General features: G+C 41.5%; 4 protein-coding genes and 1 long non-coding RNA gene across 5 annotated transcripts; 3 read left to right on the forward strand and 2 right to left on the reverse strand.

Annotated features, from left to right (window-relative positions):
- Window positions 1-2,667: 2,667 nt before the first annotated feature.
- LOC134492481 (homeobox protein NANOG-like) lies at window positions 2,668-7,535 on the reverse strand. Its single transcript, XM_063296652.1, has 4 exons — window positions 7,328-7,535; window positions 5,477-5,748; window positions 4,157-4,246; window positions 2,668-3,682 (listed from the first exon to the last, which is right to left on the reverse strand). Exons 1-4 carry the CDS (start codon window positions 7,521-7,523, stop codon window positions 3,245-3,247), a joined length of 996 nt encoding a protein of 331 aa, XP_063152722.1. The 5' UTR covers window positions 7,524-7,535; the 3' UTR covers window positions 2,668-3,244.
- Window positions 7,536-29,654: 22,119 nt separating this feature from the next.
- Window positions 29,655-34,813, forward strand: LOC134491044 (uncharacterized). The gene is made up of 2 exons (XR_010067273.1): window positions 29,655-29,765; window positions 34,621-34,813. It is a non-coding gene; the product is annotated as an uncharacterized LOC134491044 (long non-coding RNA).
- Window positions 34,814-36,604: 1,791 nt separating this feature from the next.
- On the forward strand, window positions 36,605-84,270 carry LOC134491043 (alpha-2-macroglobulin-like protein 1). Its single transcript, XM_063294526.1, has 35 exons — window positions 36,605-36,780; window positions 37,244-37,388; window positions 37,719-37,771; window positions 38,109-38,129; window positions 40,945-41,116; window positions 43,358-43,442; window positions 44,740-44,863; window positions 48,000-48,114; window positions 52,603-52,712; window positions 54,800-54,964; window positions 56,190-56,417; window positions 57,048-57,111; window positions 58,578-58,723; window positions 60,300-60,446; window positions 61,063-61,230; window positions 63,210-63,309; window positions 63,641-63,770; window positions 69,926-70,151; window positions 70,525-70,651; window positions 71,117-71,238; window positions 71,513-71,564; window positions 71,993-72,076; window positions 72,555-72,731; window positions 73,044-73,125; window positions 73,464-73,620; window positions 73,765-73,839; window positions 74,216-74,378; window positions 74,885-75,024; window positions 75,760-75,975; window positions 77,005-77,126; window positions 79,843-79,933; window positions 80,808-80,876; window positions 81,521-81,623; window positions 82,875-82,916; window positions 83,540-84,270. Exons 2-35 carry the CDS (start codon window positions 37,253-37,255, stop codon window positions 83,563-83,565), a joined length of 4,038 nt encoding a protein of 1,345 aa, XP_063150596.1. The 5' UTR covers window positions 36,605-36,780; window positions 37,244-37,252; the 3' UTR covers window positions 83,566-84,270.
- A 20,386-nt stretch (window positions 84,271-104,656) lies between these two features.
- LOC134492482 (C->U-editing enzyme APOBEC-1-like) lies at window positions 104,657-107,017 on the reverse strand. Its single transcript, XM_063296653.1, has 3 exons — window positions 106,978-107,017; window positions 105,655-106,053; window positions 104,657-104,926 (listed from the first exon to the last, which is right to left on the reverse strand). The coding sequence occupies exons 1-3, from the start codon at window positions 107,003-107,005 to the stop codon at window positions 104,796-104,798; spliced, it is 558 nt and encodes a 185-aa protein (XP_063152723.1). The 5' UTR covers window positions 107,006-107,017; the 3' UTR covers window positions 104,657-104,795.
- A 23,298-nt stretch (window positions 107,018-130,315) lies between these two features.
- On the forward strand, window positions 130,316-132,673 carry LOC134492484 (C->U-editing enzyme APOBEC-1-like). The gene is made up of 3 exons (XM_063296654.1): window positions 130,316-130,355; window positions 131,280-131,678; window positions 132,407-132,673. Exons 1-3 carry the CDS (start codon window positions 130,328-130,330, stop codon window positions 132,535-132,537), a joined length of 558 nt encoding a protein of 185 aa, XP_063152724.1. The 5' UTR covers window positions 130,316-130,327; the 3' UTR covers window positions 132,538-132,673.
- The last annotated feature ends 11,506 nt before the right edge of the window (window positions 132,674-144,179 follow it).

Genomic DNA, 144,179 nt, shown 5'->3' on the forward strand with positions numbered 1-144,179 from the left:
AAAAGATACTTCTCCCTCTGCTCCCCAACTTTTAAGATGTTGATCTCAATATTGAGTCTTGCTTCTGAATAGACATTCACAAGATTCCATTGTGAGAATATACATGAATGTCCCATGATCGCCTTGTGCATTGCTCATATACTGGCAGAGCACCTGTAAAGACCAGGTTAAGGTTCTGGGCTAGAAACCAGGAGTCTGTCAGCAGGGCCACACCTAGGGTCTGTGTCACCCGGGGCAAGATTTAAAGGTGGCAGTAAAAAAACAAGAATGGGGTTGTGAATTGTGGGCTGTTGTAGTTAGCTGGAATTACACAAATAAGTTCTAGCAGACAAAAGTCTTACTTTATGTCTGTCCTTATTCCTTTATCTTGATGCTGAGGATAGGAGGAACATGCTAAATTTCTGCATAGCAACTTTAAAATGCAGAGCAATCACCAGGTTTTAATGCGTTAGCAACTAGAGAAAAGCAATACTCATGTACTGAAAAACAAAATGGGGCCATCATTTCATCAAAACCAAGATTCTAGTTCTGCAAATTATTTTCTTTTGAAAAAACATTTGATTGGCAAGGCATGGACTCCCTGGGCTTTATATGGCTACAGGTTTTTTTTTTGTTTTTTTTTTAAGTCTGTCCTACCATAAAATTGTTCTTGTGTTGAACAGCACCCCCCCCCCATTTGCTTTTGAAATGTTAGTCAAATGATGTAGTGGTGTAGGCTTTCAGGGCTGGTATCTGTTGGGCTTAGTGGACTGGTTTGGTGACCAGTCTAGTGGACTGGCTTAGAGGACTGGCTTAGTGACCAGTCTAGACAACAGATTTCCTGAGATTCTACACCAAGTCCATCAAGCGTATTTGAGCCTCTATAGGGGACTCTACTATTGGTGTTGGTGGAAAGGGATTTGACAATGGGGAAATGGTAGAGGTTTCTCTAGCACTTCAATTCTACTTTTTCTATGCAGAAACTCCTCAGAGATGCTGTGGATTTCATTAAAAATTGTTAAATTACCCTCCCTGATAATGGAATGCTGCCTAGATTAGGAGATACCTGCCCATCTGGAACTGAAAACAAAACCGCTTTCTCCATTCTTGCATGCATGATTCTGATCTTGCAGTCACAGTTCAGCCTGATGCCCTGGAGGATAGCTATTGAGGCCCAAAGAACAGGCAAGTTATTACCGCTGGACAAGGAGTCCTAGATAGAGCAGTTATCAGCTGCATGCCAGAACAAAATGCCCCAAACTGTAGGACACAGAATACTGGATTTCAGCTGAATGTTAGATTGCCTATGTAGTGGCATCTTCCCCTTCACTGGCAATCTTCAAAGAGAGGCTGGATAGCCACCTCTCCAGAATACTTTAGCAGATGTCACACTGAGCAAGGGATTGGACTAGATGATCTCTGCTGCCATTGCCAATACTGATCCTTAAACACAACAGCAGTTTGACAGTGGAAATGGGCAATGATGGGGCTTCCTTCCTGTATACAAGCTGGGCACCCATCTGTTGGGGATGCTTTTATTTCGACTCCTGCATTGAGTGGGTGTCAGACTCAGTGGCTCCTTCCAACCCTAAGTCAATGAAACATGTACAGTAAACTAAACAAGCTCAAGAACAGAACCCATTACAATTAGGTTTCATGCTTTTTACTATAAAACTATAGCATAAATCCCTTACAGCATATAAATTGAAAAACTAGTGACAACAGAGTAAAATACCGCGCATTAACAAAAAGTCTTGTGCATTCTACATGAAACAAACTTCCAGCAACGTATCATTAAAACCAACACTTAAGAATTCAGTAACCCTAGGCCAGTTTCTGAACCTCAGCAAGTTTAAACTATGTGGACTTTAACTTCCAGAATTCTCCAGCCAGCAGGGCTGGCTGGGAATTCTGGGAATTGAAGTCCATACAGCCTAAACTTGCTGAGGTTCAGAAACACCACTCGAGGGTGTACCACTTCCTCCAGTTCCCTCCCTCCCCGTCTATTTGGAAAGCAGGCATATTCTGACTTTTTATTCTGAAAAGCTGCTGGCAGTGCATTTCTCTCCTAACTCCGAGCTTTTTTGGTTGGTGATAACTTACATAACTGAAGACCTACTAAGCAGAACTAGTCAGAAATAAAACCGAGAGCAAAGCTTCATAGGGAAGAATCTTCTGCCAGCTACAATAGCTGTCCTCTCCACATGAATCACTCGCAGTACAGACTAACATATTGTTGCTCATTAAATTGTAAGAACATGGAATACAGACACTTTTCTCAATTGGCTGGAAATAGTGTCTGTCTCATTCTGATGACAATGGTGCCAGACTCTTGATAATTCTATAAGCAACTGATCCTTGTTTAAAGGAGACACCGTTGCTCTAGGTCTAATGGTTTGTGGTACGCAGGCTGTTAACAGTTGAGTGGGAAGTGATAAACTCTCACTGTTCAGCCAAGATGACTTTTGTCTTTAAGGTGACTAGCTATCATCAGGGGTAGAGAACCCACTGAAAGGCATTTTTTTCCCCTTTCTCAGAATTGCTACATTGCCTTTTCTGACAACAGAAATTAAATTCTAATTATCCTTTCGTTCTGTGAGTCTTGCATGTAAAAGTAAGAAAATTCAGTACGGTATTCATCCCTGGATTGTAACTGTATCTGCTGTTAAAAGTCTCAGATTGGCCAGATGCAAAATGGTCTCCATCTGTTGAAAATCTCTTACAAGCAATTAGATGAACAGATGTACTCAGCTAGCCATGTCCTTCTTTGCTTACAACAACTTTGTCAGGAAAGGAACAAGGACTTTTATGAAAGATCAAATCAGCATAAGACACCAGACAAAGGGATGAGTTCACAAGTCAGAGCTTCTTCCCAACCGCACTTGTGTCTGAACTCCAGCTAAATGATTAATAAAGTGGCATTAAGGGATGGGGAGGGGGGGAACCAGAGGCAAGCCATGCAGACAGGGCTAATGAATTCTGATGTTCCCTAAATTCTCATTTCCTGAATGAGAACTGCCTTCCATACTCGCATCGCAGTGCCTCTTCCTGGAGCCAGCCAGGACAGACCTGATGAAAGTTCAGAATCTCAGTCTCACACGCACACGAGCAGCATACGTAGTACTGCCTGTGCGAGAACAGGGTGCCAGGAAGAGCCTAGCTTTTGACAAGTGCCACGGTCCCTTTGCTTATGTATGCTGGAGGGAGTGGGAAGATGAAGGAGACTGTGTTAAAAGAAAGAAGAAAGACTACAAAAGCAAGAAGCTTAGGAGTCGCAGTTGCTGTGTGGTCCTTGAGTTTGTAGAGGGGCCTGATGGTGCTGGAGGACAGAGGGGCCTGGGAACGCTGTGGCAGCAGAAGATGCATTTGGGAAGGTATACTCTTCTTCCATCTTCACGGTAGCATACTCCATGCTTGCAGAGAAGCCAGGATAAAAATTCATCTTTTGGTGGCTGATATAGCTGATGGCTTGTGGGCTGTAGCAGGCCCCACCAGCTTTTCCAAAGAAGCTCCCATCCTCACCAACTGGATAAAAATTCTGGGGACTACTGTAGACCTGGTGGTCACTATTATAATTCTGGTTATTGCTATAGTTTTGATTGCTGGTGTAGTTCTCGTGCTCAGCAGTCAGTGAATGGATGTTCCTGGCCTCACCAATACTGTAACCTTCGTGGTAGCTTGGGTTTATGTCCAAATAATTATTCTGTGAGAAACAAGCAAAACAGAGTTGTATTTTGCATTAATGGCATTTATGTTCAAGAAGCCCCATATCCATTATGCCCAAATGTCTTCATTTTTAAATCTGTAGGCTGAGCCTTAAGACCATTATTATGTTAGGCATACATAAACAAACTTTGCACAGGTTAAGCCTTCATTAAATTATCTACTAGCCCCAGTTCTTAAGCAACTGGGGTTAAAAACAGAAGAAGCTGCCTTATTAGATCAATAGTCTCTCTAGGTCAGAAGTGTTCCCTCTGATCCAAGTCACTTCCTAAGTTTTCAGGCAGGGGTGTTTTCCAGTCCCACTTGGAAATGCAAGGCTTTGAACATGGGATCTTCTACATGTAAAACACACACTTCATCTGTCAGCTGTGTGCCATCTATCATCAGGCCCACAACAAAGACTGAACCCACGAGCATCTTTTTAATGGGTCAGAAGAACAGGCTGCCTAGTTACCTGAGCTTGACACATCCCTTTTCTCATCCACAAGGTTTCTTTCTGGGTTCGCTTAAACTTCATCCGTTGATTCTGAAACCATGTTTTTACCTGGAATGGGGTGAAAGGGTAAGATATCATTTGACATTGTCCCTCTCTGGGCACAAAGGCTCATGGGCAAACTCAGCTCTCGGAATACTGTGTAAATTTTTGGTTACTACAGCAGAAATATTTAAAAATATGCAGTGTGTGGAAGATATAGGTCAAGAAATTGCCTCCCCTTCTCACAATGTTAGCACTCATTGAGAATAAGTAAAAGGAAAATGCTTCTTTTGACAAAATTAAATTGTGGAATTTAGTATGATTCAATGTGGTGATGGCCTCTGGTTCAGATGTTTTTAACAGGAGACGGGATAAAATTCACAGCTAGAGTCTTGATGGCTCTTAACTACCTTAGGAATTGCAGGCAGACAACCTTAAATACCAGATGCTGAGGAACAACATGAAAGAGTTACTGCTCCCCTATCAGAATCTGTAAGCTTCCTTAATGCACCTGGCTGGCCAACAAAGAGAATGGCCAGGATGGTTAATTCATGCACCCTAACACTTCCAGTTTCTGGCAGCATCTACTAAGAGGGAAAAAAGCTGCTGGACATCCAGGTTGCACTTGGATGAGTTTGCCATTCTCTCTTGAGGTCTGAGAATGGAAGCTCTGCCTGGATGAACCACAAATTTAGGAAAAACTGTTCAGAGGACTCAAAACTATTTGAGAGTCTGTCAATCTTATTTTAAGCATCATCACCCAGGATTCTTTTCGGAAAATGCAGTTTAGATAAAGAATAAGAAAACACTTATGGTCAAAGATTATGCAACACTGAAGTTACCTTAAAGACTGTTGCAAACTGAAGACACTATTCTAGACACACACTAAAAATGCTTAAGAGCCACCTAGTCAGAATAACTCAAAATCTAACTCTGGAGGTTTATGCTTGGGGTTCAGGCTTCTCTAAACTAGATGTCCTCCAGACCTGTTAAAACTACCACTCCCTCATACCATTATTATTATTATTATTACTTTGTGCCTTCCACTCCTAGCGACTGCCTGGACTAGTCCCTGCAGTTTTCTTGGCAGGATTTCAGAAGCGGTTTGCCTTTCCTAGGGCTGAGAGAGAGTGACTGGCCCAAGGTCCCACAGCTGGCTTTGTGCCCAAGGGAGGACTGGAACGCATGTTCGCTGGGTGTCTAGCCTGGAGCCTTGACCACTACTCCAGACCGCCTCTCAACTATCATTATGAGGTCCAATTTTGGGGGCTGAATTCTGGCTGTGCAGGAAATCCTTACTTGTTTGTAAGTGAGTTTCAAGGCTGCAGCCAGTTCTCGGATCTGTTGTGGACTGAGATACTTTTGGCTCTGGAATCTGTGGTGCAGGATTTCCAACTGCTCTTGAGAGAAAGCTGTCCGTGTTTTGACTTTCCTGCCTCCTGGATTTTCCTCCTTGCATCTCTGGGGCGTAGAAGTCAGCTGTGGAGAAGAAGACTGTCTGTTGGGACTGGTGGCAGAGTCAGGGGTGTAAAGAATTAATATTCCAGAACTGGAAGACCTTGGAGAAAGATCTAAAAATCAAGCAAAAACAGCATAAGAGGGCAGAAGAGGATGACTTTTAAACATAAGGTTTATGTATAAAGAGGTATTTCTCACTATGCGTGATTATCATTGATGAAATAATGTGCAGACTTCCAGGCTACACTAAATACTTCATATAGACATTTCTTAGATTTCTATGAGATTTAAAAAATTGTGCATCCATGACCAAAGAAATTAACTCAGCATGGTATATCTTTTAATAGATTTTTAAGACCAAAAAGGTTGCATTTATTATAATCAGTAAAATAACCCCTATTTTTATCAATTGTGTTAGTCAAACCTGAATTATATATTAAATATAATATTACTGGCCATATTTAATATCAGATTGTTTCACCAAAAATTCTAAATTTGCACATACCTTTCCCAGTGAAATCAAAGAGCTTTATTTGTGATTTTATACCCATTTATTTTGCATGAAAGCTGCTCAAACTATGTTACTTCTGAGAAGACAGCATACTGTACTCAAATGTTCCACTAAAGACACGCAGTTCTGACTGGTATCCTTAGGTTTATGATATTGTAACATATTTCATAATATTTCATAATAAGAGCAACATCCATTGTTTTAAAATACAAACACACGATAGTGTGCTTTTCAGCATCAAAATGCCTCTTTTTAAAAAATATCGTTTACGAGAATAGGAACCAACCCAATATGCTCTGTCTCCGATTTGGAAAAGAATAATTTGTGGTCCAAACATAAGACGGGGAGAGGCAGGGGTGCTAAACCCCCAACCCAGAACAGGCGCGCCTCCCAGCACCAGCCTCCTATTTTCGGGTTTACCCTCGCTCGTGGGAAATCTTCCAATCTCGAGCAATCGCCTCATTTGGGAGGACGCCTTTTCATCCCCCGATCTCTCGCGCCCGTTTCGAAAGGTAGGCTGTAAATCAAGCCCGATTCTGTGCACGTGCCGACTCTTCCCGATTTCCCCTCCATTAAGTACTCTTAGCCGCGAAGGACCCAGTTTCAGCCCCTTCCCCTTAATCTAACCATATCCGAATTACTTCAGAACGCATGCTCAAAGTTCCACCGAAAGGTTTACGAACTGGGCTCGCACACAATTTTCCTTCTTTCTGGTCCTTTACGAACCAGCTATCGTGGTTTGTCAGCACTGGCTTGTTTGGATTAGCACGATGGGGATCCAGGCTGAATCTATCACCTTAAAACACGGGTTACATGAAAGAAAGCCAGCGTATTTTATTCTGAGCTACAATTCCACGTGGCTGAACCAACTCAAAATCAATTGCAGAGGCTCTGACCCCGAAGCACTCGAGAAACCGAACGCGTCCATTTAGACTCTAGAGCTAGGCCTTGATACATCTATCCACCACGGGCAGGATTCAGGTAAACAGTGAAGCACCCCATACAGAACGGTTCGATTTACACACGTGTAGTGGAGAAGAATCGCACTGTGGCCTAGCGAGGTACGCGCACGCCTCGCTCCCATCCCCAAGCAAGGGGACCGCTCGCCCCAGGACGCCAGGATATCCGAAGTGGGTCGCGCCTGCATGCGCGTTCTCGCACCCTTCCCCTTGGAGGCTTACTTGGGTTTTTGTGGGACGCCTTTTCCTCTACGTCGCCTAAAGCTTCTGGGGGAGGGCCCCCCTCGGAGCTGTGCACCGGCTCCTGCTCTTTTTCCTCCGGGGAAGGCCAGTAATACTGCTCGTAGCCCATTCCGGTGGCCGCCACTCCGGAGAGGTAGGCTCGATAAGCAGTATTTATGGCCAGTGGGGCGTTCATGGGTGGAGCGCGGGAGCCCGCGGGAAGAAGTACAGAAGCCCTGCAGCCTCCTTGGGGTACCTTTTATGGCCCGCCTTGCGGCAGACAGACCTTCCCGAGTCATTGTCATGTTAAAGGTGGTCTAATTGACTGGGAGTGGCCTGGGCAGGACCGGGGTGTGGAGGACAGGGGACGGAGAGGAAGAGTCGCGGCCTACCATCCAACACAGGTTGGCCGCTAAGCTACAAACAAGCCACTTTATGAACGTGTGAACCTGGCCAGAATGGAGTTAGGGAGAGGTAAAAGAGTGTTGTTTTTGCTTCTTGGATGGAAAAAAACGGAATGCAAATATTTCTGGAGAGAAAGGCTCCTTTAAATCCTCTGGAAATGGCTGCTAACTTCATGGACAAGTCCAGGTCATTTTCTTGGCAAGAGAATGGAAGGAGTTCGCTTCCTGCTGCGACGTTTTCAGTCTAGCCTGCAGACTTCTCCAAGTACTAACCAGGCGCTAAGCCGTGCTTGGATTTCGATTCCAAACCAGAGCAGCCGAGGGCTGTCACCTGCTGAGGCTCTGATAGACTAGGATTGCTTGAACTACAGTGACTGCATTTGTACAACTTGTGAAGCCGAAATGAACAAACTAAATGCACTTGTTGGCTTAACGTGAGGACCTTAAGAACATTTTAACCTGAATGGATTTGGTTGATTTTGGTTCAGTCAGCATAGTTTGTTAATTGTGATTCATGGTCATCCGTAAGTTAGCTTTTCTAAAAACAACAACAAAGGAAGTTTAGAAGCAAAGTGATGAAAGAAATTAATGAAGGATTTAAGAAATCCATCCTAATTCTTCGCATGTTTACTCAAAAGAAAATTCTGGTTAACTCAGGAATGCTGAAGCAAGAGATAGAGAACCTGTGAGAATAAATCCTTATGCTTTAAAGAGTTGGTTTAAATCTCAAGTAGACTGATCCCACAGACATCACACTCACCCTTTCAGCCACAAGTTCCCTGTTCCTAAAATTCAAATTACTAATTCAGAGGGTGTGAATAAGCAGATTTTGGGTTGTTTTTTTTTATTATATCGGAGTTGATGTAGTTAATCTTTCTGTACTTTAAAACCAACTTCCAAGGCCTTGCTCATTACCCTGCTAGCAGGACTGTTCAGGTTGGGGAATACAGTAAGCAGGAACTTCAGGCATAAATCCAAACTGAGACAATTCTCAACCAGGATCTCAAAGAATTCATAAATTTAACCTTGAAAGGAAGCTTTGGATCAGTTCGTTCTTATTTTTTTCCTATACCTTTTATGATTGTTTTGATAGTATTTGAAATTTTTCCAGTTAATTTGAATGATGATTTTTAATTCTAGTGAGGTGCTGTTGGATTTCAGTGGTTTCTTCATTTATGGAGCTGGTGATACTGTATCTTATGTAGTGTTAACTATTTTGTCTAAATGGGTTGTATCCTAAAATATATCAAAATCCCTTAATATAAAATAATCCAAACTTAAAAAAGAAACTACCTATTCTTCATGGAAGTGTGTGTACAGACGATTTTAGATCCAAAGGGTTGCTGTGCAAAAAATGGAGAACGTGTTGGTTTGCAGCTCTCATAGCTACCAGGAAAGAACTCATTTTGCAAAGGTGTGCTAAACTAATTGTGGCCCATTTATCATTATTAATCAATTATTATCTATTTGGGAGTAAGGCACACTGAAATAAGAATAGTAAGATGATACTGTGAACATGTAAGTATGGCTAATATTTTGGTGGGAAATAGAATGAAATAAAACACTGAACTCTTCAGGGGATTGCTACGTAATCCTCCTATCCTAGGCTTGTTCTGAAATGCTGCTTGTTGCATATTTTAGCCCGGATATCCTTACATTTTAAGAGCTATTGCAATGAAGGTTCAGGGATTTTTTATATATTTTCATGTGACCTACAGCTAATTTCTTAGAAGTAAATCAGAACAATCTATAGTTTTGGTCCATTCACAGGGTACTAAGAGTCAGTCTGAGTGTATGGGAGTTGGCAAAAGGAGACTAGGATTCCAAATTTCTGCCTGCAGTTATGAAGTTCCTATAAACTTTTGGTCAAACTACTCTGTAGTAGCCTGTGTTCCAGGAGTGTTTTAAGGATAACATGGAACAAACAGTATTCCAAGTCTTTGTAGGATTGCTGTTATTTCTGATTAATATTACAGTTTTTGATTAGTTTACCCTGTACAGGTTCTTTTTACATCTGGGACCCTAATTTAATTATGTTTACAGGGAAGTCTCACTCGGTATCTTACTGGGTCTTATTTTCAGATAAGAATGGTTAGATTATAGTTTATATTATATTAGTCTCCATGCTTGATGTTAACATTGTTTGAAATTTAATAATGTATTCTGCAGATTTTTAAAGAGGTAATGCATTTTAAAAGTATTTTAATTTTCTTTGGAAGATTTGTTATCTTTATAATTAACTGAAGTATAATGAGAAATGGGCAACTACCCTAAAGCTTGCTCTTGTTTTAATATAAAATACTATGCTAAACCTGAAACAAAGCAACCAATTACATTATGGGTTGGTGTGGTTTGTGAGCCAGCCTTCCCCAACTTTGTAACTCCTAGAATATCCAATCAGGACATTCTTCCACTCTGAGGGAACATAGCTAGCCCATATGGTGGGCACCAGACTTAGAAAAATTGTGGTAGAGTAAATACTCATGTGTGAAGAATCTTTAAAACGCAGTATTATGTTCCACGTCAGACAGAACTTAAAATGAAATATAATCTAAATGCTGTTGAAAACAGCGAGGTGCGTTCACATATATTTATTTGAATTTGATCTTGACCACATAAGCACATTTAAGGCAATATCTTTTTGATCCAATAAAAAAATAAGCAAAGAATGCAATCCTGCATTTCTAAACTGCATGGGAGGAACTGTAGTCAACAAAAGCTTAGTCCATAATAACCAGGTTGCTCTTTAAGGTCTCATAAGATCCTGTGGTGTTGTCTGCAAAAATTTACTGTGATGACCAGCTTGGTTTCCTAAATTGGTTTGGAAACAATTTCATTGGGTAGAAGCACTGATTTAATTTTATGTAGTATTTAGATTTAGTTCTGCAGGTACTCTCCTTGCCTGTCATTAAAACAATGTCATCTTGTGGAGCCTTGGAGATGTGGCTTTTACGTGGCTGCCCTGTCCTGTGGTATAGCTTCCCTCCTGAAGTTTGCATAGTCTCAATTTTATTGTCATTTTGGAAAAATGTGGCTTTTTCTGCAGGCCCTGTAGCAGGGCAGCCTGCTGTAATACTGAGATTTATTCCTTAGTTCTTGATGTTTCTTTCCCCAGTATAGCTGGCTAGCAAAATAGATGATGATGATGATTTACTGTTTTCTATTTGTTTTAATGTATTTAATATGCATAGATAATTAAGGTGACTTATAAATTGATGAAAGAAATAAAAAGTGCATGCCGCCCTCTTATCCCTCATTTCATGCAACTCTTTGACTGTGTTTTCTAAGGCTACAGTATGCCTGTCTGAATCGGGAGGAGGTGCTACAGTCTCTGGCTTTGCAGTGATGACTTGGCTTTTTGTGTGTCAAAAAGCTGCTTTACAGATTAACATTTGTATCAAAAGCAATGTTCTTTTCTGTGTTTGACATCAAAAGAGGAATACTGTAACCAGAAAGAGTCACTCTAAACATTGACATTTCCTTCCACTTCTGGAAGTGTCAAAGGGAAGTCACAGAATGAAATAGCTAAACAGGAATGAAAAATGAAGTTTGATTTAAGGCAGTGTTGTTTGGCACACTACAAGCGTTAATTTACAGAGCTGTTCTAAGATGATTAACTTACTACAAATTAGCGTGGTTGTCAGTGGTCACTGTGCTGCTTTTACATACGTTTAAGCTTTTATTGAATGATCACATTGCCTTTTTAATACATGTTGGTAATCTGCATTTCACTGCCATTTCGCTATACTTTTTAAACTATTTTTTCCCTACTGTAAACATTTGCTTGTGCGGTCTTCCTAGAGGAGAAATGTTTATATAACCGGGGGGGGGGGGGAGTGTGTGCTAGTCTTAAATGCCAAAGCCTGTGCTATTACAAACAGTCAGTGATGGGTTACCAGTTCTGGGCTGCAGATGTCTGGCTGACCATTCGATAGGCTAATCAAGCAGATGGGTGGTCCCAGAAAGAACATTTCTAGTGCCCCAATCTAGTGTTTTTGCTCTTCTTTGGTAAAGTATAATGCCCAGAATTGGAAGCAGAACTTGAGCTGAGGTCTGACAGGAGCCGAATAAAATAAAATGATTGCTTACTGGATTTTGAAAAGGGTGCTTCTGCTGCTGTAGCATTAAATTGTATTTGTTGGTTTTACAGCCATATCACCTGGTTGGCTCATATTCAGTTTGCAGCCAACTACTATTCTGGGATCTTTTTTTTTGAACTGCTGCTATCAACAAACCAATTAGGCTGTCATTAATGTGAATCTGATAGGTGTTCTCAGCCTTGTATCTGTCTGTTGAGTCTTGTTTCCTCAGACTACACTTTGGGAAATGCTCTTGTAGGGTGTGGCTAGTTTTATGTCATCATCAGAGTTGGTAAGCACCCCTTCGACCGCTTCACAATTATCATGCCATTAAGCCCACACTTAACTAGCTTGCTAACTAGAATGCGATGGGACACTCTATCAAACGTTTTCCTAAAATCAAACAATGCAGCCTTTCCACAATCTGCCCTTGGAGATTTAAACCCATCTGGAGGAAAGAGATGTTCCTTGACCATGTTTTTATCACTCTCAGGGTTCAGGGTTACCTCTTCATTCTGCTCTCTACAATTTCCTGGTGGAATGTATACTACTTTGCTGGAGGAGACTGAACTAAAATAGGAGTTGAGTTGAGCTGAGCTGAGCAGCCTTTTCTTTTTACCTTGTGGTGCTTGAACTGCTGGATTGCCTGTAGATTCTGGACTATGCTCCGGCCAAAAAGCTAGTGCTGCAAAGATTGAGTGATGTGAATATGAATCTGAAGTCAGCTCACTAGATCCTTCTATTAGATGCAAGTTCCTGGGAACCAGCCAGTTTCTTGTACACTCTCACTTCCTCCTAAGTTGAAGAAAGGGTTTTGTAGAGCTAGGCTCCAATGACCACATGGGAGGTAAATCAACATCCCTGTATTTCAGTGTATGTACCCTTGCGACTCTGGGGAAATTGAAATAGTCCAACATGTCTTCCTTTACTGTAACATCTACAAGTATCTTTTAAACACCATTATGACTCCCCTTTTACTGTGAGTGCTGGGAAGACTGGATGATTTCTATACCCCTTACCTCCTTTCAGACGGAAATTGTGACGCCTTCCACATGATAGCTAAATTTATTACTACAGCAGTTAAGACTAGGCAACAATTAACTTCAGACTCAAGCTGACAGCAAAACTTCCTTGGAGTATTTCATTTTTCTTTCCCTTATCGTTCTCTCTCGCCTCCTTTTATATAACCTTAAATTATGATTATAATAAACAACTAAGGTATTAAGTAAACATAGGCAATCAATTATGCTCAAAGTATTCCAGGTAGAGTTTTATTATTTTAGTGTAGACATCTGCATTTTATCACCACATTTTTAATTGTCTAAATGCTTTAATAAATTAGTATTTTAATACTCTACTAGGCTGTCATACAACAATAACGTTGGGGGTGGGCAATGCAGTTTTGCGCTCGTTCACCTCCTTCCTCCAGGGCCGGTCCCGGTTGGTGGTGATAGGGAGCAAGAGATCCGACCCTCAACCAACCCTTTGTGGGGTGCCACAGGGTTCGGTTCTCTCTCTGCTCCTCTTCAACATCTACATGAAACCTCTGGGCAAGATCATCCGTCACCACGGGATGAGGTATCATCAATATGCTGATGATACGCAATTGTACATCTCCATCCCGGGTGAAGTAAGTGATGCTGTGACTGCCCTCTCTCGGTGCCTGGGGGCTGCAGGGGCCTGGATGGGGAACAACAGGCTTCAACTGAACCATGGTAAGACGGAGTAGCTGTGGATTAATGGCTCCTCTGTATCCAGGAATTTACCATCTTTAGTTCTGGATGGGGTTGCACTGCCCCAGACAATCCCGGTGCGGAATATGGGGGTCCTCCTGGACTCACAGCTCCTGCTCGAAGAGCAGGTGGCAGTCGTGGCCAGAAGGGCCTTTGCGCAACTTCGTGTTGTGCACCAGTTACGCCCCTTCCTGGATCAGGAGTCCCTCTGGTCAGCCTCTCATGCCCTGGTCATCTCCCATATAGACTATTGCAATGTACTGTGGCTACCCTTGAAGAGTATCCGGAAGCTACAACTGGTCCAGAATGCAGCCGCGCAGGCAATTCTAGGTGCCCCAAGATTGGCTCATGTAACACCTTTGCTGTGTGAGCTACATTGGGTGCCAGTTTGCTTCTGGGTCCAATTCAAGGTGTTGGTTATCACCTTTAAAGCCCTACATGGCATGGGGCCAGGCTACCTGAGGGACCGTCTCATCCCCACAACATTGACCTGCCCCACCCGGTCATGCAGAGAGAGCATGTTACGGACCTGTCTGTAAGAATTCCATCCGGCGGGGTTCAGGAAGCAGGCTTTCTCTGCAGTGGCTCCTGCCCCTCTGGAACATTCTGACCTCGGAGGTGAGACAGGCCCCCTTGCTCCTGGACTTCCGTAAAAAGCTGAACACCTAGCTCTGCCATCTTGCTTGGGGCGGGAAGGGGAGTACTCATCCTTGGGGATGGCTGGTTCCCTAAAATGGCCCTCATATATACACGAACTGAATTAGAATTTTCATTGCCATCTGGATTTTATTTTATATTTATATTTATATCTTGTATTTATATTTTATGTATTATTTATGGTTTTTATTGTATTTTAAATCTTTTACTTTTACTGTAAACCGCCCAGAGTCCCTCCTCTTGGGGGAGATGGGCAGTGGCAAAATTTGATTGATGAATAAATAAATAAATAAAGCGTTGTGCTTACTTAACAGTTAAGCATTTCTTGCAATTTTTGCTGACTTACATACTTTAAATATGTCTAGTACCCCAGTTCCTACCTGCTGCTTTTACTTTTCCTCTCCTCTCTTGTGTAAATTGCTCAGCCACCTTTATCCCGTTCCCCTTTCCCCACTGTAATATTGTTACTGAATTGTACCTATATCTGGTTATTGTCTGTAATAAGGCATTTGATATGATTTGATCTTGCAGTGCTTTGTCATCTTCATCAAGCAGCTTTTACTGTCAACCTGCTGTACCTAAGAAGCCCTTTTTTAAAAAAAAATCAGTTTATTTTTAAAGCATCCACTAACTATAGTTCATTCTGAGCTTTCTTTTGCTCACATCAGTCCTTCCTTTGTGACCTGGTCCTCTTTCCATTTCCTGTATGTATCCTTGTTTGTTCTGAGATCTTCCCTAAGCTTTCTGTGGCTATTTTTCTCTGCCTTCCATTTTTTGTCTTATTAGAATTGTTCGCAATCATGCTTTTAGCTGCTGCTTCTTTAGGAACTCCCACCTGTTTTGAGCTTATAGTCTTGCTGTTACAGTACAGTGTGATGAAATGATATTTCTTCAGATTCAATTAATTGTAAATGATCAACCTAGCTGTTGTTGGTGGTGATGGTAGGAATCATTGGTGGTGGTAGGAATTAGAAGGCCCTCTAACTGCTTACTCAGAGCAGGATCATGTAGGTGATGATCATATGCATTTAAGGCTCCAGCATAATGTGTTTGTGTGTGTGTGTATATATGTGTGTATGTATATATGTAGGTTTATATGCTAGCTGAACTATATAAACCTTAAACAAATTGAGAAACCCACTTTACTTCTGTGCTTTAGAGTTACCAGGCTGAGTCAACCTTCCCACTGTTTTTGTTTTTCGATCCTGCAGCAATGTTGTCTCTTCTGCAACTCAAGTTTCATCTCTTTTCTGGGCTTTCAGCATTTGGAGGTGTCCCATGAGATCTTCATTCATATAAACAGTGGGTTCCCTCTCTGCAATGGGGAAGCAGGTCAGGGAGAGGACAAACTTCCCTTCCTATTAAAACCATAGACTCCGGATGACCTGTAAACGATGGGACCATTGAGACTTTTGTTAGTACCATGCAGACAGCCTCCCTTCAAGCTTCAGCAAAAGGAGAAGGTGCTCATGGACAGAAGAGCAAAATGAACAAAGGATGGGGCACTTGGTGGCTCCTTAGCTCAACTTGTCAGATTGTTCTTTGGAAGGGGGAAGAGATTTGGGGAGGGAAGTAGGAAGATTCTTGGCTAAGTTTACCCTGCTGCCTTTAGAGGGAGATGGATATGTCTGTGTTTCCTGTTCTGTGTCCTAAAATTTTGATCTTTATTTCATACTGCCCTAATTATTAAAACTAGCAAGCTGCATAAACCATAACAACCTCCCAACAAAAATGCCACCAATCACCAAGATACTTATTTCAGAACAAGTATTGTTGGCCAGAAATAATCTCTATTCTTAGATATGGCAAGACCAGCTCATCCTATTAACATGCATGTTACATTGCATCATACTCAAAATACAGGGTTCTTCAGAGTGGCATCACCAATATGATGGGCCCTCCCCTATGAAACACTTGGCTAGGAGTAGGAATAAGGTGAGATTTGTGGGTTCACCTTCCTGCTTTTGGGTGTAGGAGTTTTGTTTTTGTTTTGGTGGTGCTGGTGGTTTTACATTCTAATCCAACCAGGAATTTAATTTTTATGAAAAGCAAGGTATAAAATAGAAATAATAAATATCAGAAACTGGGACCTCAGATTATCTGGTTTTAAATAATCCTACAAGACACTGAAAAAATTACAAAATCAGATACATGTTTAGCAGAAAGCAAGTCTAAATACTATGGGATTTACTTCTGTATCTGTGGTTTAATTATGATTTAATGAATAACCCCAATCAGGTTTATACCGCATGACAAGTTATTAGTCATGATTTTCCAGTAATGACCGGGTTATGTAATGACACACTAAACCAAAACCAAACAAAATTATGGCCAATATTTTGTCCACAGAGTTGTATCTACCTGTTTGAAAGCTGGGACTGTCATTTGCAACAGTTACCCTTTTCTTTCTCAGTACTTCTTGGCATCTTCAATTTAAATGAAAATATAATAGATTATTTTGATTTTGTCTCCCATCAGTGAAATTTTATATTTTATAGTGGATTTGAAAAAGCTCCAGTTTGCAGTCCTTTGCACATTTGATGACACATCTCTTTGAAGTCAGTGATACTTATTTAAGACAGAATTCTGTAAATAATTGCTTCAGAATAAGGCATGTAGAGGTTGTACTTCTGAGCAACTTCCAAATCAGCTTTGAATTTTAGTTGGTGATTTGACCTTCTCCTCAAGAACCTGCCTGTTTTTATCCCCCTTTCTGTCTCCAGAAATGTCCACACACATGCATAGAGATTTTTAGCTTTGCTCAGTCACTTATATGCCTCCACCTCATGGAGCTATTTACCCCAGCTTGGGCTAGGGTGAAACATTCACAAGCAGTTAACAAATACTTGAGCCTCAGGCTCCTTTGCTCAAATAGCTGTTCTCCATTTGAATAGAAACCTGGAAGCCATGGAGGTCAAGTACTGTGGAATGGAAGTGGCGGGCCAAGGTCTGGGGCTGAAGGAAGAAAGCCATTTGCCTGCTTTTGTTAGGTGGCTTTCCTGAGGGAGATAACAAGATAAAAGGTAAACCAGAGAAGATGGCATCTAGGCTTGCTGGCTAGGGTTTTGTTTTGTTTTGCTCTTTGTGCTGGGCCTCCATTTGCAGTTGCAAGATAGGTGGTAAAAATTCAGCTGCCAGGACAGTCTTCACCTGTTTAGTTTCTATATGTTTGTCTTATGTTTGCTTCTGTTTTTCTTCCTATTGCCTTCACAGTATTGAAATTAGCTTTTTTTCATTCTGGTGCCCTTTGGACATTTCAGACTGCTACACCCATCACTGCAGCCATCACAAGCATGCATGTCATGGTAAGTTATTTATTTTTATGCAGTTTGCTATAAAATAAATTATCAAATTGTCCTACTTTGGACACATTAGGCAAAGACCTAGCTCTCTAGAGAAGGCTCTAATGCCAGGAAAGGTGGAAGGAAAGAGAAGAAGGGGACGACCAGCAGCAAGGTGGATGGACTCAGTTGCAGTGGCGATGGGCGCATCATTCGGAATCCTAAAAGAACAGGTTAGGGACAGATTGTCATGGAGAAAAATCTATGTAGTTACTAAGAGTCGACACCGACTTGATGGCACATAATGAAAAGAAAAGTTTATAAAGCCTGTCCCACTCAGCATAGACTCTGGGTAGCATACCATTAAAACCAATACTATATCTAAAAAACTGATAAAATAGTATGACATGGAGCTAAACATAACAGGGAGAGCAGCATGACATGACCAAGGCAGACCACATACCAAATGGGCACAATGCCAGTATATACCAAAGCTTGGGGAAAGCTGTCCCATCAGATGACATTGCTTAACAAAGGGGACTGAAATATACCTGCTCTGTCAGATCTTACGGGGTGGACAGAAATAATGGAAGAAGGGTGGTCTCAGATAGCCAGGCCCTATGCCGTGAAGGGCTGTATAGGCGATAAGCAGCGCCTTACATTGCATTTGGAAGCTTAAAGCTAGCAACCACTGCAGTTAGCATAGTAGAGGTGTTACATGGGTGTACCAAGGTGTGCCCATAACTGCTTGCATGCTACATTCTGGACCAGAATATGGAATCGGTTTGTTACTGCCTTCTTCCAGGATGTAGCAAACCATAGCAATTAAAAAATACTTCCAAAGTGTTTCACATGTATTCAGATGTAATGTGTGAATACAGTCCACTACTCAGTGCTGCTGTGTAATGATGATTTCCTTTGGCTGTAAACCATGTGAAAAGGGGTGATTTCCAACCTACTTTGACACTTGGCGTGCCATTCTAACATAAGGCATTGGCTACCAGGAATGTGTATCAGTTGCAATATGAACCTGTAGCTGGTGATCTTTGGAAATTAGAAAAAGTACTTTGAAAGCTACAATGAAGTTTTGCAGCTGACTTTTGCAGATAGCATACTTGCCACGTTTTCCCTGCAACCTATCACACCGGAATGCTGGTTGTATTGGCCAAAGCCCTGTTCATGTATGTCAGTTAATAGGCCCAGTAGGTCAGTATTGTTTTTTGCCTGATGGTTTGGCGTTGATCCTTGCTTATCTGAATATGGGCTGGTGTTGTTTTCAGGAGGCAAACCCCACACTTCTAGTGCTGATGATGTTACCTAGTCAGGTAATGAAATGTCTGCAAGCAAACCACCAAGCTCAGAGAGCACCAAGGACTCCACAGTTCAACCCTGAGCTACATACTGTATATTTTCTTCTATTATCTCTGTGTGTCTATTGATAGCTGATTTGTCTGAATGCCAAGCAGAATTCAGTTAGTAAACAATACTCTAATCAAGGAATCACCAAGGAGGAAACTACACCCCCACCAAAACTGGCAGGGCAAGCTACTGCATATAAACAGGCAGCAAACCCCACTGATGATGTTACCTAGTCGGGGAATGAAACGTCTGCAAGCAAACAACCAAGCTCAGAGAGCACCCAGAACTCTACAGTTCAACCCTGAGCTACAGATATTCTCTTCTATTGAGACAGATGATAGGCAAGGAGGGTGTCATAACAGGCAGTCATCAGATATGAGCATCCCAGAGCTTGATTTGTTCATTGTGCATCCCATTGACTCATCCTGTGATGCACAATTTCAGCCCTTGGTAAGGAACAGCATTGCAAGTGTTAAGTCTGGTATTTTTCTTCAGCGTGAGTGCCACCAGGAGAGAACTGCAGCCTTCAGGATTATTGTCCTGTGGGATGATATGAGTAGTCTATCCCTCCCTGGATTGTGGGGACCAGTGGCCCATCCTCCTCCCACTGTGGTCATTTTTGCTGATATGCCACTGTTTCTTCCTCCTTAGGTGCTCCTGCTTGCTGCCCTCTCAGTTGTCACCAGATGATGTTTGCACAGATGGCGCACGTAATGTCCAGCTAGGTGCCAGATGATGTGAGTCAATATCTCTGAATGTTGTCATCTTGTGGGAGGGTCTTGCCTCCCACCTGACTGCTCCCACTCGTGTGCCACTCGTCCTTTCCTCCTAGGCGCTGCTGCTGGCTGCCTGCTGCTGCTCCTTTCTGTGCAAGATCAACTGGGATGCACTTCTTTGCACATTGCATATCTGTATGGGTACAGGAGCCACAGCTGATAGACTCTCCACACTTACGTTGGTCATAATAATTGTACCTTATGTGTGGTTGATTCTTCTTAGGTGCTGCTGCTGCTGCTGTTCAAAGAAGGCACTCATCCCTGGTTGCTGCTCGCCCCTGTTTCCAGCAAGGTTTGGACACCCAATTCCCTACTATGTTGATATAAGTTGGTGTCAGCCCTGCTGGCATTGTTTGCAGCGGAAGGAGCTGAAGCTTTGTCTGCAACTACAATGAAAATCCTACCCCTATTTTGCTGTCTTTTCCACCAGGTGCTGCTCAGCACATAAGGCATGAGGCCTAGCCACAGGCTCACAGTGTTGCCTTGATGACTGACAGAATCCAAGTGCAGCCGTTGAACCTGTGCTGATCCTTGCCCCTTCACAAGTCGAAATGGCTGATAGGTACAGCATGTATACATGTGTGAACATTATTACCTATTAGCCTTTCGATGATGTTCCCTGCCCACTCATTTTATCTTCACTGTTTTCATGTGTGTACTACTGGTCTGCATCTAGTTTTGTATGAGCCTCTGGGTTGATTTTTAGATGGCAAGGTTTTGCTTGGCTCTGGATGCCAAGAAAATAAATTGATATGCCATATCTCTTAGGAAATATAAACAGAACTTCAGATAGTGAGCTTCAGTGTGCTGCTGGAATTGTAAATGGCCCTGTGGTTCATGCCAAGGCAACTCCACTTTCAGGACAGATGGATTGTTGCAAGCAGCGTGAGCAGAAAAAAGGTTGCTTCTGTCCCAGGCCAGCACCAGGAAGAGTGAATTCTCTGGGCCTCAGTTGGGAATATTTGGCACTGTTTTTCTTCCATAGGTTTTGTTTGAGCTGCATGTCCAGGAGATGAACTCCAAAGTAGAGGGTTAGTGCTGTTGGTGGTGGTGGGTGGCAGTAATGAAGACCATCGTTCCATATTGGTTAAATGGTCAGACATATAGCTGTGGTGACTTGCACTACCATCACATGAGCAGGTGGGAGAGCATTCAGAACAGCAGGTGTGAGAGTAAGTACTGTGAATGCTGTTCAGCTACCTTCCCTTTGCTACCTCTCTTGCTGCAACTATAATCAGGATCCCCACTCACTTCACTCACATCACAATGCTTCTTTCCTTCTGGGTGCTGCTCGGTCCATGACTGGAGGGTCAGCCATAGACTGACAGAGTTGCCTTGGTGATAAACAGTATCCTAATGCACCCTTTGAACCTGGGTCATTTCTTGACCACTTACTTACCTGACCTACAGTGTCTGTTTTGCTGAAGGGCCACATTGTACAGCTGAATAACCCTCTCCCACTCAGTGATGTTCCTGATCCTAGGTGCAGGTTAGTGGGGCTGATGATGTGACTGTTGTGTGACCTGAAGTCAGTGAGTATGGAAAAGCACAACTCAGACAGGAAGAGCTACTCCCCAGGAGAGCAGAAAAACTAAAGAAGACCAGGAGGTTGTAAGCAAGGCAGTATCCAATTGGCAAGTGGCAACAATGGGAACCCAGATGAACAGTGGTTTCAGACATGTGTCACTGTTCTGCTGTGAGCTACTGTAATGCCTGCCACCGCTGTTCGTCACACATTGCTGGCAGTAGAGGACAACAAGCCAACAGGAGGGGTCAGAGAGGGGAGTCGGAGTGGCTCATGGATGTAATGTGTATAAATATGTCAACATTGTTCTCTGTGAGTGCTTTGCCATCCTGCTCCACACTCTTCATCTTTATTGCTTTCTGTCTTGCATGCATTTAGTGCAACTTGTCTGTACCTGGTTTTGTATGAGTGTTGCAGGCAATGTGTGCAGGAGTGAGGTTATTTCTGTCCCAGGCCAGTACTAGGAAGAGTGAGTTGTCCTGACTTCCTCATCTGGAAGTATTTGGCATTGTTTCCTTTTCTTGTTTAAGGATCTTGTTTAAGGATGAGCTCAGATGACAGGTTGCAAGGGAACAAGGTAGTCCTAAGAATGATGGTGGCATGCCAATTTGCCATTATAAAATGGTTAAGCATTAGTAGAGAAGGTTGTCCTCCAGTTTCTCTTTTTCTTAATCTAGTTCCCTAATCTATGTGGCTATTTAGGCTATTTGCACTTCCTGTCCAGAGGTCATTCCTTTTAGATCGTGAATTTCTTTAGTCAAATTTACCAAGATGTGATTCTGAGTCTGTGCTGTGGCACAAAGCTGACTGGGCATCCAGCATGTTGTCTGCGTTGCTGTGCTCTGAACCTGAGTTTCTAATTCTTTTAGGCATTTAACCAACCGTTCATTAGGCTTGCTATCCCACTGTTCTATGTCTTTCCCCTCCTTTTAAGCCTCCATTTGACTAGATATTTCTTGACTCATTGATTGCATAGTGCTCAAAACATTTCAAAGTGTGTATTTTTACCTTGAAGACCTTGCCTGGAGTTTCCAATCTATGCATTAGCCCTTGCCCAGAATCTATCAATGACGCCTTTTGGTCAGGGTTTTCAGTATTTGGCCTTGGTGGTCATGCAGGACATAATTGGGTATGGTTAGAATAGCGGTACTCTGCACCCTAGTTTTTAACTGGTGCGGTTGCGTTGAACACAATTTGCCTCAACTAGTTCCAACTATGTCAGTTTATATTGCAAGTGCTGTATGGGTTTGTTATCCCAGAAAGCCATATTCTCTTCTCAGTTTTTCAATTCTTTTGACTCAGCCATCGTTCTAGGCAAATCTCTCACATATCTAACCCTGGAGTTGACTACTTTCAATCCTGTCACAATCCTAGCTGCAGTGGTTCTATCTAGAAACTACATTGGATTTTAACCTGGCAGCTGCCACACTGTGATTGGCTGGAGCCAATCAGCTTTAATTGCTGATTAGTTGCTATAGGCTGACAAATGTGCGTAAGTGTTTGCATGACATTAAGATTGCCATTGGCAGCAATGCATTCAGACATTCCAGGAAAATCACTTGAAATCCATGGGTGGTCCCTTAAATAAACTTTCTCAGTTCATATCAATTTAAATAACTAGAAATTTTGTCCCTTATTTATTTAATAAAACAACAGAAGGAAACAAATAGGTAAAGAAAAAAAACAACACAACAACAAACATACAGTATATAGTATATAAGGGCTCTTTATACATGTGTATGTGTATATGAAATTTTGCACAACAGTTTCAGTAAAGGATGAATATATTTCATTGCAATCATTCATACAAAATCTATATTTGTAAGCAACTTATCCATAAATTGCAAGGAACATCAGGCCTTCAATCCACTGAGTAATTGGGTCCTTAAATTTAATTTTCTAATGTTGCAGGACAAGTCTCTTAGCAATAAGAATGTCTTGGTGGATCCATTTTTGTTGTCCAACCATCAGTTTCCATATAATAGGTAAGTAGTTCAAAAGAATGTAGACAAACACAAATGTTAAACCTTGTATCAAAGTCAATTACTACTTCCCAAACCGTAATAACTTTTTGGGGGTACTTTCAAGTCAGTCTTGACTCCTAGTGATAGGTCCATGCAATTTTCTTGGAAATGTACTAGGAAATGCTTTGTCTTTATATTCTTTTGGAATTTTTTCAACTACCTGGTCTAGGGCTGAGAGAGAAAGACTGGCCTGAAGTCAGCTGGCTTCCATGCCTAAGACAGGAGTAGAATGTGGGTCTCCCAGTTCCTAGATCTGCGCCTTAAATATTGTACCAAACTGGCTCTTGATAAGAGGACATGGCAAAAATCGTTTTAATAAACTTTAGGACATGGCAATTTTTTTTTTAATAAAGCAGTATTCTCATTGCCATACCAACAACCTGATGATTTACTCATTCCTTTTCTGTACCAATTGCAATGGGGTGTTATAGTAAAGGTAAAGGTTTCCCTTGACATTAAGTCCAGTCGTGTCCGACTCTAGGGGGCGGTGCTCATCTCCGTTTCAAAGCCGAAGAGCCGGCGTTTGTCTGTAGACACTTCCATGGTCATGTGGCCGGCATGACTGCATGGAACGCCGTTACCTGCCCGCTGAAGCGGTACCTATTGATCTACTCACATTTGCATGTTTTCGAACTGCTAGGTTGGCAGGAGCTGGGACTAGCAACGGGAGCTCACCCCGCCACGCGGATTTGAACCGCTGACCTTCCGGTCGGCAAGCTCAGCAGCTCAGTGGTTTAACCCGCAGTGCCACCGCGTCCCTTTTAATAAGGTGTTATAAATCTGAAATACAATTTTTCATTCAATAAGATGTAATCTAAGATCTGTTTGCATTTTTGATACTGACTAATATTAGGACACTTTCCCATTATATAGAGAAAATGAAGATCTTGAATCCCTTATTCTTTAAAATATCAAAATGATTTATCAATAACAGGTATATATAAAGACTAATTGTGGATTTGTTGCCTGGTTGGATTTAGTGATTATTTGAATGAATTGTCTTTGCAGCTGAAAATGCCACCAGTCCAAACTGAGGTGTCAATAAACGTTGTATTTGTGAATATTCCCAGTGGGTGGCAATGAATACATGAAATGTATCTTTTGGGATAGAAAATGATACTCATCATTATCATCCTTTTTTGTTTTTTGTTGCCTGAGTCAGTCTTGAGTTTTGGCAACTAGAAGGACAGGTCTATGCATTTGGGGCAACATTTCAGAAGTGGTTTGCCAGTATCACCTTCTTGGATACTTTTTTTAACTTCCCAGTCTAGGGCAGAGATTGAATGACTGGCCCAAAGTCGCCAATTGGCTTCTGTGTCCAAGGGAGGCCTCCCCATTTCTAGCCCATCACCTTTAACTACTTGCTAATCTGAAACTCAATTATCCAGTAGTTGATTGAAAATAAAAATCCCAGCATCCATCCACCTCTATCCATCCAGATAAGCCATTTTTAAAATTAGTTTTAATGTCTAGATCAATTTTGTATGAGAGAAAGGGATTAGAATGCAGTTTTCAGAAATAATACACCATAACCTTCAAAGCAATATGATAGGAACAGTTGATATGTTTTGAACCCCAAACAGTTTAATTATCTAAAGATGCTGCATATGATTATTCTGAAAGGGTCCAGGAAGGAGAATTTATACTAAGTTGAAGGTCAAAAGGTAATGATATACAGTAATTTAAGATTTGGAAAACCAAAGCTGCCATCTTTAATTGACAATTGGGAGATGACCAATGCCTGAAGCTAGAGGAGGGGGAGTTCTCCTGCATCTCTTAGCAGCTTTTTAATAATATCTACTATAGTATCCTTCTGGACAGTCTGGCTGTTTTGTGGTGATTCTGGTCCTTCCTGCTGGAATGTGTCTAAAGAGTGATGCTGGGGGGGAACTACTCTTTGACCCCAGTGGGATCTATTTGGTCACCTATATTACTCAGTATCTACACAGGGAGGTCATTTTCAGGGGGTGCTATCAACATGCTGATGACACCCTGCTCCTTACTGTCTAATTCCATGGAAATTATCTGTGCCCTTAAGTGGTACTTAATCTCGATAATGGGCTGGATGAGAGAGAGAAAGCTGAAATTAAATCCAGAAAGGAAGGAAGTGCTGTTGGTAAGGACAAAGTTGGACTGGAATTGATGTGAAGTTTATTCTGGATGGGGTTATACTCCCCCAGAAGGTTTGTGATAGATATGCAAGAAGTATGTATGTATCAACTGTGACTCTTCCTGAGCTGGCTGGATTTAGGAACAGTTATCCATGCCTTGATTAAAACCCTTCTTAACTATTGTACTGTGTGTGGAGCTACCCTTGAAAAGAGTCTGGAAATTGCAGTTGGTGCAAAATGTAGTGGCTAGACTTGTGACCAGTGCAAGGTATAGGGATCATATGATGCCTATACTGAAAGATCTGCACTGCACTGTTCGCCTTCTGGACACAATTCAAGGAGATGGTGCTGGTCTTTAAAGCTCTAAATGGCTTAGGACCTGACTATCTGTGGAACCACGTTTTCCATTGTGAGCTTGCCCAGTTATTTATGTCAGTAGAAGTCCCTCTGAAAGTCTTCCAGAGACCTTGGTCCAAAGAACATATGTACTCTGCGATATATGAATTTCACCTTCCAGGGTCAATGATCTCCATATTTACTTTTCTCCTTCTCTGTTAAGCAATATGCATCCACAAATCAACTCAAAGCATGATAACGTGGTACATGGGAAGGCACCTTTTCCTGTGTGGCTTCCAAGCTGTGCAATGCATTCATAGGGAGATGTGTTTGGCCCCCACTTTCAACAATCTTTAGGAAGATGGCAAAAACACATCCCTTCTACCAAGTTTGTACTTATTAATTTATTTCTATGTTTGACCTTAATGTTGATTTGAACTGAATTAATGTTTTTGTTTTTGTTTCTATTATTTTCATATTGTTTGTTGAGGAACCAGAAAGAAAGGGAGAAATTAGTTGATGACAACGATGATGACGAGATTTTTTTTCTACAGTTTTGGTATATTGCACAGTTTATTTCATTTCATAACAACTGTTTTTTTTCTATCCCCTGCTTCCTGGTGTTTGTAACCTATTCTATCTCCAAAGGAAAATGTGCCCCCATCCTAACTTTAGTCCAAAAACATTTGTAGCAACAAAACTGAAGACTTCCTCCATCCCCACTGTTGGTCCTCTTGATACTGATAGGTTTTCTGGTCATTGACCCACAGTGTCTTCCCCCTGTGTTTAATTGACCGTTCCAGCATATATAAAGTTCACTTTAGATCTGTGGTAAAACATATGTACACAGTGATCTACGTGTAGCAACTGAATGTAAACTTTAGAAAAAGTAAGCCTTCCTCTGTTAGTACATATTGTGAGGAAGGTCAGCTGCAGTGACTATGCTGAATTCTCCTACCCCTTGCCATTTTCTTTTCTTCCCACATTTGGCACCAAGCCAAACTATCTTGATAACAGTTGTCAGTGTCTCCAGATACTTGGACTAGTCTTTTCCAAGTGGTCATGCTGTCTGGGGCTAGTAGGTGATGGTTCAAATCATCCGTAAGCACTGGGTATTCACAGACCTTTTTTCAGCAAAGGATCGCCTTGTCGTGGTGCTGGAGCTTGAGCACCTCAATGATGCCATGAGCTAAACCGCGAAGGGCCACCCAAGACAGGAAGGTCATGACAGAGAGGTCAGACTAAATGTGATCCCTGGGGAAGGTAATGGCAACCCACCCCAGTATTCTTGCCGTGAAAACTAAATGGATCAGTACAACCAGAGATATGTCGGTATACCATCGGAAGATGAGACCCCCAGGTCAGAAGATGGTCAAAATGCTACTGGGGAGGAACAGAGGATGAGCTCAACTAGCCCCAGACATGATGACGCAGCTAGCTTAAAGCCGAAAGGACAGCTAGCGGCTGACGGTGCTGGTGGTGAACGGCGAATCCGATGTTCTAAGGATCAACACGCCATTGGAACCTGGAATGTAAGATCTATGAGCCAGGGCAAATTGGATGTGGTTATTGGTGAGCTGTCAAGATTAAAGATAGACATTTTGGGCGTCAGTGAACTGAAATGGACTGGAATGGGCCACTTCACATCAAATGACCACCAGATCTACTACTGTGGACAAGAGGACCACAGAAGAAATGGAGTAGCCTTCATAATTAATAGTCAAGTGGCTAAAGCAGTGCTTGGATACAATCCAAAAAACGATAGAATGATCTCAGTTCGAATTCAGGGCAAGCCATCTAACATCACAGTGATCCAAATATACGCCCCAACCACAGATGCTGAAGAAGCTGAAGTAGAGCAGTTCTATGAGGATCTGCAGCACCTACTGGACAACACGCCTAAAAGAGATGTTATTTTCATCACGGGAGACTGGAATGCTAAGGTGGGCAGTCAAATGACACCTGGAATTACAGGTAAGCATGGCCTGGGAGAACAAAACGAAGCAGGACATAGGCTGATAGAATTTTGCCAAGACAATTCGCTCTGCATAACAAACACTCTCTTCCAACAACCTAAGAGATGGCTTTATACATGGACTTCACCAGATGGACAACACCGAAATCAGATTGACTACATCCTTTGCAGCCAAAGGTGGCGGACATCTATACAGTCGGTAAAAACAAGACCTGGAGCTGAGTGTAGTTCAGATCATGAACTTCTTCTTGCACAATTTAGGATCAGACTCAAGAGATTAGGGAAGACCCACAGATCAGCTAGATATGAGCTCACTAATATTCCTAAGGAATATGCAGTGGAGGTGAAGAATAGATTTAAGGGACTGGACTTAGTAGATAGGGTCCCGGAAGAACTATGGACAGAGGTCCGCAACATTGTTGAGGAGGCGGCAACAAAATACATCCCAAAGAAAGAGAAAACCAAGAAGGCAAAATGGCTGTCTGCTGAGACACTAGAAGTAGCCCAAGAAAGAAGGAAAGCAAAAGGCAACAGTGATAGGGGGAGATATGCCCAATTACATGCAAAATTCCAGAGGTTAGCCAGAAGAGATAAGGAATTATTTTTAAACAAGCAATGAGCGGAAGTGGAAGAAAATAGAATATGAAGGACAAGAGACCTCTTCCAGAAAATTAGAAACATTGGAGGTAAATTCCAGGCCAAAATGGGTATGATCAAAAACAAAGATGGCAAGGACCTAACAGAAGAAGAAGAGATCAAGAAAAAGTGGCAAGAATATACAGAAGACCTGTATTGGAAGGATAACAATATCGGGGATAGCTTTGACGGTGTGGTCAGTGAGCTAGAGCCAGACATCCTGAAGAGTGAGGTTGAATGGGCCTAAGTTTGTTGTTGTTGTTTATTCGTTTAGTCGCTTCTGACTCTTCGTGACTTCATGGACCAGCCCACGCCAGAGTTTCCTGTCGGTCGGGGCCTTAAGAAGCATTGCTAATAACAAGGCAGCAGGAGACGATGGCATCCCAGCTGAACTGTTCAAAATCTTGCAAGATGATGCTGTCAAGGTAATGCATGCTATATGCCAGCAAATTTGGAAAACACAAGAATGGCCATCAGATTGGAAAAAATCAACCTATATCCCCATACCAAAAAAGGGGAACACTAAAGAATGTTCAAACTATCGAACAGTGGCACTCATTTCACATGCCAGTAAGGTAATGCTCAAGATCCTGCAAGGTAGACTTCAGCAGTTCATGGAGCGAGAATTGCCAGATGCACAAGCTGCCAGACTGCTCACTTGAGGGAACAATATTAAAGGCAAAACTGAAATACTTTGGCCACATTATGAGAAGACAGGACACCCTGGAGAAGATGCTGATGCTAGGGAGAGTGGAAGGCTCTTCGCGAAGCTCTGGCGTGGGCTGGTCCATGAAGTCACGAAGAGTCGGAAGCGACTAAAGAAATAAACAACAAACAGGGAATCTATTCTGAAGTTCTGAATGGTACAGATTTTGCACTTGAAGCTGCGAAGAACAGCTGCTGCAGCCTTGAAGCTGCGTGTTAATGGACAGCAGCCGAACAGTGCTGTTTAGATACTGTGTGTGCAGTTTTACTAATAAGTCAACATTAGTTAAGAAAACTCATCTGCAAAGCTGGCAATATGCAGTCCTCCAGATACGGCTGGACTGCAGTTCTCACAATTCCTTGGGCAGAACTAATGGAGTTGAGATTCAGCAATTTCTGTTATTCATTCCTGTTTCCTGTGATGCCCTGTTCCTGATTCTAATGGAGGGTCATGCTTCACTACATTCCTAAGCTTTAGAGACAAAGTTCTTGGTAACAGCTAGTCTATCTGTCTCTCTCAAAACCATGACAGTAATATCCCATGTCAGGAAATGATGGGAGTTGATTTGTGGATCCATATTACTTAATTATATCCAGAGAAGGAGAAAAGTAAATATGGGGATCATTGACCCTGGAAGGTAAAGTTCATGTATCGCAGAGTACATATGTTCTTTGGAACAGGGTCTCTGGAAGAGTATTTAAGTATCTGCACCAGGACTCCAGTGTTGGAGTGTGGATTTAACTTCTGCCGCCTGTGATAGGACAAGTCATGGGGACAGCCATCCTACTTTGGATCCTGGCTTTGCTGTCACAATCAGCTTTGGTCATTTCAGATCCGTAAGATTTCAGTTTTTTGTTTCTCTTTGCTCAGTCAGTTTCACGGGGGAATATGAGTGCAGATGCAGCCATAAGAGCAAGAACAGAGCTTTTGGTATATGTGAGCGACTTTAGTTCAGAATTCCCAAAGTGAAGTGGTGGTGGGTTTTAGAGGCAGGGTAAGCAATGTGGTGTCTAGGGCCATATCTGACTCTCTTCGACTCTGTTTCATTCTTTCACTCTTCACTCTGTTTCTGACTTTAAAAAAACTTAATGAATGAATAAATAGATAAATGTGAAGCAGGGAACTAGTCTCACTATCATCTTCATTTCCATGAATGCCTTACCCCACAGGTTGTTTGTAAGTTAAAAATAGTGGGTGAGGGCTTTTGTTTGGTCATATACCAGCATGCCTAGAAAAAAATGCAAGGGTATTATGGGTCAGTAGAGAGAGATCAAGGGAGCACGATGTATGTAGTGGGCAAGGCAAACGTCTTTAATTTGTCTTGCTCCCCTTGGCAGGCTGGTTTTTGGAACGAGCAGGCCTTTCCATGCAACCAACCACTTTATGAGTGCTGGAAATTCCATACATTCACTAGGCCTTTCCTATTCCGGAAATAGTACTCTGCTCAACAGGATGCAGCTTAATCCTATACATGGTTGCTTGGGAGAAATCCCATTAAACCAAACAGAACAAGCATGTTCAGGATTGCAGCCTTGTTTTCCTTGGGAAGAGAGCACTGGAGAGTTTTCACAAGTTGTTTAAACATTGCTCATTTTATACATGTATAGACAGAGCCTCAGTGAAGGGAGTAAGAACTTCTGGAGACAGAATTCCAAAAGTCACTCAGGCATCTTCCACATTTGGAGACATTTTCCAATCTCCCACCAATGAAAGAAAGAAAAAACCCAGATGGCAACAATATTGAGCACATCAGGGATATGGAACCTGTAGCTCTCCATGTGTTAGTGAGTTACAACTACATCAGGCTGTCTGGGCTGCTGGGAATTGAACCACTAAGATCCGGTTGACTGCAGGTTGCCTACTTCTCATATATATCTTAGGGCAATTCTATCCAGCGGCCTAAGCTGCTTGTCTCATTGCTTTTGTTGTTGTTTATTCATTCAGTCACTTCCGACTCTTCATGGACCAGCCCACGCCAGAGCTTCCTGTCGGTTGTCAACACCCCCAGCTCCCTCAGGGACGAGTCCGTCACCTCTAAATATCATCCATCCACCTTGCCCTTGGTCGGCCCCTCTTCCTTTTGCCTTCCACTCTCCCTAGCATCAGCATCTTCTCCAGGGTGTCCTGTCTTCTCATTATGTGGCCAAAGTATCTCAGTTTGGCCTTTAATATCATTCCCTCAAGTGAGCAGTCTGGCTTTATTTCCTGGAGGATGGACTGGTTTGATCTTCTTGCAGTCCAAGGCACTCTCAGAATTTTCCTCCAACACCACAGTTCCAAAGCATCGATCTTCCTTCTCTCAGCCTTCCTTATGGTCCAGCTCTCGCAGCCATATGTTACTACGGGGAACACCATTGCTTTAACTATGCAGACCTTTGTTGTCAGTGTGATGTCTCTGCTCTTAACTATTTTATTGAGATTTGTCATTGCTCTTCTTCCAAGGATTAAGCGTCTTCTGATTTCCTGACTGCCGTCAGCATCTGCAGTAATCTTCGCACCTAGAAATACAAAGTCTTTCACTGCTTCTACATTTTCTCCCTCTATTTGCCAGTTATCAATCAAGCTGGTTGCCATAATCTTGGTTTTTTTGAGGTTTAGCTGCAAGCCAGCTTTTGCACTTTCTTCTTTCACCTTCATCATAAGGCTCCTCAGTTCCTCTTCGCTTTCAGCCATCAAAGTGGTATCATCTGCATATCTGAGATTGTTAATGTTTCTTCCAGCGATTTTAACTCCAGCCTTGGATTCCTCAAGCCCAGCATGTCACATGATGTGTTCTGCGTACAAGTTGAATAGGTAGGGTGAGAGTATACAGCCCTGCCGTACTCCTTTCCCAATCTTAAACCAGTCTGTTGTTCCATGGTCTGTTCTTACTGTTGCTACTTGGTCGTTATACAGATTCTTCAGGAGGCATACAAGATGACTTGGTATCCCCATACCGCTAAGAACTTGCCACAATTTGTTATGGTCCACACAGTCAAAGGCTTTAGAATAGTCAATAAAACAGAAATAGATGTTTTTCTGAAACTCCCTGGCTTTTTCCATGATCCAGCGGATATTGGCAATTTGGTCTCTAGTTCCTCTGCCTTTTCTAAACCCAGCTTGTACATCTGGCAATTCTCGCTCCATGAACTGCTGAAGTCTACCTTGCAGGATCTTGAGCATTACCTTACTGGCATGTGAAATGAGTGCCACTGTTCGATAGTTTGAACATTCTTTAGTGTTCCCCTTTTTTGGTATGGGGATATAAGTTGATTTTTTCCAATCTGATGGCCATTCTTGTGTTTTCCAAATTTGCTGGCATATGGCATGCATTACCTTGACAGCATCATCTTGCAAGATTTTGAACAGTTCAGCTGGGATGCCGTTGTCTCCTGCTGCGTTGTTATTAGCAATGCTTCTCAAGGCCCATTCAACCTCGCTCTTCAGGATGTCTGGCTCTAGCTCACTTACCACACCGTCAAAGCTATCCCCGATATTGTTATCCTTCCTATACAGGTCTTCTGTATATGCTTGCCACCTTTTCTTGATCTCTTCTTCTTCTGTTAGGTCCTTGCCATCTTTGTTTTTGATCATACCCATTTTGGCCTGGAATTTACCTCCAATGTTTCTAATTTTCTGGAAGAGGTCTCTTGTCCTTCCTATTCTATTGTCTTCTTCCACTTCTGCACATTGCTTGTTTAAAAATAATTCCTTATCTCTTCTGGCTAACCTCTGGAATTTTGCATGTAATTGGGCATATCTCCCCCTATCACTGTTGCCTTTTGCTTTCCTTCTTTCTTGGGCTACTTCTAGTGTCTCAGCAGACAGCCATTTTGCCTTCTTGGTTTTCTCTTTCTTTGGGATGTATTTTGTTGCCGCCTCCTGAACAATGTTGCGGACTTCTGTCCATAGTTCTTCCGGGACCCTATCTACTAAGTCCAGTCCCTTAAATCTATTCTTCACCTCCACTGCATATTCCTTAGGAATATTAGTGAGCTCATATCTAGCTGATCTGTGGGTCTTCCCTAATCTCTTGAGTCTGATCCTAAATTGTGCAAGAAGAAGTTCGTGATCTGAACTACACTCAGCTCCAGGTCTTGTTTTTACCGACTGTATAGATGTCCGCCACCTTTGGCTGCAAAGGATGTAGTCAATCTGATCTCGGTGTTGTCCATCTGGTGAAGTCCATGTATAAAGCCGTCTCTTAGGTTGTTGGAAGAGAGTGTTTGTTATGCAGAGTGAGTTGTCTTGGCAAAATTCTATCAGCCTATGTCCTGCTTCGTTTTGTTCTCCCAGGCCATGCTTACCTGTAATTCCAGGTGTCATTTGACTGCCCACCTTAGCATTCCAGTCTCATTGCTGCTCCTACCAATTTAACAAATTCCTGCCTGGATTGCAGTTGGTTAACAACATGGCCTGGTTGGTGCTCAGTCTGGACTGAGGGTGGCCCTGCGCTTTCTCCTTGGCCCATGGCTTCCTGAGTGCAGGACCAGATGATGTCATCCTAGCTTATTACAGATCTAACCCCCCCATACCTGATTCGAAGCCTCACTTTAAACCGGATGTTTCCTCTCCTGAGCTGTCTTATATCCTTCCAAGCAGATGGCCTGTAGTGCTTGCTTCTGCTCTAGTGATAGCCCATCTTGGACTGGTTACAGTGCCTGGTGTACCCCCTCCCTCAAGTAGCTGGTTGCTGCCTTGGTCAGCTGTTTTGTCTTAGGCTGCTGTGTTGTCTGCTAGTCAACAGCTGCCATTTTATCATCTCACTGTTGATCCGACGATGGCTGTTAGATCAGTGAACTTTCCTTGCCCCGTGGCTTCCCATCTCCTCTGGAAGCTCCATCCAGCCCTCACATTTCTCAGTGGGCACCTTTTGGTTTTTGCCCAGGCTGTGTGAAGCATCCTCCCATTGCTTTCTCTCTTGTCTGTGGTATGCAATGGTACTTTTTTTAATTTTTAAATTGCAGTATAAATATATAAAGCTACAATATTTCAGCAAATGCTACTTTGCAGCAATGAAGGACTGATGGTTCAGGTTTGAAGCAAACTTTCTAAGTTTGAAGGTGGAACAAAAGATGAAGGAGAGGAGACTCCTCCTCCTCCTCCTCCTCCTGTAGCCAGTCAAAGCTTGGGATTTTGCTAGACTCAAGGGAAGCACAATAGACCAACTGCTCAGAAGTGTTTGAGGTGACTCAGGAAGGAAAATAATATTTCTGAAGTGGAGGCTGGAAACACAGGCAGGGGGTGGACTTGCACTACCCTGGAGGACATCATGGTTTCTGCACTCAGGAGTCCAAGAGAAAGTGCGGGTCTGGACTTACTCATGTTTCCCACTCTTTAAAAATACCAGTGTTATTTCACAAAGAGCAGTGCTGATAAATTAAGTTGACCAAAATAGGAGAAGGAACACTAGGGCTTTTTGTAGGCATCTGTGCAGTTGCACTTGCTTTCTGGCAAGCTGGACCAGCCAACAAATGTGTAACTGTGCTTGGCAGTCAGATTTGCACTAATGGGGGAATTGAGTTTTTTCAGTGACAAATATTTTAATGAGTTAGGTAAAAGTCTAATCAGTCAAAGACTAAGAATTGCTGAGAAAATAAGGAGAAAGGGGTATAACTTGATTTAAATTTGGCTGGAAGTATTAGCTTCTTGAACTCAAATAATCTGGAATGCCCCCGGGCCATGAGATAATCCCTTTCCCTTATCTTCCAGTCATTACATGGTGGTTTTCCCAGGCATACTTCATCATCCCAATATGGAAAAGTTTTGCATATTGCTACGCTCCCTCCAAGAGACTAACCACCTCTTGGTGACCTTGGAAACGAAGACTCAGAACCACACCTTGGCGGAGAAGGACGTGGAAGCACCAGGAACCTTCGAGTGTATCCGCTTCCAGGCAAGTTGCTCCATAGGAAGCGCTCAGCCTTCTTAACCAGAAAAAGAGCCAGTCTGGTCTAGTGGTTAAAGCAATGGGCTAGAATTCAGGGGACTGAGAGTTCTGGTCCTGCCTTAGGCCTGAAAGCCAGCTGGGTGACCTTGGGCCAGTCTCTCTCTCTCAGCCCAACCCACCTCACAGGGTTGTTGTGGGGAAAATAGGAGGAGGAAAGAGTATTAGGTATGTTCGCCGCCTTGAGTTATTTATAAAAACAATAAAGGCGGGATAGAAAATTTTAAAAAAGAACACTCCTGAGGGACATGGGCAGTGCTCTCACGGGTAGCCCTGAAGAAAGGGATTTGTTGTAACTATCACCCCCCTGCTTCCACCAGATTAGCAAAACTCTCCATGAGAATTAGTTCCATGTAGAAATTTTATTTCTGCCGGTCACTTCTGATGGCATGGAACAAGCAGGGGTTTCTGCAGGGTATGGTAAAAAAAAAGAAATTGGCATCCACGGTGGCGTGGTTGAAGCTCCACCTATTATTTGTGTGTGTCACAGGCAGAACTTCAATTACACGGTTGAGGCTGCCACCTTGATTTTCTTGACTGTACACACCTCTGGAATGAGGGTAGGATAGGCAAAAATTGGCCTCTAGAGCAGGATTTCTCAACTGTGGCAACTTTAGGATGTGTGGACTTCAGCTCCCAGAATCCCAGGCCTGTGGGCCTCTCAAAGTTAACAGGGTTGAGAAACAGTGCTCTAGAAGAAGAGACCAATCTAGTAGCCTCCGGATGTATTTGGGAAGCTTTCAAGGATGGCAAGAACACCCCTCTGCTTGTATTTCTCCACAGCTGCTGTTGAGAGGTGGTGCCTGATGCTGCGGGTGTTTGTCTTCCTCCTCAGCAGCTGTTGAGAATCTTCTTCATTGATAAGAGAATAATCACACTTGCTTTAGCTGTGTTAGCTCTGTAAATATCTGGGAGATGCACATTACAACAGAGGACAAAGACAGCAAATGAAATTATAGGAATATAATTTTAAAGTAGAAGGAAAAAAGATCCATAAAATAGCAGAAAAAAGTGGTTTTAAAAAATAAAAACAAAAACATAGGGAAGGCAAGAACATGTCGTCTGTCTTTCCTAGAGGCAACTCCTCCTGTGGTATATATTTCTTCTTTCACCTTCAGAAAACCAACTATTCCAATATTGCTTTCCTTAATAGATATTCTGTGGTCAGAAAAATGATGGGAAAAGTACATGGGGGTGGGGATTATCCTCTCTCAAAGTCAGTGAATGAGGCTTAACCGTTGCACAATAAAGGAAATTCTTTTACTCCATCTCCAAGGGAGCAAAGAACTAAATGTTTTATTCCCCGTGATATTAATAAATATCAGAGTCACCTGACCTACATCCTCAGACCACAAATTAATTCTTTTATGAATGTTATTTTATTATAATTTATATTGGTCTTACAAATACGTTTTTAAGCTTTAAACTCACAACAGTATTAGCTTGTGTGCACAGTCATACTGATGAATCATATAAATTGTGACCCGTTCACAGTCTGAAAGGAAAATAACCAACATTGATCGATGTTTAGTTTAAATTTGATTCATGTTCAGTTGTAAAGGACTTTCTCGGCCTGGCTGTTTTTGGATTCATACAGCAGGAGAAACCATAATGTGGTTTACTTTTGACGCAGTATGTTGTGTAAAACCAAGCACTTACGAAACCACAGCTTATGTCTTAACACATAGTGCAAACCCAGCCAGCTATGGTTCAGTCAACAAAACAGCGTTAGCTAAACCAAAACTTCAGGTGGTGTGTCAGCTTGGAGTTTAATTGAACAACCCTTGGGGAAATAGCCTCCATGCAAGGAGCAGTCTTCTTGTATTGGTGGAGTGTGGGTACACTTAAAAGCCTTTGTGTTAAACTGATTTTTTTCTTTCTTTCAGGCCCCAAGCTTTGTTCCCACAAGCAGGACTTTTTATGGTGTAAGTTTTGTCCCACCTAACAATCCTTTTTCTAATAATCCAGCAATTCCCATCATTAGAAGGTCCTATATTAATCCGAATAATCTCCAAACAGCATCTGTCTAGCTGTGGAAGGACTAGCATGACTGAAGAAAATGAAAAGAGTCCAAGGGGAGGGGGAGAAATGGAACAAAGGTATTCAGGGGAAACACAGTTTTGAGCGTGACCAGGTGTGTATGCAGAGACACCCTCCTCAGTGTCAAATGATGATGCCTTCACCTCACGTGAGTGCATGGAAGCTGGTGTCTTGACAGTGTAATGCTGCTTTTCTCATTCTGAGAGCAGTGCTGCATCCGAGGGGCACCTCTGGGTGCCTGCATCTCTAATTTGAGACCCAGCTGGGGGAGGGGGATAGTGCAGCGAGTGGCTTTCTGTTCTCAGCCATCCCATTGATAGAACTGCTCTTCTCCTTTGCATGCTGAAGGAAGAAGCAATGGCCAATGTGCACGTTCTGATCCAAAAGGGCAGCACTGTGACCTTTGAGGCTTGGAAGAAGGTGCTGCTCACAGAAGATTCTCCCAGGCATCTCATACAACCAAGCAAGGCTTTATACAAGCCAGGAGAGAGAGGTAAGCACAAATCCTTTCTAGACTCTAGAAGAGAACTGTGACTGCTGCCTCACCGCCTGGCATGGGGTCCTGCAAAGCAGGGTCTTTGGAGAGCATTGCAAGAGGGGCAGTTAAAGTGAAGCAGAGCTCCTTGCAGGAGTCCAGATTCTCTGTGGATTAGCCCACAGTCATTAACCCCGAGCAAGATGTCCTCAATAAATGATGAAATAGGAAAAAGCAGAAAAATTAAAGAATGCCACCAACATGGAGCGAAAAATAAAAAGGGGGAAACAGGGTGCTGTTAAAATAACTAATATTTCCATGTTTCATATTCATGTTTTTTTGTTTCAGTCAAGTTTCGCATTGTGAGGCTTGATGACGAATTTAAGGCCATTGATAAAACAGTGAGTAGTGCCTTCTGTTGTATGTGACTGCTGCTCATGGACACCTGTGCTAAAAACATAAGTATCAGAAAGGTTGCCCTTCTGGGCCCATTGGTGCTTTTTGAAAACATGTAATTGATGACAGTGCTGGTTCCTGTGGGTGCTTTTATCTCTGTGCATTTCTATGAGCTTATGCAGAGGCCCTGGAAGTCATTAAGATTTTTGTTTAAGCTGTCAAACCCCCCAATCACACTACCTTTACTGTAGCAGTTCTTCGATTGCCTTTACAGAATATTGGGGAAATGAAAGATTTTTCTATTTCTTTGAAACTCATTTTTCTCTCTCTCCTTCCGTACAGATCCCCCTGATATGGCTGAAGGTAAGATTAGATCTCTTTTATTAAAATTCTTACAGTAACCTCAGAAGACCACTTAATGCATCTATGATACAGATTTACTATGGGGCAGAAGCTGAAAGTTTTCAGATTATAAATTATAACTGAGTAGGTCCCAAGAGCAATGTTTTAGAAAGGTGCTGGGAATTTTTGGTTAAAAGCTAACAATACAAAACTGCAGTTTTAATGCTCCCTAACTGGTATTATCAATCAATCAAATCTTTACTGCAGCCTTTGACCAACATGAGAAAGTATAAGCAGAGAAATAGAAACGGTAACACTACACACACTCATTTAAAATCTAAATGAAGAGCTATGAATTAAAATGTATTATTGTTATTGTTATTATTTAATTACTCTGGGCAGCTCACAAGTAAAAACATTAAAAACAAGGAAAAATAGAATAATAGACAAAAGAATAAAAGATGGCAAGAATGACAAAAACCAGACAGAATAAAAAAGAAACAAAGCCACGTAATCCAAGGGGACTTCTATGGTTCTATGAGATTAATTACATAATTGGTTTTATGAGATGCATGCATACGTACACAATACATAAATACTGTGACTATATAAAGAATAAAGTTGTATGAATAAAATAAGGTTTCTGTTAAATGTTTTATGTAGTCTAATACACTAAAAATGAGGATATTAAAAAGTAATAGAAATACTTAGATATAGCCTTTGTTTTAGTAAATCTGTTCTTAAATCGTTTAGAGTGAAAACAGAAGAAGAGAAAAATGTAATATTGTTGTACTGATTATCTTTCCTTAACTTTTCTCTGTCTTAACTAAATGGGCCCATGTTTTAAATGCCAGTAAAGCAATTTTAGCAGCCATTATGTTCTTTGGGATCTTCATCCAATAGGAGCTATTGAACTTGAATTGGGCAATAGCTTAAGTAAAGCTTCGAATAAAGAGCTTACAAGAACTCTATAGAAATTGCAGTATAACAAGGTATGGGTCAAAAATTCAATGGCCACTGAGCCATATGGGCACAGTTTTTCTGTGTAGGGGACATTCCTGTATCTTCCTTTGAGAACTGCTGATGGAAGAACATTGAATTGGAGCAATGAAAAAGTCCTTCAATGTTTTCCTGTCATTAGCTGGTCTAAATATTTTACTGGCTTGAAGAAATTTGATTTCCTAACACCATCCTCAGTGGTAATTTACTGTACTCTCCTTGTGCTTCTAGATTGAGGATCCTTTTTTTGAGTGCCAATAAGGCCAGCTCCTTTGTGGGACTCAAGTAAACCTTGGTGTCCATCTTGAGAAATCAGAGTGGGTTCAGCCTGCTTCTCTAAGGAAATTATTTTAGGTGTTGTACTGAATGTCTAATGTAACAGTCCAGAAGGAAGCTAGATTAATAAAAATTGTGATTAGGGTAGGGTAAAATATATAGCGTGGACTTCTCAATGAACACAGCGCATAAAATAATATCACTCATCTCTTATGTTTGAAACTGACATGTAAGTTTTAATAATGTACAGAAAATAATGATGAGAAAAACATTTTTGATGGGAAATACTCAGGTTTCAGCAGATGGGATGGAAAGTAAGAATCAGATCTGTTTTCTGCCTTTTTACCAGAGGTAGGATTGCTTGCCAGTGACTTTTACATAGGTTGAAGGTATAAAAAAGGATGCCTGTTAATAAAATTGGTGACCAGATCACCGCAAGCAGGGCTTTGCTTCTTGGAGAGTCTACATTTCTGCATATGAATTTCCAATTTATTTATTTGTTTGCTTCCAGTATTTATGGCAAGGACATGTTCATAAATAATATTTTAAATAATTATTATTATACAGAAATAAACAATGGTACAAGGAAAAAAAAACCAGAAACCAACAGAAAAAAAGAGAGAGAAAAGCAACACACACACATACACACACAAACACATATATATTAAAAAACTAAGTTGTCAAACATAGACCTTTAACCATGGATTTGTTAATACAAAATATTCCAACTGCTTATTCCAAGGTTCTAACAATACTCTTTAATTATCTTTTTAAAAATAGTAATTATTCTATACAATTGTAGATTGGAATAGTTTAAAACACAGTTTAGTGCATCAGCACTAAAGTAACTGAAGAGTTTTAAAAACTACTAATGCATCTGGACTAAATTGTAAAGCCAAGAAGACATTTTAATTGATTATATTGTTTTAGTTTAATATATCAATTATATTAATTGATTATATATAGTTTTAGAGAATCCAAATTCCTCTTGCAGTAACTCAGAAACCTGATCTAAAGTGAATGAAAAGAATTAGTATCTGTGCTGATTTTCCAGGTGGGAAGGATGTTACGTAAGGTGCCCATGTAGTCATGCTCTGAATCTTCTGTTGGAAGCCCTCAGGCAGCTCACCACATAATGGCTCTGGCGATAGTTGCTTCTGTTGCTGCCCTGCAGTAGCGGCTAATAGTTGCTGCAATAAGGTTTCGATTCCTGTCTAGGATGGCAAACAGCCACGAACATACCTGCTAGATACGTCTAGTCAGTTCTTGTTTGTCAAGAATTGATTACCTGATGCAGTAATTTCATATTATGCTGTCTCAGAATGAAAGAGACCCATGGATCTGTGGAAGGGAAGGATGTTTAATGGCAGGAATCAAACATCCCTGAACTGACCCAACGAAAGAGGCCCTTAGGAGTTTCCTGTTACTAAAATTCTCCTTACGTATTTGTAGTTAATGCAAGCTTGCTATTTGACACAGCTCATTCTGTGATTCTGAGCACAGTTGCTGATGACGACAGCCACAAAAGGACAACAAGTTGTTTCGATTTTCTTCTGTGCAGGATCCTGATGACAACCGGATTGCCCAGTGGGTGGATGTGAAGCCTCTTCGTGGCATTGTGGATCTGTCTTTCCCTCTGGCCTCTGAAGCAGCCTTGGGCACATACTCCATTGAAGTGGAAGACAAAGAACTGAGTTCCAAAGCTGATGGAGAATTCACAGTGGCGGAATATGGTGATGTTTCAAAGCGAGACCATATTAGCTGTTGTGGTTGGAGGCCTTTAAAATAGTATATATTGAATTCCTATCACTCATACACACACTCTCTTTTCCACCTCTTTGGATGATTGTGTGAGCATTTCAATAATTAACTTAGCAAATGCAAAGCCTACTTTTGCTTCTTAGGAAGTCTTGCTCTTTTGATTGTTTAAAAAAATCCACCCCCCTCTTCCCCCACCCCCCTCTTCCCTATCAGAAAGACAAGGTGGTACTTAATTTATAATTCTAGAAATGTACACCTGAGACTATGTTGCACTGAGCTCAGCAAGGCTTGCTTCTGACTTGACATGCAGATAATTGTATTCTTTTCCTAATAAATAAGATTGGGTCACCTAGTAAGTATATTTGTATATGTATGTACAGTTTGGCATAATGGAAAGGTGCTGGACTGGGAGTTGGGAGACCTGAATTCTAGCCTTCTTGTAGGCATGAAAGCCAGCTGGGTGACTTTGGGCCAGTCACTCTCTGCTAGCTGTAGACTGGGAAGTTGAAAAACTTCCCAGAAGAAGGTAATGAAAAATACTTCTGAAAAGTATTTTCTTCAACTTCTTTTGAAGAAAACTTTATGGACTTTTCCATGTAATCACCAGTAGTCAAAATTGACTCAAACAACATTTCTCTCTCTCTCACTTAAAAAAAATATATTAGAAAGCATATTATGGTGGGTATGCAATGTGCAGTTTGTTTATTTTTTTTCAAATCGGTGTCCCCACATTGCATATTTTCTCTCAAAATGATCATGATGGTAGTCTTCGTCTAGTCTGTGTTGTTGCAGAAGTCCTGAGTCCTGGTGACTACAAGGACAGGTCCCTGCAGTTTTTTTGGCAACGTTTTGGAAGTGGTTTTGCCATTACCTTCTTCCTAGGCCTGAGAGAGCATGACTAGCTTTTGTGCCTCAGTGAAGATGATAACTCACAGTCTCCTGTTTCCTATTCTAGTGCAAAACGTAAAATTGAAAAATGGAGGTGCCGCAGCTGAGAAACAGCTCTTATTCTTCACATTCATATCATTGTTAACCCAGATTTTCCTTTGGTACCCTTTCAATTTGTTTAAGAGGGAAACGAGATTAAAACCAAAGTGGAGAAAAGTAGGCAAATTCCTTTGACAAATGTTTTTAGGATTATTCATACTGAATTATATAGGGTGATTTAACTTCTAATGTTATAGAAAAATAGTTCTGTGTGTGTGCGTGTGCGTGTGTGTGTGTGTATACAGACATAGTCTCTCTCTCCCTAAATAGACATTTTTGCCTTATTCTTTAACAGAGCCGTATCTAATTTATCACCCTCCATTTACATTCCAGTAGGAATTCTGGGAGTTTTAAGTCCCAATAAATTTGGCATGCACTAGCATTGGAATGACTGGTTGACAGTAATTTTTTTTACAGTGTCACAATTTCTGAACTAGTGAATTATAGCATCACTAAGCCATCATTGTGGCCCACTAAAGCAGGGCCTAGGCTAATATTTGATTTTTATTTGAATAAACACATTATTTGCATTTTAGGCAATTAATGTCTTGTGTAATTTGCCTCTTCGTTGTTAGTCTTACAAAGCAAGGCATACTAATTTGTGAGGTACATTTCTCTTAAATATGTAACGTGAACCTGCTCCCAAGGGAGAAACAGCTCTGGAGAGCAGATGGAGCCATTAGAAAGAAAGAAAAAGAAGTTCCTAGGGCGAACCTTCCCTGACCCACAAATGCATGAAGATCTTGGAGATAATGTATTTAATATATGTTAGCCTAAGAAGACGCCTTTAGTTCTCTCTTCTGGTTCCATAGTCATCAAGCAGCTGCCTATAGGAAACCCTCTATTGTTGGAGAGGAAATAGGCTTTTGAATGTGTCTAATCCCTGTTTAAAGGTACCCAAGCTGACATTCATATAGCAGTGAATTCTATAGGTGTAGAAATATTTCTGTTCACCTATCTTGAATATTCCCCCATCTGACTTGGGAGAATTAGGTTCTAGGACTTTTAGCGGCAGAGACAACTTAATGTCTATTTTCATCGTGTTCTCACCTTTTCCTAAGCTTAAAAAGCCCAAACTTTCATGATAGCATTTGCTCTAACCCCAAACCAATTTGTTTGTGGTTTACTAAATTATTTAGCAATATTGTGGTTCTGCATGATGGATTCATCCTTATGTAAACTAATTTTTCTATTTCCTTTCTTCTCTGGCCTTTGGATGATAACAGAGTTGCCTAGGTTTGAACTTTTCTTCAAATTCCCACCATTGGTCACCATTTTAGATGAAGTATTTCAGCTCAGTGTCTGTGGCAAGTAAGTAAAACCTGAGAATAAACTAAGCTTCCTGTTCCCCTGGTTTTCATTTTTAAAAATATTTTTTTTAATTTTTTAAAATGGGAAAACAATGGCATGCTGTAAAGCAAGACACCCGCCTATAACATTACCTTTATGGGCAAGAATGTCTCTGGGTTACATGAAGATCTTTGAAATGTAACCTGAGATAGGATGGGGAATAACTATATCAACTTTCTTTCTAGCAATTGGGGTTGTGCTGTTTGACTGCTAAATGGCAACCGTCGTTTTGTTTCTCCACATTCCACATCCATGGCTCAAAATATTTGCCTTTCTTTGTAGTAAATGTATTCCCATAGATTTGTCATGTTTAGCCTTTTTAAACCAAGAGCCCTGTGACAGAGGTCTCCATTTTATTGCATTGCTGCTGTTCTCATTCCCCGTCTCTCTCTGCCCTTTACTGTGTACATTTATAAAGTCCATGAAAAAAGGCAATGTATATTCTCACTGTTTCCATCTTCCACCTACAATCTTCCTACATCCTTAGAAAGTAGAAATTGACAGAATGTATTTTTATTGCAATTTGCATCAATTCAATGATAATGTTATATGTCTGTTCCTTGCCCCTTAACTGAAGGAGTGCCATGTACGAGTCTAAAGTGGAAAAATACTCTTATTCTTATAAATTACTAAAGTACCAAACCTTCTTCGTTCTTGTTTTTTCAAGACTCCAGACTTTTCCTCCATGTCAAACGCTTGTGGCACTGCATTTACAGAGGTGGCCCATCAATTGTAGATAGGCATTTTCTCCCGTGGCTTTCAAACTTTTAAAATCCAAAACATAATTTGTGCTTGGATCTGTCCATCAAGGGCTTATTCACAATGGGGCAGGGCGGTTGATGAAGCAACTGGGAATGGAGAACAAGTTCTTGGGGGGAAAAAGAGAAAAGCTTATCTGCTGTTACAGATTTCTCTGCAGCAGGACAGAACTGGGTCATTGTTGCATCTTTCAAAAAGATTTCCCGGCTGAACCTGCAGCCATGTATTTTCCTGGTGGTCTTCCATTAGATTACTAACTTGGCTTGACTATACTTAGACCTGCCAGGGTCAGCTCAGTTGATTTGAGGGAATCTTTATATTTTAACTCCTGGTATTTTATTTATTTATTTTTCAAATTTTATCACTGCCCATCTCCCCAGAAAAGGGGGACCCTGGGCGATATATTCAGGATTCACCCTGGCGCAGCACAAAAACTATTGCTTTGCCCTCTAGCATACTTCTTCCATGCTTCCATATTTCTTCCATTTGTTTCTCACAGGTACACCTATGGAAAACCTGTTCAAGGAAATGTGTCTATCACCCTGACAAGGAAAGCATCAGAAGCCTTTGAAATAGTTACAAACATAGATTTGCCTAAGATTGTAAAGGGATACAGTGAGTGGGTAAGGTTGTCTTTGTACAAAGGGAGGTTTGGATGAATTCCCTACTCCTTTTCTTTGGTTTACAGACTGCGGGCCTCATGTTACCCTTATCAGCTCCCCCTTTATTCTCAAAGGTGAAGACAGTGGAAGGAAAGGAAGAGAGATATTCCGAAGGGGGCCAGTTAGGTCAACAGGGAGGATTTCTCAGTATGTTTTATACCCTTCGGAATTAGCAGACATTGAGTAAGAAAGAAGAGGAAAGCCTGCCATATTAAGACAAGGTGTTTATGAGAAAACCTATTGTGTTTCAGAAAGAGTCTTCTTCAGGGGCCATTTTTATTTTAAATGGTGTGTGTACTGTTAGACTGATATCCTCCCTCTCCCCCAGAAGCTCATACGCATCCTGAGACATGCACGTGAAAATGCAAGCGTGTACATGACAGTGACGTTATAGAAAAAGGTAGCTAATAGAATAACTTGAAAACCTTTGAATCCATGCCCATTTACTCTACTCCTTTTTGAGATAAGAAATGTTATGCAAAATACTGAAAGAGAGTGAGAAGTGATGAACAAAAGAAATGAAAGCCAGAGATAGGAGAAAATAAAATGAAATCTAACTAAAACAAATCCTTTTTACCAACTTTCAAAGCAACTTTTTATTTCCTTCAAAATTGTTCTGTATTTTATCTGTCTCTTTTAATCTTATTCTTTGATTACATTCTTTGCACCTACAGAATCTGTTTTATATAAATTACACAATATATTTTTCCTAGCTTTGTTTTATTTTGCAGCAAATCATTCTCTTACATGTTTTTCCTCACCCACAGCCTCTTCAACATTCCTTTTTCATATTTCTTATTAGCATAATTCCACACATTTCTGTCTGGCCCACATTCAAACCTCTCACCTTGTATTCTTCTCTAATTCTCTCAATCTTTCATTATGAATAATCAAATCGATACAAACTACAGATGGTCTTTGTTTAGTGATCATAATTGGGACTGGTAACTTGGTCATTAAGCAAAGCGGTTGGTAAGTGAAACTGTGACTGTGCTTATGATCTTACTTCAGCTTTCCTTTACTTTTTAGGCCTGCAAAGGTTGTAAATGTGAGGATTAGTTATAAAGTTACTTTTTCATCACTCATAACTGCGAATGGTCACTAAATGAGGCAGTCGCTAAGCAAGGACTACCTGTAAATGCCACTTGAGTCTTCAAATGGCCCAAATGTTTTCTCTTGTTTCATTTCTTCCATCCAGTCATGCCTCCTAAAATGGAAGTTTTCCCCTGGCTCATATTCATTCAGAATATTGCTCAATTTATCCAAAAACTAATCGCTGATTTTTCTGTTTTCACCACTTTAATCATTCATTCTTCAATGGAGCATAACATGCCACAGTTACCAACCTATGGATTCTTATTTCCACATGCACCCATAAAACCTAGATGACACCAGTTCATACTTTCTGACATAGATTTTAGCCCTTTCATCCATAATTAAATTTGCACCTTCAATTCCTTGCATGTATTTATCAACTCCACTCTGTAAAATCAAGAATCACCTTCATTCAGCTCTATTACATTCTTCTCCTTTCATAGGTTTACAGGCATACAACATGAATAATTTCTTTCATGTAATTTATTAAATCATTCTGTTTACTGTTTCTCTAACATTCCAAGTCACAATTTTTTATATCTCATGGACATCATCAAATGGACCCATAAATATTGATGTTCACCATCCATCGTGGCTTTAGTCAACAAAGGTGTTCACATAATGCTTTTTAGTAAGATGGAAAGGGTGTAGGCTAACCTACCAGCCTTAGTTGTACCTATACAACATCCCGTGCTAATGGTCAGTTTTACTATATTTTGGCCAGTATGCCACCAACACACCCAGAGCCCAGTTTTACACTAAGGATGCTCACACTGTTCTACACAAGTTAGGCTCTCTGCTCTAGAGGCCACTTTGCAAGCGCACATGCTGTTACCCAATAGCTAGAAGATACACACCCAGGATCCCCTAGGATTTTGAGAGATGTAAAGAGATAAAGCCCCTGAAGAAGGATCTGTTCATTAATAAATATGTTTGTCATTACACTAGCAGGCTTCCCTCCTCCTTTTGCTTTTTAGTGCTATCCACCTTTTTTAATTCTAGTAGCACCTAGTGCCATACTCTCCCTGAAATTATCTAAACCCCCTGTAAAGGTTGAAGGCTGGCTAGATTATGTTTTGTGGTAGTGAATTCCAGAGTTTAAGTATGCTCTGTAAACATAACAAAAAGTACTTTTTTTTTGGTTTGGCCTGGGATACCTTACTATTCGGCTTCATTGTGAATAGTTTTGTATGCCTTGATAATGTCCTTTTCCCTTCTGTACTTCCTTTTTTTTTTGTAAAGCTAAAGAGCTCAAAGATTGGAAATCTGCGTTGTCTGAGAGTTGCTCAAGTCAGCTGATCACACTGACTGCATTTTTCTTTTCTAGCTCTACGGTAAGGAGCGCTGAACAGAATGTAATGCAGGATTCCAAGTTCGGTCACATGAAAGATTTAGAGAGAAGCACCATACTATCCACTTCTATTTTTCATTGCTTTCCTAATGGTTCCTAACACAGAAGTACCCTTTTGCACAGCTATAAGAGCTTCAACCAAGATACTACAAATTCTGCCAAAAATGGCAACTCTGCATCTACTCTCCTCTGTCTTGTCTAGTTAGAAAATATATGAACTGACATGTCATTAATACATTTTTTCACACTTCATTTTGTATGATCAGATTAGGTCAAGTCATGCCTTTCCCAGACCGACTTTATAGTTACAGAAGGGAGAACTCTCTATTCCTCATCAGGGGCAAAATAATAGGTTGCCTTAATTCTGAGCCTGCTTCTGAGCCTCTGGTATGCTTATATGACTGGTCTAAGTTTGAAAAGGAATGTGTGTGGCAAAGATATATCAGATGCTGAAACTTACGTTGTCCCCACTATGCTATGGTGCAGTTTAGTTATACCAATTGTACAACAACAGCATTGTATTCCAAAGAATGTCTAGGCAGTTCTGAGTAACTGGTGCAACCCCAAAAAATCATAATCCACCTGTTCAAGGCATTAAGGTTAGGGTTGTGCTAACCTATGTTTCTATGTTGTTTTTTTTATAACTCTTAGACGGACAAGTCTGGTTGCGCCACTTTTACTATAAACACGACTGATATTAATCTGCTTGTAAAAGGCTATGACAACCTGCTGGCATTGTCTGCACTACTGACGGAGGAAGGAACAGGTACAAGGAAATGCAGTGTTTGATGTTCTTCTAAGAGTTTGGGTTCACTTTTGTGTTGTATCTGAGTTTTTGACCCATTGCACCTATATTTGTCCATGGAAATCCCTTGTGGGTTATAGCAAAAGGTGAAATACCACTGTTTGTTTATTTTATTTTATTTATTTTATTTAAAAGATTTGTGTGACTGCCCATCCTAAAACAACTCTGGCTGGCTCGGGAATGTGGTGGTGTTAATATGCAAAATTGTCCCAATCTGATAATCTCTCTAGCCCTCCAAGCTTAGCCATCTAACCCAATGGGCCTTGAGCAGGGCCTTGGCCCACAAAGGGCCCTGTCTTGATTGTGGGGTATCATGAAAGGCTCTTGCTAGACATACCACTATGGTCTTTCCCCAGGAGAGGCAATGGCAGAATTATTACATAGAGGACCCTCTCTGTGTGTTCTCCTACGGAAAGGGTATGGAGCATCTCTTACTAGATTCTCTGCTTTTTCCTTCTTCCACTGAGAAAAGTGCTAAATAGCAAGGATGCTTTTACAGCATCCTGTAAAAGATGATGGGAGAACAATAGTCTGTGTGGAGTACATTTCTAGCTACAGTAAATAGGGATTACTGTCCTGTTCTGTCATCAGTTGATTGGGGCCACGGGGGAATGGATGATTCTGCAAGTTTACTTGGACTTAGACCAACTCTGTCTTTGAGATAAGAGTGGAGGTTGCAAATTCAAACATTTCCTTCCCCCCAAAACATTCCACCTGAACCAAAAACTTTGTTTTCATTTTCAGACACACAGTTTTATTGCTTTCTGTTCAGTGTGACTATGGGGTTTGTACCAAATTGTTCCTATATCAATCAGCTGCTCTACCCTGATCATACATTTGTGTGTGCTTTAGTTTTCGGTTTCTTTTCATTATTTTTTGTTTTCAAATGCAAGTAATATATGGAACCAGTGGCCAGTCTCAAACCTCTCCCATCATCCCTCTGAGTATCCACCCCGACCCTGCCTTCCTGCCTTGGTGCAGTTACTTCATAGTTATTACTGCTATCACCTTCTTCCAAGATTATGAGTTTACTTTGAGTTCTCCCCTTGAACACTGGTGTGTGGGAGAGATCAGACCTACGTGCCTTCCTGGAAATACAAAAGAAAAAAGATTATAACAATTATAAAATTGTCACCACCTCCTAGGCCTGAATTGTGAGACATGTGCTAGGGAAATCAGCCCCCTCTCTCCCCTTTTGGCTATAGATCAATATCACTGGCAACAAATATATTTGCTTCATTTAAAAGGTTAAAAAAATCTAAAAATTTATTTTGTTGCATTAAATAATCATATGTAAAACATTAAGTGATAAATGAGATAAGAATATAGTCTGTTCAAAACATGAAAGCAATTTTAAGAGGACCTCCAAAGGAAAAAAAGGTAGAGGAAAAAATAGAAGATTCTGGGTACAACACAGAAGGAAACTGATCTGCTACTAAAATAGAAACAACTCTGTTGGGAAGAGTTACCAATTGCATAAAGTACACTAGGATTCTCAAGAGACCATCAAGTAGACTTAAGCACACAATAAAATAAATCATAAAATCTTAAGTAGATTTTTAGCTAAACTTCTTTAGCTGTTCCTTAGGGACAGATTTCTTGAAGCAAAAGTTTTCTCTTTGCCATCTGAATTTCCTAGGTTCCTGTAGTGTAGCAACCTTTAATCAAAGGCTCAGGAGAAATATTACTTCAGCTCTTCCTCCTCCTCTGTTGTCCTCGAATATAATTTTTATTAAGAATTTTAATTACAGTAGTAAAAACTAATACAAACAAAACTTAGAGAAAGAGAATGGATAGAATAAAAAGTGCAAGAAAAGAGAAAAAAAAGAAAAAGAGAAGAGAAGAGAATATAATAAAGAAAAAAGAAATATATAAAGAAGTGACTTCCAACTTTCATCACAAGTATAATCAAATTTAATAACTCTTCACCCCCTATAAGATTACAAACAGATATCTCTTCATCCTAGATCCTGTCCCTTATCTATAAGCAAATCCATAAAACATCAACTTTTCAATCTTGGTATTAGCAGAAAGTCTGAAAGGGTTGCCAGAACATTGCAACAAAATATCTTATTTTAACCTTGATCAAATAAACCAGCTTTATATTCCTTCCTTTTATTTCTAACAGTCTTAATCTTTAATTCAATCAAATATTGTCATAGGATTTTATTTTTCTTCAATTCTTCTTTATCCTATCACACAGATTTCTTCAAGGCTTTAAAAAGCCTCTTTTGTAGATCCAATAATAAAACATTTTCCAGGTCATTCTCTTGGTTTATCATTTGTATTTCCCTTTTAATTTTTGAAACTTCAGCCAGTTTCTTCTGCTTGGATTTTCAAAGAAAAAACACTTTTTCTCTCCAGAAGAGGAGGGTCTGGGAGGATCTCCTTTGGCTTTGTGCTCATACAACTGTGACTTATGCAGATACATTTTGGAGAACTCTACCTGAGAATATATGTGTCTGCCAATATATGTCTCTGAGAAGCCAGCAAGCAGACTGGCTGTTCACAACAGAACCAGAAATCAAATTCACCTCATGGGCAGTAGAAGTCTACTAAAAGCCTACTGATTTCATATGCAAGAAGCAATAAAGGGGGCAGAATGAAGAGCTTTGTAATTAATACTGCAAATCTTTGCAACTGACTTTTGAGTAAATGTTTCAAAAGGCCTTGGGTAGGGGTAGTGAAAGACTTACATTAAGTGCATTGTGGAACTACTATATATTTTTAGTGCTACTTCCAGTTGATTGTAGAATAGCAATGCCTCAACATTGTTTAAGGAACCATAGTATTGAAGTAACTATGGCTAAGCATCTATTCATTTAACGTGACTAGTAATGGCTTTTTAAGAAGTCCTTCACATCCTTTCTATCTGCAGTCTTTTACAGTAGTTGGAAATGCTAAAAACTGAATTCAGAATATTCTATGTGAAAATGCTGAGTTACAGACCTCCAAAAATTTGTTTTAGAATGTTTCAATATATAGTGCAGACTCATAACAAATGATACCTAGAAAGAAAATCCAAAGTAATAAATAAGATTCATAATCTGTGCCTTCCTATGTAAGAGGCACCATTAGGCCCAAAATATACCAAGGTTTTCTGTATCACTTATAGTTCTATGATTCTCTTTTATTTTGGCTATTAGTGGAGGATATGGCATGGGCAGCCAGGAGCAACACTGTGGTTGTGTGCAATTGGAACTCAACCCTTTCCCCCCATGTTGGATTCTGAGGGAGATCGCTCCTCCAAAGTTGCTGTCTTATGATTGAACTTTCCAAAATCTAAAGCCAACCTTGTCCATCCTCCAGGAAATAAAGCCAGACTGCTCACTTGAGGGAATGATATTAAAGGCCAAACTGAAATACTTTGGCCACATAATGAGAAGACAGGACACCCTGGAGAAGATGCTGATGCTAGGGAGAGTGGAGGGCAAAAGGAAGAGGGGCTGACCAAGGGCAAGGTGGATGGATGATATTCTAGAGGTGACAGACTCGTCCCTGGGGGAGCTGGGGGTGTTGATGACCGACAGGAAGCTATGGCGTGGGCTGGTCCATGAAGTCACCAAGAGTCGGAAGCGACTGAACGAATAAACAACAAAAAGCCAACCTTGAAATGTTAATGGTGCAAATGCAGTGGCAATGAATAGTAGCTTAATAAAATAATTGGGGGATAGGTGGGTGGGAACCTGGCAAGGAGAGGTAGTGTTGCTTCCAGATAGAGAGCTCCTAGTGCTGACCATGTAGAAGAACCTCTGCAGCTGTTCTTTTATTTGGTGAAAGGTGAAAGGTCCCCTGTGCAAGCACCGAGTCATGTCTGACCCTTTGGGAGGATGCCGCTTTCACGACGTTTTCTTGGCAGACTATGGTGGGGTGGTTTGCCATTGCCTTCCCCAGTCGTCACCTTCCCCAGCAAGCAAGCTGGGTACTCATTTTACCGACCTCGGATGGGAGGCTGAGTCGACAGGAGCCGGCTACCCGAGAGAGAGTCCAGCTTTCGCTGGGATCGAATTCAGGTTGCGGGGAGAATTTTGGTTGCAATACTGCCACCTGCCACTCTGCGCCACACGAGGCTTCTGTTCTTTTATTTAGTGTGATGTATTTTGATGGAAATGAAAAAGAAAATAGAAGTAGTAGTAGTAAGACAGGAAAGATCAGAATTTTACCTAGGTGGGCTTTCTATAAAAGGTCATGAGTAAGGCAGGATGATTGTACAATAAAACCCTCCTTTAGAAGCCACTCTGTTAAGTATCTCTACTTCATCCTCATTCAGGCTTCAGCACACATGCATGTTCTCGTTAATTATAATCCTCCTATTGCTTTTTCATGTTTAGTTTTGTCCTCCTTAGCAAGAGAATGCCTTGCTTTCATATCTGGGCTTCTGAAAGAAGGAAGGAAAGTAACTATCCCATCATGTTCTTCTGGCATCCTTCATATCATCTCTCTGTGTAGGACTGAAGGCGACAAAAACGGACAGCATTCCTATTGCTACCAGTGAAGTGAATGTGGCATTTGGACAACTCAATCCTTTCTATAAGCAAGGTTTCCCTTACTCTGGAAAGGTAATATCCCAATTGAATCCACTTTTCCAATTTAATAAGGAATTATTAACATTGCAACCTGGAATGTAAGAGGAGTAAATGGTCATGAGGATAAATTAGTGGATGAAATCTGTGAAATGTGTGTCTGTGAAACTAAGAACTCTTCTGAACAACAGCACTGAAGTGTTCCTGTTCTGCATGCTAGCTGGCAGAAAACTATGTTGGCTTTAAAGGTGCTGTCCTCGTCGCCAACCTCTATTTTGCCTTGGCAACAAAGTGGACAGGGCTGTCTGCATTAGTAGTAAAGAGGAGGTGACAGGTAGAATGGGGAACACCTTTGATGCCATTTAGAAGATCCCACCAGGCAGCTCTTCTGCTGTCAGTTCTCTAATCTCATGGACTGATTGCTCTGTGGGGCTGAAGAAAGGGCAGGAAAAGAGCTGTTCTGTGCTGCTTCTCGGCTCTTTCTTTTCTTGCCACCAGTGGGTGTCAAGAGAAGAGGAGGAAGAGGAGGAAGATCAAGTCTTTTCAGTACAAGATCTCCCAGCATCAAAAAAGTCTCTCTTCCCCATGAAGTAGTGGCTGAAGTGGGGTAGAACTCCCCACCACCCCGTGGTGAAGTGGCCAATTAACTGGATACCTAACTTACTTGAAAACTGTATGCAAAGAGTGCTAATCCATGGTTCCTCATCAAATTGAGGTGTTTATTGGATAAAGTGCCACAAGGTTTCACCCTGGGGTTTGTACTCTTCAAGATTTTAGATAATGACTTAAATGACGAGGTGGAGGGAATGCTTACCAAATGGGCCAGTGATATCACACTGGGTAATGTAACTTAATAATGAGACCAACCCCCTCCCAAACCTAAATGGATAGGTTAGAGCAGGGTTTCTCAACCAGGGTTCCATGGAACCCTAGGATTCCGCAAGAGGCCACTAGGGGTTCCCTGGGAGATCAAATTTCAAATTTGGGCAACTTCACATTACTTCTTTATTTTCATTATTTTCAGTTTAAGAACACTGTTAATGTATATATACAGGCCTACCCATGAAACGAATATAATAATTTTGTAACTCCTGGCCTATATTTGAGCCTGAATGTGCAGGGGTTCCCTGAGGCCTGAAAAGTATTCCTCCAGGGTCAAAAGGTTGAGAAAGTCTGGGTTAGAGCAATGGGTTGAAAATAAACAATTAAATTTAAAAGAGACATAGGGAAAGTTCTTCATTGAGGAAACAAATCAAATATACATGCAAAGGATTGGAAAAAGTTGCTTGATATTAATGAAAAAAACTAATGAACAAGTTACACTGCTGCGGGTAATTGATTACAAACTGAATATACTGTAAGTCAACAGTGTGATGTGGTTGCAAAAAAGGACAGGTGCAATTTTAAACAACATCAGTGGAACTATAGTTTCCAAATGATGGAAAAAGTAATAGTTCCATTTTATTCTTTGGTCGGTCTCTACATCAAATATTGTGTCTATTTCTGGGCACCGTACTTTTAGAAAAATTCAGACAAAATGGAAGAGATTCAACAACAACGAGAGAACTATAAACTAAGCCCCATGAGGGAGCTGAGCGTGTTTAGACTTGAGAAGGCTGAGGGAAGATATAAAGCACTTTTCAGGTACCTGAAAAGATGTTGCACAATAACATTTCAAGTCCTGTTCTTTGTTCCAAGACAAGAATAACTGATTCAAGCTATAAGAAGCCAGGTTCTGACTGTATGTTAGAAATGGTAACAGCTGTTTGGTATGAAAGCAGTTTCCACGGGATGTGTGTGTATGTATGTATGTATGTATGTATGTATGTATTTAATTTATTTAATTAATTAATTTATTTATTATTCAAATTTTGTTATCGCCCATCTCCCCCAAAAGAGGGGAAAATAATTTTGCTAGAAGCTCTGTCAAAGTTTGTACTTGATGGCCTAAAGCCCCTTTCCAACCCTGTAAATGTGTTGCAGCCTGAAAAATGGGGGAATGCATTGCCCTGGTTCAGATGGCTCCTTCTTAAGAGTCGGTAGAAATGAATTATCACTGCACATTTATTGTATGAAGGAAACATAGCTCATATAGCTAAGCCATTGTATATTTATTCCTGCAGCTTAGAGTTACAGTCAATGATTCACCAGTCAAAAATCACAAGATCTATCTCATTGTTGATGTTGATGATGTGCTGACCCACATTCCATATATCACAGATGAGAATGGTACTGTCTACTTCTCTCTAGATACAACTGCCTGGAACAACACCATGGTTTCTATAAAGGTGAGCTGACACAAATCAAAAGGAAATTTGCAAGGAATCACAGTGTCCAGTGCCATATTAACAGTGTGGTTTAGCTACACCACTAGCATGAAAAAGTCCACATTCCCAATAGCAAAGACGACAACCAATGACTGAAAAGAAGTATGTTCTGAAGTTGCAGTGGTTAGATTGTAATAAAAACATGTGGGACTTGCCACAGCTGCAACAAAATATAGTGTGGAGCATTCAGGATTCCAGTTGGACAAAGGTTTTCCCAAAAGATGTGACTAATCCTTGTGAGGACATGAGTGCCATTTTGACAACATTAGACTTTTGCTCTTTCACTTTTTTAGGAACAAAAGGGACATCTTAGCCAAGGTATGAGATCTTTTATTGTCACAGCTGGGCTTCTCAGTACAGGTTGATCTTGCTTAGCGACTGCCTTGGGCAGCGACTTTTTGAAGTTATGACAGTGATGAAAAAGTAACTTTGTGACCAGTGTCCACGTTTGACCTTTGCAGCGTATCTTTCTCAGTCACGTGTTTGCCACTACCGTCCATTATTACGCATTGTCCTGTGCCTGACCTGTTTTTTTCCTCCCCCCTCAAGCAGATAGATTGCATAAACAAGTGATCTCTTCCTGAGTTGCTTTTCTTTGCAGCCCAGTGCTAACCCCAAGTTAAGCTGCTGCCTGTAACTGACAAGACTAGTCAGGATAAGACTAATCAGTTTCACACCTTTGGCTTTTCTTTGCCTCCTGAGCAGTTCAGAGGGGGGACTGTGCTAGGCAAACAGCTGGTACCAGCTCATTTCTTTCAGTATGTATTCTCCCTTGTGTGCCTGCTTACTCTCTTGTAATCCCTTCCTCTCCAGTGAATGTAAATACAAACATTAATTCCCTTCTTGCTAATTATCCCAATGCTGGGGTGAGCATTCCAAAGGGCAGGGGAGTAGGGAAAAAGGAAAGCTGAAGTAAAATCATAAGCACAGTCACAGTCACGGGATTTTCCATTTAGCGACCACATCACTTAGTGACTGAGTTGCCAGTCCCAATTGTGGTCACTAAACAAGGACTACCTGTAATACAAGAATGTTAAATTGGTCTGAAAACTGGTTTAACTTTATAGTGTCAACCTGTCTAGGCATATTGGCCATCCAGTTTTCTCTTGCTGAACAGTTCCAAATATCACTCCAAGATATGCTTGAATGCTGATAATCCCATTGTTGTTGTGCCTTTTCGTTATAGGCAACATACACAATTGGGAATAAAACTGAAGAACAGATTGCTCGGATGTCAAGCATGGTAGATTATAAGTGGCTGAAGCCCTTCTACTCTGAGAGTAACAGTTTCCTTGAGATTCAGCATGTGGAGGAAGAGCTGCCCTGTGGAAAGGATCAGGAAGTACTGGTGGATTATATCCTTGACCGGAAAGAGCTGGACCCCGAGGCCGATCACATAGATTTCTATTACTTGGTGAGCATTTAACAGTTGTGGAAAGGGCAACATGGTGTGTTTAAGGGAAGAATGAAAGAAAGCAAAAATAAAAAGGAGAAATAAAGTATCAACACAGGCAACATAGTACCCAATTCCTGAAAAGAAGAAAGAAAAGGAAAATTCTAAACTAAATAGGTTGAAAGAGTAAGACAGAAGAACAAAATTGAAAACAGTGTTTCCTGAGATACTGGCATTTCTGTATCTTACCTTGGTGGTTCACAATATGAAGCCTTTTGGGGGAGATGGGTGGTGACGAAATTTGATAAATAAAAATGAAGTCACATTACAGCAGTTACTGTGGCAAATCAAGCTCTCTTGACATGGAGAGCTTCTCTGTGAAGACTTTCAGAGGAAAATGAGAGGGGAGAATTCAACACCTGCAATTCTAGTTGCCTCCACTTAAACTTTCAGAGGCAAAACCCTGTAGCTTCAAGTTGTGTGATGTGTTATTTCAAAAACGCAGGGCTATTCCTTTCCTCTTCTGTTACAGGTCTTCTGTAACAAAATCTGTGACTTCTATCCTACATCCCCACTTGTCATTTTTGTCCCGTGGTAGTTTTCTGCAGTGTTTTTGTATAGGTCATAACTTACTACCTCTCTTACTACCAGGCTGTATCAAGAGGAAAGATTGTTTCCAGTGGACAAAAGCAAGTGCCCGTTGGCCAGGATGAGAGTAAGTAGTAGAAGAATTATGTCGTTATATGGCCTGCACCTAAAAGTCCTGTTCTATTATACAAGGTCCTCTTCTGTCTAGTTTGTGTTTATTTCAGGGGGTATTTATTTTGTTTTTATTTCATCTTTCAGACAGAGCTAATCTAGACAGCATCTCAAAAGGAATATGTAATAACCATGTGAAACTAATGAGCACAGTTTTGATGTTGGGCTGTGGGGAATGCTCTGAATTTTTAAATGTTTGTCATCTTCACAAGCTGTTCCCCAGTAATGGGAAAAGGGACCCTCCCAAAACTAATGGGGAGAGGGCAATGCTAGATGAAATTCCACAGGTTGCAGAGTAGGACAACGCATTTTCACACTTGTTGGAAGTCACAAGAAAAAAATACTTTTCTTTGTTGACTTAGGCAGGATATGCGTGTCTGGAAAAACATACAGAAGCATATAGACATGCTCACATTCAGCTTCTGATATTGCCATATAGAAGGAAACTTCTGATCAAAATGCACTGTGCAATGATTCAGCTTTTTCCTCAAAGACTTTTTTTCTAGAAAGAAAATTGTGGAAGAATTGGTGAGAAAAGGGAGGAGAGCTAATAGAGAAAGCAGCAGATTGAACCCTTACAAAATTATGCAAATGAGACTGGTGATTGCACCATGAAAGTTTCTTTGGAAGCAACTTTCAGTTATATTATTGCCTTAACAACATAAATCCCATCACTGATATCTTGTTTACCTTTAAAAACTTAAAAAAGTAAGTCTAAGTTTACAAACATATCCAATATTAGAGAAAAATAACTGCAAACTGTTTTACCCTTTATCCTTCTTTCTATCATTGGACTTGGAAGAAAAGTTCCAAATTCAAACCTTGCATTTTGTGAAAGTTGTGTTAAGTATTGTGTTAACTGTCATGATAATATAATATGCCTTACATCCCTAATATTATTATAAATTACCATTATAATATTACATTAATATTAAAGATGCATAGCATATTTAGATACAGCGGTAAACTTTATAACAACTTAGCTTTGATCTGCTCTGTAATGTAATTATCATACGCATATTTTAACATCACTTTTAGAGATCAGATGTATTCCTGAAAATATCCAGACTAAGTTCATCACAATTATGATGCAACAGATAGAACATGTCCTGGAGGGTTTGCTTATTAAACTGCTGCAGCCTGAGCTCAGTAGTGGCTTGAGATTTTAAGGTGAACTGCCATAATAGATTGATAGGTTTGACTAAATGGACTTCAGTAGATTTATTTTGAAGAGATTCAGATGTATTTTGAAACCCTTCAGAATTGGCAAGAAATTGGTTACACCAGCAAAGCAGAGGGTGAGTCAGTAGTTTTCTTAACTTTTCTTTCCTCTAATAGCACACAATTATGGGTGTCATAGGGCAGACAAAAATTTTCTTTCTCTCTTTCTCTCCCCATCACTCTTTCTTTCCCCTGACCCAGCACTCAAAGGCACCTTCTCCCTCACCCTGACCACCAGTTCTGACCTGGCACCCATTGCCAAGCTTCTGCTGTTTGCAGTCTTCGCTGACGGCGAGGTGGCAGCCGACCTTGATGTGTTCACAATAGACATGTGCTTCAAGCATAAGGTTTGTGAGAAAGCAAGAGGGGCAGAGCAAAGAAGCTGCAATCACACATCACACAAAGCCATAGGGTGTTAAAGCATGTGTGCTGCCATTTGTCCCCATCGTACCTTCCTCATTGTGCATGAAGTGAAGTGGGAGAGAGAAGAAAGTGGATACATGAGCTTGTTAACCAAGACATTTATCTTAGAATACAGTATGGTAATCCTAGGCGGCTCAGAACAAAAGCAGTAAAAACAATCATGCCACCCATATACGAAGCAGCACAATTCCTTCCCATCGCATTCCAACTGATAATTGTAATCAATATCTTTTAAGCATTTAAAATTGTTTCTTAGGGGGGCAGATTTCATATTGTAATGAAAGAGAAATTAAAAAGAAAAGTATTATACAAGAAGCATTTAGATAGCGTCCTCTCTTTTTTTCCCCCCATTCTTCCCTTCTTCTCTGGATGTATTCTGAATTTAGTGAAACTTTATTAATTTAAAATTTGAATTTTTATGAAGTTAACAACGTTCATGGACTTGGTGTGGCCCGAAACTCAACAGGTATAAATTAGAACCTTTTTGGAGGGAGGAGGAAAGTTAATCAAACCATTTTTGGAAGGAGGCACTCCTTTGTGCGCAGGAGGCTCTGGGGCAGGTCAGCTGTAACTGCAAGGCTGGGAAAGGACTGCCTGCCTCTGTCCTGGGCGAAAGGCACAAGCTGGCCCCCTTGGCTCAACTACAGCAGGGAGGGTGATGTGGCACTACTGAGCTCTTGCCAGTCCTGGTCAGTTTCCACCATGGCAGTTCCAAGTGACCCTCTCTGCTGCAGTTAAGCTGAGGTGGTGAGCTTGTGCAGGACTCTTGACTTATTTGCCAGAGTTCTATGGCAAATAAAATTATTATTATTATTATTATTATTCAAAATTAAATTTATGTGCACTTGACTTTTTACCATGTGTGCAGGTTTCATAAGTACCGTGCATGCACAGAGGGGCACACCTTAGAGGCAACGTAGGCAGGGGTCCCCAATCTTTGGGTTATTATGGGACACTAGTCCCAAAACTTCTATTTACCAAAAAGCAAATTGGTGAAGTTGTTTCCCCCCATCAAGACACTTCTACCTTTCTTTACTGTCACTTACTGTTGTCCTTTTTTCCTCTGCAGATTTGGCCACTTAGAACAAAACACGTGGTTCATTCACTCATTATTTTTTTTTCCTAAAATATGGGACCTTTGTGGAACATACAGAATATAGTAGAGCCTAGCTTTTTGCTTGGCAGCATTCTGGCTTCACATTTAAAATTCAGTGGGTTTTAAATAAAGGTAGATTGTAGAGGAAATCTGCAAGGCATCAAATGGAGTGTCTGTAAGCTTGTTAGTAGACACGGACTCCATTCTGAGAAATATAGGCAATGTGTGAACTCAATTATTGTGTCCAATCTTTGGACGCGCTTCTGTTTTTATGATAAATATTTCCTCCTGCCCATGCTTTTTAATGTTTCTACAGTATACTTTCTTAAGACTATTCTACTCTTCGCTGTCAGCCTGGGTCTCCCGTATGATAAAAATCTCCTTCTCATCTGCCTATTTCACAGGTGAAGTTGGGGTTCTCATCAGAGGAGGAGCTTCCAGGGTCGAAGGTCAACCTGCAGTTAGAAGCTGCCCCTGGTGCACTCTGCTCTGTCCAGGCTGTGGACAAGAGTGTCCTCTTGCAGAAGAACCAAACTCTGACACCAGTTAGAGTAAGGAAACATATCCTCTTAAACCACACCCAAGCACTTTTCCTCCCCCATGCTCTCTTACTTGCAGATAAATAATTTCATTATTTTTTTTGGCTGGTGGATGATGGGTTCCATAATTCAGCTTTTGACTTCTTCCCAATCACCAGCAGAATCCATAAAACCTTTTAACCCCCTCAGCCAATACAGCACCTCAATAATCCCTCTGCTCCCCTAAAAACTAGCAATATCACTGCAAAATCATCTGATTCATATGCTTTATAGTGTGTGAGTGCTTAAAATTGTTTTTTAAGGTGTCATGAGATTATTTATGATTTTATTAGACTACATAGATTTATAATTAATTACAGACAAATACACTCTGGAGATTTTCATAAGTATAACCACCGCCCCAGGTATTCTAGAAGAATTTAACGAGATGACTTTAAGTCATTTAGCACCACCATGGATTTGCTTTGTGTTTTCCTTCCTTGCTTGCCCGGGTTGTTTATACATGTAGGTAACAGTTTTATAGGACAGTGTAAAGAAATTGTGCCTTTACACTAACTCTGTGTGATTCTACTTTATTACTATTGAATACACTTGTTGTGTTATTCATTGCAGCCATTTTTGTCCCTAGGTATATCATGCTTCTTTGGCCTTTTGGCTTGATATGACAATAGAAGGATTTCACTATCGCATGGAAGATTTTGAACCCTATCCTTGCTTGCCCCCTCTGGATCCTAGACAGCCTTTCAGGGTAGCACCTTGGTATCAGAAAGAAGCTGATGTTTATAGTCTGTTCAAGGTGAGTGGCATCTTCTCTTGAACCTGATGAACCAGAAAACGGTCTCGTTCATTTCCATGAGCTACTAGCATAGGCAAATGCGCCAGCGTCCAATGACAAAAAAATGAGAAAGTGATGTCACAATGCAAACTCTGGCACATCCCAGCATCAGACACAGGTATGAAAGTCATGGGGCCTGCTTTGTAAAAGAGCAACACTCATTTCACCACTCATCTCCACCCCCTTTCAAGTGCCTATCACCACTAGAGGAGTTTTAGAATTCATTGATAATTACTCCTGTGCTTCAATTTTTTCCTGCCTTTCTGAATAAAATAAAACAGTTTTGGTTGTCTACTTTTTATTTATAAGTACCTTCAAGGTGGTTTACCAACAATGATTAAAATTATTATCCTGTGTGTTTACACTATGGTTTGGTAATATTTTAAATATGTCACATTTGATTTTGTTTTTTTTTATCCTGTTTTTTTTTCCTTTGAGTTCATTAAAGGAAAAGAAGAAAGAGAAAAAGGGCTTAAGAACAATATGAAACTGAGTTCATTAGAGTTTAATTGTGGCCTAAAAGTTTTAGCCCTAATTTTTACCTATCCTTATACCCTCGGCTTTCTTAAGGAAAATGTGTCAACTGAAGCTCATCTCCTGGGGGCTGTATCCATGCTTTTTCCTTAGTAATGCTATGGAAGCGGTTTGCTATTGCCTTTTCATTTTTGACTTCCCCCATCTAGCTAACTCTGGAATTTCAAGGGGATCTCCCATTTAAGTTCTAACCAAGGCTGACTTTACTTAACTTCTGAGGTTAGCTGTATTAATTAAACATAATATATTAATAACCTAACCTATTTTCAAGACTGAATATCCCATACATAATGATCTGCATACTTCTCTGTATCATTTGCATATGCTTAAGTTTGTGAAAATACTTAGGACGCTATTCGATGTTTGAAATCCGTTTGCAGAATATTGCAGTCTCTCTATGTTAGTGTATCAACACAAAGCACTCTGTGACTCACCAGCATCCTTTTCAAAGCACTTCAGATTAGTACTAGTGGTCCTTGCCTGTGGAACTTTAGATGTGGTCCAGCCTCTGTAGAACCTCAGAACCATGGCAGAATGTGCCGGGTTATCTAGCTCTGTAAACATTCCCTGCCCTTTGCATTCCTTCTCTTGGGTATGACTCCTGTTTCAGTACGATTGCAGAGGCTTTGATCTTGCTTCCTTGGACACTCACCTGAAGAGCCATTTTAAACTTAAAGGGGTGGGGTGGGGGCTTGTTCAAGTCCTTGGCATGCCTGCCCCACATTTCACGCTGGTGATAGGTGATCCCAACCGTGCCTCCCCCTCCTAGCCCATCGTTAACAGTCCACTATTGGCAGATGGACAGGGTCTCAGTCTGCACCTTTGTGGAGCCTAGATTGGAAAACAGCCCCCTCATCTCTGGCATGAAATCTAAATCTCTGTATTGCCTGTTAACTATCCATGGAAATCAGAAAAAGGCTGTGACTAACATTATTAAATGAAATATTCTGGAATGGTTATGCTTTAGGAGGGAGGTGAGTAATACTTAATATCCCTCCTTTGGGGGGAGATGGGCGGTGATAAAAATTTAATAAATATATATCAGATAAGTTGGTATATACATATACAAATTGATAGGCAGGCAGGCAGGCAGACAGATAGGGTTAGCCAGGTGTCATTAAATTTTGGTGTTTTCAAGGAAATGTTAAATACTATTTTTAATTTCTCCAGAGGGCAGACATGACTCGGTGCTTGCACAGGGGACCTTTCACTTTTCATGCAAAGTTGGATGAAGGTGGAGAACAAAGTTTGGGGACCAAGGCTGTAAAGTTTCAGCCAGGTTTACTTTCAGTGAGAACTTTTAGAACTTTTATAGATGTAGGCTGCTTTCTCAGATCTATGTGAACAAATCCAATTTGATTCATGGTTTGACTGAAATAGATGTGCATTCTGCTGGTTTCCCACAGCAATCGAAATTGAAAATTTTAACAAACACAAGAGTGAAAAAGCCTGTTTCCTGTGATCTTCCACATGGAGAGAGAATTGTTTTCAAAAGTGGGGCAAGAGGTAAGAATCATGGCTGCTTAACTGTTCTGTAGCTGGAAAGTTTTGAAAGGGTCTCCCCTTTTCTTTTTCTTGTTTCATTTTGCAGGCCTCTATGAGTCTTAGCTGTTTTTATTCCTAGTAATATCAGTGCACCTCAGACTGATCTAGTCGTCAGCCAAATGAAACTTGCTGTTCACATCGCCTCCTGCCACTTGAGACAGATTGCTAGATGTTCTGCATTAGCTCTCAAGAAGGCTGTAGTTGGTCCCATCATGTCTTTCGGAAGCCTGGCCTTAGTTGTTGCAGATCCATTTTTATTTAATGAATTTCTAACTTTGTGTACATCTTCTAGTTATATCAGGTACTGAACCTCGTGAAAATATACCTCAAGATATCACTCACACAAAACCTAAGCAGGATACAAAAGCCAAACCCAGGACAAGCTTTCCAGAAAACTGGATTTGGAATTTAGTACCTGTCAAGTAAGTGAATTCCAAGGAAAAGAAATATTGTCATACAGGTAATTCTTGTTTTAATGTCCACTCGTTCAGTGACCCTTCGAAGTTACGCTGCCACTGAACGAGGCATACTTACAGTGGGTGCTCGTAGTTGCGGCCATTGCAGCATCCCCGTAGTCACTTGGCAACCAGTTTGCAATTAACGACGTTGCAGTGTCCCGCGGTCATGTGATTGCCATTTGCGACCTTTACTGCCAGCTTCCAACAAGCAAAGTAAATGGAGCCAGCAGGAGGTCGCAAATGGAGATCACGTGACTGCGGGATACTGTGATTGTGCAAGATTCACCTAACAATGGCAACTGGGCCTACCAAAACCCATAGCAGTTGTAAATTGGCACATTGGCACAGTGATGTGCGCTTGCGCCTTAGGATGTTGCTTAGCAACGGTGTTCCTGGTCCCAATCACTGTCAGTAAATGAAGACTACCTGTAATTGTAGTGATCTCACCTGCCTTGTATTTCAGTGGCATGTTAACATACTGCAGTTTAAGAACCAAGACAAATTATTTCCCAGTAGTCCCAGTTTTGTTTCTGACAAAGTAAAATATATTTGTTGTTGTTTATTCGTTTAGTCGCTTCCGACTCTTCGTGACTTCATGGACCAGCCCACGCCAGAGCTTCCTGTCGGTCGTCAACACCCCCAGCTCCCCCAGGGACGAGTCCGTCACCTCTAGAATATCATCCATCCATCTTGCCCTTGGTCGGCCCCTCTTCCTTTTGCCTTCCACTCTCCCTAGCATCAGCATCTTCTCCAGGGTGTCCTGTCTTCTCATTATGTGGCCAAAGGACTTCAGTTTTGCCTTTAATATCATTCCCTCAAGTGAGCAGTCTGGCTTTATTTCCTGGAGGATGGACTGGTTTGATCTTCTTGCAGTCCAAGGCACTCTCAGAATTTTCCTCCAACACCACAGTTCAAAAGCATCGATCTTCCTTCGCTCAGCCTTCCTTATGGTCCAGCTCTCGCAGCCATATGTTACTACAGGGAACACCATTGCTTTAACTATGCGGGCCTTTGTTGTCAGTCTGATGTCTCTGCTCTTAACTATTTTATCGAGATTTGTCATTGCTCTTCTCCCAAGGATTAAGCGTCTTCTGATTTCCTGACTGCAGTCAGCATCTGCAGTAATCTTTGCACCTAGGAATACGAAGTCTTTCACTGCTTCTACATTTTCTCCCTCTATTTGCCAGTTATCAATCAAGCTGGTTGCCATAATCTTGGTTTTTTTGAGGTTTAGCTGCAAACCAGCTTTTGCACTTTCTTCTTTCACCTTCATCATAAGGCTCCTCAGTTCCTCTTCACTTTCAGCCATCAAAGTGGTATCATCTGCATATCTGAGATTGTTAATGTTTCTTCCAGAGATTTTAACTCCAGCCTTGGATTCCTCAAGGCCAGCTTGTCGCATGATGTGTTCTGCATACAAGTTGAATAGGTAGGGTGAGAGTATACAGCCCTGCCGTACTCCTTTCCCAATCTTAAACCAGTCCGTTGTTCCATGGTCTGTTCTTACTGTTGCTACTTGGTCATTATACAGATTCTTCAGGAGGCATACAAGATGACTTGGTATCCCCATACCACTAAGAACTTGCCAGAATTTGTTATGGTCCACACAGTCAAAGGCTCTAGAATAGTCAATAAAACAGAAATAGATGTTTTTCTGAAACTCCCTGGCTTTTTCCATGATCCAGCGGATATTGGCAATTTGGTCTCTAGTTCCTCTGCCTTTTCTAAACCCAGCTTGTACATCTGGCAATTCTCTCTCCATGAACTGCTGAAGTCTACCTTGCAGGATCTTGAGCATTACCTTACTGGCATGTGAAATGAGTGCCACTGTTCGATAGTTTGAACATTCTTTAGTGTTTCTCTTTTTTGGTATGGGGATATAAGTTGCTTTTTTCCAATCTGATGGCCATTCTTGTGTTTTCCAAATTTGCTGGCATATGGCATGCATTACCTTGACAGCATCATCTTGCAAGATTTTGAACAGTTCAGCTGGGATGCCGTCGTCTCCTGCTGCGTTGTTATTAGCAATGCTTCTTAAGGCCCACTCAACCTCACTCTTCAGGATGTCTGGCTCTAGCTCACTGACCACACCGTCAAAGCTATCCCCGATATTGTTATCCTTCCTATACAGGTCTTCTGTATATTCTTGCCACCTTTTCTTGATCTCTTCTTCTTCTGTTAGGTCCTTGCCATCTTTGTTTTTGATCATGCACATTTTTGCCTGGGCTACTTCTAGTGTCTCAGCAGACAGCCATTTTGCCTTCTTGGTTTTCTCTTTCTTTGGGATGTATTTTGTTGCCGCCTCCTGAACAATGCTGCCAACTTCTGTCCAGAGTTCTTCTGGGACCCTATCTACTAAGTCCAGTCCCTTAAATCTATTCTTCACCTCCACTGCATATTCCTTAGGAATATTAGTGAGCTCATATCTAGCTGATCTGTGGGTCTTCCCTAATCTCCTTAGTCGGATCCTAAATTGTGCAAGAAGAAGTTCGTGATCGGAACTACAGTCAGCTCCGGGCCTTGTTTTTACCGAGTGTACAGATGTCCGCCACCTTTGGTTGCAAAGGATGTAGTCAATCTGATTTCAGTGTTGTCCATCTGGTGAAGTCCATGTATAAAGCCGTCTCTTAGGTTGTTGGAAGAGAGTGTTTGTTATGCAGAGTGAATTGTCTTGGCAAAATTCTATCAGCCTATGTCCTGCTTCATTTTGTTCTCCCAGGCCATGCTTACCTGTAATTCGAGGTGTCATTTGACTGCCCACCTTAGCATTCCAGTCTCCTGGAACATCTCTTTTAGGCGTGTTGTCCAGTAGGTGCTGCAGATCCTCATAGAACTGCTCTACTTCAGCTTCTTCAGCATTTGTGGTTGGGGCGTATATTTGGATCACTGTGATGTTAGATGGCTTGCCCTGAATTCGAATTGAGATCATTCTGTCATTTTTTGGGTTGTATCCAAGCACTGCTTTAGCCACTTGATTATTAATTATGAAGGCTACTCCATTTCTTCTATGGTCCTCTTGTCCACAGTAGTAGATCTGGTGGTCGTTCGATGTGAAGTGGCCCATTCCAGTCCATTTGAGTTCACTGACGCCCAAAATGTCTATCTTTAATCTTGACATCTCACCAATAACCACATCCAATTTGCCCTGGCTCATAGATCTTACATTCCAGGTTCCAATGGCGTGTTGATCCTTAGAACATCGGATTCGCCGTTCACCACCAGCACCGTCGGCCGCTAGCCGTCCTTTCGGCTTTGAGCTAGCTGCATCATCACGTCTGGGGCTAGTTGAGCTCATCCTCTGTTCCTCCCCAGTAGCATTTTGACCATCTTCCGACCTGGGGGTCTCATCTTCTGATGGTATAGCGACATATCTCTAGTTGTACTGATCCATTTAGTTTTCATGGCAAGAATACTGGGGTGGGTTGCCATTACCTTCCCCAGGGATCGCATTTAGTCTGACCTCTCTGTCATGACCTTCCCGTCTTGGGTGGCCCTTCATGGTTTAGCTCATGGCATCATTGAGGTGCTCAAGCTCCAGCACCACAACAAGGTAACGATCCTTTGCTGAAGACAACCATCAGATACTTGTCAACAAATCTTTAATTTCTCTTTAGAGGCTGTTTGTCTGATCAGAAATTAATTTTTACATATTTAGCATTTTTTTTAGATAATGAACAACCAGGTCGTCTATCCTGAGCTCTCCAAGAAATAATCAGTCCTAGTAAATCCATTAAAACAGGAACAATACCTAACCCAAATAGTACTAGGGATAGTATAAGGGATACATTGTTACTGTTTTGGCTTCATTCCTGCTGGAAGTGTATAAGGCAGCTTTTTAAAATATTCTCTTTACCTCTTTTAAAGAAGCATATGTAACTGTAATCTTGAAGCCAGGTGAAGTCCCTACCCTACCAAGCAGTCATCCAATTTCTTTCTTAAAAGCAGATGCAAAATATTGACATCTCCATTAGCACATAGACTGCAATTTTTTTTTCGTATCAGTCCTTTTTGACTCCTGGCGAATGCCTGGACTAGTCCCTGCAGTTTTCTAGGCAAGATTTTTCTGCCTCCTTCCTAGTGCTGAGAATGAATGGCCCAAGGTCACCCAGCTGGCTTCATGCCTCAGGCAGAACTAGAACTCATGGTCTCCCAGTTTCCCTTTGATTATTTGCGCATGTGCTTTTATAAAACATCTGGCAGTATTGGATTATTATTAAATATTTTAACTGTACACTCAGAAATTTCTCAATTAATGGAAAAGGTTTTTGCCATAGTATAGTAGAACTATTTGAAACAAGTTATCCAAAAATACAGATGTCCTTAGTTTTTTTCCAGCTAGATACTTATTGGTATCCTACCAGTTTCCCCAGGATTACTGCAAATGTGTTTTTGTCTCCATCTATTAAGATATCCTAAGGAACCATAAACCATCAATTTATCTCCTCTTACTTGCATTACTTATTTACTTTATTTGGTATTGGAACTGCCTTATTCAACAAAGTGATGGTATTTCAGATATAATGGCATAAACTTCATCCTGATGGCATATGAGACTTTATTTACATAATTATGCATCTTCTATACTGAAATGTAATTTATACTGCCTTAATAGTTCCAAAAGTTATTGTTAATCCTTTAACTGGAATAAATACAATCTCCTTCCCATAGGTTCAAATGCCTCTGTAGAAATGTGTAATTGGCAAGAAATAAAGTCCCATTTAATTGTTTTACAAATATTTTAATATTTGGGAATAATTATTCCAAGGAAGCTTTCCTCAGTTCTAATAATAAATTTATTAGATTTTTTTTTTATCACAGATGAAAGTTGATCTAAAAAGATAGTTTAAAATTCCACAGAGCTTATGGGGAAAGATAAATTGTAATTTAAATGACTATTGCTTTAGGAGTGATATATGATATCCTATGGTAATACTTCTAGCTTAATTTAAAAAGATTCATGAGATGAAGAACTTTTTAATGCAAGGACCAACCCCAGTTTTTTCTTTACTAGCTATAGTTACTATATGAAGATGGGAAGGGGATTTCCCTGATTGTCATAGTTGTCAATAATCTGACCTGAATATCCCTATGAAATGTGGGTGATCATGTAAAAAAATCCATCATAGTCATAATTATAGCATTTATTTATGATTTTGATTTCTTCAGCTGCCCACTTGTGCAAGATTCTGGGTGGCTTACAAGGGTTAAAACTAGCCATGTAAGCAATTTAAAACAAAATAGAAATGGCCATGCTGGGGGATAAAACCACAGCAACAAACAACACCTCTGTCAGGCTCACTGGTGGGTTCACAGAAGATCCTAGGCCCAGAGACTGTGGAAGGAGCCAAAGTTTCAAGGTTCTTTCATTATATAACTATAACTATAACTTTTCATCATAGTTGGGCTTCGCTCCACCTTTTGCCCTAGTCCTGTTGTAATTCCTTTGTTAAAGACTGCCAGACTTAGAGCAGGGGTTTTCAGATTTTCTCAAGGGGCAAGACCTGTTAGTTTAAAAAAAATGCCAGAACTCCTGATCCAGAGGCAAAGCCAGGGCAAAAAAAAATTGGAGTTTCAAAAAAAAGTGGGACTTATCATTGTATAGAATTGTACGTATTTATTGTGAATAGCAAGTATGATAATTGTTTAATGTTAGAAAGATAGCGTCATTCCAGATTTATTGTTTTGGACTGTAGAGCTATGGTTACTTTACATTTATGAAATGGCACTATTTCAATGCACCAAAAACACAGATGAAAATGTTCTTTCATTGGGTCAGAGCTTAATAATCTATTTAAAATTACCTTTTATTGGATCAAAGCTTAAAGATCTATTTAAAAATGAGGAAGAATGATACCCTCTCTATGGTATAATAACTGTGTGTGGTTTTTTTTCTTTCTTTTTTGTGCCTATTAACAATAATAATATAAGCAATCATTTTATATTTTATCTAAAGTGTTTTTTAAAAATTAGGGATGGTGTAAATCATGCTCTTTGCATGGTCCCTCTGACCAACTGCTCTTATATTCTGATTCTGTTGGCCAACCGCTGGTTTTGCCAGCATCACCTCTGTTCTGCCTTGATCTGGTCACTGAAGCATCAACTCTCTTCCTGTTCTGCAGCGAGGAAGGGAAAGCAGTTCACTCGGTCACTGTTCCAGACACAATCACGGAGTGGAACGCAAATGCATTCTGTTTGGCAGACGTAGGCTTTGGACTCTCCCAGTTAACCTCGATCAGGGTTTTCCAGCCCTTCTTCATTGATATGACGATGCCATATTCTGTGATCCGTGGAGAGACTTTCCAGATAAAGGGCACCGTCTTTAACTTCCTCGAGAACTGTATCCAGGTGAGAGCCCCTTTAGGACAGGTCAGAAATCTTGCAAAAATAAGGAGGAGGAAATTCACAATGTGCTTCAGACAAGTTAGAGATGGGGACCAAGACTGCAAACAGAAGCCACGTATTCCTTCCTGTGCCTCGCAGAGGATACATTCCTAGTGGTCCGTCTTTCTTCCCCACAAACTACGGGCAGAAGAACTGCCTGAGGTACTTTCGGAGGTTTGCTAGGCAGAATTCTCCGGAGGGTTCCTGGCAGTTTGAGCTGACGAGAAGTACTCTCCTGATCCAAACGTGGTCCTGAAGTTCTGTTTCTAATGTTGGCCTTTGCCTAAGCCCAGCTGCCTGGCCCATCTCGTGTCTCTTCCTTCGTGTTACCATCCAGGTGAGAACGACCCTGCTAGAGTCTGAGGAGGTGGAGGTGAAGCCATGTCTGGACTGCCAGTACACCACCTGCCTGTGTGCTGAGGAGGCCAAGGTCTTCTCCTGGAACGTGACGGCTACGCAGCTGGGTAAGGCTGAGGCTGAGGCAGAGGGATAAGGGAGTGGGGAGGTCTGTATGTTGAGTCTCCCAAGAGCATCCCATTAGTTTTCCAGATGCCTGTCAATCAAGTAGCATTGGAGCTTTGGAGGGCAGGTGGGGGGATGGGTTTTCTTTCCAACCAAGATATTGTCACTTTGAAAGATCTGTTAATGCTGAAGGGGGAGCAGGATTGAGGACAGATTCATGGACGTAGCCCACATCTCTAACCATTCAAGAATCATGCAGCCCCTCTGCGCTCATATCTGCACCCAGCTCCATCTGTGGAAAAGTACAGAGGTGACCTTGGCATCACATCTGCAGAATCCTTGAATGGGGGGAAGGTTTGTGGAACGGGTTTTGGGCCAAAAGGAAAGAGCAGCCGTTTTTCTTCACACCAAGCTGATGGTGGAAACTCCGGAACTAGCTGCCGTCTGTCGCTTTTGCCTTCTTGTAGGGCGCGTGAACATCTCAGTGAGCAGTGAGGCCGAGGAAACCCAGGAGTTGTGTGGCAACAAGATCTCTGTCACTCCTGCGCGTGGCCGGTCAGACACGGTGATAAAATCGTTACTTGTGAAGGTCAGCGAAGACATCAGTCCAACTCCAGTTCAAGCGCTAACCAAACCTCCAGAAGCCTGGAAATAGCTCTGTAGAGGGGCTGATGCTGGATTGTTTCTTCCGGTGTCAGTAGCTTCCAAACTTTGCAGAGCCTTTGTGTTTCCAGGGCTTAAGCCCAGGTGGATGGCTGCTTTTCTTTGGCCAAAGAAAGCGGGCCCAGTCAAAGGCTCGGCATTGAGAAAGTCCTCCAGAAACACACTGCCAAAGAACCCATAACTCCTTTTTTCTCCCACAGCCAGAAGGTGTCCTTAAAGAAGAGGCCCAGAACGCATTCCTGTGCTCTTCAGGTATGGGATGGCTGTGCCTCTTGCTCAGCATAACTGCCCTTGCGATGGGTCCCAGAGAACGCAGATCAGCATGCTTTTCTGGTGGTCTCTTCTGTGGGAAGCAGCTCTGCTATTAGAAGGCAACGCAGTGATGTGTCCACCTGCTACAGGACAGATGGAAGGAGGGGCAGGCGAAAAGGCCGAGTGTGCTCTTCAGCTAGGAGGTTCCTGCTTCAGTCTTCTTGCAGGGCAGCCTTAGGCGCTGCTGATCACGCTCAGGTCCCCATTGGAAAAATGGGATGATTGTGTCCTGCATGACCACTTGTTTGGTAGATGAGGAATGTTCTGGGCACTTGCACAAATGTTGTATGCAATGAAAGGTACCCCAACTGGATTGTTTCGTAGCTATCCTAATTCTAGATTTTTATTCACACATATACCCTCTCCAGGAGAACCAGCTTCTGAGGAAGTTTTCCTAACAACGCCAGAAGCAGTTGTGCAGGATTCTGGGCGGGCCATCGTAACTGCCATCGGTGAGGAACGATGTCTCCTTTGGCAGAGAGAGAACAGACATCATGGTGGCAGGCTTAGTGCTCGACCTCCACGTGATTTGTTGAACATTTGAAAGGAGGGCTATTGAGGCAGGAATGCTGCAAATGCATTGTGTATAGAAGTTGGCCGGTCTCAGCCATCGGCCAAAGACCTGCTTGAAAAGCATCCCTCGTCATGCTTCTGCAGTGGGGTGACCCACTAAGGAAAAGCACCTCAGCGGCTGCTCCCTGGTGCCGTTTACTTGTTTGTTTATTTGTATTTCGAATTTCTGTCGCTGCTCATCTCCCCCAAAGGGGGACTCTTCATATTGTGCCCATGCCTGCCTGGCCATTGATCTTTGACTGGGTTTGCAAGAACTGTCCTGGATGTTGTGTTCCACATCCTAGGAGGAAGAGGAAGGCTTTCTGGATTTGGAGGAAGGTCTTCCATATTTCCCCCCTCTATTTTGTTAACATTCAGGAGATATCATGGGAGCTGCACTAGAAAATATAGACGAGCTGCTTCAGATGCCTTTTGGCTGTGGTGAGCAGAACATGGTCAAGTTTGTTCCCAACATCGTTGTACTCCAGTACTTGGAAAAAACCAATCTGGTGACTCCGGAGATAAAGAATAAGGCAATAGAGCACATGAAGAGTGGTGAGTCGGCCCTTTTTCTACCACTCTCTTATTTGGAAGGTCTTCTGAGGGAGGCAAGGCTTTGCAAGACCCAGGTGGCATCCAGGCGCTGGACTAAGGTGGGACCTTGCCTGCCTTCCCATGACCATCCTTCCTTATGCCAGCCATCCTTAGTCATTTTTTAGTGAACTTTAAATGCTTTCTGCCTCTTTATATCTCGGAAGTAATTTTTATGTCTGAACGTGGCACTTGTTGGGTTAAATTGAAGAGCGCCACCAGAGTCATGTAGGATCGGGACAGAACTGAGAGCCCTCTTTCCCCCTCATTCTGCAGGGTACCAACGGCAGCTGCTTTATAAACACGACGATGGCTCCTACAGTGCCTTTGGAAAGCATGAGGAGGAGGGGAACACTTGGTAAGGGACTTGAGCGGAACAGCCACTTTTCTCAGAACGTTCCCTCCCCTAAATTCACCTAAAAGGAGAGGGAGAGGTAGTTGCTAGCAGGGCTTCCCCTTTTATGCCTCGCTCGATCTGAGGTAGAGAGATGTCTGCCCCATCGACCCTAGAACCTCGTCAGGAGGACGCTTGCTGGGCCCGCCTGTTCAGCCATCTAGGAGCTCTCTGGCTATTTCCCATAACCCTCAGCTGACCGGATGGCAGCTGCAAGATCATGAGCAAGTGTCTGTGGAGAAGCTGAAGGTGCTTCTCCTTCTGTGTTTTCTTCTTCTCTTCGTTTCTTTGCTGCTGCTCAGGCTGACCGCGTTTGTGGCCAAGGCTTTTGGGCAGGCAAAGCCCACCATCTACGTGGATGACAAGCACATTCAGGATGCCGTGCAATGGTTGGGGAAGCACCAACTTCCCAGCGGCTGCTTTCAAAGTGTGGGGAGGCTCTTCAACAATGCCCTGAAGGTGGGAATGGCATGATCTTGGACAGTAGCGTAACAGACACCCAGCTGGCAAAGGGGACTAGATAGAGTCATGAGAATCAAGGTATCAATGTGAGGAAAAGGGCCCTTGTGACTTTCCTCCCCGGCTTCTTCTCTTTGTCCACAGGGTGGTGTGGATGATGACCTCTCTCTGACAGCTTATGTCACTGCCTCTTTGCTGGAGCTGCACCTAGAGAAGAACGTAAGTCCTCCCTTCAGGGGCTTTAACTTTCATGCATTGCTCTGGGACATCCCCGGGGGCCTTCCTGAGACTTTCTGGACGGTCCCAGTGCAGCTTCTGCCCCCAGAAGTCACTAATCCAGGTTTTTCAGGCAGGCAACCAGCCTGTGATTTCGAAGCCAGCAATTGTAAGAGAGAGGGGTTGCAAGAAACCATTTATGAACTTTTTGGGGGGTGCAGAAGAGCAGGCAACTCAGGGATGGGGTAAGAAGGACCCAAGTCCTGACTAGACAAGTTTTCTGCCCAATCACAGTAGCTCCAGGTAGATCACAGAGGATAGGATATCCTTACAGGTTGTACTCCTGCGTGAAACCTTACTGGGTATTTTGGGATTATAGGGGAGCATGGTAGATGATGCCTTACTCTGCCTGAAGAGAAACCTGAGCTCTATGAACAGTACTTACTCCAAGGCTTTGCTGGCTTACGTCTTCACGTTGTCTGGGGACATAGAAATCCGGCAACAGCTCCTCAGAGACTTAGAGGACGAAGTTCTCAAAACAGGTAGGAGGGACGGTTCTATGTATTCCTTCCCAAGCTTTGCTTGTGAAACTACCTTTCTGTGAATCTGATGAATTCTGTCCTGGATTTATCCTTAAGCAGGCATGATACTTTCCTTCTGAGATCTGTCAGGAATTCCCATTTTGCTGATAGAATTATATGATAAGCATGGGCTTATCATATGGTAATGCAAGTCTATTGGAGGTTTAACGCAGGTCCTTTCCTCTGCCTGATGTGGTTCACTGGCTCTGAGCGTGAAAGACAAATGTATGTGAACATAGAGATAATATGTCTGAATGAAGTTACATTCTTGAATGATGCCGGATAGCGTTACCTGGTAAGGCAAAAAACCAATCAAAGAATAAAACAATTGGGAGGACCCACAGTTTCTGCTCCAAGAAATACTTTGGAAGAATGTTACAGGAGTCAAACCCGCAGTAGTGGTTTGTTTCTCCATGCAACTCCAGTCTTTATTTTGCTTTTTGTAGAAGAGAATTTATTTTTTCCAGATATTGAGACAATGGCCTACGTGCTCTTGGCTCGCCTTTCCATGACGGAAGTATCCACAGAAGATATCCACTATGCCTCTCAGATGATGGGCAACCTTAATAAAGAACGGAATCCCTACGGAGGCTTTAGTTCCACCCAGGTAACACTGATTCTCCTAGGTTCCGTTTGCAGAGATGATTCCAGAAAAACAAGTTGGGGGAGCAAAAGGGTTTGCAGAGGACTTCATCTGAATTGTAGAGAATCTGAACACAGTGAATCTAAAAATTGAGGAAGCTGGACATATTTGAAAGGAAAATCTGCTACACTTGGAGCTGTTCTGCTCATGGGATTTGAGGTGCACTCTCACTGAGGTGCACAGTGTGGTATTTAGGCAATATCAAAAATGTCAGCAATTTATAATTTGTCATAGGATATTCCAGGACTGAAACCCCGTGGCAGAATTAGGAAATGGGGGATAAAAGTGTTTCTGTTGTTGATTAATAACAGCAGCAACTTAACCTGGCTTAATGAGTAAGAGGAGTAGTCTGTAGGGTACAACAACTCCCCAGAAACTGGGACCTCATAGCTATAGACCATGCTTTGTAAATGAATAAAAACACAAGAGGAGAAGCAGAGTGTGTGTATAAGCCAGTGTTTCCCAGAGGTTGTTTCCATAACAGCAAACCATAGTTTGCATCATCTTATCCTCATTCACAATTTGGTCATGCTAGCTAAAAAAAGAAGTTGGAGTTCACAACATTGAGAGAGCTACCTATTTGCCCAGTCAGAATCTGTTGTGTTCAATGACAGAATCCTTGGTCTTGAAAGAAGTTTGCCCTGTAATTCCAAAGATACATCGTCTTCGTATCCAACAAAACTGTTTCCTTGCCACCAGGATACTGTGATTGGCCTGCAGAGTTTAGCCAGGTATGCAGCCTTGACATTCGTTGAGATAGAAAATCTAAAGTTGGTGGTAAAATCCAGCAAAGGCTTCCAACACGAATTCCATGTCAACAAGAAGAACCGGCTGGTGCTGCAGCAGGCCTCCCTTCCGGAGATCCCTGGTCAGTACAAGGTGGAGCTATCAGGGCATGGCTGTGTTTATGTGCAGGTGAGTCTGGGAATGGCTTTAGCCTTTGCTCTATTGGGAGCAGCATTAGAGGTCCAGTAAGTGACCATCTTTAGAGACAGTCCTGGGGTAAAGGAGGTTGGGTGTGATATTTGAGATTCTGTGGAGTCCTAAGAAAACAAATAACGATTGCATGGGTGGTCTTGTCCTACAACAGGAAATGTCCTCAGCTCATACCTACTGAAATGTACTGGCTGTAGCCATTTTTTAAAATAACTGCAACCCTTCTTGTGCTAAAGCACATCTTGTCTTTGGTGTGACCAAAAAACACAACCTTCAATAAATGAAGTGTAACTTGTTCAATAGCCACTAAGATGAAGCAGAGTTCTAGTATTGCTGTTGAATGAATACAGTGAACTGTGAACTGATTATCTCCCATTCATTCATTCATTCATTCATTCATTCATTCATTCACATATAAACTCAATAATGTGCCATGGTGCTAGAAAGATAAAGATTTCCTTGAATTAAGCTTAACTCTTGGTGACTACCTGGATACATACGTGTTGGTTTCATGGCAAGAACACAGAGGTGGTTTGCTGTTGCCTTCTTTTGGATGCTTTTTTGATTTCCCAGCCTGATCTGGGGTCTGGGATCATTAAGAAATCCTGGGAAATCCTGGGATTTCTTAATGAGCAATTGAAAATTGGGGTGGAATTGAAGGAGGGAGACTGGAGTAAGAATGATCCTGCAAGACAGCATGAGTGGCTAGCTGGACCACTCTACCTCGTAACATGTTGTTTCAGGTACCATTTGTAGCTCAGGCATAATTGATAGATTTGATGCATTTCAGTACTTTGGTACCAGAAGATGGCATCAGCTCTGCTTGCCTGTTCTGTATGCTGTAGTTTTATGGAACTTGGAAGAGTTTGTCTCAAGGAATTTAATCAAATGACGGGGGAGGATTAATTAGTTTGGGCAACATAGCATGCCTTGGTGATTTCCAGTTCTGGAATAGCCATTGTTTCCGGGCAGCAGCTTAGAACTCAATAGCGTGCTTTTCTTCCTTAGACTATTCTTCGGTATAACAGGATGCCTCCGGAGTCTGATGCTTTTGCTTTGAGAGTGGAGACATCGCCAGACAAATGCACCCAGAGTTCCAGGAAATATTTTGAGATCCGACTTGAAGTGAGGTATTGTACTTTCCATAAACCACCAGTTCCTGGTGACTCGCAGTAGAAGCAACTATATTTGAGCTAATAGGCCTGGTGAAATAATGGCCACAAGGATACTGTGGCGCTGTTTTTCACAATATGAGCCTCTGAGGACTAGAGTTCACTCATTAGATGCAGGATCCTCAGTTGCAGTGACAGACATTGGTTGTGGCTGAATCAGAAGCTCACATTTTACCAGCATTTGTTTCATCGCTTTGTGCTTTGCTTGGTTCTTTCTACTTTCTCCAACGGCTTTTTCCCACACCCCAGCAGCATGATTTCCTCCATCCTTGAGATGGGAAGAAAGCACACTGCTTTGAAGAGATACTAGCTCTCCCCACAGTGGCGTTGTTGCTGCACCTCCAAGATGAGGCCAGCAAAGTTGGGGTGAGGTTGTGACTCTCAGAGGCTGCTGGAGGGGAATCTTGGAGCTTCTGTGCTTGCTGGAGAGGAAGACAACCCAACCACTTTATCTCCTCTGCAGCAAGCCTCTGCACCTGCTGCAGAGGAGGAAAAAATCAAACAGTGAGGGTTACTGATCGGAATAGCAACCTTGTGGAATACCCTCCAGCTGGTTGCTCTTCCTTCCTGAAAGAAAAAAAAAAGATGGCCACAGAGATCCAGCTCGCTCCAGCAGCCGAAGCAGAAACGGCCTTGGAGGACAGAGCCCCGTGGCCATGTGGGAGGGGCAGTCCTGTGGTGGGCCTTGTAGGTTGCTCATAGCCCCAGGCACTTTCTCTTTTCTTAAATTTGTATTCATTAAATGTTTTACATAAAGTAAAAGAAAAATCTGAAGAAAAAGAGAACAAGAAACAAAGAAAAATGTGCAAGAAAGAAAAGAAATTAAACTTATGAATTATAGTGACTTCCGACCTTCTCTACACCAGTTGTTTCCAATCTTATTATCTTCCCTCCCTCTCAGCCATTATACAAAACACTTCAACCCCTCACTTAATCAGCATTTGTTATAATCCTCAAAGCCATAAATCGTATTTTTTCTTCTTTCAGCATAAAGTCCATATAAGGTTTCCAGTCTTTCATCAGAAAGGTCTTTATTGTTTTTGCTCGAATCAAACAAGTCATCTCGTAAAACTCTGACATTCTCATAATCCATCCCTCCACTGTGGGAGTTTCATTATTCTTCCACCCTTGAGCTTCCAATGATCTTGCTGCAGTTACCACATACAAAATCAACCTGCCACGAATCTTTTCTAAGTCATTATCCACGAGTCCCAATAGAAGACGCAATGTAGCCCTCAGGCTCTTTCTCCATGTGAATCAGAATCTTCTCACAAGAGGTTGTATTGCCTTTCCTGATGGAAAACACTGCTTCGATCCATATCCAGCCTGCTTCAGCAGCAGGTTGGTACCAAGATGGAGGCTCCATTGTGAGGACGTGTCCTCGCTAGACAGTTAGCAGGCTGTCTTCTTGCCATCGCAAGGAGGCCTGAGAGTCTGCAGTGGAAGAGCATGGAAGAGAACTTGGAGCTCTCCACACGTCCCGCTCAGGGGCTCATTTGGAAACTACTTCTGTCGGTCCTCCCTGCCTGGGCATATAGAAAGATGAGTGTTCTACCTCCGATCAGGTATTCCTTATAAAGAAAATATTCCTGTAGCCTTGCGTGCCCATATGGCAGTTCTGATTCTGAGGAGGAAAAAGAGAGCAGCTGCCAACCTTTTAGGAGATAAAAACTCAGCCTTTCTTCTCTGGGCATAATTCCTGTATGCCAGGCTTGGGCAACCTGATCATCCACACATTGCTGAATTACAGCTCCCATCTTTCCTCATTTTTGGACTGCTGACTGAAACTTCTGAGATGTGTGCTCTTATAACATCTTGAACCAACAAACTTCCACCACACTTTTTTGCATATTAATTAACCTTAGCTGACAATGAATTTGGTTATAAAGGTTTTGTTGCAAGCAGCAGCTTCTCCCATACTTAACAAATATAGGGACACCTAAATTTCTGTAGGAGGAATTGCCACAAGGCACAGGGATATATGAGTGTTTTATCATTCTGGAATGTTGAAGAGGAGGAGAGGACCAGCAGGTGTGTGAAGTACCTGTATATGTATTCACAGCTGTGACCAGGACAGGGGAAGAGATGAAACAGGTCAAAGGGAAGAGATACTGAGCCAGATGAGCCAGATATATTACAGTCCAAAAATACAATCCACCTGCTAGTAGGGATGGACTGTGGCAAGTTTCTTCACAACAAAATATTTCACGGAAATTGATTCCTGCATAAGGCATTATATTGTGCAGTCCACCTCAAATAGAAAAGTGGCAACTTGGCCAGAAATCAGACCCCGTCTCAACACAGCCAAGCTGTCCTGCAAGAAAATTTGCAGCAGACAAATCCAGCTGGCTGCTGCTCTAGATACTTATTCCAAAGCACTTTGAAAACTAACCACAGTACAATATAGAAAAATAAAAATAAGCTGCAGTCCTCCAAATGAGGCTACATATGCGTAAAGAGGTCAAGGCAATCTTGCCCAAATTCTTGTTTGACAGTAGGCCTAGTCAGAAAATGAGGTGGAGATTGTATGTTCTAGGTATGCCTGAGAGGCCATCCAAACCCCAAGTGAGAAATCTCACCCCTCCCTCAGAATGAATGAAGCTAATCAGATTCCTCTTTTCCAGTGTTATGACAATTCTTTGCTTCTTTAAACTTCCTTCCTTTTCCTCTGCAGTTACACAGGCCGTCGAGAGGCAAGCAACATGGTTCTGTTGGAGGTGAATATGCTATCTGGGTATATTCCCATAAAGAAATCTGTAAAGGAGGTAAGATATTTGGGATCTTTTTTCAAACCTTTACTTGAACATTTCACCTGATTGCATTGTTATTTAGAGTTCAGAAGATGGATTTAAGATACCCACAAAATCAGTGATAGAAGAACTTTTAAACAGCCATGACAGCGAAAACCGATCTATTCTAAAATAACTTTAGCTGTCAGAAATGTGTCACAATGAAGGCTGTCATTACAGAAATAATTGATTGCCTGTAAATACCTGCTAGAATGCAACGTTCCCTTTTCATCTTTCTGGAACAGGGATGGGCAGTCTTTGGCTCTTGAGATGCTGCTGAAGTATAGTTTGCAGCAGCCCCTGCCAGGTCCTGCTCATTCATTCCTAGGCTTCTTTTTTCCTTTACCATTATGCAATATGATGTAATTAAATCTTTGTTTCTTGAAATGTTAATGATTTATTAATTTTCTTTGGAACAATTGTGAAGAGAAGTACAATTCTATTTACAAAAATTGCTTCTGCATTGTCAGTTTTTAGCAGGCAGTAAATCCCCCCCCCCAAGTGAATGATAGTTAGATTAACAGGTGTGTAGTAGCTGAAGCTCAGAAGCAAAGTTCCAGGTGTGTTGTGTCCCTAAGGGTCCCCTTCAAAAGTTGTTGATGGACTGCAATTTCTAATGTTACAGAAGGCAAAGTTAATTCAAGGGATAATCATATTAATTGAATCACATCACCCTTATTTTTGTCCTGACTTGCCCATTACTTTGCCCTGGTCCTGCCCACTTGTTGGAGGATGCCTACTCAAAAACCAGAACTGGTGCTTGGCCTGAAAATATTGCATAGCCTGAATTAAGGCTATCCCAGTGTTGATTAACAGCAGTCTTTTTTTTTAATTTTCTACATTCTAACAGCTGCTAGATAAGCCATTGGTTAAAAAGGTGGAGTTTGATCCTGAGAAGATAAGCATTTACCTGGATCAGGTGAGAGCTAAGAATATCTCTGTCCAATTTGCCATAAACCAGAGAGAAATGGAGAAAGCACTCTGTAGTATTCATTCAGGTGATAGCCCTGTGGGAATGGAGGAAAGCTGGCATGGATCTAAGGCAGGGCTTCTCAGCCAGGGTTCCACGAGAGGTCACTAGGGGTTCCCTGGGAGATCACGATTTATTTAAAAAATTATTTCAAATTCGGGCAACTTCACATTAAAGAGGTAAATTTCATTCTTTATTTTTACTTTAAGAACACTGTTAGTGCGTATATACAGGCCTACACATGAAGCAAATATAATGATTTTGTAATGTGTGGTCTATATTTCAGCCTGAATGTGCAGGGGTTCCCCGAGGCCTTAAAAATATTTCACGGATTCCTCCAGGGTCAAAAGGTTGAGAAAGGCGATCTAGGACATTATCTGTAGTCTAAAGGGCCAGGGAGTAGCTGTATGTAACTGGGCGCCCTTTCCTCATTTTTACTTAATAGTTAACCAGAATTAGAATTCTGAGGAACTCAAAGCTTCTCTGCCCCTTTGCAACGGTTCTAATACAAACATTACCCTACTAATATTTTGTTGTTATTCCCTAATGGATCAACATAGCTTTTTGCATTGTTTTCTCCTCTTCCATTCCAGTTGGATAATAATGTTCAAAGCTATAGCTTCTTTGTGGAGCAGGAAACAGAAGTGTGGGATCTGAAGGCAGCCATAGTGAAAGTCTACGATTATTATCATCCAGGTAAGCGTTCCAGTCGTAAAAGAAATGGGTTTAATTGATCAACAAGGGTATTTATAGAGAGCTCCACGATTCGGATTATGCCCCACGTTTTATTCCAGTCCTTTTGTGCCTTTCCATAGTGACTACCTGCACGCTGCATGCTGATGAACTCTTTGAGTAACCCATATGTTAGCATTTATCCATGTAAATTGCTCGGTCCCTGACAGTATCCTTTCAGAAAGTAGGTTCATTTGCGATTTTTTAATGACATTAGATCCAACAGTAATATGACCCAACTGGCATGCATGGGATTGGAAAGGAGCCCCTGAAAGAAGCATAGTGGAAACCATAGTTTATATACAGCTAGAAAGGACTAGAAAGGGAAAAACATGCTGAACTGTAAGTGAGTAACTGGCTCTGCAAATGTTTTGATGGGATATAGTTTCTGGAATAATGATTTAACTTACTTAGGTGACGGTCTGCTGGTACAATATGGATTGCACCTCACAAGGACTATTAAAATATGTTTGGCTGAAACGTGCTAGTATGGTTAAGAGAGGCTTACGTCACATCTGTGAAATGTGACCCTTCTAAGCAGTGTGTAATTTCTGCTACTGTACTGGTCACTCTCTCTTCAGAGGGTGTAGGAAGACAGAGGAGGATCAGGTCTCTTTAATTGAGTAAGACAAATGAGAAGGGCTTTAAAATGAAAAGAAAAGCAACATTCATCAGCTGGTCTATTAAGAGAGCAAAATTCAAAGAGTCATAAACGGTCGAGCTGGGCAATTCCTACTTTATCTTAGTCTTCTCATAGGTTCAGTAAGCAACGGTGATAAACAAAACCGAGACACAGGAGGAAAGCTTGAGACTGATAGAAACCTAATCAGGAATATCTATTTGTTCTGAATGAGTTTTGGTCCCCACAGCCTGATGAAATACATCTTTGGGAAAGAGGGAACTTGCTGATGGTCCAGCTAATCCTTTACGTGGTGTCTTTGAGAAATTGGGGAGGAACGAAATGCTAGATAGAATCAAAGATTTGGAGGGGCCATTTGGCAACTGAGGCCAACCTCTGCTCAGTGCAGGGATCCAAATTAAAGCAGATCTAATTAAAGCTGGTAGCTGCACTTTTTGGGACTATCCCACAGCAGAATCGGAGAATCGGTGACCCTCCAAGTACTGAAGAGCTACAACCCCTGCAGGAGGGTTTGGAGAGGGTGCTTTTGGGCTTTGTCTCACCTATTATTTTCTCTTTCTTTCGCACGCACATAGATGACAATTTGATTACTGAATATAATGCTCCTTGCAGCGCAGGTAAGGAAGAGATGCGGTTATTCTGGGGCCCATTCTAGAAAGCGCAAGAGGGATTTAATTTACAACAATTGAAAAATGCCATTGGCTGGCTAAGCAGTATCCATTGATTTCTTTCTAATCGTTGGCTTGCTCAGAAGCTTTTCTTCCTGGAGAATGAGACACGTGGAGGGATGCAATGCCATCTTTGCACCCCAACCATATTGAAAGACCTCCCGCTGCCCATTTCCCTTCTTACGTTTTAAATCACTCTTATAAGTGTTGGCGGGTGAGACTCCATAGAAAGGGGATGCTTTTGGAAATGATTAACCCTGCCTGAACCTCAGGTCAGTTTCTCTTTTGGCTGCTGCTGCCCTGCACAGATCTTGGGGTAACGATTGTTGGTAGAAGTATTTGCAGCTGGGAATGAGGAACAAGGATGCCCAGAGTTCATCCTGAGCTCTTCTTGTGTGCATCTATGTGGTGCCGAGGAACAGTTGTGACTAAGGCAGTGGGTGTGGGCATACTTTCCGATTGCCTGATAAGACCCAAGGCTACGGCAGACGTGACAAGAAACGTCTTTTGGGGGGAAATAGTCCTACACGGTCTCAGGCCGTCGTGTCTCATTTTCTCTGCATATCTTACAGAGACTGCAAAAGAAGATCACAACTAATCCTCTGTTAGGGGAACGAACACTGGAGCTGCTGGAGCTGATCTTCCGCCTTTGTAATTCTTGCTTTCAAAGACTGTAAACCGGTGCAGGTGGACCCTGCGTGTTTCTCTGTACGTTTGAACTCAAGTTCTGCATCCACAGTGGGAGCTCACCAGTTTCCCCTCCTGCCCGCAGGCCCCGCCCAGTTTGCTCCCTGCTGCATCACCTGCTGCTCCCGAAGTTTCCCCGACTTTGGGTTGATTGAGGAACGGTTGGCGTAATGGAGGAAAGTTAAAACTTACCTTCCACTCATGTATGAGGAGATGGGGAGATGCTGTCATTGCTCCCAAGACGTGACTTCTAAAATCTTAGTTCCACTCCTTGCAAACACATACACATAAATTGTGACAGCACTTCTGGAAGCACGTTTTGAGAGAGAATTTGGTATGTGAAAGGACATGGAGAGTCCTTGCCTGCTTTTTTCTGACAAAACATGGCTGGGAATGGGAGCAAGAGGCTTCCCAGGGGTCTTCCGCCCTCCTGCCCACCTTCAGCCCTTCCCCAAAGGCCATCACTGGACAAAAGAAGAAATATGCAGACAGCGGATCAGATTAGAAATCTCAGTTCAAAATAGGCATTCGGAAAATTACGGTGTCTGAGAAAGAGAAGCTACTGAAGACTGCAGGATTGTTATACAGTTTAAATAAATATGCAGATATACTGTTACTCTTTCAAGGATTGTTATTTTCTGGAATAGGATGATTTTTGGTGGGAGGAAGGCTTCTGCTGTGTCAATGCAATTGTCTATGTGATAATACTGAGGTCCTCATAACTGCTTCAAAGCCCAAATCATTTACTACAATGGTGGTGGTCTCTCTGTACATTCTACATTTATTTTTATTTTATTTTATAAATTTATTCACCGCCCATCTCTCCCCTACGGGGGGACAATAAATATATCTCCTTTATCTATTTGCAAAATGTAAACATCTAATTTCTCCCAGCAGAAGTCTCTATGCTAATTACCATGCGAATTCAGCACTCCTATGAGAGGAGTAGCATAAAATTGCTTAGACATTTTGACATACTGAGCCATTTGCTACAGCAGGAACCGTGATATTGAAGAATTTGGCAAAATGGAGTAGTGAGCAGGATGGGAGAAGCACAACTGACACCATATTTTGTCTATGTTGAGAGAGCAGCTCTTTACCCCATTTCTCTTCCAGTGCCCTATGATGATACTGCCCCCTTCCCAAGAGCAGAGTATAGGATATGGTGCAAAACAGTATCCAGTTAAACTACCAGCAAAGTGGAACCCCTGCACGATATAATTAAACCACACGTCTTGTGTATTGGAGAGGGAGGGGCAATTCCACGCATGCTTAGAACAGAGACCTTTAGAAGGAAATGCGGAGAACAAGTATGTGGTGCAAACAAGAGCTTTACATGCAACAGCCAGAACATCCATGTACAGTAAACTCGAGACAGGACAGCTGCCTGCATGATATGCTATAGCTACATCCGGTGTTGCAGTTTCTGCATTCTGCAATACTGTGTTGATCCAAATGATTTCCAAGGATTTTTCCTGTTTTGATTTTATGATTTTGCCTAGGTCTGGTAAGAATTCCCTGCTTCAGGATGCTGCACTTTATTCCAACAACCGAGAACAGAACATCTCACAGAGGACAATGGTGGAAGGGTTCAATCACATCTACGGTCATGGCCATTTTGCTGACCGACACTAAGGAGCGCTTTTACCTTGCAGCCTCTCAGCCTGATTGTATACAGAAGAAAGAAGGACCACTAAAGGCACATGCAAGGCTTGCTCCTGTGGCATACCTAACTGGGTCAGTGGGGGAGGAGGTTAACCATGTTGTGGGAACACCAAAATGGGATCCAGTCAGGTAAAATTTAAAAGATTAAACTGAACCCCAAATCCAATCATGTATGGAGTTAAACTAACCCCACCTGATCAAGTAAAGGGAACACCTAAACCCAATCCTAGGATCATAGAGTTGGAAGAAATTTGGAGATCTTCTAGAGCAACCCCTGCCCAGGGTACGGATCCTTAGACCATCACAGAGAAATGGCTGTCCAACCTTTGTTTGAAAACCTCCGGTGACGCAGCACCAATGATTCCAGGAAACAGTCTGTTCCGCTGCCTAATAGCTCTCACAGTCAGGAAACTTGTTATTTCAAGTTTGGACCTGTATCTATAACGCTTCCGATCATTGGTTCCTATTCTACTCTCAGGCACTGGGCAGAACAAATCCACACCCTCTTCTCTGTGACAGCCCTCCAATGCAAACCAGGTGGGAATATCTCAGTCACCTTTTTGCAGCTGATGGTTGCAGAACCAACCACAAATGGTAGAGTCCCAGCAGCAACTGAATCTGCCTCCTGGTGCCCGTAGGCTGCAGGGAAGCAAGCAAGCCATCCCTCCCCTCCCCTCCCTTCCCCTTCCCTTCCCTCTGCTTGTGTGCTTCCTGCAGTATTTACAAGCAACTGTGAAAGTGATGGGGGCGGGGGGCCTCAGTGGAGCCTCTTGCACTTAAACAACTGAAAAAAATCTGAGATGTTCCCACGTGCTCCCAAAGGTATATGAACAACTCTTCAGAAGATGGTAATGGCTGACTCCCAAGGGCCGAAACGTACAAAAGATTATTTCCAAGAACTGCATCCGTGACTGCCAGCCTCAGTAAGGAATATCACTGACAACTTCAGCCACTCCCCCCAGTGGACAGCCACCCTGTCATGTATTCCGACTAGTGCACACAAAAAAAATCCCTACACGATCTTTTTTGTGCACACAAAAAAAATCCCTACACGATCTCCCCCTCCCCCCCCCCACACACACCAGTTCTCTGCCAGGCAGATGCACACCAATAGCTATACCAGCCCACTACATCCAGGCACCAATTAAATGAGGATTTCCTGCCCCCTACTAAGAAGCTCCAACAAGGTAGAAGTCATGAAAAGATGATGCTATGCATAAGAAAAACAAGGTCATGCAAAAAACACATGGGCATGACAAGAAGCACCTGCTGCTGCTTGCACCACTGCATTCTCAACCACCTGTAGCTTCTGGGTGGTCTTCAAAGGCAGCCTCATGTAAAGTGTGTTGTGATATCCAGTTGTGAAGTGACCAGTGCATGAGTGACCATCTGAAGGGCCTCCTGGTTGTGGAAAAGGCACAACTGGCACGCAAGATGAACCTGTGCAAAGGTCCTCCTGGCCGCAGCTGCCACCTGCTCATCAGGTAGTTGTGAGTCCAGGAGGACCCCCAAGTTGCACCCCAGTCCCAAAGGAGAAGGGCAACCACATCCAAGACCAAACCACCTCAACAGCACCCCTGGCACTTTGGCTTTCATGTGGATCTCTTCCCCCCCCCCCCCCCAGCTACCCTCCCTCCCTGGCATGATAGAGTAATTGAGCGAGAAGGGATTTAGGGGTCATCTAGTCTAACCCCTTGATCAATGGGGGGGTCTCTTAGCTGCGTTAGAGCCTCTCTAAGCTATCTATACAGCCTCTGTTTGAAGACCTCCAATGAAGGCAAACTCACCACTTCATGTGGCAGCTTGTACAGTCAGAAAATTCTTCCTGGTATCTCCTTGGAATTGTTTTCTACTTTTAACCATTTAAAATATACATGAGACTAATTAGAAAGATCAATTGAAAACTCCTTAGACACAGATGGGCAAATGTCCTACTGTCAATGTATACAATAAACTATGCGTTTGAACATCTTATCACAGTGAACTGATTTTAAATTAACATGTTTACATCAAAAATATTGGGGAGATGGTGCAAGTCCTGACAGGATCTTGGTAAACCACTAGAAATGAAAAAGAGATGAAAAAATACTTTACAGCCATTAATATAAGATGTATATTTCTCTGCAAGACATTGTTTCAATTTTAAAATTTTATTCTGACTAATATAGTAAGCTGAATAATTTACCTGAAGATAATAGAGAGGTTTTTGCTAAAATTGAACTTCCACAATTAGATTCCTCACAGCAATTGTTATTTTTTCCTTTGACTATGAATGAGAGAAAAGCAATTATTTTGACTAATGGTAAAGCTCCAGGCCTGGATGCATTTTCTCTGGAATGATATAAAACATTTATTGATATAGTTGCTTCTAAACTCCATCAACTATACAATCAGATCTTTAAAAATGGTATTTTATCTTCATTTAATGAAGCATATATCACAGTTGTACCAAAGCTTGGTAAAGAACATGCATTAAGTGCGAGTTATTAACATATTTTTCTGATCAATGTAGATATTAAAATGTTTAACTGCTGTTTTTACTATTAGACTTCCAGTAATTTTTTCAGTGGTTAAGAATGATAAAGTGGGTGTGACTTCTGGTGGGAACATGGCAGACTGAACAGCTGTGCCTGCTAGCTCCACGGGCAGAACTGGCATCATGGCAGTTTTTTCGGACTCAGGCTGGTTTTGTCCTAACAGTCAGGAACCACGCTGAGACGAGAAATAGGTCTCTAGTGTTTTATTACTGCTACATTAGACAGAAAATCCTAACAAACTGAAGAAGCATGTAGAGTGCGAGGCTTGGGTTTGTGAGGGAAAAGCTGATGGAATCGCTGAACCAGCCCTGGTGCATGCACATCTCTGGCATTTTCCCACGTGCGCTCTTCCTCAGGATTTTAGCATTTTTCCTACACGTTGAATCTGCCGTTCTGAACTTTTACTTTTTTACTCTACCAGAGATTCCTCACTTGACTGAGCAAGCAGAGGAATCCTAAGCAGAAGAATTCGTAAGTTGGCAACCTCCACCCCCGCCAGAGGCTCTGAGGCCAAAGCGAGAGGAGGAGGGGGAGCTGCAGCCCTCCACCTCCGGCTTGCATTTCCCAAGGGGGAGGGGGGAAGAATCTTCTAATTATCTAGCTATTTTCCAGAAGCAGCCACCTCGACCAGAAGCGTTATCAGACCTAGAGAGCAGCACTGATTCGTCCTTGGAGGAGTTTTCCTTTGAAGAATTTCCATCGTTGCCCAGTTGCCATGGGAGCTTGGAGGGGGAGATGGCCTCTCATGAGACTTTGGAGGGAGGAAGGAAGGAACTCTAGAGAGGAGGGAGCTGAAATGGAATGTAAATCTGGAGGGGAGGGTGATGTCATGAGCACTGATGGTGAGCAGGAGGGGGCCCTTATCCAGGGGGGGGGGGAAACGCATGCGTAGTAGGGAGGAGTTGAGCAGCCATTCAAAGAGACACAGAACAGACCCGCCTTGACTTTTGGGGTTTATCTGTCTGGGTTTTCCCACGCTTCTTCAGTTTGTTAGGATTTTCTGTCTAATGTAGCAGTATTAAAACACTAGCGACCTGTTCCTCGTCTCAGCGTGGTTCCTGACTGTTAGGACTGCTATCTTATCTTAATTCAGATTGGAAATTTTCCATTAGCTTTTACTGTTGCTGGTTAAGTATCCAGGGGGTGCCATAATTTACTGCGTGAGACATGGATGATCTTAACCAGGCTTTCTCTGACTTCCATCAGGATATTAAAGCAGATATTAAGCAGATTTTTTCTGATTCCTGCCAAGTTATTATGCAAGACATTCAGAGCATTGTGGAAAATACGTGGTCTAAAATGTGCCAACTGGTTGAGGATACTGTGGATGAAGTTGAAGAATTTAACAGCATGGAAATGTCTCTTCTAAGAATGAGATGGGGGCTTCTGTTGAAATGCAGGATGAAATTGACAATGCTGAATTGAAGAAGTTTAACAGAGAAATTGACTTGCAAGACATGAGTGACTTTGATTTTCTAATGGAATGCTATGGAAAAGAAGGGGTTATTATGTATGGGAGGTTGTCTGAAGAGAAGCCTGTCTTTGTGAGGCTGTTTGATTTCTTTAAGAAAATAGCTCTGTGTTTATTATGGGGATATGTAAATGCTTTGGTCCATTTTGAAGTGGGTTAAGGGGCTAAAAATATTTATCTGGATGGTCTTTTGGCTTTGGATGATTTTACTTATCATTAATGATTGGGATTATTAAGGGTTTTTTTTAATAAAATTAATTCATGTTTCTTGTATTATTAATTGCAATGGCAGACAATTTGCATGTTTTTTATTTTTATTACAGTAGACAGGAATGTATAGAATAGTAGTAGGAAGGGAATAATTAAGTAATTGTTATTTTGGGGGGGGTTGATTAGATGATTTATACTTTTTCTTTTCTTTTAATATAAGGGGAGGGAACCATGTATTTAGTGATTTTTATAATGTGCTAAGGGGTTGACTTATAAAAATAATGTGATTTTGGTTTAATATAGAGTAAGGGATTGATTATGGGAAATTGCTGTATATCCTTGTTGTTTAAAGTTGGAAGTCACTTGTTTTTGTAATCTATTTAAACAAATTTTCTCTTGCGTTTCCACACTTTTTAAGTTCTTTTCCTTTTTTCTTTTTTTGTAGTTTTTTTGTTTTCTGTATCTTTTGTCTTTTTTCTGAAATTTAATAAAATTCTTTAAAAAAAAAAGAATGATCAAGTGGGTGTTATTAAGACTAGACACAGATCAGGTGACATTCAGCTGGTAGTAAATTTGATCAATTTGAATGAATACAGAAGATCAAGCTGGGATTCTATGTGCTGGGGAAAATTCCCTTAGCCCTTTAGTGAATGGAGACTGTGCTCTTAACTGCGAGTTAAACATTGATGTGCTGTGCTGTAGAAGAATCCAAGCTGCTGCTGCCTACCCTCAACAGCTGGACAATGGTTTATATAGTACCCTTGCTTACACTCCTAGGCAGTTGAATCAATGGTCTGGCTGGATGATGCATAACCATGGAAATGGTTAATTCAGCAAGCTTCAGCAATTTCCAAATTCTCACTTCCTTCTTCTTTATGACAGTTTCCTGACATTTGCTTGCCGTGTTCCTATAATGTACTTCTATCTTTAGTGACTTCAGCAATAGGCAGCCCCTCAGAAAGCTATCAAACCTTTTATCCAATATTTCCCCTTCATATTGCTTAATGTGGAAAAAGGTTTTGATAACATTTATAGACCAGATATTTATATTCCCTTAGCCAAATATGGAGGAACCAAAATTAGTTTTTATACATGGCTGTTATCAATAAAGCAATTTGTTATGCACATTTTAAAAACGGAATGTCACAAGGAAGTGAGCACCCCCATTTTGTCTAAACAATGGGAAACAATTTTAACCTTAATATCAACATTTTAACCTTTAATACCAAAAATCCCAATATGGATTACATCTTAGTCAACAACAACAATAACAAAAACTTCAGATTTATTGAGCCCTATTGCATTTGTATAGAAGAGGAATGAATAAATCATCGTACTGTTGGAAATGCAACGAGAATATCACTTCATTAAAAGATATATTTTTGCAATAACCAGAAGTTATTATGTGCTGGGAAGAAATAATTGCAAATATTTCCTGATGCCCATATTCTTTTGAACTATGTACATTCTACATGGAAACTGACAGCTGGACAATGAGAATGGATTCTCTGTGCCCTTCTTATTGCTAAGAGACCACTCCTTAAACATTGGAAAGACACATTTATGGCCCCAGATACCCAGTCAATGGAAGACCTGATGTTGCAACTTATGAACAAGTTACTCACAGACATAGATTATGCATTGATGATTACAATGAACTATTGTCATCCTTTATTGAAGCTATCACGTAAAACTTTATAGGTAGTGTGTATGTATTAAGGCCTTTGATGTATAATTTTGTTGCTGCTGTTGTATTGCTTTTGTTACTGTTTTATTCTTTTCCTCTTTAGTTTTATTAAATAAATGAAGCTCTTGTTTAAAGACCCTGCAACCCTCGTTGATGTATAGACCTCAACAGGCACATATTACTGTTAATGGTGATTTGACTAAACTGTGTGAGATACCGAAAGGGACAAGACAAGGATGTCCTTTGCCCCCTTTGCTTTTTAGTTTGGTCCTGAAAGTGCTAAATAGAGATATTAGACAAGATGAAAGAATAAAGGGTTTGAAAATTAAAAAAGAAGTTTAGAAATTGAGGGCTTTTGCCAATGACTTAGTTTTGATTTTACAAGAACCTTTGAATGGTATCAAACATTTGATGAAGAAATTGAAGGACTTTGGGGCATTAGCTGGTTTTAAAATAAATAAACAAAAAACAAAGATGTTGGTTAAAAATATGACTATAGATCAAGAGACTTGGATGAATAAGCCTGGTTTTAAAATTGAAAAAAGATTAAATATTTGCAGATTATATTGTCAAATATGAATTGTACATTCAGAGTAATTATGTTCAGGAATAATGTTAAAAAGACGTATTAATAAATAAGAGATAAACTTCAATTATCATTGTTGGGAAGGGTTTCTGTGATTATGATGAATGTTTTACCCAGGATGTTATTTTTATTTCAGACAGTACCAATGCTGACAATGGATGTACCATTTAAACAATGGCAAAAAGATATTTCTAAGTTTATTTGGCAAGGTAAAAAACCAGAGTTAAATACAAATTGTTGCAAGATGCTAAAGAAAGAGGGGTGTTAAGGACTTCCTGATCTAAAGTTATATTTTGATCCTTGTTGTTTTCTATGGATGAAAGAATGGGTGACTTTGAGAAACAAGAAATTATTAGAGTTGGAAGGTCATGATTTAAGATTTGGGTGGCACAGCTATTTGTGGTATGAGAAAGCTAAGGTTAATATAGATTTTAAAAATAATTTTATTAGGCGTGCCATATTGAGAGTTTGGCATAAATATAAAACAAGATTTTCCCCTGAAGTTCCTTTATGGTTGTCACCCCAAGAAGCCTTTTTCAGAAGAGAGATGAATGTGAAACCAACATGGTGAACTTAAGCTATTAACTTTTGTTGAAGGAGAACCTAAGTTAAAAACAAGAGAAAAATTAGACATGGAGGGTTATACTTGTCTTTGGTTTACTTATGCACAACTAACAGATCAATTAAATTTGGATAAGATTTATAATTTTGTAGATGAAAAAGTCCAGTTTGAAGTGGATTTGTGCATTAATGACAAACACGTTATTGATAAGATGTGTAAACTCTTATTGCAAATGAACTTGGAGGATGAGTATGTTAAAGGCTGTATGACTAAATGGGCAAAGAATTTTGGATAAAATATCATGCTTGATCAATGGGAGAACATGTGGAACAAAGGTTTGAAATTTACATTGAATTATAATCTAAAAGAGAATTTTTGTAAGATGATGTATTGCTGGTATTTAACTCCTGCTAAGTTGTCGAAGATGTATAAGGGAATATCAAATGTATGCTGGACATGTTCTCAAGGTGAAGGCATTTTTTATCATCTCTGGTGGATGTGTAAGAAAGCGAAGAAATATTGGGAGCACTATGTATTATAATTCAAAACATTCTTAAGATGAAACCAGAGGTTTTGCTTTTAGGTTTGATGGATGTACAAATTCCTACAGTGGAAGAGTAGATGATAAAATGAATGGAACTGGCAGAGATGGTGAAACTGACTACATTGATTAGCGAAAATAATTTGTCTAATTTTGTTTCTACTTGGAAACCACTTCTGGACTTCTTGCTTGTGACTGAAAAAGACCAAGTCTTGATTTTGGGATTTGATGATTAGGTTGATATAAGATCATAGAAATAATGTATGGTATAATTAAAAGTAGAGTAAGAGTGCTGGAGAAGGTCAGAAGTCACTCTTTTTGCTATATTTCTTTCTTTCTGCACTTTTTAGTTTGTCTCTCTTTTCTTTACTCTTTCTTTAAGCTCTTTCTATCTTTTTATATTTTATTTGTATGTTGAAAATTCAGTAAAGTTTCTTTTAAAAAAATAAATAAAAACCCTGAAACCCTCATTGGCTTTGGTCGTGCACTCTGGGGCAAAAGAGCGTTAAGTTTAATTCCTCAGATAGTAGGCTATGTTGTGGGCATAGCCCTGGACATTAGGCATTCTGGGCTGTGGGATGTCCTGCTTTGCTTCTGGTATGCACATCTGCCCAGTTGCCTTTGGATCATTTGGGGTGGGGTGGGGTGGGGTGGGGTGGGGTGGGGGTCGGGGGCTGCTGCTGCAATGAGGCTTGCTTATTTTATGTCCAGCATTCCATTCAGGTGGCCACTGGGATGACCTGTGACTATTGGGGGTCTTGAAAGACTCCACCTGGCATTGTGCTAGGAGAGTGTGATTTGGCTGAGATCCTCACCTGATCAAAGGACAATAAAGATAAATGCAATTCTGCTGACATGGCCTTGCCTCCCCCACCCGCCATATGGGCCAAACTAATCAGTCCTATACTGCAGAATCATTAGAATGAACAACCCAAGTACAAGACCAACACTGAAGTTTTATTAAAACTTTTTTATTTTTTAATTCATTTATTTAAATGTATTTATTTAATTAAGGTAAGGAAGGTATTGTTTCAGAGTGCCATAGATTTGTTCATAAGTCAGAGCTCTGGCAATGCATTTATGGCCCCAAAGTCTTTCTTGATTTTGGTCAACTTAAGTTTCCTTTGGGGCTTGCCCAGCTGTTCTTTTTATCATAGGTCTTATCTAACTTTTGCCAGTACTTTAACTTACAAAGAAGTCATTCTCATAGGACTCTCAGTGTTTCCGTGATCTCCTTTTTGGAATTCTAAAGTCTTCCTATTGATTCTTTCTGCTTCCTGCAAAATATTCTTGTTTCCCCTCCATTGATTCTCTTTCAGAGGATGGAGGAAGCACAACAGGATCATTTATCCTCAACTTGTACTAATCAATATAGAAAACATATTGTCCTAACTTAGAGCGAAGTACTACACTGAGACAGTAAGTAGGTCTCTAGTGTTTATTGTAGACTCTAGTAGTAAGAATCCTGCCAAACTGAAAGAGTGTGGGAAACCCACACAGATAAACCCAAAACTCAAGGCGGGTCTGCTCTGAGTTTCTTTGAAGGACAGTTCAAGGCCTCTAAACTACGCATGCATTTTCCCCCCTGGATAGGGGCCCCTTCCTGCTCACCATCAGTACCCATGACACACATTTTTTATTTTTATTTAAAACAAAGCTGTGTTTTCAAAAAAGGTAATATCAATAAATGGACAGATAATTACTGAAGTTATACAGTTATTGCTCAATAGAACAATAAAAATAAACCATACCAACCAAAGTACATTGAGTTATTTTCATCATATAAAAAAGAAATATAAATGTTTGAGCTTAATGCCAAAGTCTCCACTATATTATTATTTATAAATGTTAAAAAAGAAAAGCACCCCTAAAAATAATATAGATAAATATTTAATATCTGACTTCCCCCTTTTTTGCACTCCAAGCAATTTGCAGTACCTATTGGTGTAAACTTTAGAAACCTTACTCAAAATGCTTATATTTACACTGCTGCGTAAAGCGATCATGTTAAATGCTTGATTACAAGGAAAACTAAAACTGAGCATAGTCAGAAAAGTATTTTGGATTTTAAAAAAGGCCCGGGTTCGAATGATCCAATGGCAAGAGAAGCTCATGGAAAAAGGAACCACCACAGGTGAGAGAGGGCAGCTGAAGAAGCCGGCCTGGCTACAGAAGAAGCTTTGTGAAGATCCGAAAACAAAAATGGACAGGTGCAGGAACTGGACAGGGGCCCCGGACCCAGAGGAAGAATACAGACAGGGAGCTGCTCAAAACTGTAGACAGTAGCTGGTGTCAGGAAGTCAGAAGTTCAACCAAAAGGATGCTAAGAACAAGAAAGAGAACGTGTTTAGATACCCACACAATAAAAGGAAGAGAAAAGAACCAGTGCATCAGCTGCTCAGTGAAGAAGACAAAATACTAAGAGGAAAGAAAGGGCAATTCCTGTTTTGGGTCAGTCTCCAACAAAAAATGATACGTTCCACCTGGACATTATAAAGGGTGGGATGAAACTTGAGATTAATAGAAACATGGTTGGGGAATCCCTTTTGGTTTGAATAATGTAAATCTCCAGGGCCAGATGAGTTGCATCCTAAAGGAAGTAGTTGGTCTGGCCAAATTGTCAGATGATCAGAGGAGAGCAAACCAATCTACCACTATTCAATGCTTTTATTTACATTTTTGTACATAGCTCTTTCCTGTAACTTCCCAGCATGGCAATTCCTCAAATGTTTTGGCAAACTACCAAAGAAATGCATACAAATAAGTACTGGAAATCATGGATGGTGGTGGGTCATTAGCCATTGTTGTTGTTTTTCCCTTTTTTGTACAGAGGAAGGATGAGGACAATGAGGACAAGGTCAATGATTAAACGATGTTTTTGTACTCTCCTGTGAGTCAACTGGAGAATGAACACTGATTGACTGATCGTGTTTCTAGAAGAACCGTATTCTCTGTGGTTTCAGGTTGGCAGAAGTGAAGCTGATTGCGAGTTGAGTTCAAACTGCTTTGTGAGGAATTGGGGGATGGTAGAAACACTGGTGGTGTGGAGTTGATCCAAATGGTCTGTGAGAAGAAAGGAGAAATGAGGACAGAGCAGATTCCTTCTAAGAAACAATAGAGGAAAACTATATCCTTAATCCCAATTAATCGGAATAATACCAGCAGCCGAAGAAGGCTTTGAAATTCTCTTAGGAGAAGACAAGAGCGAGCAAGCAAGTTATAGGCATCATTAACTCACCTTCCTGCATACCATATCAGGAACAAAGCATGACTGATTTAAGATAAGAACAACCTTGCCCTTGATTACACATAGTTATCTGTAACTTAAGATAGACATTCTGGGCGTCAGTGAACTGAAATGGACTGGAATGGGCCACTTCACATCAAATGACCACCAGATCTACTACTGTGGACAAGAGGACCACAGAAGAAATGGAGTAGCCTTCATAATTAATAGTAAAGTGGCTAAAGCAGTGCTTGGATACAACCTAAAAAACGACAGAATGATCTCAATTCGAATTCAGGGCAAGCCATCTAACATCACAGTGATCCAAATATACGCCCCAACCACAGATGCTGAAGAAGCTGAAGTAGAGCAGTTCTATGAGGATCTGCAGCACCTACTGGACAACACGCCTAAAAGAGATGTTATTTTCATCACAGGAGACTGGAATGCTAAGGTGGGCAGTCAAATGACACCTCGAATTACAGGTAAGTATGGCCTGGGAGAACAAAATGAAGCAGGACATAGGCTGATAGAATTTTGCCAAGACAATTCACTCTGCATAACAAACACTCTCTTCCAACAACCTAAGAGAAGGCTTTATACATGGACTTCACCAGATGGACAACACCGAAATCAGATTGATTACATCCTTTGCAGCCAAAGGTGGCGGACATCTGTACACTCGGTAAAAACAAGGCCTGGAGCTGACTGTAGTTCCGATCACGAACTTCTTATTGCACAATTTAGGATCAGACTCAAGAGATTAGGGAAGACCCACAGATCAGCTAGATATGAGCTCACTAATATTCCTAAGGAATATGCAGTGGAGGTGAAGAATAGATTTAAGGGACTGGACTTAGTAGATAGGGTCCCAGAAGAACTCTGGACAGAAGTTGGCAGCATTGTTCAGGAGGCGGCAACAAAATACATCCCAAAGAAAGAGAAAACCAAGAAGGCAAAATGGCTGTCTGCTGAGACACTAGAAGTAGCCCAAGAAAGAAGGAAAGCAAAAGGCAACAGTGATAAGGGGAGATATGCCCAATTAAATGCAAAATTCCAGAGGTTAGCCAGAAGAGATAAGGAATTATTTTTAAACAAGCAATGTGCGGAAGTGGAAGAAGACAACAGAATAGGAAGGACAAGAGACCTCTTCCAGAAAATTAGAAACATTGGAGGTAAATTCCAGGCAAAACTGGGTATGATCAAAAACAAAGATGGCAAGGACCTAACAGAAGAAGAAGAGATCAAGAAAAGGTGGCAAGAATATACAGAAGACCTGTATAGGAAGGATAACAATATCGGGGATAGCTTTGACGGTGTGGTCAGTGAGCTAGAGCCAGACATCCTGAAGAGTGAGGTTGAGTGGGCCTTAAGAAGCATTGCTAATAACAAGGCAGCAGGAGACGACGGCATCCCAGCGGAACTGTTCAAAATCTTGCAAGATGATGCTGTCAAGGTAATGCATGCTATATGCCAGCAAATTTGGAAAACACAAGAATGGCCATCAGATTGGAAAAAATCAACTTATATCCCCATAACAAAAAAGGGGAACACTAAAGAATGTTCAAACTATCGAACAGTGGCACTCATTTCACATGCCAGTAAGGTAATGCTCAAGATCCTGCAAGGTAGACTTCAGCAGTTCATGGAGCGAGAATTGCCAGATGTACAAGCTGGGTTTAGAAAAGGCAGAGGAACTAGAGACCAAATTGCCAATATCTGCTGGATAATGGAAAAAGCCAGGGAGTTTCAGAAAAACATCTATTTCTGTTTTATTGACTATTCTAAAGCCTTTGACTGTGTGGACCATAACAAATTGTGGCAGGTTCTTAGCGGTATGGGGATACCAAGTCATCTTGTCTGCCTCCTGAAGAATCTGTATAACGACCAAGTAGCAATAGTAAGAACAGACCACGGAACAACTGACTGGTTTAGGATTGGGAAAGGAGTACGGCAGGGCTGTATACTCTCACCCTACCTATTCAACTTGTATGCAGAACACATCATGCGACAAGCTGGGCTTGAGGAATCCAAGGTTGGAGTTAAAATCTCTGGAAGAAACATTAACAATCTCAGATATGCAGATGATACCACTTTGATGGCTGAAAGCAAAGAGGAACTGAGGAGCCTTATGATGAAGGTGAAAGAAGAAAGTGCAAAAGCTGGTTTGCAGCTAAACCTCAAAAAAACCAAGATTATGGCAACCAGCTTGACTGATAACTGGAAAATAGAGGGAGAAAATGTAGAAGCAGTGAAAGACTTTGTATTTCTAGGTGCAAAGATTACTGCAGATGCTGACTGCAGTCAGGAAATCAGAAGACGCTTAATCCTTGGAAGAAGAGCAATGACAAATCTCGATAAAATAGTTAAGAGCAGAGACATCACACTGACAACAAAGGCCCGCATAGTTAAAGCAATGGTTTTCCCTGTAGTAACATATGGCTGCGAGAGCTGGACCATAAGGAAGGCTGAGCGAAGGAAGATCGATGCTTTTGAACTGTGGTGTTGGAGGAAAATTCTGAGAGTGCCTTGGACTGCAAGAAGATCAAACCAGTCCATCCTCCAGGAAATAAAGCCAGACTGCTCACTTGAGGGAATGATATTAAAGGCAAAACTGAAATACTTTGGCCACATAATGAGAAGACAGGACACCCTGGAGAAGATGCTGATGCTAGGGAGAGTGGAAGGTAAAAGGAAGAGGGGCCGACCAAGGGCAAGATGGATGGATGATATTCTAGAGGTGACGGACTCGTCCCTGGGGGAGCTGGGGGTGTTGACGACCGACAGGAAGCTCTGGTGTGGGCTGGTCCATGAAGTCACGAAGAGTCGGAAGCGACTAAACGAATAAACAACAACAATCTGTAACTTGCTTCTTTCTCTGGGAATTGTACAGACTGCAGTTTGGATGAAGCCTGTTCTGGGTCTCGTATAGCCTCAGCTCCTTGTTGCTTATTCCCTTTTCTGCCAGTTAATTGTTTTTATGTCCATGACCTCCTTCATTGTGTCTTCTGAGAACTTGCTCTCTGGAAGATGGTCTTGCTTCTAGATGATTCAATGTGTGCTCTGATTATGTCTCAATATATACTGAATTGGGGATCTCCCAAAAAACGGTATGTTACATTAAATACCTAATTTTAGGCACAGTTTTTATTATTAATACAAAGTGTAGGGGCCTGATCCAGATCAAAGATGCAGTATACATAGAAGGTAAATTTAGTATTTCCTTTTCCTACTATACTTCCTGGACTGAGAGGTCCTCCAAATGGTCACTCGTGCCCTGGTCATCTCCCATATAGACTATTGCGATGTGCTGTACATGGGGCTACCCTTGAAAAGTATCCGGAAGCTTCAGCTGGTCCAGAATGCAGCTGTGCAGGCAGTTACTGGTACCCCAAGATCAGCACATGTGACATCACCTGTGTGTGAGCTGCACTGGGTGCCAGTTTGCTTCTGGGTCCAATTCAAGGTGTTGGTTGTCACCTTTAAAGCCCTACATGATATGGGGCCAGGCTACCTGAGGGACTATCTCATCCCCATGACATTGACCCATCCCACCCGGTCATGCGGAGAGGGCATGCTACGGACTCCATCAGTAAGGGAATTCCATTTGACGGGGTCCAGGAAGTGGGCCTTCTCTGCTGTGGCACCCACCCTCTGGAACATTCTGACCCCGGAGGTTTGACAGGCCCCATTGTTCCCGGCCTTCTGGAAGAACCTGAAGACCTGGCTCTGCCGCCTCACCTGGGGTGGGAAGGGGAATAGTTCTTCTTGGGGGTAGCTGGTGCCGTAATTACAGGTAAACATGGCCTGGGAGAACAAAATGAAGCAGGACATAGGCTGATAGAATTTTGCCAAGACAACTCACTCTGCATAACAAACACTCTCTTCCAACAACCTAAGAGACGGCTTTATACATGGACATCCCCAGATGGACAACACCGAGATCAGATTGACTACATCCTTTGCAGCCAAAGGTGGCGGACATCTATACAGTCGGTAAAAACAAGACCTGGAGCTGAGTGTAGTTCAGATCACGAACTTCTTCTTGCACAATTTAGGATCAGACTAAAGAGATTAGGGAAGACCCACAGATCAGCTAGATATGAGCTCACTAATATTCCTAAGGAATATGCAGTGGAGGTGAAGAATAGATTTAAGGGACTGGACTTAGTAGATAGGGTCCTGGAAGAACTCTGGACAGAAGTTTGCAACATTGTTCAGGAGGTGGCCACAAAATATATCGCAAAGAAAGAGAAAACCAAGAAGGCAAAATGGCTGTCTGCTGAGACACTAGAAGTAGCCCAAGAAAGAAGGAAAGCAAAAGGCAACAGTGATAGGGGGAGATATGCCCAATTACATGCAAAATTCCAGAGGTTAGCCAGAAGAGATAAGGAATTATTTTTAAACAAGCAATGCGCGGAAGTGGAAGAAGACAATAGAATAGGAAGGACAAGAGACCTCTTCCAGAAAATTAGAAACATCGGAGGTAAATTCCAGGCCAAAATGGGTATGATCAAAAACAAAGACGGCAAGGACCTAACAGAAGAAGAAGAGATCAAGAAAAGGTGGCAAGAATATACAGAAGACCTGTATAGGAAGGATAACAATATCGAGGATAGCTTTGACGGTGTGGTCAGCGAGCTAGAGCCAGACATCTTGAAGAGTGAGGCTGAATGGGCCTTAAGAAGCATTGCTAATAACAAGGCAGCAGGAGACGACGGCATCCCAGCTGAACTGTTCAAAATCTTGCGAGATGATGCAGTCAAGGTAATGCATGCTACATGCCAGCAAATTTGGAAAACACAAGAATGGCCATCAGATTGGAAAAAATCAACTTATATCCCCATACCAAAAAAGGGGAACACTAAAGAATGTTCAAACTATCGAACAGTGGCACTCATTTCACATGCCAGTAAGATCCTGCAAGGTAGACTTCAGCAATTCATGGAGCGAGAATTGCCAGATGTACAAGCTGGGTTTAGAAAAGGCAGAGGAACTAGGGACCAAATTGCCAATATACGATGGATAATGGAAAAGGCCAGGGAGTTTCAGAAAAACATCTATTTCTGTTTTATTGACTATTCTAAAGCCTTTGACTGTGTGGACCATAACAAATTGTGGCACGTCCTTAGCGGTATGGGGATACCGCTAAGGACGTGCCACAATTTTGGCACGTCATCTTGTCTGCCTCCTGAGGAATCTGTATAACGACCAAGTAGCAACGGTAAGGCTGTATACTCTCACCCTACCTACTTAACTTGTACGCAGAACACATCATGCGACATGCTGGGCTTGAGGAATCCAAGGCTGGAGTTAAAATCGCTGGAAGAAACATTAACAATCTCAGATATGCAGATAATACCACTTTGATGGCTGAAAGCAAAGAGGAACCGAGGAGCCTTATGATGAAGGTGAAAGAAGAAAGTGCAAAAGCTGGCTTGCAGCTAAACCTCAAAAAACCCAAGATTATGGCAACCAGCTTGATTGATAACTGGAAAATAGAGGGAGAAAATGTAGAAGCAGTGAAAGACTTTGTATTTCTAGGTGCGAAGATTACTGCAGATGTTGACTGCAGTCAGGAAATCAGAAGACACTTAATCCTTGGGAGAAGAGCAATGACAAATCTCGATAAAATAGTTAAGAGCAGAGACATCACACTGACAACAATGGTCCATATAGTTAAAGCAATGGTGTTCCCTGTAGTAACATATGGCTGCGAGAGCTGGACCATAAGGAAGGCTGAGAGAAGGAAGATAGGTGCTTTGGAACTGTGGTGTTGGAGGAAAATTCTGAGAGTGCCTTGGACTGCAAGAAGATCAAACCAGTCCATCCTCCAGGAAATTAAGCCAGACTGCTCACTTGAGGGAATGATATTAAAGGCCAAACTGAGATACTTTGGCCACATAATGAGAAGACAGGACACCCTGGAGAAGATGCTGATGCTAGGGAGAGTGGAGGGCAAAAGGAAGAGGGGCCGACCAAGGGCAAGGTGGATGGATGATATTCTAGAGGTGACGGACTCGTCCCTGGGGGAGCTGGGGGTGTTGACGACCGACAGGAAGCTCTGGTGTGGGCTGGTCCATGAAGTCACGAAGAGTCGGAAGCGACTAAACGAATAAACAACAACATTGATATATGTATTTTTATATGTTTATGGTTTTAATGTCAATTTTATTGTAAACCGCCCAAGGTCCCCTTTTCAGGGAAGATGGGCAGTGATAAAAATTAGAAAAATAAATAAAATAAATAAATAAAATAAAATAACGTGAAAAAAGGCATCAATTAGCAAAAGAAAAGAAGGCAAATAACATTGGATGGACTCACATGGGGTATGATTTGCACGATAGGATTAAATATGGTCCCAATTCAGAATGAACTATATTATTTCTAGGTCAGTAAAAATACAAAGCATGGAGCTGCGTGTGATAGATTTATCATAGGCCCTTTCTGATATGCAGCACCGTTGTCCATAATTTGTTTTGAATAAAATATGATTTGAAAGTGTTATCTTTTTCCTTCTAAATCTGCCAAGGGATGTTAGATAAAGGCCCGGTGCTACCGAAGGCCTTTATATTGGCCAAAGCAATGCCTAAAGCTAAAGCTATGTTTTGACAAATGCAGTTTGTCTATCGTGAAGGCATCTACAGAATTTATGAATTTACAGAAGTGATTTCTAAAAAGCTTAGCACGGGGGAGGAGTTAAAGCTGGTTACATATAAAAAAGCAATCCTGGAACAACCACCACAACAACTGATTTTTATGAGGCACCCTTGCCTCCACTCTCTCTTACCTCTAAAATGTTTTTTTAGAAGTGGAGGCAGCACCCAGTTCCTGAGCTTCTACAATATATGTGGACCAATTGTTTCTCAGACATGCTGTTCATTGTATTGCCAATAACCAGATGATGGAGTGGGTGACACGAAGGAAGAATAGGCCCACCAAGAGGAAAAGAGGCAGGGACAACTACAGGGAATTTACCTTTGAAAAGTCAGTTTCTACCTTGCCCCAGTACTATCCTTTATTATGGAAGAGTCTCTGTTCCTGACTCAGACTCTGCTCTGCTTGAAGACAGTTATGACAATCACAGCAATCTGATTTGAAGTATCGTCTACTCAGAAAATTGGGCTGCTTGGCCTCAATCCCTAGAGCTGAAGTAGGCCAGCTCAGTTTCAACCTGAAGAGATGACACTGCTTAACAGATGGGACCTAGATGGTCCTCTTGTCTCTCGTGATGCTGCCCTTTGAAACAGCATATGGAGGAAGAGCAATGAATGGACTTGGAATAAAACTGGTTTCTTGTGGTATGACAAAGTGAAAGTAAATGTAAATTTCAAGCATCATTACCTGAGGAACATGTTATTAAGAATATGGGATAAATACAAACCCAGACTGGGTCCAAAGTTATAGCTAATTATATCCACACAAGAAGCTTTTTAATACAAGATAAAGAAGAAATTAAGATGAAAACAAGGGAACAGTTAGCAGCACAGGACTTTCTTTCTAACAGTTTTCTTATAATCAGATGAAAGAGAGGTTTAATATGGACAAAAGGATGACTGGAATTGAAAAGTGGAAAACTGAATTTGAAATAGAGTTATGTACAAACAATGACCATATAATAACTAAAATGTATAAATTGTTACTAAGATTCAAAACAGAGGTTGAACATGTTAAAGATTGTATGGTGAAATGGGCCGCAAATTTTGGACATAATATAAATATGGATTTATGGAGAAAATGTGGGGAACTGGTGCTAAATTTACATTGTGTTATAACTTAAAAGAGAATTTTTATAAAACGATGTAGCAATAGTATATGGCACCAGCTAAATTGTCTAAAATGTATAAAGAAATGTCAGACCAGTGTTGGAAGTGTGAAAAGGAAGGAGGACTTTTTATCATGCATGGTGGACTTGTAAAAAAGAAAAAAAATGGGTGAAAATCCATACAATGATGCAAAGGATACTGTGGATTAACATCATGATGATATCAGAATTATTCCTACTGAGTTTTATGGATAAGGAATTAGAAAAGAAATGTGGAAAATTAATATTGTATGTGGTAACTGAGACAAGTCTTCTTATACGAAAAATTTGGAAAAGCAATGAAATATCCACAGTGGAAGATTGGACTATAAAACTAACTGAACTGGCAGAAATGGTGAAGCTGACCAGTTTGACCAGAGAAAAAACTATAAGGACTTCTTTGACTGACTGGGACCCTTATATGGACTTTTTGCTGAAAGAAGAGAAGATGATTTTGAGATTTGGGGATTAAAAAGGGAGAAAGAAGTTGGGCAAAAGATCAAATTGATAATGACTGAATAGAAAGAAGGACAGAAGGCACAATTGTATGGAGTTTTTTTCCTCATTTCTATTCTATTTCTTTCTAGCTTCTATCTTTTTTGTTTTGTTTTGTGTATTTTTATTCTACTGGAAAATTCTAATACGTATGTGCGTGTATGTACGTAAATGTGTGTCTGTGTATGTCTATCTACTTATAAAAGGTAAATGAACAGACCTGGCAATCTGCCACTTCCTCCAGATTTATCCACAATCTTTCAGGCAAAGGCAACCAAATTCTTTTACTAAAATAAAATGCTAGCAGTTAGGCACTCACATGGATTTTGAATTTAGCTTTTCTTTCAAAGTAACAACTTACTCATTTAGGATTTGATTAAGTTGTGAGGAATTATACAACATCCATAATAAGGGATGCCATGGTACAAAACAGCAGTTGTCCATTCTTCCTCGGTGAGCCACAAATGTTCTCCAGCAATGATAATAATCTAAAGAAACAAGTATCTGGTCAGTTGTACATAGGACAAATGTCTCCGTCTGGAGACTGACAGAGACTGACGGGCTTGACTTCTGCTCTGGTCCAGTTATAAGAACTCTACTAAAGCTGTGAGAAGTGCTTACTTTAATAATGGTTTTTTACGGCAGACGTTTCTTCAGCACCTCTTGCTCTTGAATTGGCAACCTTCTCATATTCATGCTACAGATATTGACCAAAGCATGTAAAATAGCTCGGCTGTTACAACAAAGGTTTGTACGACTTTTAGGTGGCACGTTAAGTGCTTTAATGTTATAAATGGAGATAGTCTGTCAGTGATGCCGTAAATGCAGAGGTACAGACTAATTGAATTTGTTAGTCTGTTAGTTAATTGTAACCAGTAATTAAAACAGACTAATTTACAACACAGAAGTCTGCATACAAACTTCTTTCAGTTGTTCATAGGCATCTGTAGGGCGCAAGTGACATCACACATACCATGATGTACCTTATGCCATTTGTGTGATTGCCAGTTACAGGATCTGCATAATTTACCAGTTACGTTATGATGCAGAATCAAATAACATAGCACGTTAAAACACACTAAGCTATAAAACGGCAAACAGAACTTCTACAACTCACCCACTGGGGACTCAGCTCAACCTGGGGAAACGGTGCCTGGCTGCAGCAGAGACTTAGTGTCCTTATGTGAGTAGGTCTGGGGTAATAATATTAACTTACCAAATGGACTCATGATGAATATCTGGACTCCAGAATTGACCAGGTCCCTGAGGCCCTTCCTGTTGCGGTTGTCATGAGGTCTGAACAACTGAGCTACTCTTATCTCCAGCACCACATTAGGATGTGCCTTCAAAAACTCAATGATGGAGCGGCTACACAAACCACAAGGGCTCCAACTTAGAAACCAAGTGATGTGGCACGTTCTTGTTCTCTGCTGCTGCATCTCCTCAATTGTTTCCAAAGCATTGATTTCTGCATGTCGGGAGGTGCTACTGGTGCGCCAGTTCCTCCACATTTTGCCATGCTTTCTCCACTTAATTTCGTACAGAAGATAAGTCTTTTTTGGACATCTTATGGGATCATAATTCCTCAAAAATTCCTCTGGTTCTATTTGCCACCCTAAGAGCAAATGCGACAGTGAAATGTTTACACGTTTGTGTTTTAAATCATATTCTGTTTTAGTATTAGAATCCTAGAGAATAGTCCACAAAATATGCTTGAGTGCAAATGAAAATAAACTATACTGAAGGATGCCCAAAGTGTTTCTCTTTCACAGAACAAAAATTCCCTCATTTAGATCCGGACTAGGAAAAGTCTCACCTTGCGCCATTCCTCCTTTGCAGGGGCAAATTTAGCGGATGCTTGTATTGCTTGCCCCCATAAGACCCATTCAAATCCCAACCTTTATTACAGCCTTTAGGCCGGAAAACACTACCGTAAAAATACTGTACATACCCTGTGATCATTAATAAAACTAAAAAGTAGACATACAATACAATCAAATTACTTAAATTAGTGCAGTAGCAATAATTCAGATAACAGCGGCATTCACCAACATTTGTACTAATCTTCAGTGGTAGGTAGGACGGATGCCCTGTAGGGCCCACTGCTGCTTCTGAGAGCTTGTCCAGCCAGCTACATTGAAGTCCTATCCAGTCCTTTGGCTGGAAGAAAAGCACGTCAGCATAAAATTGTGCTACCACCACTATTGACCTCTTTTCTGCAATCGTGGTGAGGCTGGAAGCAGCACTGTCCTTACGTACCAGCTCTGGGCTAAGTTAAGGAAAGCGGGGATGGGTCCCACTGACTTCGTTTCCCTCCCACCGAACAACCCCTGCCAGCGAAAAGCAACCACCGATCCTGCTTCTTAACAGGGGTGGGAGGATGGGTGCAGGCAGCTGTTTAGATTGGTCGATGTAGCCTCCTGTCAAGTTAGCCAACTAACAGGTCACAGGTATGGAGAAGCCCCACTCCTGTCACCTGTCAGCCAAGCTGTTTCAGAACGTAGAACCCTTAACCTGCCTACGGGGTGATTTCTTTTACCTCTTCTTGCTGGCATCTCTGCCTCCATCCCGTAGTAGCAACAATTCCTAGACTAGTTTCTTTTATATATATATGAAAGGAAACAGTTTCAGTTTCTATTCCTCAAGATTAGAAACTGTTTCTCCAGCATCTCAACTGAATTTTGCATCACACCCAGGAATGACGAATCAGAATTCCATGCTGGTAAGTGACTTACTACAATTGTTATTACTATTATTTTGTCCATATGTAAATATATATTTATATATTTTTAAAAATCTTAAGTTGATAGAGATCAGTGACTGGTGACTTTAATCATAATGCTAGCTTCTGATACAGCCGTCCCCAGTAAGAGCCTTCAATGTTTATTTTATTTATTTATCAAATTTCATCACTGCCCATCTCCCTCAAAAGAGGAACTCTGGGCAGTTTACAGTAAAGCTAAAAAGAGATTAAAATATAAAAACAGGATATCTTAAATATAAATAATATAAATAGAAAATAGAATCCAGAATGGCAATATTAAAAATTCTAATTTAAATTCATAAGTACACAGGAGAGGGCACTTTAGGGCACTAACCACCCCCAGGATTGACTACCCCCTAGCGAGAGCCAGGTCTTTAACCCTTTCTGGAAGGCCAGGAGAGAGGGGGCCTGCCTCACCTCTGGGGGAAGAGTGTTCCACAGGGCAGGGGCCATGGCAGAGGAGGCTGTCTTCCTGGGCCCTGCCAATCAACAATCTCATGGATGGGGTCCATAACATGCCTTTTCTGCCTGACCGGGTGGGATGGGTCAATGCAATGGGGATGAGACGGTTCCTCAGGTAACTTGGACCCATGCCACGTAGGGCTTTAAAGGTGATAACCAACACCTTGAATTGGACCCAGAAGCAAATTGGCACCCAATGCAGCTCCTGCAGCAAAAGTGTTACATGCACCATCCTTGGGCTACCCAAGACTGCTCGCGCGGCCACATTCTGAACCAGCTGTAGCTTCTGGATACTCTTCAAGGGTAGCCCCATGTACAGCACATTGCAGTAGTCTATACAGGAGATGACTAGGGCATGAGTGACTGACTGGAGGGCTTCCCGATCCAAGAAGGGGCGTAGCTGGCGCACAACCTGAGGTTGAGCAAAGGCCCTCCTGGCCACAACTGCCACCTGCTCTTTGAGCAGAAGTCGTGTGTCCAGGAGGAATACTGCCAGGGCCTCTGATGCCGCTTTCCTCCTCCTCCTCCTCCTCCTCGAGATCGCCTTTATTTTAAGACATAATAATAATAATAATAATAATAATAATAATAATAATAATAATAATAATAATGCTGTGGAATCCTAATTTGGATGGTGTGGTTGACATGAAGTAATGCTTGTAAAATCCACACACCCCAGCCCTTTCCAGGGTCAAGAGCTGTAAGGAAATCATCAGTATAAACAACCCCGACCAGGTGCCCTGGTGCATTTCCTTCAGACTGAATGGGGTCAATTTCAGCATCATGTTTTTAAAATGTGTGAATAGTGGAACCCAGTTGCTAGCTGAGAAAAAGAAGTATTCCTCCTAGCCTGCCGCTGAGCTCTGAATTGCATAATGATATAAGGGGCTTTTTGTCAGAATATATGGAAGGGACGGTTCTATAGGAAGAGTTCCTCGCAAGGTTGACTGCTTTCAAACATGGAAGCTAACTTTTGTGCCCATCTCTCTCTTTCTACTTTTCCATATTTGGGCGGGGTTGGGGAAATGCATATTGACTGACATCAGACATAAGCAAGTTGAAATAGATACCAGTGAGGAATTTTTATACATTCTATAAAACAAACAAGGCAAAATTACCCCCTAACATCACTAACCAAGATAAATTTATTTCTCTAAAAGTAGCAAAATTCTGCTACATTATGTGTAAGCTTCGCCCACAAATGGTTGCCAACAGTTACTGATGTTAGGGGATAATTTTACTTTGTTTGTTTTATAGAATGTATTTTTATTGGTCACTGACTGAAATAAAGTTTCTGTCTGCCTGTCAGTCAAAGACTATATGGTGAAATGGGCTGCAAACTTTGGTTATAATATAAATATGGACATACGAGAGAAAATGTGGGGATCCGGTATTAAATTCACATTGTGTTATAATTTAAGAGAGAACTTTTATAAAACGATGTACTGATGTTGTATGCCACCAGCTAAATTGTCTGAAATGTATAAAGGAACATCAAACCGCTGTTGGAAGTGTGAAAAGGAAGAAAGGACTTTCTATGATGCATGGTGGGCTTCTGAAAAAGCAAAGAAATTTTGGGTGCAAATCCACACAATGACACAAAAGATATTGCAAACTAACACTATGGTGAAACCAGAATTATTCCTACTGGGTTTTATGGACAAGCGATTAGAAAATAAATATGGGGAAGTAATATTGTATATAGTAACAGCAGCAAGACACAAAGAGCTGGGAAAGCAACAAAATACCTACAGGGGAAGACTGGATTATAAAATTAACTGAACTTATAGAAATGGTGAAGCTGACCAGTTTGGTCAGACAACAAATGACAAAGACCTTCCTGAAAGACTGGAAACCTTATATGGTTAAAAGAAGAAAAATTGAATTGATGATTTCAGGATTTGGGGATTAAAAACAGACAAAGAGGTTGGAGAAAAGATTAAGGTGATGAGTACTTGATAGAAAGAAGGGCAGTAGGCATACACATAATTGTATGTTTTTTCTTTAACTTCTTTCTTTAATTCTTATTTTCTATCTTTGCCTTTGTATGTTTTACTATATTGAAAAATTCTAATGAGAGAGAGAGGGAGAGGGAAAGACCCTATATTCTTGGTCAGATGTAGTTCCACCTTTAAAATTTGGAACAAGTACAAAAATTATCTTCTTATACCACATACCTGGAAACTTAAGAAGTGCCATGGGGAATTCTGATTAAGTGACTGGGTGAAACTCTAAGGATGCTTCCAATGAGGCTTTGTGCTGCAATCACTCCCTTATTGATGAAGGGTAATTTGCCTAAGTTTCTCACTACTTCTTAGAGCAGCAAAAAACTGGAAAACTGGAAAATGTGGGAAAGTTCAGTATAGGCTTTGCAGCTCTGGATCCCGAAGGGAGGAATGATCCGTGAAAGAGCTAAATGAGGAGGCTCCCCTCCCTGATGGTTCCTTGTTCTGCTTTTCTACTGCAGAGGCATTTCCTGTAGGTTCTCTTGCTGAACAAAACAAAGTAGCTTCACCCACTTCTCAACTAATTAAATGCTTCTTTTGAAAAGTCAGTAACTACTGTTTCATTAGGGAATTTACCGAAGCCTCGCTCTCTCTGTGTTCACTACTGAATATGACTTTTGTGGCTGCTTACGTTTACAGGTCAGGGGACAATTCTCATCAGCATAGGAGTATTTTTTAGTTTGTTTAAACTGGAATCTCACACACCTTGGCTGAATCATAAATTGTTGCCCTACTGTCCTTGTTTCCTAGACCTCTGTTCACCTCCCAGCCTGTCAGCATTCCTTGGCCTTCTAAATCTTTTATGGCTGAGAGGACAGTTTGGTTTCCCTTGGAAAGTGTATTTTGCGGAGGGGCTACTTTTACTTGCCAAATTTGGTGCCGTATACCTGAACTAGCCTTGAGAGGGTGCCTGGTGATTTTTCTATCCAGGATATTTCTTCTAGATACATCATTTGTTTTTAGCCCAGGTTCTGTGGCTATGCCATCTTGACTACATCGCTTTAACATCTCATTTTGCACAAATCTATACAGGCCATCTAGGGCTGTGTGTAGGGGGCTCCTCCAAACCTGATGCTGGATTGCACTCTCCCCCCCATTGCTGAATATAGCTGTTTTCAGGAAGACCTCTTACGACCAAGCTAACTATACACTGCTCATGTAACGCACTAAGCCATAAAGTGGGGTTTTGTTTGTTAGGATGTTGTATAAACCAGCACTGCAGCTTATTGGCCATGGCTTATGGTTTAAAGTCATGTGTGCATCCAATCATCATGGTTGGGTAAAGCCTGATTAAGAACAATGTGTGAATCAGGCCACCATATGAGAGATAAAATTAAGAAAAGACATATTGTTATGGAAATTGCTGGTGAAGAAGAGAGCCCCCCGGACACACAGTACTGAACCTCTTTGGCTTCCAGTCAAGAAGACCAGAAAAGAACCGCCTTAGGTTTCTGGGGTTTTCTAGTAGTATTTGCTAGTGCCTTTTCAGTTTAGCAGGATCTTGTCTTGTAGAGTAGAACAATAAGCACTAGAACTCAATCTTCTGGTCTCAGCGTGGTTCTTCACTCTATATCCTGACACGTATTGCTGCTATTTTATTCTGGGCAATGAGAGTAGTGAATGGTGTGATTTTTTCCCCTCATCACTTCCCCAGCTGCTTTTTACCCCACAGGGGACATTTTTAACTACTGCAATTTGATTTCTAAATCAACATTCCATTTAGTCCCAGCTGGTTGAAGTCTAGTCATGACCAACTTCTGGCCAAAACAGCTTGTGCTTGCTAGAGCTGTGCAGCGGCTTAAAGCAGGGTCAAAGTCAAGCCTCCAAGAGGGCTTCAGTTGCCTCCACAACTGCATGGGCACCTTTAAAAGCATCTTCCTTCCTCCTGGAATATGGAGAAGCAAGAGTGTATGCTGCTTCGGAGCCCCAGGGACAGACTTCCCTAACCAGGGGCAGGGAGTGGGTTAGGGCCATCTCACCCTCCTTTGCTGCATTCAGCATGTATACTCTTGACCTTATGCAGAATCTCCCACTGCTCTTCCTTTCAGGTAGCATCACCCCTGCTCCCTCACAGAATCCTGTCCTTGTTCTTCACCCAACGTTGTCTCTTCTCAGAAAGGAAACATTCCCTAATGGCAGGCTGGCAGCCAAAAAGGAAGCAGGAATGGGGGGGGGGGGGGAGAGAGAGAGAGAGAGAGAGAGAGAGAGAGAGAGAGAGAGAGATTTGAGCAACTTATGGGCATGCTGACTCTAGAGCAGCCTTTCTCAACTTTTTGACCCTGGAGGAACCTTTGAAATATTTTTCAGGCCTTAGGGAACCCCTGCACATTCAGGCTCAAATATAGGCCAGAAGTTGAAAAATTATGTTCGTTTCATGGGTAGGCCTGTATATATGCATTAACAGTGTTCTTAAACTAAAACGCGGTGGCGCTGTGGGTTAAACCGCTGAGCTGCCGATCGGAAGGTCGGCGGTTCGAAACCGTGCGGCGGGGTGAGCTCCCATTACTCGTCCCAGCTCCTGCTCACCTAGCAGTTCAAAAACATGCAAATGTGAGTAGATCAATAGGTACCGCTTTGGCGGGAAGGTAACGGCGTTCCGAGTCGTCATGCTGGCCACATGACCCAGAAGTGTCTACGGACAACACCGGCTCTAAGGCTTAGAAACGGAGATGAGCACCGCCCCCTAGAGTCAGACACGACTGGACTTTACGTCAAGGGAAACCTTTACCTTTACCTTAAACTAAAAATAAAGAATGAAATGTACCTCCTTAAGGTGAAGTTGCCCAAGTTTCAAATAATTTTTTTAATAAATTTTGATCTCCCAGGGAACCCCTAGTGACCTCTCATGGAACCCTAGGTTTCCACAGAACCCTGGTTGAGAAAACCTGGTTAGACAGTGTATCGCAATCCAGCATATCTTGAGTCCACTGAATGGAGGACGTTTGGACCACTGATGTTTTGCAACCAAGTCCCTTCTAATTATCTTGCTTTTTCCCATTCCCATTATTCACTATGGTGGTGAAGCAAAGAGCAGACAGGAATGGCTGGAGCCACCATTTTAAAAGCTGGCTGTCAAATTGGCTGAGTGCCATGGACCTGACAGCAACATTTGAAACCCCTGGGCACCATGACCTGCAGTGTCAGGACAAGACCACCACAAGTAGCCTTATCCATTCTTTATGTCCTTTCCATAAGACCTGGCAACCAAGGTAAAGGGAGGAAAAACAAAGATAACCCTGAAACCAGACTGACATCCCTTGGTGGGATGTTCCTGGAGTTTATAGGGAAGCAGCTGTAGTTTAAGATTGGAGGGAGAGGGAGCTCCTCTGTGCATGTTGCTGGCAAACAATCCAACAATTAGCTGGCCAATTTTGTTGATTACAGCAAACATATGATCTCCTGAATCAGATATCAGATGAATGGCTATTGGATATCTATTGACAAATAAATGAATTTTGCATTTGATCTAGTGCTAGTAAAAAGTTTGCTAGTGGAAATTTCTAAGCAAAATATAAGCCCTGGTTTTATTCTGTTCTGTTTCCTGTCTTCCTTGACCTCTCTAACAGCATTTTAAAGAATGTTTTGTTTCAATTAGCAATTTCTTTAGGGCCTCTCAGGACAATGGAATGGCCAGGAAAGGTACACTGAAACTGGGCATGGCGACCACATTCTTTGATGGTTAATCCAAGGTTATTCATATATACATTTATTTATTTATTTATTTATTTATATTTCAAATTTCGTCACCGCCCATCTCACTCATATTTGTATTTCAGCACATGTCAATATTTATTTCAGCATACTTTGGCACTTTTCTGTAAATCAGCAGGCTTTACAGGAAGTTGCTTCCAAACTTATCTGCCTGCCTGTAATTTAAATCCATTTCCCTTTGTCATGCACTTTGGAAGGTGAGAGAACAGGCCTTGGCCCTCTATGGGACATCATATCCTCCCTCAGGCTTCTTTTCTGAAGGTGAAGGGTGCCCAGTTCCTTCAGTTCTCTTCATAGCACCTAAAATCAGGGAGTCTGGGAGCACCTTTTCAGATTAACACATTTTATTAAAAGGCATAAGTTGCATCTCACAAAAGCTTATGCTTTTAAATAAAATGTGTTAATCCAAAAAGGTGCTACCACTCCTTCCAATTTCTGTTTACCACAACCTAGCATGGCTCTTCTACTAAAATATATTCATATGACCCAGTTTCTAATCCCCTGCCCCTCTGAACATACCCCACTTTCTCTGAATCTTTTAACTGTGGTTAGTAATTGGATGGCAGACCACCAAGAACTACCAGGATTGAAGCAAGACTGTGAAGTTGAAAAATATCTTGGAAGAAGACAACGGGAAACCAATTCTTTAACTCTGCGGAGAAAACTGTATTGTTGTGTCCGTGTAATCATCAGGAAGCAAGTTCAACTCAAGGGAATTTTTAGATTTATCCCTATTGAGAGGAAGCAGAGGAGTTGATGAGATCTCTTCCCTTGGTCTAGAAAACCTTACCAAATGAGGGGTCTTATTTAGTACATGGAATGGAATGGAATGAGGGAAAGAATTGAGGAGTCTGAGGACAACCTTCAAGTGTCTGTGGGTAATTTTAGCACCAGAGAATTTCTTCCAAATTAGCCCTTTTTTTTCAGAATGGATACTCTTCATTTACTCACTGTTTGTAGAAGATTCAGACAATGCCAGTGCAAAGTGACTTCACTACACCCTTCCAATTCATTTTACTCCTATCTTCCTCTGGGTTTAATTAAAATGCCACATTTGCAAAGCCTGCATACCCAGGCTAGGCAGACAAAGCACGCTTTCAGATATTTCTTTAACAAGTTGCTTCTCTCCAATTATTCCATTGCTATGGTAGTAGGTTCCTACTCCGGGCAAGCAGTTGGACAAGATAATCTGCAAGACCCCTCACTTTCTATGGTCTTATGAATTTTGGGTCTTTCCTGTTTTCCAGACTTCAGCCCTCAACTGAAAAACATCTTCTTGCTTCTCACAAGTCCATTGGACAATGCTCCTTATCCAGGCTACATCATCCTTATGTTCCAATCTCCAATTTTTTTTTCAAAAACCCCCAGGATTCAGTGCAGCCTGTCTACTGCCTATGTTCAAGTGATGTGGTGGAGGGCAGCAGCTGGGTTAATGAAGCCCTCAGAATTGCCCCAGACAGAGGGCCCCATCTTTAGTCTTGGATGGGGTTGCACTGCCCCAGACAGATCCGGTGTGTAACTTGGGGGTCCTCTTGGACTCAGACTCCTGCTCAAAAAGCAGGTGGCAGTCGTGGCCAGAAGGGCCTTTGCGCGTCTTCATGTTGTGCACCAGTTACGCCCTTTCCTGGATTGAGATGCCTTCCAGTCACTCATGCCCTGGCCATCTCCCATATATACTACTGTAATGCGCTCTACATGGGGCTACCCTTGAAAACTATCCGGAAGCTAGAGCTGGTCCAAAATGCGGCTGCGTGGGCGATTTTGGGTGCTTCAAAATCAGCACATATTACCCCTTTGCTTCTCGAGCTGCATTGAGTGCCAGTTTGCTTCCAGGTCCAATTCAAGGTGTTGGTTATTACCTTTAAAGCCCTACATGACATGGGTCCAGGTTACCTAAGGGACCGTCTCATCCCCGTTACAACAACCCGTCCCACCTGCTCATGCAGAGAGGGCATGCTGTGGACCCTGTCTGCAAGAGAACTCCATCTGGCGGGGTCCAGGAGGTGGGCCTTCTCTGCAGCAGCTCCCACCCTTTGGAACACCCTTCCTCCGGAAGTGAGGCTAGCCTCCTCTCTTCTGGACTTCAGGAAGTGATTGAAGACCTGGTTTTGTCACCATGCTTGGAATGGGGAGAGGAAGAGCCAATCTTGGGGTTTGTTGGTTCCCTAGTCCTTCCAAGGCCGGTCTTGTCCCCCTTTGGGTGGTATTAGATCTGCCATTACTTGGATCTCATTACATTTTATATTTATTTATTGATATTGATATTTATGGATGAATGGTATTATTTATGATTTTATTGAATTTTAAACTGTTTTATTGTGAACCACCCAGAGTCCCCTGTGTGGGGGAGATGGGTGGTGATAAAAATATAATCAATAAACAAACAAACAAACAAATAAATAACACCTAGCCCCTCTGCTGTGCTTTGGCTGCTTATTATCTTAGATTACCCCAAATACAAAGTTCTTCCTGGACATTACTCATCTTTTTGGACTAATTGAAGGAAGATGAGCAACCAAGGCAGAACAGAGTTAAATTATCATGGCAACTAGCCACACACCTTGCTGGCCTGCAAAACATGTTTCCTAATGAAGAGGGGCACTTCTGAATGAGAATCAGCATGGAACAGTATTCAGCTCTGCTATAACTGAAAGTGCTGGCCAGTTAACTGGTGATTTACCTGAATGGATGAGTTATATAGTGATAAGTAATAGGAAACTTTCTGCTGGGGAAGATAATAATTTACTGGGGGCAGAAGTTTGTTCATTCATTCATTCATTCATTCATTCATTCCTGAATCTACCAAGGACTCCCAGCAGTTTATAATCATAAGTAACAATTTTAGCAAGAAAAGCAAGTTCCTCTCATTAGATGTGGGATGGAATTGCTAATGAAGATGTCCTGGGCTGAAGAATCCACCATACCTCACTTGTAGCAGGATGTCAAAATACTTCCTGGATATGATGTTGCATTCTTTTGGAAATGTTTGCACATTCAAAGTAAAAATATTTTTCTTCTGTGCTGGGTAGTTATATTGAAGGATAGTCTAATTGGAAAAGAAGATTAGTTGCTATATTCCAATTTGTGTTGTAATGTGGGACAACAATGTTCAACAATCAATGTATGAATAAAATGGCATTTACTAATCCTGCTGCAGTCCAAGCAAACTGCAAAAAACCTCAATGTTAAAAACCAATTGAGAGGAAGGGGTGTCCATTAAATCAAAATTTATATAATAGACATAAATCATATGTAATTTACATAATTTATGCACTTTAAGAAAAATGTATTCAGCTTTTAATTCACATATAATTTATGTAAATTAAGTAAATGTAAGAATACTGTCTGGACAGCTTAGGAAACAATAGATTGTCTGTGGAGTCTGAACTCATGTTTCAGTCATCTGAAGTTTGCTGAATGGGGTTGTGTAAAATCAAGATTTTACTATGGGCATTCTCTAAAGGTGATATATTTTCATGGGGATCTGGAATATACAGTATATAATCTGAAATCATGGAGGCTAATTTATCTCTTTTTGTCACTGCCCCAGCTGACAACTTGACATGAACCTCTATCTGCCAATGCTGAGATACAGCGTAATAAGGATAGTCAATGCACTAGAGTAGATATTAGCTGGGGAAGTTTGTGGTTGTAGGGCAAGACCACACATGTGGTTTTTATTTACTTGGTATTCCTTAAATTCAAGATATCGTCCTCTGAGTATTGCATGCTGCTCCCAGTGGATCAAAGGCCAAAGTCACACAAGCGTTTATTATTTGTCCCTCTAGGCTCACCTGCACATAAACACAGCCATGCCCTGATAGCTCCACCTTGTACTGACCAGGGATCTCCGGAAGGGAGGCCTGCTGCAGCACCAGCCGGTTCTTCTTGTTCACATGGAATTCATGTTGGAAGCCTTTGCTGGATTTCACTGCCACCTTTAGATTTTCTATCTCAACGTATGTCAAGGCTGCATACTTGGCTAAACCTTGTAGGGCAACCACAGTGTCCTGGAAGAAAATAATAATCTTGTATAGTTTTTAAGTGCATTCCACTTTGAAGCCATTAGGCTTCATGCCTCTCTAGTCTTATGGTTTAGTTCTGAACTTCAGCAGGTATCACTTAGATTTCAAAAAGGGATTGACAAATAAAATAATGGAGGTCAGAAAACCTCCATGTTTATTTTAAGTCCTCTGTCCATCTTCCCTTTTCTTTTCCTGCTGCAGAGCTCTTGCTCAAACTTTGTCCTTCCCTCCCACTGTCACAAGCATAAGGTGGAATTCATGGCTTTAATCCGCTGATATCCTGGGAGGGACTTCATTCCTGTCTCATGGCTGATCTGCACGACCAGATTGCCTGGTTGCCAGTATGGGTCAGCAACTATTTTGGAAAAACTGGAATGGACAACACTCAATGGAGTGTGGATGCCCTATACTCGACGGAACAAATGTGACCTCCAGGTACGTTTTCCTGCTCCACTTTCAAAGTAGGGTTTTCCTATATCTGTCCCCAGTGCTGCTTTCTGTTTTGCCTGCTGCACTTTACTGTACTTTCTTCCAGGGTAACTCCTGCCCTTTGACTAGCTACTTCTCTGAGGCAGGAACACCCCCAAACAACATTTTCTCTGCTTTTCCTGAATGAACGCTGCTGCAGCTTCTTCTAAAGCAGCATCTTTCTTACCAGCATAGTGAACGTTTACTCTTTGGAATGAATATTTACATCAAACGTCTCTCAACGTTGAGTTTTTATATTCGATTCCCATGCACTTAATTATTTTTTTATTTTTTTAAAATTAGAATTCTTCAGTACAGTAAAAGTATACAAAATAAACAAAGATAGAAAGTAAGAAAAAAGAAAAGGAATGAAAAGAGAAGGAAACATATGGTTATGCCTTCTGCCCTTCTTTCTATCGAGAAATGATCATCTTTTTCTTTTCCCCATCCTCTTTGGCCCTTTTAAACCCCCAAATCCAGAAATCACCCATACAGTCTTTTCTTCTTTCAACAAAAAGTCCATAAAAGGTTTCCAGTCCTTCATCAAAAAAAGTCTGCCATTTTTTCTCTGACCAGACTGGTCAGCTTCACCATTTCTGCAAGCTCAGTAAATTTTATACTCCGATCTTCCACTGTAGGTACTTCATTGCTTTTCCACCTTTTTACATACAATAATCTTGCCACACCCAAGCGCTTAAGTATTGATGAAAACATACACACTTCCATTTCTTTTTACCCATCAAATGAATACTTGCTTAGGTATACAAATGAATATAAGATTTGCATGACCCCTTCCCACAAGCATATCTAACCTGACACAGTCTGATGCTGGACTACGCGGTGTCCTTTCATTAGGAAGCCTCTTTTTCTGTCGAGTACTGGCTGCAGCTTTTCTCTATAACTTGTATATGGATATATAGTGCCCTCCATGACACATTCTGTGGCTCTGAATTTATGGCTCAGTTTTACGTGAAGCATCTTGCTGTGTGGCTTACAGAAATAAACAACTTTTAATTGTTTTCTACTTCAATATGATAAATTGAACAGATTTACAATTTTGTTTTATAATTTCATTCCCTTAAGTCATTTCTTGTTGTAAAAGTTGCCTGAAGAGTTTTGTTACAAACTCTGCCTGTTAGCCACAGCTTTCACTTTTCCCTCCCTGATGAACTGAAGTGCTATCCACCCATTCCTGAATTAGCAGAAAGCTATACTACCATGTACTGTGTTGCCTCATTGCATCTATTGCCTCTGTTCTCCGTGACAGCACTTACCCAACTTCCTCCCAAAGTAGTGGGTAACAGAGCCTAACGGATTTTGTACAGATTGAGGTTGCCCTTGAAATGGTGATCCCTGGTATGGCTCAAAGTATCACCATCATTGAAGGCAATGTCATGGGGATCCAGCAGGAAAAGGTGAGATACGTGTGGGGAAAGTTCTTACTGTGTCAACGATCCACTGGCAGAATTTTTGATTCATCACCCATCCTAACACCAGCATATGCTCTACTCCAATAGTTCCCTTCCCACAACTTGACCTGTTACCTGCGTGGAGTAAAAGCCTCCCTATGGATTCTGCAGTTTGACAAGGATCCGCACTATCTTTGAGGCATGCTTAATATCATCTGTGGACACTTCTGGTTTAGACAGGTAAGCCAAGAGAAAATAGGCAACGATCTCAGTCTGAGAGATAGATGTCTCTAAAAAAAGAGAAAGAAACCTTGGAAGCTAAACTTCCATATGTATTGAATAACAAGCCACCCTGAGAGCTTAGCTAAACTCCTGTAACAAGCCTTTTGGGTCAGTGAGTATTTTACCTTGTAAACTTGTATTCCTTTAAAATTAAATATTTTTAAAGATTTTTCTTATCCCGTCTTTATTACTTGTATAAATAACTCAAGGCAGTGGACATACCTCGTACTGTACTCCTTCTTTCTCCTATTTCCCCCACAATTAATTAATTAGTTGTGGTAGGACTAAGCAGCTTTGGTTCAGGAGCTCCCTTTTCTCTTACACTCCTGGCACCTTCTTAGAAAGTCACTGATTAGAACAGAGCATTTGGATTCAAATTCCTGCTCAATTACTTCCTGGGTGCCTGCAGGCAAGTTTCATATTACCACGAAAATGGTAATGGTAATGATGCTTCTTATAGGGCTGTTTGGAAAATAAACAAGGGGGAGACTGACAATAAACTCCATAATGAAAAATAGTACCTTAATGACACGATAGCAAAAGGCCCAACAAGCAGTGGACCATGAGCAGTCCAAGTTCCTAGTTCCTGGGCCTTTCTTTTCACCATCAGTTCCAGTTTTGCTGTTTTGCTGTTTTTTAAACCAGCCCTTTGCCTTGGCAAACCTGTATTTCTTGCTTTTAAGTAAGAACTGCCAAAGAGAAAGAGATCCCACTGTTATGAGCAAACATTAACAAGTTTAGGCTGCCAACCCAGTGTTGGAGATGTTGACAAATCAGCATGCCTTATCTTTGCCTATGTATGAGTTGCTCTAGGATGCAGACTCTATGTGCAAGGAAGCTGTTTGTTGCCACTTCCACTTCCTCTCTCTCTCTTCCTCCTGCTTCACCACTGGGAGAGAAGCATGAGGCATGTAGCTCCTCTCCCTCCATCTTGGGCCATGTGGTGGGCCTAAGAATTCAAACGGAGTTTTTCCCTTTTCTTCCAAACAGCTCTTTGCAGCAATGAGGGCTGAGAGTTTAAGTTTAGGGAAAGAACAGAAGAAACAAAGAATCTTCATTTTTCCACCAAAGATGGATGTAACTGAACCAAGAATAAAATCAGGAAGGCTCTTTTTACTTTTAAACTTACTTTGTCTAAGCATGTGGTTCTTTATACTTGGGAGGGCTGAGTGTGTAAGATCAATAACCTGTATTTCTCTAACATGCACATTAAAGCTATTAAAGATAATATTCTTTTTCTGTGTGCAGCTTCTCCACTGTGTAAATGTCAGCACAGAAAGTCAATTTCTGTTCCATTTCTGATGTACAATGGGAAAGCATTGATTTTGTAGTGCTAGGAACCATCCTTCTGAAAATATTTCCTAATCCCACAGAAACTCATGGACTAATATATAATCTTGAATTTCTGTTTCTTTCCACAGGAAAATAAAAAAAAGATGTCTGAATAACTGAATTAGCCTGGTGTGAACGCTAAAATGTCTGGAAATGATTGTTCTTATCTTGTTTCATTCTGATGGGGATGTTGATCTCATCACAGACCTGCAGGGCTGGAAGGCGGAAGGGCTATTTAGAGTGGCCCTTTTATCTTTGACTCGCTCTTGGGGCTGATCTGCACAACCGGGTTGCCCCAGCCCAGGTACCAGCTACTAACTGATCATCAAGAACCGGCATGTACCACATCATCCTCCACCTACCCTCGCCCGTCTTTTCCTGCTTTGTGTCAAAATAATGTTTTCTGCCTGCACAAGCAGTCTATCTGGTTCCGGGCTGCTGTGCTTCATTTCATTGTAGGCAAATGCCTCTACTCCACTTGGCTCCTGATGCTATATGGCAGGAACCTTCTCTCCCTCTGGCCACCAGTCACTGCTCTCCGCAGCCATTTTCTCCTGAGCTGCAGGGTTGCCTGCCTTTTTCAGAAAAGATTATGACCCGTGATCCCAGCAGTTAATTATGGGTTTAGGTAGGAAAAGAGCCAAATGCTGAGAATTGCTAAGCTGGGTTGGGGGAACAATGAAAGCTGTTTTGTTGCTGATCTTTCTTAACAAGTTCACCAGTGAGATGTGGGGGGGCTTTAAAGCAAGCAAACCTATTCATTTATGGAATGGTGAAAGAGTGGGCCTTTTTGTTTCATTTTTTTTTAAACAGGGTATATTGACAGGAGCTCTGCCAGCTTTATCTTGTAGCCCATGTGACAGAAAGAATGGTAAAATTCTGGTATTTTCATTCTCTTTTTTACCGGTGGGCACACCTGGTGGGAAGGTGTCCAGTCCAAGGAGGAGTCAGTGGAGTGGGGAGCTCATACAAAAGATCTATTAATGAAGGAAATTCCTGTCCATGGAAAGGAACATGATTGTTAATGGCTTCTTGGCACACATGGGAGGAATGAAGAAGCTGGGATATTCCACCAATTAGGGCCTGCAGTAATTGTGGCATAGACAGAATACCACACCATCACCATGACCAAAGCAGAGGAAGGAGTTGAAATCAAAAAAGCTATTTTCAGCCAGCTTATTCATGGGAGTCAAACAGCTTAGGGTTATAGGGTATATGTGTGTTTACAAAGACAGAAAATATGTTTAACAAAACAGACTCAAGAATCTCAAGCTAACAATCACTATCACATGTCCCAGAAGCTAGAGAACAAAGGACTTGATTTCCACAGCCTGCTTCATAGAGCTGAAAGGAGCCACTGAGATCACTGAGTCCAACTCCTTGCTACTGCAGGAATTCAAATGAAAGCATCCCTGACAGATGGTTGTCTAGTCCCTGCCTGCACATTTCCAATAAAGTGTAGTCCACTACTTCTCACATAAATTTTGCCTGTCTTCCAGAATGATTGATAGGAACCCATTTGGTTCTAGAAGCTCTGTTATATTGATGAACTTAACAGAATTTTGCAATTCTGAGGGCTTCATTAACCCAGCTGCTGCCCTCCACCACATCACTTGAATATAGGCAGTAGACAGGCTGCACTGAATCCTGGGGGTTTTTTGAAAAAAAAAATTGGAGATTGGAACATAAGGATGATGTAGCCTGGATAAGGAGCATTGTCCAATGGACTTGTGAGAAGCAAGAAGATGTTTTTCAGTTGAGGGCTGAAGTCTGGAAAACAGGAAAGACCCAAAATTCATAAGACCATAGAAAGTGAGGGGTCTTGCAGATTATCTTGTCCAACTGCTTGCCCGGAGTAGGAACCTACTACCATAGCAATGGAATAATTGGAGAGAAGCAACTTGTTAAAGAAATATCTGAAAGCGTGCTTTGTCTGCCTAGCCTGGGTATGCAGGCTTTGCAAATGTGGCGTTTTAATTAAACCCAGAGGAAGATAGGAGTAAAATGAATTGGAAGGGTGTAGTGAAGTCACTTTGCACTGGCATTGTCTGAATCTTCTACAAACAGTGAGTAAATGAAGAGTATCCATTCTGAAAAAAAAGGGCTAATTTGGAAGAAATTCTCTGGTGCTAAAATTACCCACAGACACTTGAAGGTTGTCCTCAGACTCCTCAATTCTTTCCCTCATTCCATTCCATTCCATGTACTAGATAAGACCCCGCATTTGGTAAGGTTTTCTAGACCAAGGGAAGAGATCTCATCAACTCCTCTGCTTCCTCTCAATAGGGATAAATCTAAAAATTCCCTTGAGTTGAACTTGCTTCCTGATGATTACACGGACACAACAATACAGTTTTCTCCGCAGAGTTAAAGAATTGGTTTCCCGTTGTCTTCTTCCAAGATATTTTTCAACTTCACAGTCTTGCTTCAATCCTGGTAGTTCTTGGTGGTCTGCCATCCAATTACTAACCACAGTTAAAAGATTCAGAGAAAGTGGGGTATGTTCAGAGGGGCAGGGGATTAGAAACTGGGTCATATGAATATATTTTAGTAGAAGAGCCATGCTAGGTTGTGGTAAACAGAAATTGGAAGGAGTGGTAGCACCTTTTTGGATTAACACATTTTATTTAAAAGCATAAGCTTTTGTGAGATGCAACTTACGCCTTTTAATAAAATGTGTTAATCTGAAAAGGTGCTCCCAGACTCCCTGATTTTAGGTGCTATGAAGAGAACTGAAGGAACTGGGCACCCTTCACCTTCAGAAAAGAAGCCTGAGGGAGGATACGATGTCCCATAGAGGGCCAAGGCCTGTTCTCTCGCCTTCCAAAGTGCATGACAAAGGGAAATGGATTTAAATTACAGGCAGGCAGATAAGTTTGGAAGCAACTTCCTGTAAAGCCTGCTGATTTACAGAAAAGTGCCAAAGTATGCTGAAATAAATGTTGACATGTGCTGAAATACAAATATGAGTGAGATGGGCGGTGACGAAATTTGAAATATAAATAAATAAATAAATAAATGTATATATGAATAACCTTGGATTAACCATCAAAGAATGTGGTCGCCATGCCCAGTTTCAGTGTACCTTTCCTGGCCATTCCATTGTCCTGAGAGGCCCTAAAGAAATTGCTAATTGAAACAAAACATTCTTTAAAATGCTGTTAGAGAGGTCAAGGAAGACAGGAAACAGAACAGAATAAAACCAGGGCTTATATTTTGTTTAGAAATTTCCACTAGCAAACTTTTTACTAGCACTAGATCAAATGCAAAATTCATTTATTTGTCAATAGATATCCAATAGCCATTCATCTGATATCTGATTCAGGAGATCATATGTTTGCTGTAATCAACAAAATTGGCCAGCTAATTGTTGGATTGTTTGCCAGCAACATGCACAGAGGAGCTCCCTCTCCCTCCAATCTTAAACTACAGCTGCTTCCCTATAAACTCCAGGAACATCCCACCAAGGGATGTCAGTCTGGTTTCAGGGTTATCTTTGTTTTTCCTCCCTTTACCTTGGTTGCCAGGTCTTATGGAAAGGACATAAAGAATGGATAAGGCTACTTGTGGTGGTCTTGTCCTGACACTGCAGGTCATGGTGCTCAGGGGTTTCAAATGTTGCTGTCAGGTCCATGGCACTCAGCCAATTTGACAGCCAGCTTTTAAAATGGTGGCTCCAGCCATACCTGTCTGCTCTTTGCTTCACCACCATAGTGAATAATGGGAATGGGAAAAAGCAAGATAATTAGAAGGGACTTGGTTGCAAAACATCAGTGGTCCAAACGTCCTCCATTCAGTGGACTCAAGATATGCTGGATTGCGATACACTGTCTAACCAGGTTTTCTCAACCAGGGTTCTGTGGAAACCTAGGGTTCCATGAGAGGTCACTAGGGGTTCCCTGGGAGATCAAAATTTATTAAAAAAATTATTTGAAACTTGGGCAACTTCACCTTAAGGAGGTACATTTCATTCTTTATTTTTAGTTTAAGGTAAAGGTAAAGGTTTCCCTTGACGTAAAGTCCAGTCGTGTCTGACTCTAGGGGGCGGTGCTCATCTCCGTTTCTAAGCCTTAGAGCCGGCGTTGTCCGTAGACACTTCTGGGTCATGTGGCCAGCATGACGACTCGGAACGCCATTACCTTCCCGCCAAAGCGGTACCTATTGATCTACTCACATTTGCATGTTTTCGAACTGCTAGGTGAGCAGGAGCTGGGACGAGTAATGGGAGCTCACCCTGCCGCGCGGTTTCGAACCGCCGACCTTCCGATCGGCAGCTCAGCGGTTTAACCCACAGCGCCACCGCGTTTTAGTTTAAGAACACTGTTAATGCATATATACAGGCCTACCCATGAAACGAACATAATTTTTCAACTTCTGGCCTATATTTGAGCCTGAATGTGCAGGGGTTCCCTAAGGCCTGAAAAATATTTCAAAGGTTCCTCCAGGGTCAAAAAGTTGAGAAAGGCTGCTCTGGAGTCAGCATGCCCATAAGTTGCTCAAATCTCTCTCTCTCTCTCTCTCTCTCTCTCTCTCTCTCTCTCTCTCTCTCTCTCTCTCTCTCTCCCCATTCCTGCTTCCTTTTTGGCTGCCAGCCTGCCATTAGGGAATGTTTCCTTTCTGAGAAGAGACAACGTTGGGTGAAGAACAAGGACAGGATTCTGTGAGGGAGCAGGGGTGATGCTACCTGAAAGGAAGAGCAGTGGGAGATTCTGCATAAGGTCAAGAGTATACATGCTGAATGCAGCAAAGGAGGGTGAGATGGCCCTAACCCACTCCCTGCCCCTGGTTAGGGAAGTCTGTCCCTGGGGCTCCGAAGCAGCATACACTCTTGCTTCTCCATATTCCAGGAGGAAGGAAGATGCTTTTAAAGGTGCCCATGCAGTTGTGGAGGCAACTGAAGCCCTCTTGGAGGCTTGACTTTGACCCTGCTTTAAGCCGCTGCACAGCTCTAGCAAGCACAAGCTGTTTTGGCCAGAAGTTGGTCATGACTAGACTTCAACCAGCTGGGACTAAATGGAATGTTGATTTAGAAATCAAATTGCAGTAGTTAAAAATGTCCCCTGTGGGGTAAAAAGCAGCTGGGGAAGTGATGAGGGGAAAAAATCACACCATTCACTACTCTCATTGCCCAGAATAAAATAGCAGCAATACGTGTCAGGATATAGAGTGAAGAACCACGCTGAGACCAGAAGATTGAGTTCTAGTGCTTATTGTTCTACTCTACAAGACAAGATCCTGCTAAACTGAAAAGGCACTAGCAAATACTACTAGAAAACCCCAGAAACCTAAGGCGGTTCTTTTCTGGTCTTCTTGACTGGAAGCCAAAGAGGTTCAGTACTGTGTGTCCGGGGGGCTCTCTTCTTCACCAGCAATTTCCATAACAATATGTCTTTTCTTAATTTTATCTCTCATATGGTGGCCTGATTCACACATTGTTCTTAATCAGGCTTTACCCAACCATGATGATTGGATGCACACATGACTTTAAACCATAAGCCATGGCCAATAAGCTGCAGTGCTGGTTTATACAACATCCTAACAAACAAAACCCCACTTTATGGCTTAGTGCGTTACATGAGCAGTGTATAGTTAGCTTGGTCGTAAGAGGTCTTCCTGAAAACAGCTATATTCAGCAATGGGGGGGAGAGTGCAATCCAGCATCAGGTTTGGAGGAGCCCCCTACACACAGCCCTAGATGGCCTGTATAGATTTGTGCAAAATGAGATGTTAAAACGATGTAGTCAAGATGGCATAGCCACAGAACCTGGGCTAAAAACAAATGATGTATCTAGAAGAAATATCCTGGATAGAAAAATCACCAGGCACCCTCTCAAGGCTAGTTCAGGTATACGGCACCAAATTTGGCAAGTAAAAGTAGCCCCTCCGCAAAATACACTTTCCAAGGGAAACCAAACTGTCCTCTCAGCCATAAAAGATTTAGAAGGCCAAGGAATGCTGACAGGCTGGGAGGTGAACAGAGGTCTAGGAAACAAGGACAGTAGGGCAACAATTTATGATTCAGCCAAGGTGTGTGAGATTCCAGTTTAAACAAACTAAAAAATACTCCTATGCTGATGAGAATTGTCCCCTGACCTGTAAACGTAAGCAGCCACAAAAGTCATATTCAGTAGTGAACACAGAGAGAGCGAGGCTTCGGTAAATTCCCTAATGAAACAGTAGTTACTGACTTTTCAAAAGAAGCATTTAATTAGTTGAGAAGTGGGTGAAGCTACTTTGTTTTGTTCAGCAAGAGAACCTACAGGAAATGCCTCTGCAGTAGAAAAGCAGAACAAGGAACCATCAGGGAGGGGAGCCTCCTCATTTAGCTCTTTCACGGATCATTCCTCCCTTCGGGATCCAGAGCTGCAAAGCCTATACTGAACTTTCCCACATTTTCCAGTTTTCCAGTTTTTTGCTGCTCTAAGAAGTAGTGAGAAACTTAGGCAAATTACCCTTCATCAATAAGGGAGTGATTGCAGCACAAAGCCTCATTGGAAGCATCCTTAGAGTTTCACCCAGTCACTTAATCAGAATTCCCCATGGCACTTCTTAAGTTTCCAGGTATGTGGTATAAGAAGATAATTTTTGTACTTGTTCCAAATTTTAAAGGTGGAACTACATCTGACCAAGAATATAGGGTCTTTCCCTCTCCCTCTCTCTCTCATTAGAATTTTTCAATATAGTAAAACATACAAAGGCAAAGATAGAAAATAAGAATTAAAGAAAGAAGAAAAAGAAAAAACATACAATTATGTGTATGCCTACTGCCCTTCTTTCTATCAAGTACTCATCACCTTAATCTTTTCTCCAACCTCTTTGTCTGTTTTTAATCCCCAAATCCTGAAATCATCAATTCAATTTTTCTTCTTTTAACCATATAAGGTTTCCAGTCTTTCAGGAAGGTCTTTGTCATTTGTTGTCTGACCAAACTGGTCAGCTTCACCATTTCTATAAGTTCAGTTAATTTTATAATCCAGTCTTCCCCTGTAGGTATTTTGTTGCTTTCCCAGCTCTTTGTGTCTTGCTGCTGTTACTATATACAATATTACTTCCCCATATTTATTTTCTAATCGCTTGTCCATAAAACCCAGTAGGAATAATTCTGGTTTCACCATAGTGTTAGTTTGCAATATCTTTTGTGTCATTGTGTGGATTTGCACCCAAAATTTCTTTGCTTTTTCACAAGCCCACCATGCATCATAGAAAGTCCTTTCTTCCTTTTCACACTTCCAACAGCGGTTTGATGTTCCTTTATACATTTCAGACAATTTAGCTGGTGGCATACAACATCAGTACATCGTTTTATAAAAGTTCTCTCTTAAATTATAACACAATGTGAATTTAATACCGGATCCCCACATTTTCTCTCGTATGTCCATATTTATATTATAACCAAAGTTTGCAGCCCATTTCACCATATAGTCTTTGACTGACAGACAGACAGAAACTTTATTTCAGTCATTGACCAATAAAAATACATTCTATAAAACAAACAAAGTAAAATTATCCCCTAACATCAGTAACTGTTGGCAACCATTTGTGGGCGAAGCTTACACATAATGTAGCAGAATTTTGCTACTTTTAGAGAAATAAATTTATCTTGGTTAGTGATGTTAGGGGGTAATTTTGCCTTGTTTGTTTTATAGAATGTATAAAAATTCCTCACTGGTATCTATTTCAACTTGCTTATGTCTGATGTCAGTCAATATGCATTTCCCCAACCCCGCCCAAATATGGAAAAGTAGAAAGAGAGAGATGGGCACAAAAGTTAGCTTCCATGTTTGAAAGCAGTCAACCTTGCGAGGAACTCTTCCTATAGAACCGTCCCTTCCATATATTCTGACACAAAGCCCCTTATTATCGTTATGCAATTCAGAGCTCAGCGGCAGGCTAGGAGGAATACTTCTTTTTCTCAGCTAGCAACTGGGTTCCACTATTCACACATTTTAAAAACATGATGCTGAAATTGACCCCATTCAGTCTGAAGGAAATGCACCAGGGCACCTGGTCGGGGTTGTTTATACTGATGATTTCCTTACAGCTCTTGACCCTGGAAAGGGCTGGGGTGTGTGGATTTTACAAGCATTACTTCATGTCAACCACACCATCCAAATTAGGATTCCACAGCAGCAGCAGCAGCATTATTATTATTATTATTATTATTATTATTATTATTATTATTATGTCTTAAAATAAAGGCGATCTCGAGGAGGAGGAGGAGGAGGAGGAGGAGGAGGAGGAGGAGGAGGAGGAAAGCGGCATTAGAGGCCCTGGCAGTATTCCTCCTGGACACACGACTTCTGCTCAAAGAGCAGGTGGCAGTTGTGGCCAGGAGGGCCTTTGCTCAACCTCAGGTTGTGCGCCAGCTACGCCCCTTCTTGGATCGGGAAGCCCTCCAGTCAGTCACTCATGCCCTAGTCATCTCCTGTATAGACTACTGCAATGTGCTGTACATGGGGCTACCCTTGAAGAGTATCCAGAAGCTACAGCTGGTTCAGAATGTGGCCGCGCGAGCAGTCTTGGGTAGCCCAAGGATGGTGCATGTAACACTTTTGCTGCAGGAGCTGCATTGGGTGCCAATTTGCTTCTGGGTCCAATTCAAGGTGTTGGTTATCACCTTTAAAGCCCTACGTGGCATGGGTCCAAGTTACCTGAGGAACCGTCTCATCCCCATTGCATTGACCCATCCCACCCGGTCAGGCAGAAAAGGCATGTTATGGACCCCATCCATGAGATTGTTGATTGGCGGGGCCCAGGAAGACAGCCTCCTCTGCCATGGCCCCTGCCCTGTGGAACACTCTTCCCCAAGAGGTGAGGCAGGCCCCCTCTCTCCTGGCCTTCCAGAAAGGGTTAAAGACCTGGCTCTCGCTAGGGGGTAGTCAATCCTGGGGGTGGTTAGTGCCCTAAAGTGCCCTCTCCTGTGTACTTATGAATTTAAATTAGAATTTTTAATATTGCCATTCTGGATTCTATTTTCTATTTATATTATTTATATTTAAGATATCCTGTTTTTATCATATTTTAATCTCTTTTTAGCTTTACTGTAAACCGCCCAGAGTTCCTCTTTTGAGGGAGATGGGCAGTGATGAAATTTGATAAATAAATAAAATAAACATTGAAGGCTCTTACTGGGGACGGCTGTATCAGAAGCTAGCATTATGATTAAAGTCACCAGTCACTGATCTCTATCAACTTAAGATTTTTAAAAATATATAAATATATATTTACATATGGACAAAATAATAGTAACAACAATTGTAGTAAGTCACTTACCAGCATGGAATTCTGATTCGTCATTCCTGGGTGTGATGCAAAATTCAGTTGAGATGCTGGAGAAACAGTTTCTAATCTTGAGGAATAGAAACTGAAACTGTTTCCTTTCATATATATATATAAAAGAAACTAGTCCAGGAATTGTTGCTACTACGGGATGGAGGCAGAGATGCCAGCAAGAAGAGGTAAAAGAAATCACCCCGTAGGCAGGTTAAGGGTTCTACGTTCTGAAACAGCTTGGCTGACAGGTGACAGGAGTGGGGCTTCTCCATACCTGTGACCTGTTAGTTGGCTAACTTGACAGGAGGCTACATCGGCCAATCTAAACAGCTGCCTGCACCCATCCTCCCACCCCTGTTAAGAAGCAGGATCGGTGGTTGCTTTTTGCTGGCAGGGGTTGTTCGGTGGGAGGGAAACGAAGTCAGTGGGACCCATCCCCGCTTTCCTTAACTTAGCCCAGAGCTGGTACGTAAGGACAGTGCTGCTTCCAGCCTCACCACAATTGCAGAAAAGAGGTCAATAGTGGTGGTAGCACAATTTTATGCTGACGTGCTTTTCTTCCAGCCAAAGGACTGGATAGGACTTCAATGTAGCTGGCTGGACAAGCTCTCAGAAGCAGCAGTGGGCCCTACAGGGCATCCGTCCTACCTACCACTGAAGATTAGTACAAATGTTGGTGAATGCCGCTGTTATCTGAATTATTGCTACTGCACTAATTTAAGTAATTTGATTGTATTGTATGTCTACTTTTTAGTTTTATTAATGATCACAGGGTATGTACAGTATTTTTACGGTAGTGTTTTCCGGCCTAAAGGCTGTAATAAAGGTTGGGATTTGAATGGGTCTTACGGGGGCAAGCAATACAAGCACCCGCTAAATTTGCCCCTGCAAAGGAGGAATGGCTCAAGGTGAGACTTTTCCTAGTCCGGATCTAAATGAGGGAATTTTTGTTCTGTGAAAGAGAAACACTTTGGGCATCCTTCAGTATAGTTTATTTTCATTTGCACTCAAGCATATTTTGTGGACTATTCTCAGGGATTCTAATACTAAAACAGAATATGATTTAAAACACAAACGTGTAACAATTTCACTGTCGCATTTGCTCTTAGGGTGGCAAATAGAACCAGAGGAATTTTTGAGGAATTATGATCCCATAAGATGTCCAAAAAAGACTTATCTTCTGTACGAAATTAAGTGGAGAAAGCATGGCAAAATGTGGAGGAACTGGTGCACCAGTAGCACCTCCCGACATGCAGAAATCAATGCTTTGGAAACAATTGAGGAGATGCAGCAGCAGAGAACAAGAACGTGCCACATCACTTGGTTTCTAAGTTGGAGCCCTTGTGGTTTGTGTAGCCGCTCCATCATTGAGTTTTTGAAGGCACATCCTAATGTGGTGCTGGAGATAAGAGTAGCTCAGTTGTTCAGACCTCATGACAACCGCAACAGGAAGGGCCTCAGGGACCTGGTCAATTCTGGAGTCCAGATATTCATCATGAGTCCATTTGGTAAGTTAATATTATTACCCCAGACCTACTCACATAAGGACACTAAGTCTCTGCTGCAGCCAGGCACCGTTTCCCCAGGTTGAGCTGAGTCCCCAGTGGGTGAGTTGTAGAAGTTCTGTTTGCCGTTTTATAGCTTAGTGTGTTTTAACGTGCTATGTTATTTGATTCTGCATCATAACGTAACTGGTAAATTATGCAGATCCTGTAACTGGCAATCACACAAATGGCATAAGGTACATCATGGTATGTGTGATGTCACTTGCGCCCTACAGATGCCTATGAACAACTGAAAGAAGTTTGTATGCAGACTTCTGTGTTGTAAATTAGTCTGTTTTAATTACTGGTTACAATTAACTAACGGACTAACAAATTCAATTAGTCTGTACCTCTGCATTTACGGCATCACTGACAGACTATCTCCATTTATAACATTAAAGCACTTAACGTGCCACCTAAAAGTCGTACAAACCTTTGTTGTAACAGCCGAGCTATTTTACATGCTTTGGTCAATATCTGTAGCATGAATATGAGAAGGTTGCCAATTCAAGAGCAAGAGGTGCTGAAGAAACGTCTGCCATAAAAAACCATTATTAAAGTAAGCACTTCTCACAGCTTTAGTAGAGTTCTTATAACTGGACCAGAGCAGAAGTCAAGCCCGTCAGTCTCTGTCAGTCTCCAGACGGAGACATTTGTCCTATGTACAACTGACCAGATACTTGTTTCTTTAGATTATTATCATTGCTGGAGAACATTTGTGGCTCACCGAGGAAGAATGGACAACTGCTGTTTTGTACCATGGCATCCCTTATTATGGATGTTGTATAATTCCTCACAACTTAATCAAATCCTAAATGAGTAAGTTGTTACTTTGAAAGAAAAGCTAAATTCAAAATCCATGTGAGTGCCTAACTGCTAGCATTTTATTTTAGTAAAAGAATTTGGTTGCCTTTGCCTGAAAGATTGTGGATAAATCTGGAGGAAGTGGCAGATTGCCAGGTCTGTTCATTTACCTTTTATAAGTAGATAGACATACACAGACACACATTTACGTACATACACGCACATACGTATTAGAATTTTCCAGTAGAATAAAAATACACAAAACAAAACAAAAAAGATAGAAGCTAGAAAGAAATAGAATAGAAATGAGGAAAAAAACCCCATACAATTGTGCCTTCTGTCCTTCTTTCTATTCAGTCATTATCAATTTGATCTTTTGCCCAACTTCTTTCTCCCTTTTTAATCCCCAAATCTCAAAATCATCTTCTCTTCTTTCAGCAAAAAGTCCATATAAGGGTTCCAGTCAGTCAAAGAAGTCCTTATAGTTTTTTCTCTGGTCAAACTGGTCAGCTTCACCATTTCTGCCAGTTCAGTTAGTTTTATAGTCCAATCTTCCACTGTGGGTATTTCATTGCTTTTCCAAATTTTTCGTATAAGAAGACTTGTCTCGGTTACCACATACAATATTAATTTTCCACATTTCTTTTCTAATTCCTTATCCATAAAACTCAGTAGGAATAATTCTGATATCATCATGATGTTAATCCACAGTATCCTTTGCATCATTGTATGGATTTTCACCCATTTTTTTTCTTTTTTACAAGTCCACCATGCATGATAAAAAGTCCTCCTTCCTTTTCACACTTCCAACACTGGTCTGACATTTCTTTATACATTTTAGACAATTTAGCTGGTGCCATATACTATTGCTACATCGTTTTATAAAAATTCTCTTTTAAGTTATAACACAATGTAAATTTAGCACCAGTTCCCCACATTTTCTCCATAAATCCATATTTATATTATGTCCAAAATTTGCGGCCCATTTCACCATACAATCTTTAACATGTTCAACCTCTGTTTTGAATCTTAGTAACAATTTATACATTTTAGTTATTATATGGTCATTGTTTGTACATAACTCTATTTCAAATTCAGTTTTCCACTTTTCAATTCCAGTCATCCTTTTGTCCATATTAAACCTCTCTTTCATCTGATTATAAGAAAACTGTTAGAAAGAAAGTCCTGTGCTGCTAACTGTTCCCTTGTTTTCATCTTAATTTCTTCTTTATCTTGTATTAAAAAGCTTCTTGTGTGGATATAATTAGCTATAACTTTGGACCCAGTCTGGGTTTGTATTTATCCCATATTCTTAATAACATGTTCCTCAGGTAATGATGCTTGAAATTTACATTTACTTTCACTTTGTCATACCACAAGAAACCAGTTTTATTCCAAGTCCATTCATTGCTCTTCCTCCATATGCTGTTTCAAAGGGCAGCATCACGAGAGACAAGAGGACCATCTAGGTCCCATCTGTTAAGCAGTGTCATCTCTTCAGGTTGAAACTGAGCTGGCCTACTTCAGCTCTAGGGATTGAGGCCAAGCAGCCCAATTTTCTGAGTAGACGATACTTCAAATCAGATTGCTGTGATTGTCATAACTGTCTTCAAGCAGAGCAGAGTCTGAGTCAGGAACAGAGACTCTTCCATAATAAAGGATAGTACTGGGGCAAGGTAGAAACTGACTTTTCAAAGGTAAATTCCCTGTAGTTGTCCCTGCCTCTTTTCCTCTTGGTGGGCCTATTCTTCCTTCGTGTCACCCACTCCATCATCTGGTTATTGGCAATACAAAGAACAGCATGTCTGAGAAACAATTGGTCCACATATATTGTAGAAGCTCAGGAACTGGGTGCTGCCTCCACTTCTAAAAAAACATTTTAGAGGTAAGAGAGAGTGGAGGCAAGGGTGCCTCATAAAAATCAGTTGTTGTGGTGGTTGTTCCAGGATTGCTTTTTTATATGTAACCAGCTTTAACTCCTCCCCCGTGCTAAGCTTTTTAGAAATCACTTCTGTAAATTCATAAATTCTGTAGATGCCTTCACGATAGACAAACTGCATTTGTCAAAACATAGCTTTAGCTTTAGGCATTGCTTTGGCCTAAAGCACCGGGCCTTTATCTAACATCCCTTGGCAGATTTTGAAGGAAAAAGATAACATTTTCAAATCATATTTTATTCAAAACAAATTATGGACAACGGTGCTGCATATCAGAAAGGGCCTATGATAAATCTATCACACGCAGCTCCATGCTTTGTATTTTTACTGACCTAGAAATAATATAGTTCATTCTGAATTGGGACCATATTTAATCCTATCGTGCAAATCATACCCCATGTGAGTCCATCCAATGTTATTTGCCTTCTTTTCTTTTGCTAATTGATGCCTTTTTTCACGTTATTTTATTTTATTTATTTATTTTATTTATTTTTCTAATTTTTATCACTGCCCATCTTCCCTGAAAAGGGGACCTTGGGCGGTTTACAATAAAATTGACATTAAAACCATAAACATATAAAAATACATATATCAATGTTGTTGTTTATTCGTTTAGTCGCTTCCGACTCTTCGTGACTTCATGGACCAGCCCACACCAGAGCTTCCTGTCGGTCGTCAACACCCCCAGCTCCCCCAGGGACGAGTCCGTCACCTCTAGAATATCATCCATCCACCTTGCCCTTGGTCGGCCCCTCTTCCTTTTGCCCTCCACTCTCCCTAGCATCAGCATCTTCTCCAGGGTGTCCTGTCTTCTCATTATGTGGCCAAAGTATCTCAGTTTGGCTAATATCATTCCCTCAAGTGAGCAGTCTGGCTTAATTTCCTGGAGGATGGACTGGTTTGATCTTCTTGCAGTCCAAGGCACTCTCAGAATTTTCCTCCAACACCACAGTTCCAAAGCACCTATCTTCCTTCTCTCAGCCTTCCTTATGGTCCAGCTCTCGCAGCCATATGTTACTACAGGGAACACCATTGCTTTAACTATATGGACCATTGTTGTCAGTGTGATGTCTCTGCTCTTAACTATTTTATCGAGATTTGTCATTGCTCTTCTCCCAAGGATTAAGTGTCTTCTGATTTCCTGACTGCAGTCAACATCTGCAGTAATCTTCGCACCTAGAAATACAAAGTCTTTCACTGCTTCTACATTTTCTCCCTCTATTTTCCAGTTATCAATCAAGCTGGTTGCCATAATCTTGGGTTTTTTGAGGTTTAGCTGCAAGCCAGCTTTTGCACTTTCTTCTTTCACCTTCATCATAAGGCTCCTCGGTTCCTCTTTGCTTTCAGCCATCAAAGTGGTATTATCTGCATATCTGAGATTGTTAATGTTTCTTCCAGCGATTTTAACTCCAGCCTTGGATTCCTCAAGCCCAGCATGTCGCATGATGTGTTCTGCGTACAAGTTAAGTAGGTAGGGTGAGAGTATACAGCCTTACCGTTGCTACTTGGTCGTTATACAGATTCCTCAGGAGGCAGACAAGATGACGTGCCAAAATTGTGGCACGTCCTTAGCGGTATCCCCATACCGCTAAGGACGTGCAACAATTTGTTATGGTCCACACAGTCAAAGGCTTTAGAATAGTCAATAAAACAGAAATAGATGTTTTTCTGAAACTCCCTGGCCTTTTCCATTATCCATCGTATATTGGCAATTTGGTCCCTAGTTCCTCTGCCTTTTCTAAACCCAGCTTGTACATCTGGCAATTCTCGCTCCATGAATTGCTGAAGTCTACCTTGCAGGATCTTACTGGCATGTGAAATGAGTGCCACTGTTCGATAGTTTGAACATTCTTTAGTGTTCCCCTTTTTTGGTATGGGGATATAAGTTGATTTTTTCCAATCTGATGGCCATTCTTGTGTTTTCCAAATTTGCTGGCATGTAGCATGCATTACCTTGACTGCATCATCTCGCAAGATTTTGAACAGTTCAGCTGGGATGCCGTCGTCTCCTGCTGCCTTGTTATTAGCAATGCTTCTTAAGGCCCATTCAGCCTCACTCTTCAAGATGTCTGGCTCTAGCTCGCTGACCACACCGTCAAAGCTATCCTCGATATTGTTATCCTTCCTATACAGGTTTTCTGTATATTCTTGCCACCTTTTCTTGATCTCTTCTTCTTCTGTTAGGTCCTTGCCGTCTTTGTTTTTGATCATACCCATTTTGGCCTGGAATTTACCTCCGATGTTTCTAATTTTCTGGAAGAGGTCTCTTGTCCTTCCTATTCTATTGTCTTCTTCCACTTCCGCGCATTGCTTGTTTAAAAATAATTCCTTATCTCTTCTGGCTAACCTCTGGAATTTTGCATGTAATTGGGCATATCTCCCCCTATCACTGTTGCCTTTTGCTTTCCTTCTTTCTTGGGCTACTTCTAGTGTCTCAGCAGACAGCCATTTTGCCTTCTTGGTTTTCTCTTTCTTTGCGATATATTTTGTTGCCACCTCCTGAACAATGTTGCAAACTTCTGTCCAGAGTTCTTCCAGGACCCTATCTACTAAGTCCAGTCCCTTAAATCTATTCTTCACCTCCACTGCATATTCCTTAGGAATATTAGTGAGCTCATATCTAGCTGATCTGTGGGTCTTCCCTAATCTCTTTAGTCTGATCCTAAATTGTGCAAGAAGAAGTTCGTGATCTGAACTACACTCAGCTCCAGGTCTTGTTTTTACCGACTGTATAGATGTCCGCCACCTTTGGCTGCAAAGGATGTAGTCAATCTGATCTCGGTGTTGTCCATCTGGGGATGTCCATGTATAAAGCCGTCTCTTAGGTTGTTGGAAGAGAGTGTTTGTTATGCAGAGTGAGTTGTCTTGGCAAAATTCTATCAGCCTATGTCCTGCTTCATTTTGTTCTCCCAGGCCATGTTTACCTGTAATTACGGCACCAGCTACCCCCAAGAAGAACTATTCCCCTTCCCACCCCAGGTGAGGCGGCAGAGCCAGGTCTTCAGGTTCTTCCAGAAGGCCGGGAACAATGGGGCCTGTCAAACCTCCGGGGTCAGAATGTTCCAGAGGGTGGGTGCCACAGCAGAGAAGGCCCACTTCCTGGACCCTGTCAAATGGAATTCCCTTACTGATGGAGTCCGTAGCATGCCCTGTCCGCATGACCGGGTGGGATGGGTCAATGTCATGGGGATGAGATAGTCCCTCAGGTAGCCTGGCCCCATATCATGTAGGGCTTTAAAGGTGACAACCAACACCTTGAATTGGACCCAGAAGCAAACTGGCACCCAGTGCAGCTCACACACAGGTGATGTCACATGTGCTGATCTTGGGGTACCAGTAACTGCCTGCACAGCTGCATTCTGGACCAGCTGAAGCTTCCGGATACTTTTCAAGGGTAGCCCCATGTACAGCACATCGCAATAGTCTATATGGGAGATGACCAGGGCACGAGTGACCATTTGGAGGACCTCTCAGTCCAGGAAGTATAGTAGGAAAAGGAAATACTAAATTTACCTTCTATGTATACTGCATCTTTGATCTGGATCAGGCCCCTACACTTTGTATTAATAATAAAAACTGTGCCTAAAATTAGGTATTTAATGTAACATACCGTTTTTTGGGAGATCCCCAATTCAGTATATATTGAGACATAATCAGAGCACACATTGAATCATCTAGAAGCAAGACCATCTTCCAGAGAGCAAGTTCTCAGAAGACACAATGAAGGAGGTCATGGACATAAAAACAATTAACTGGCAGAAAAGGGAATAAGCAACAAGGAGCTGAGGCTATACGAGACCCAGAACAGGCTTCATCCAAACTGCAGTCTGTACAATTCCCAGAGAAAGAAGCAAGTTACAGATTGTTGTTGTTTATTCGTTTAGTCGCTTCCGACTCTTCGTGACTTCATGGACCAGCCCACGCCAGAGCTTCCTGTCGGTCGTCAACACCCCCAGCTCCCCCAGGGACGAGTCCGTCACCTCTAGAATATCATCCATCCATCTTGCCCTTGGTCGGCCCCTCTTCCTTTTACCTTCCACTCTCCCTAGCATCAGCATCTTCTCCAGGGTGTCCTGTCTTCTCATTATGTGGCCAAAGTATTTCAGTTTTGCCTTTAATATCATTCCCTCAAGTGAGCAGTCTGGCTTTATTTCCTGGAGGATGGACTGGTTTGATCTTCTTGCAGTCCAAGGCACTCTCAGAATTTTCCTCCAACACCACAGTTCAAAAGCATCGATCTTCCTTCGCTCAGCCTTCCTTATGGTCCAGCTCTCGCAGCCATATGTTACTACAGGGAAAACCATTGCTTTAACTATGCGGGCCTTTGTTGTCAGTCTGATGTCTCTGCTCTTAACTATTTTATTGAGATTTGTCATTGCTCTTCTTCCAAGGATTAAGCGTCTTCTGATTTCCTGACTGCAGTCAGCATCTGCAGTAATCTTTGCACCTAGAAATACAAAGTCTTTCACTGCTTCTACATTTTCTCCCTCTATTTTCCAGTTATCAATCAAGCTGGTTGCCATAATCTTGGTTTTTTTGAGGTTTAGCTGCAAACCAGCTTTTGCACTTTCTTCTTTCACCTTCATCATAAGGCTCCTCAGTTCCTCTTTGCTTTCAGCCATCAAAGTGGTATCATCTGCATATCTGAGATTGTTAATGTTTCTTCCAGAGATTTTAACTCCAACCTTGGATTCCTCAAGCCCAGCTTGTCGCATGATGTGTTCTGCATACAAGTTGAATAGGTAGGGTGAGAGTATACAGCCCTGCCGTACTCCTTTCCCAATCCTAAACCAGTCAGTTGTTCCGTGGTCTGTTCTTACTATTGCTACTTGGTCGTTATACAGATTCTTCAGGAGGCAGACAAGATGACTTGGTATCCCCATACCGCTAAGAACCTGCCACAATTTGTTATGGTCCACACAGTCAAAGGCTTTAGAATAGTCAATAAAACAGAAATAGATGTTTTTCTGAAACTCCCTGGCTTTTTCCATTATCCAGCAGATATTGGCAATTTGGTCTCTAGTTCCTCTGCCTTTTCTAAACCCAGCTTGTACATCTGGCAATTCTCGCTCCATGAACTGCTGAAGTCTACCTTGCAGGATCTTGAGCATTACCTTACTGGCATGTGAAATGAGTGCCACTGTTCGATAGTTTGAACATTCTTTAGTGTTCCCCTTTTTTGGTATGGGGATATAAGTTGATTTTTTCCAATCTGATGGCCATTCTTGTGTTTTCCAAATTTGCTGGCATATAGCATGCATTACCTTGACAGCATCATCTTGCAAGATTTTGAACAGTTCCGCTGGGATGCCGTCGTCTCCTGCTGCCTTGTTATTAGCAATGCTTCTTAAGGCCCACTCAACCTCACTCTTCAGGATGTCTGGCTCTAGCTCACTGACCACACCGTCAAAGCTATCCCCGATATTGTTATCCTTCCTATACAGGTCTTCTGTATATTCTTGCCACCTTTTCTTGATCTCTTCTTCTTCTGTTAGGTTCTTGCCATCTTTGTTTTTGATCATACCCAGTTTTGCCTGGAATTTACCTCCAATGTTTCTAATTTTCTGGAAGAGGTCTCTTGTCCTTCCTATTCTGTTGTCTTCTTCCACTTCCGCACATTGCTTGTTTAAAAATAATTCCTTATCTCTTCTGGCTAACCTCTGGAATTTTGCATTTAATTGGGCATATCTCCCCTTATCACTGTTGCCTTTTGCTTTCCTTCTTTCTTGGGCTACTTCTAGTGTCTCAGCAGACAGCCATTTTGCCTTCTTGGTTTTCTCTTTCTTTGGGATGTATTTTGTTGCCGCCTCCTGAACAATGCTGCCAACTTCTGTCCAGAGTTCTTCTGGGACCCTATCTACTAAGTCCAGTCCCTTAAATCTATTCTTCACCTCCACTGCATATTCCTTAGGAATATTAGTGAGCTCATATCTAGCTGATCTGTGGGTCTTCCCTAATCTCTTGAGTCTGATCCTAAATTGTGCAATAAGAAGTTCGTGATCGGAACTACAGTCAGCTCCAGGCCTTGTTTTTACCGAGTGTACAGATGTCCGCCACCTTTGGCTGCAAAGGATGTAATCAATCTGATTTCGGTGTTGTCCATCTGGTGAAGTCCATGTATAAAGCCTTCTCTTAGGTTGTTGGAAGAGAGTGTTTGTTATGCAGAGTGAATTGTCTTGGCAAAATTCTATCAGCCTATGTCCTGCTTCATTTTGTTCTCCCAGGCCATACTTACCTGTAATTCGAGGTGTCATTTGACTGCCCACCTTAGCATTCCAGTCTCCTGTGATGAAAATAACATCTCTTTTAGGCGTGTTGTCCAGTAGGTGCTGCAGATCCTCATAGAACTGCTCTACTTCAGCTTCTTCAGCATCTGTGGTTGGGGCGTATATTTGGATCACTGTGATGTTAGATGGCTTGCCCTGAATTCGAATTGAGATCATTCTGTCGTTTTTTGGGTTGTATCCAAGCACTGCTTTAGCCACTTTACTATTAATTATGAAGGCTACTCCATTTCTTCTGTGGTCCTCTTGTCCACAGTAGTAGATCTGGTGGTCATTTGATGTGAAGTGGCCCATTCCAGTCCATTTCAGTTCACTGACGCCCAGAATGTCTATCTTAAGTTACAGATAACTATGTGTAATCAAGGGCAAGGTTGTTCTTATCTTAAATCAGTCATGCTTTGTTCCTGATATGGTATGCAGGAAGGTGAGTTAATGATCCCTATAACTTGCTTGCTCGCTCTTGTCTTCTCCTAAGAGAATTTCAAAGCCTTCTTCGGCTGCTGGTATTATTCCGATTAATTGGGATTAAGGATATAGTTTTCCTCTATTGTTTCTTAGAAGGAATCTGCTCTGTCCTCATTTCTCCTTTCTTCGCACAGACCATTTGGATCAACTCCACACCACCAGTGTTTCTACCATCCCCCAATTCCTCACAAAGCAGTTTGAACTCAACTCGCAATCAGCTTCACTTCTGCCAACCTGAAACCACAGAGAATACGGTTCTTCTAGAAACACGATCAGTCAATCAGTGTTCATTCTCCAGTTGACTCACAGGAGAGTACAAAAACATCGTTTAATCATTGACCTTGTCCTCATTGTCCTCATCCTTCCTCTGTACAAAAAAGGGAAAAACAACAACAATGGCTAATGACCCACCACCATCCATGATTTCCAGTACTTATTTGTATGCATTTCTTTGGTAGTTTGCCAAAACATTTGAGGAATTGCCATGCTGGGAAGTTACAGGAAAGAGCTATGTACAAAAATGTAAATAAAAGCATTGAATAGTGGTAGATTGGTTTGCTCTCCTCTGATCATCTGACAATTTGGCCAGACCAACTACTTCCTTTAGGATGCAACTCATCTGGCCCTGGAGATTTACATTATTCAAACCAAAAGGGATTCCCCAACCATGTTTCTATTAATCTCAAGTTTCATCCCACCCTTTATAATGTCCAGGTGGAACGTATCATTTTTTGTTGGAGACTGACCCAAAACAGGAATTGCCCTTTCTTTCCTCTTAGTATTTTGTCTTCTTCACTGAGCAGCTGATGCACTGGTTCTTTTCTCTTCCTTTTATTGTGTGGGTATCTAAACACGTTCTCTTTCTTGTTCTTAGCATCCTTTTGGTTGAACTTCTGACTTCCTGACACCAGCTACTGTCTACAGTTTTGAGCAGCTCCCTGTCTGTATTCTTCCTCTGGGTCCGGGGCCCCTGTCCAGTTCCTGCACCTGTCCATTTTTGTTTTCGGATCTTCACAAAGCTTCTTCTGTAGCCAGGCCGGCTTCTTCAGCTGCCCTCTCTTTTCCTCCCTGCTGGAACTGCTTGTTTTCTCACCTGTGGTGGTTCCTTTTTCCATGAGCTTCTCTTGCCATTGGATCATTCGAACCCGGGCCTTTTTTAAAATCCAAAATACTTTTCTGACTATGCTCAGTTTTAGTTTTCCTTGTAATCAAGCATTTAACATGATCGCTTTACGCAGCAGTGTAAATATAAGCATTTTGAGTAAGGTTTCTAAAGTTTACACCAATAGGTACTGCAAATTGCTTGGAGTGCAAAAAAGGGGGAAGTCAGATATTAAATATTTATCTATATTATTTTTAGGGGTGCTTTTCTTTTTTAACATTTATAAATAATAATATAGTGGAGACTTTGGCATTAAGCTCAAACATTTATATTTCTTTTTTATATGATGAAAATAACTCAATGTACTTTGGTTGGTATGGTTTATTTTTATTGTTCTATTGAGCAATAACTGTATAACTTCAGTAATTATCTGTCCATTTATTGATATTACCTTTTTTGAAAACACAGCTTTGTTTTAAATAAAAATAAAAAATGTGTGTCATGGGTACTGATGGTGAGCAGGAAGGGGCCCCTATCCAGGGGGGAAAATGCATGCGTAGTTTAGAGGCCTTGAACTGTCCTTCAAAGAAACTCAGAGCAGACCCGCCTTGAGTTTCGGGTTTATCTGTGTGGGTTTCCCACACTCTTTCAGTTTGGCAGGATTCTTACTACTAGAGTCTACAATAAACACTAGAGACCTACTTACTGTCTCAGTGTAGTACTTCGCTCTAAGTTAGGACAATATGTTTTCTATATTGATTAGTACAAGTTGAGGATAAATGATCCTGTTGTGCTTCCTCCATCCTCTGAAAGAGAATCAATGGAGGGGAAACAAGAATATTTTGCAGGAAGCAGAAAGAATCAATAGGAAGACTTTAGAATTCCAAAAAGGAGATCACGGAAACACTGAGAGTCCTATGAGAATGACTTCTTTGTAAGTTAAAGAACTGGCAAAAGTTAGATAAGACCTATGATAAAAAGAACAGCTGGGCAAGCCCCAAAGGAAACTTAAGTTGACCAAAATCAAGAAAGACTTTGGGGCCATAAATGCATTGCCAGAGCTCTGACTTATGAACAAATCTATGGCACTCTGAAACAATACCTTCCTTACCTTAATTAAATAAATACATTTAAATAAATGAATTAAATAAATAAAAAAGTTTTAATAAAACTTCAGTGTTGGTCTTGTACTTGGGTTGTTCATTCTAATGATTCTGCAGTATAGGACTGATTAGTTTGGCCCATATGGCGGGTGGGGGAGGCAAGGTCATGTCAGCAGAATTGCATTTATCTTTATTGTCCTTTGATCAGGTGAGGATCTCAGCCAAATCACACTCTCCTAGCACAATGCCAGGTGGAGTCTTTCAAGACCCCCAATAGTCACAGGTCATCCCAGTGGCCACCTGAATGGAATGCTGGACATAAAATAAGCAAGCCTCATTGCAGCAGCAGCCCCCGACCCCCACCCCACCCCACCCCACCCCAAATGATCCAAAGGCAACTGGGCAGATGTGCATACCAGAAGCAAAGCAGGACATCCCACAGCCCAGAATGCCTAATGTCCAGGGCTATGCCCACAACATAGCCTACTATCTGAGGAATTAAACTTAACGCTCTTTTGCCCCAGAGTGCACGACCAAAGCCAATGAGGGTTTCAGGGTTTTTATTTATTTTTTTAAAAGAAACTTTACTGAATTTTCAACATACAAATAAAATATAAAAAGATAGAAAGAGCTTAAAGAAAGAGTAAAGAAAAGAGAGACAAACTAAAAAGTGCAGAAAGAAAGAAATATAGCAAAAAGAGTGACTTCTGACCTTCTCCAGCACTCTTACTCTACTTTTAATTATACCATACATTATTTCTATGATCTTA

The sequence above is a fragment of the Candoia aspera genome, chromosome 2 (genome assembly GCF_035149785.1).
Source record: "Candoia aspera isolate rCanAsp1 chromosome 2, rCanAsp1.hap2, whole genome shotgun sequence".
Classification (NCBI taxonomy): domain Eukaryota; kingdom Metazoa; phylum Chordata; class Lepidosauria; order Squamata; family Boidae; genus Candoia; species Candoia aspera.

Coding starts and splice junctions, on each gene's coding strand:
- LOC134492482 (XM_063296653.1), bottom strand. CDS start 107,005: ATGGAGGCAGAGATGCCAGCAAGAAGAG. Junction 106,054..106,977: donor AGAGATGCCAGCAAGAAGAG/GTAAAAGAAATC, acceptor ATTTGCTCTTAG/GGTGGCAAATAGAACCAGAG. Junction 104,927..105,654: donor ATTCATCATGAGTCCATTTG/GTAAGTTAATAT, acceptor TTGTTTCTTTAG/ATTATTATCATTGCTGGAGA.
- LOC134491043 (XM_063294526.1), top strand. CDS start 37,253: ATGGCCAATGTGCACGTTCTGATCCAAAAGGGCAGCACTGTGACCTTT. Junction 72,077..72,554: donor GGCCATCGTAACTGCCATCG/GTGAGGAACGAT, acceptor GTTAACATTCAG/GAGATATCATGGGAGCTGCA. Junction 73,840..74,215: donor AGCTGCACCTAGAGAAGAAC/GTAAGTCCTCCC, acceptor TTGGGATTATAG/GGGAGCATGGTAGATGATGC.
- LOC134492481 (XM_063296652.1), bottom strand. CDS start 7,523: ATGAACGCCCCACTGGCCATAAATACTGCTTATCGAGCCTACCTCTCC. Junction 5,749..7,327: donor GGCGTCCCACAAAAACCCAA/GTAAGCCTCCAA, acceptor CTTGATTTTTAG/ATCTTTCTCCAAGGTCTTCC. Junction 3,683..4,156: donor AAGGGATGTGTCAAGCTCAG/GTAACTAGGCAG, acceptor TGTTTCTCACAG/AATAATTATTTGGACATAAA.
- LOC134492484 (XM_063296654.1), top strand. CDS start 130,328: ATGGAGGCAGAGATGCCAGCAAGAAGAG. Junction 130,356..131,279: donor AGAGATGCCAGCAAGAAGAG/GTAAAAGAAATC, acceptor ATTTGCTCTTAG/GGTGGCAAATAGAACCAGAG. Junction 131,679..132,406: donor ATTCATCATGAGTCCATTTG/GTAAGTTAATAT, acceptor TTGTTTCTTTAG/ATTATTATCATTGCTGGAGA.